The sequence below is a fragment of the Grus americana genome, chromosome 1, assembly GCF_028858705.1.
Source record: "Grus americana isolate bGruAme1 chromosome 1, bGruAme1.mat, whole genome shotgun sequence".
NCBI lineage: Eukaryota > Metazoa > Chordata > Aves > Gruiformes > Gruidae > Grus > Grus americana.
Genome location: NC_072852.1, coordinates 84169134 through 84312911, shown reverse-complemented (window position 1 = coordinate 84312911; position 143778 = coordinate 84169134). Strand labels below are relative to the sequence as shown.

At 43.3% G+C, this 143778-nt stretch overlaps 5 protein-coding genes across 22 annotated transcripts in view; 3 read left to right on the top strand and 2 right to left on the bottom strand.

The window, feature by feature from the left end:
- TMEM52B (transmembrane protein 52B) overlaps positions 1-3090 on the top strand; it is a 5525-nt gene extending 2435 nt beyond the window's left edge. Inside the window, exons 4-5 of the mRNA XM_054842130.1 lie at positions 682-848; positions 1298-3090. Of these exons, the coding sequence (XP_054698105.1) occupies positions 682-848; positions 1298-1548 (418 nt within the window). The 3' untranslated portion in view covers positions 1549-3090. The remainder of the gene's footprint in view (positions 1-681; positions 849-1297) is intronic.
- A 6116-nt stretch (positions 3091-9206) lies between these two features.
- GABARAPL1 (GABA type A receptor associated protein like 1) lies at positions 9207-18676 on the top strand. The gene is made up of 5 exons (XM_054812913.1): positions 9207-9592; positions 13326-13404; positions 14403-14521; positions 15938-15999; positions 16744-18676. Exons 1-5 carry the CDS (start codon positions 9503-9505, stop codon positions 16754-16756), a joined length of 363 nt encoding a protein of 120 aa, XP_054668888.1. The 5' UTR covers positions 9207-9502; the 3' UTR covers positions 16757-18676.
- A 32759-nt stretch (positions 18677-51435) lies between these two features.
- Positions 51436-73188, bottom strand: LOC129201491 (tyrosine-protein kinase STYK1-like). Of its 15 annotated transcripts, none has more exons than XM_054812875.1 (15): positions 72986-73188; positions 70496-70565; positions 69538-69602; positions 66749-67286; positions 65555-65609; positions 64707-64827; positions 58911-59015; positions 57870-58013; positions 56654-56902; positions 56207-56388; positions 54613-54696; positions 54156-54364; positions 53869-53909; positions 53493-53589; positions 51436-52784 (listed from the first exon to the last, which is right to left on the bottom strand). In XM_054812875.1, the coding sequence occupies exons 7-15, from the start codon at positions 58975-58977 to the stop codon at positions 52580-52582; spliced, it is 1278 nt and encodes a 425-aa protein (XP_054668850.1). In that variant the 5' UTR covers positions 58978-59015; positions 64707-64827; positions 65555-65609; positions 66749-67286; positions 69538-69602; positions 70496-70565; positions 72986-73188; the 3' UTR covers positions 51436-52579. The 15 variants fall into 15 exon arrangements, with proteins under 15 accessions (XP_054668850.1, XP_054668851.1, XP_054668855.1 ...); XM_054812876.1 differs by lacking the exon at positions 72986-73188 and adding an exon at positions 72688-72774 and having other exon boundaries at positions 66749-67059; XM_054812880.1 differs by lacking the exon at positions 72986-73188 and adding an exon at positions 67871-69326 and having other exon boundaries at positions 70496-70724.
- On the top strand, positions 73126-81190 carry LOC129201499 (synaptonemal complex central element protein 3-like). 4 transcript variants are annotated; one of them, XM_054812910.1, is made up of 4 exons: positions 73141-73224; positions 73707-73773; positions 74388-74496; positions 75601-81190. In XM_054812910.1, the coding sequence occupies exons 3-4, from the start codon at positions 74388-74390 to the stop codon at positions 75768-75770; spliced, it is 279 nt and encodes a 92-aa protein (XP_054668885.1). In that variant the 5' UTR covers positions 73141-73224; positions 73707-73773; the 3' UTR covers positions 75771-81190. The 4 variants fall into 4 exon arrangements, with proteins under 4 accessions (XP_054668883.1, XP_054668885.1, XP_054668882.1 ...); XM_054812907.1 differs by having other exon boundaries at positions 73707-73805; XM_054812909.1 differs by having other exon boundaries at positions 73168-73224; positions 73574-73805.
- Positions 81191-83744: 2554 nt separating this feature from the next.
- Positions 83745-108480, bottom strand: YBX3 (Y-box binding protein 3). The gene is made up of 9 exons (XM_054812891.1): positions 108095-108480; positions 104404-104467; positions 102666-102699; positions 97686-97775; positions 96890-97012; positions 90111-90205; positions 85469-85640; positions 84711-84811; positions 83745-84273 (listed from the first exon to the last, which is right to left on the bottom strand). Exons 1-8 carry the CDS (start codon positions 108369-108371, stop codon positions 84746-84748), a joined length of 921 nt encoding a protein of 306 aa, XP_054668866.1. The 5' UTR covers positions 108372-108480; the 3' UTR covers positions 83745-84273; positions 84711-84745.
- Between the last annotated feature and the right edge of the window lie 35298 nt (positions 108481-143778).

Sequence of the window (143778 nt, the reverse complement as noted above, 5' to 3'; positions counted from 1 at the left end):
TTTAAAAGATTCATTTTTTAAGTAACTTCAGTCTGATTCCTTAGTAATTCTCAAGAGGATAGTAAAAAGGGTAGTAATTGTTGGACATCTACAAGGCTGCATTAATAAGAGTATAGCCAGTAGATTGAGAGATAAGATTTTTCCTCTCTGCTTGTCACTCATGAGGACACATCTGAAACATGTAGTCCAGTCTTAATCCCTCAGTACAAGAGAGATGTTGACAAACTGGAGCAACTCTACTGGAGAGCCAATAAAATGGTCAGGGGTTCAGAGGACATGATGTGTGAGGAGGGGCTGAAAGGACCACGTTTGTTCAACCTGGAGGAGGTTAAGGGGGAAACCTAACTGCAGCTTTCCACTACCTAAAGCGGATCTAGAGACAAAATAGAGCCAGAGTTTGCTCAAGAGGTGCCCAGCAGAAGACCCGAGGCGACTGGCCAAACTGCATCCAAGAGAATTCTGATTAGACAGAAGGAAAAAATGCTTCCCCCAAGGGTGGTGCAGCACTGGAACGGGTGCCCGGGGGGATGCAGGATCTCCATCCCTGGAGACTGTCCAAACTGCTGGACAAGGCTCCAAATGACCATGTCTAGCTTGGAGCTTAGCCCTAGTTCAAACAGGGAGAGACCTTAAAGCAAACAAAGTTTTTCCATCCTAACTCTGTGTCCTCTCCCTTTCCAGGCTGGTGGTGGTGATCGGTGGGCTGCTGCTCCTGTGTGGCCTGGTTTCCATCTGCGTGAGGTGCTGTTTTCATTGTCATCAGACAGGGGAGGAATCGGGTCCTCAGCCCTACGAGGTCACCGTCATTGCTTTTGATCATGACAGCACTCTCCAGAGCACCATTACCTGTGAGTTGGCTTCGACAGAGGCTGGGGACCTCAGCACAGCCCACTGTGAGGGGCTGCACCGTAAAAAGCCCAGATTGTGGCACCCCAAAGCTAGCAGAGGGAAGTTCATGGCAGCATGTGGGAAAGCAGCATCTGCACGTAGTACAAATTAAGGTGCTCACCAAGCTTCATGTAGCAAACACAGCCAAATGGTGAATCAGCCATGAGACATGTTTGGGTGGAATTTGGGCAGCTACAGCCCTCGGTGGCATTTAAAGAAGCAGCAGTTGTGGAATGTTGCTGATGGGGTTTCACACACACCCCTTTTAGGGAAGGATGAAGGGGCAGGAAAAGGAAAATATTCAGACAGTGGGGAGAAAGTGTGTTGTGTGCTGCAGATATACTTCTCCTCCTCTAGTCGCATGGTACTTTCAGAATGAGGCAAACGGCTTTTTTCTCCTCCCTTTCAGCTCTCCATTCTGTGTTTGGGCCTGCTGCCAGGAGGATATTAGCGGTGGCACGCTCCCACAACGCTGTGCAGGGAACACCACCCCTCTCAGCATCAGACACTCCTCCAGTCTACGAAGAAGCTCTGCACATGAGCAGATTCACGGTTGCCAAGACGGGGCAGAAAGTGCCAGACCTGAATCCAGTGCCGGAGGAAAAACTGCAGGCATCTGCTGAGGGCAAGGATGCACAGACAGCCCTCCCAGGACACTAGTGCCTGTTTTTACTGAATGGCAAATAATATAGTTATGTGCAGAGACTAATTCTTCTGAGCAGGGTTAGGAATCAGATTAACCTCCTTAGTCTAGTGAGAAAAGGAAAGAAAAAAAAAAAAAAAAGAGACCAAAATAGTTTCAGATCCAGCATATTTTGATGGCTCCTTTTGACACCTCCTTGAAATATTCAACAATTGGCCTTCCCCATGTCCATTTATTACACACACACATCAGTAGTATCACCCTTTGCACAAACAAGCAGGCAGCAGGATCAAGGTGCCGAGCCACTTTGCAGGCTAGTGACCTGCAGGGAGATTGCAGATGCTGTCTCATTCTGTTTGCAGAGAGGTTTTCACAACACGGAAAAGAAAGACGTGTCAGAAGGTATTAATATCTAATAATAACACCAAAGTTCTGGAAAGTGACAACCATTTATAGTAAATTTAAAATAAAATTTAAAAAAAGAGCAGTGTAGGAATACAATCTGCATGTAAACAAAAGAGAGCATACATTTGGTACTATGTGCAGTATAGTGCTCTGAATGCCCTACAGGATATATAGAATGAATGCAGACTGGTTCTGAATATGATATATAGCAATTCTTAAATAGTAGTCACAAGCCCTTATATCTGAATTTAAAAAATGTATGTGTGATAACAGATCAAACAAGGGGAGGAACAGGAACACTACCCCTGAAGTTCAATCACATTTTAGTTGTATTCATATTTTATCATTTATTAATTATTCCTAATGTTGCTGTCAAAAGCAGATCAAATTATCTAAGACCATTTAAAATATTTAAGCCATTTCTCATATAGAAATAATTTATAAGTCTTTCCTGATCGATGCAAATATGTTGAATCATCCAGAAATATTAATCAAACTGGATGAACACAGCTATGGACAATCTGCAAAATGTTTTCTTAGACTAGATACTCATGAGAAGGTGACTGTATTGCCTCTACCCCAGATTCAGCAACTGAAAACATTAAAGCAGAAGGATTTCCAATATCAGATGATAAGCAGTCATGTATTAACTGCATGTATATGTTAATGTTGATATAATGCACGGGGCACGGATATCCCATCTTTCTTAAGTGCCTGCATGGCCCTTCCTACTGGAGTACCCAAATTCTCACTGTGCTTAATATGCTGATCGTCACAATGCCTCTGTGAAAATACAGAAAATATGGTTATTATTTTGTGGATAAGGACAACAAGGACCAGGTCCCCAAATATGTTAACGAATGTAACTGCTGTTGAGATTACAGCCATGGAAAAATTTAGAGAAGGTTGATAAGACAGCTTCAGGGATAGCATAAAGCAGAACTGAAAGACCAAAACACCTTTGATGGTGTCCCAGACCTTGTCCAGTCACAGGAATTATGTATCCAAGGGAATTTAAAGAGGGTCTTGATTTCCTAGGTCACAAAGTTCTTCCTGAATTGCCTACTCATTACCTAACTGTACCATGAATGAGTGATAAACTGGAATGGAATAAATAAGTAAGTGACATGTAAGGTTATGTCTCTTCTGCTATACAGCACGCTTGAAATAATAACAACAACTGTTTGTGGAACATCTACTAGAGACCTATTTCCTCAGCCGCTCTCTGAAGTCCAGTTCAAGCCTGACATCCCCACCAAGCTGCAGAATATTTCCTGGAAGGCTTTTGTTTACTCCACAGTAAAACGCTGAAGCAAGCAGAGACATTTGGATCTGCAGAACATGCGGCAAGCGCTAGCAAGCCCAGAAACTTCCTAGAAGCCTTCACAATAGTTTCCAGGGGGAACATACCGTTCCTCCGCCACCTCCACCCCTTTCCTCCTGCCTACGAGCACCCGAGCTGTGCGGGCATTTAACAGGAGATGGCAGCCCTGCTCCACAGGGCAGCAATCCTGCCTAGCAAAACAGGAAGGCGCAGTTTCTAATAATTTGCAATAATAATTACACCGTGCAATAAAAAAGGAAGTTTTAAATTTTTTTTAGTTTTCCCCTCCTCTGCATCAAATCACCTCTGCTATCTCCTTTCTCAGTTTCAAGGGGACAAGTTACCTGTCGCTCGTACCCAGAGCTAGGTATTACATGCTGATTTCAGCGTGTTGCCCTTGACCAGAGCCAGTATTGTGTAACTCTCCTGTCCCTTCCCATCTGCTCACATCCTTCTTTGCTTGTCTCTTAGCTGTTAAGTGCTAGAGCAGATACCCTCAAGTTTGTGGGTTTTTTTACTGGCAAGACATCCAAAATACTTCAAGTGATAATAATGAGAGACAGCCTTACTTGCTGTGGGATTAAGATGACTCATCTGACTTAAGGTGAGCACTCAGAGGCCATAGGACATGATAAAACACCAGATTAAAACAAACAAACAAAAACCAGAAGCAAACCTACAGACACTATTGAACCATAAAAGGTTGTGTCAGTGACTGGAAACACCTCACTCTCGCCCTCAGGTCTGTTATGATTCAGACGTTCTCTCCTCTCAAACAAGCAAAAAATGAGGACAGAGTCAATAAAGACCCCATGTACTTCAGGAAAAAGCAGGACCACACCCCATAAAAATATAGCAAGTTTACTTATTCAGAGAGATATAAACTGCTATTTGGTACTGCAATTTGCTGTTATTCACCTGTTTTTTTTACTCCATTAGCAGCGGTTCCATCTCACTGTCGAGTTTGACATTGAATATACTTTGTGTGCTGTATTATATCAGCAAATAAGGCCAATATAAGGCCAATCAGCCAATAATTTGAAATCCTTTATGCTTTCAGATTGAAAATTAAATATTCAATATTATTTAACATGAAGAACTAATACTTTCATAAAACATTTAAACAAATATTCAAGTAGCAACAGTTTTCCCCACACTTAAGAGCAATAGGGACATGAATTGGTCACAAATAGAGAATAACATACATTGGAAAACAAATAAAAGGTTCTGTTAATCATTAAATAATTTTAGGGTTAGTTCAGCTGCTGTGTACAGCCACTAGTGTCAAGTTGGCTGCACTGGAGTACCCATGTTCTGCAGAGCACTCCAATATCCAGCACAACAAGGGAAAGAATACCATCAAAAGCAATTCTCTTTAGTTATGAATAATTAAGTATCTGCAGCCAAAGATCCCCATGCACTTTACAGACTTTAACCATGTTGTCACGCTACCTATGCATCAGACAAGCCTTAGTATTCCTTCTGTAGATAGAATAAATGATGCACAAAGTACTGAAGATAAAACTATATCATAACCAAGTCACTGACCCTTGGCTCAGCTTCAGCTCACTTGTTTACTCAACCCTTGACCAAACACTGGGAGAAGCGTAGGACCCAAGCAAGCATAGGACAAGTGATACCGAAAGGAAAAGAGCAACCAGTCTCCGCTGGCTACCATTAGCCTGCACATGGAGTAATTTGGGCTGGAACCACCTGAGTACAAGAGTACACTGACAGCAGGTGCCGCAAATGAGTTGTCCATGCCACCCTTAGGTTCCCCCAGAACATGTGGTACTTGAGACAGACTGGCTTTCAGAAACACCCCACTAACCCCACTGTTGTGTTGCTCCTTTGTTTTCACAGGACTGTAACAATGATTCCTGACTCCAACAGGCCACTCCAAAACCTGGCTTGGAACAAAGGGATCTCAGACTTGTGTTATTCAGATCTGGGGTTTTGTCTGTACTGCTGCTTTTCACCGTGCAACAAGGTATTTTACTTAATCTCTTCATAACATCATTTGTATGCATTTAAGCAACTTGAGCTGAGGCTGGGCCATGTGATCACTTTGGGAGGAATGAGCAACTTCTTTTTGTATAAAATAAGCTGTAGAAAATCGAGCAGTGAGATGGCAGTTCAGCATAGACAATACAGAACCATTTCCTAGAGGAAAGGAAAACATCTTCACAATTAGCCATTGTTTGCTGGGAATGATTAACCCTGTGCCCTTACCCAGGGCCGATTTGCCTGTTCTGCCTCTGAGGCTGCTATAGATCCAGTGTCAAGTGAAACTGGTGACCAGTAACAAGTGGTGCAGGAGAGACACCAAGCAAGGACTTAAGAACTATCCATGTGTCATGAATGGAGATCAAGCAGAGCAGAATCACAAGTGACTTCAGGTCTGCCCTCTGTGGTTGAATCACCATTCAGACCACAAAATAGAAATTTTCTGACAAGAGAGGCTTTGATATGCTGAAACTACACTAAAGATTAAAAAAAAAAAAAAGAAAAAATGTCAGCCTATAGAGGTACAAATGGCATAAGTACTCAAGGGCAAATACTAATGAAAGAAATATCCAAGGGAATCCAGAGTTATAGGTGGCTGAACAGTAGCTCCATGGGCTTCCCAAGAGACATCCACCCAGATGACATCTCCAAGACAGGGCAAATAATGGGTATTTTTATCCTTAATTCACAAAAATTTTAGCCAGTTAGCTATCTAAGCTAGCTTCACTTCCCAGTAGTGCACTGCAGAGCTTCTAGCAGTGCCTCTGGAGCACTGTGTGGTACAGCACAGGCTGCAAACCCTGCCTCCAGATTCTGTGTAAATATTTTTATCACCTGCTTCTATGGCTACAGCATTGGCAACACTTGGGTAATCCCTGTTAGAGTGAACCTCTGCCTACATGAGCTGCAGACACCGCAATACACAACATGCTCAGAGCTGTTCTGACACTCTAGGTTAAGAAAGAGTATATTGTTTTGACACTCTGTGGAGGACCAGTCTGTGCTGGCAGTCCAGGGTTGGAAAACTAGCCAACCCCCTTCCAATTCCTCCTAGCACACGAACCCAGAACGTGGAGTTTGTCACATGCCCATGGGTTGACATTTTAATAGGAACTCTAAGTCAGATGATTAGCTGTTTGTCACTGCTTCTGCATGTATCATCTTCCTGCCTGCTGTTGTGCCAGTGACGTTATTGTTGTTACTGAGCCGGAGGAGAGGGCTGGGAATTTGGTGCCTGATGGGGTGGAAGCGGGGCAGTGGGAGGAGCGAAGCTTGTGGCTGCACTTCCAAAGCTACATCATCAGGGCAGGAAGAGTTCAGTAAGGAGATTTGTGATCCTCACGTGGGATTTGTTGGGGGAGAAGTCGTCACCTCGCAATGCACTCGCAGGCCAAGTCTTTGCATCAGACCAGGGAAGAACCCTGAAAATCCTCTCTGATTTGTAAATAGAAATTCAAACTAGATGCTAGCTCAGCTGCCTTGTGTATAGTTCTGGAAATGGAAACAGCGATTTACAGGACAACAGGAGTTTGAGATCAGTCTGTTAAAATTGCCAGAATGTGTTAGTGGCCTGGGTTAAACAGGATAGAAAATTTCCTCTCTTTTGTCCTTGAGGAAGAGGCATCTACATCACTACAGAGCTTTAGCAACCGCTATGCTGCAGGCAGTTAGGAAGCAAGGAGGCCAAACACAGGTATTATAGAAAGGTGCAATGCCATGAAACCAGAATTTTCCCCAGGTCTAAATCCTGGATTCCTTCAGTCTAGGCTAGTCGCTATGGCACTGCACAGAAATAATGTTTTCCTTCTGACTCACCCTTCTGAGATCCTCTGACACTCCCTGCAACCATGGGGAAACATTCACATGCCCTAGGACAGACAGAAATAAGTTGATGATGCTTCCTGTACGAACTTTATGCACGTGAACTAGTGAAGGCTGGGACACACTGGTCTATGTCATTCCCACTGTGGGCTGCTCTATCCTTAAGAGATTTGGGCAAGCAACTGCTGGAGCTGACCATTGAGTGGTGCAGGAGGTCACACTACACCATACTGAGCAGTAAAACCTTAGATGCTAAAGCACCTGCCAGAGTTCTTGGGGGCACACTTCAGCCATCCAAAAGTAGATGTCATGATTCAGGTGAGAAGAATCCAACCCCAGCATGCCTATTTATCGCCATTGACTACAAAGGCAGTTTAAAGTGACAGGCTCAGCTGTACATGCATACATTATAAGTGTAGGTGAGATTTCTATTCCATGCCTATTTACATTCCTGTGCCAGGCAAGAATATCTGGGAGGTGCCACCATCTGAGCATATCTGCAACTAAGTAAATGCATTTCCTCTGTATCTCTCCTACTTACATGCAAGATGAGAGATCACAGTGCACCAGGGCTTGGAGAGGGAGTACTACCAAAAGACCTCTGAGTTCAAGAGGGAGCATGCTATCAAATGCAAAGGTGGGTGGTGGCCAGCATATGAAACAGGTGTCTCTGAGGCACAGAGCACAAGCTAACACCCTGGATCTGCTGTGGGGATTTGTAATTGCCCCTTCCTACCCCTGGTGTCAGCGTGAGTCCCACCCTGCAGGCAACTCAGTTGTGTGTAACAATACATAGGGATAAAGCCACCAGTACTATGAGTTTCTGAGGGCAGCCTAAATTATTTATATGAGTACTTCTAGAAAAAGACCAGGGCTTTATGTTCCCCTGATTCTGTTGTTATCATTAAGGAGCATCCAGCTTGGTCTTCAATTTCTTCAGGATCCAAGCTGACTCTTTACTATAGTCTGGATTTTTTCCATTCTAACCACACTGTAGAAGCAGAGTGCCAGCAAAATAACAACGATGTCTTTTTCTACCCTTGTTCATTCTGAGTCAACAAACTGGCACAGGGTTGAATGAGATATAGGAAACCTGGATCCTCTCACCTCTGCTACTGGTGTGGCCTTGGGAGAGTCCTTATGCATCCAAGGCAGTCTGCTGTCCCACTCAGTCCCTACTAGTTCAACTAAAACTACTACACAAATAAAAGATTATCCTTGGAAACGTCCTGCTTCTCTGGATGAGGCATGCAAAGGAAGAATTACCTGACACACTCCCATTCATTGTCCCCAGGGTAGCAGCAATTGATTTTTATGCTGATTTGAGCATGCTGATCCATTCATTAATACTGTTTTGCAGGTCAGTAAATAATTGTGAGCCCAACTACTCCTAGAAAAATCGAAAGATATTCCAAGTATGTGTCAGCTGAGTAACCAGGCTAAAATTGGCCAGCTATTTTGGCTTGTTTGCAGACAGTTCCCTTTAACTGTCTGCTGTTTGTTATGTGCATCTGGTCTGGCACATTACGTGACACACTTTGTGCCCCTTGTTGTTTAACTGAGATTGAATAAACGGGAAATAATCCAGATCCAACAGCGACAGGGACACAAAAAGCATTTTTTTTTTGGTCTTACTTTAAGAATAGATCGGCCTCATTACCCTCGTTTTAGACAAGTGAAGGCAGTGACATTCAAGCTTCACATACGGATCACTAAACCTTGGACCCCCGCAGAACCCCACGGGCAGCCCGGAGAACCGCCCCACGCCTCTGCGCCGGTCGGGGAAGAGGGAGGAGCGACGCGGCCATGCCCGCAGTCCCGAGTGGATTATGTGCCTGCTAATACTGTATTTATAACCCGAGTCACGCTGGGAGGGCGTTGCTGGATAGTGTGTTTGTTTTGCTGCCTTTAAAAAAAAAAAATTGTTCACTATTTTTAATTTATTACTATTTATATTTATTGCCGCGCAATAAACGTACGAACAAAAACACGCCACCTTGCGCGGCGGCGGGGGAGGGGGGGCGACGAGGGCGGCCACGCCGCGCCACGCTGCACCTCCCCCCCGCCCGTCACGCGTGTGCTGGAAGGTGGCACATCCCTTCTTACCCCCCTCCGCGGTACACGAAGGGTCTGCGGTCCCCCCCACCACGGGCGGTGTGGACCCGAGCCCCGCCCTCAGCCAGCGAGAGCCCCCGCCCCGGCGGCACCGTGAAGAGGGGGGAGGGGGTGTATGCCTCCCCGTGACGTCACAGCTTCCAATTTGCCGTCAGCGGGCTGGTGTGCTGCCGCGGTAGGGCTCGGGGTTGCGCTTCGCTGCGCTGCGCTTGCGGGGGTGTCCGGGGGCTCGCTAAGTAACCGGCCGTAGCGGGGGGAGCCGCAGCAGCCCTCGGGAGGGAAGGTGACAGCCCGGCAGCATGAAGTTCCAGTACAAGGAAGACCACCCGTTCGAATACAGGAAAAAAGAAGGGGAGAAAATCAGGAAGAAATATCCCGACAGAGTCCCCGTGAGTGTGGGGTGTGAGGGCAGCAGCGGCGGCGATAGCTACGGGCCCCGGCTTGCCTGGTAGACCTCCGCGCTCTGCCACCTTTGTTTTCTTTGTCGGCTGTCGTCTGCCGCTTGCTTTATTTTTGGTTTTTAAGATAAAAGAAAGGAGATTAGTAAAGGTGACTGTGATCTTGATGATCTTGATTCAAATTCTAGGCTGCTTTTCTCTTTAGCGCAAAGCTATGGCTGTTTATTATGTAGGAAGGTGCTGTGTTCGTGGGTGGGTGCGGGGTGTAATACACCCTTTTTTTCTGGGATCCGCAGTAACTCGACAGGCAGAATGCTGCTAATCTTTTTTTCTGGCAGCCTGCGTGCGTGGGGTTGGGGGTGGGGAAGGAGCTTACCATTAGCTCTGTAAAAATGGAGGAGAACAATGACTGTGTTAACCGGGTACTCTTCATAGAAAACAATGTCTGTATCCATGTCATCTGATACTGTACCTTCATTTTTATTTTAATTTTTTTTTTTTGGTCTGTCTTTTCGATATAGTCTTGCTCTGTTCTTTTTCTCTGCATGAGAGAAACATGATACTTCTCAGTCTTTCTGCCTTCTGTGTCATCATCCTGTGGTAAAAACATCACTTGGAAAACAAGGTCATCGTCTAGCTAAACTTTGCTTCCTCATCATTAGGTCCCTTTGGAGTGCCTGTGGAAAACTCCTAGCTTTATAATTACTAATAATAATTGGAAAAAAGAAATTACAAATCAAATTAATTGTGGGTTTTTTTTTTTTTGTTCCTTTTTAATAAACGTTTTGCAAATGTTCTTTCTTTCCATCCCCACTGGAGAGGTCTGTCCTAGATTTACTGCCCAGGGGTACTGCATACAAAATAACTTAGACTCCCCAATAAATGTAAGGATAAGGGGGTACAGTTAGACTACCTGTTTTCCCTGCAGGCTAACACCATTTTTTATCTTGGGAGTGCCCCTCAGCTGGAGTTGCAAAAGTTTTTGGAAGTCAGGATCTGGATGCGTTTGTCCTAGCTGTGTTTGGGACCCCTGGCATAGCATAGCGGGTTGAGCGTGCAGTGAGCAGTAAAGTGTGTGCGGTTCTGTGGTTTGTGATGAGGACCGCAGAGGGCTCTGTAGGTCAGGAGTGAGACTAGCTGTAAACTGAGGATTAACATGGCAGATTGAACAGCAGATCATGATAGATGTGTCTGGAAGAGCCGTGTGGAGAGCCCAGGACCAGACCCGATCTGACAAGAGGTAAAAGAGGTCAAGATAGGGGGGCATCACCAGATCTTTATGGAGAAAGCCAGGACCAGAATAACAAGGTGTGCTGTAGTTAAGGATAAATGAAAATGATACATGGCAAGGCCCAGATCTGAGTCCTCGGGGGTAGCCTGTTGTCAGAGCTGCATACAGGGCAATGAATGCAGCAGGCAACTATTCTTCACATCACTTCTGTCTCTGCCCTTCCTGACAGCAGGATCCTTGAAGATGACGTCCGTTTGGCTGCCTACACTGCAGTGCCCTGATACATCTCAGCATTTTGCTAGGATTATACAGTTGGCATGGACCCACATTACCACAGTCACTACCCAACAACAACAGACATACAGATAATCTGTATCTGCCCTTTGGATTTTCTTTGTATGTTGGTTTGTGTGCGTGAAGGGTTTAGTGCTTCAGAAGAGATACCTGTGTTATCAGACAAACTGACTACCGTTGATAGATTAGCAGGGCATCTCCATTCCTTCCCTGACTCTTTGCAAGAGGGACATCTCTCTTAAGGTCAGTGATATGATTTAAGTCTTTCCTAGGGGCTTAGAAGCCCCATCACTCTCGCCTCTTCCTCTTTTCCTTTATTATCTAATCACCAAGCTACAAGCCACCCTTTTGAGTCACGGTGGTCACATCAGTGCTGCTAGCTAGCAGTTCTGCTTGTCAGTAGGGCAAGAACTAAAGGTTTTTCTCCACTGCAATTTATTGTGTTAGGTATTGCCTTGTTGGATGTGCGGGTAAAAATGTGCAAAGTGCTGTTGCTGTTCAGCGTGCACCTGTTCAGTGAGATTGTGGAACTGTCCTTCCTTCATAGCATTTACCAACTGCATATTGTACAGAAATGCATGTCTTACCACAAACTGCCTGAAAGAACTTGAGTGCCTTGTACTAATTGAAGTGCTTGGAGTTCCTTAAGTAGCAGAGACAACCATGTTTCTATCTTAAAAACAAACTTAGATTTTTCAGGGGGGGTGGCTGTGTTGGCAGCATCCAAATGGAGCACAGGGAAGAGATGTCCAAGCTAGCATCTCTACGATGTGACATGCTTTGCAAATGTTCGTTGGGATCTAGAAGGAGTCGAGTTAGCATGGCCCTTTGTCCAGGCTAAGTACCCCAAGCTCATCATCACAACATTTTTCTCTGGCATAGTGTCTCACTGATGTGACAGCACCATTTTGCTTCCGACGAAGGCTTAGTCCAAAGCAGTTCAGCTTTTTCTGTTACACAACAGATGCAGTTGCTGATCTGGGTTGTCAAAAGCTACAGGAGCACGGAGCCCTTGGAAGTTACTCCCACAGTGTCTCAGATGGAGTATTTACGATTATGGGGTCTAACGGAATTAAAAAGTTGAGGAGGTTCAGGAAATTCAGCTTCTTGTTTGGATGGTCAGAATGGCTTCTGTAGAACAGCAAGCCACATAGATTGAATCTTGTAATATATCTCTTACCAATTAAAAAAAACATTTCACCAAAAAAAACCCCACCAAAAACCGGCCTGCAATTTTTTTCTGCACAAACCCAGTAGTTCCAAAGGTTTCCAAGGCTTTTTGTGAAAAGAGATCAGGTCACTTTGGATTACTTCCTGCTTCTGAGGTAAACATTTTGCCTAGCTCTGCTAGCAAAAATTTTCCTGTAGCAGAAGATCTCTTGGTCTGTTTGACCTTAAAGCTCCTGAGCTTCATATTTTTCTATGTCGTAATGACATTAAAATATAATGAGGATTAGCATTTTGTGTCAAAGGTCTCTATGGGTCTAGTTGCCCAGATGGTAGCCTGTTTTTTTTAATTACTAGATATTTATATGAATAAGGAAATGTCCATAACTATATGAAGTAGGGAAAATAACCTTAAAGGATAAAAGGATATGAATTTCAGAGTAGAAGATAACTACTGAAGAACTGAAGATTAAAAAAAAAAAAAAATCCCCAATGAGCAGTAGTTTCTCTTTAACTCTTTGCTTCATTCTAGCACTTAGTATTGGTGAATGTAGAAATTAGGATGCGAGACTACTGGGAGTAGGGCTCATTTTGTACCAGGCAGTTTGGAACTGTAACCTGGAAACAGTTCAATTTACTTGTGATACTTCTAGTCTTCATGTATTAGCCTCCTGACAGCTCCTTTATACAAAATTAACCTGCATTGGGACCATCAAGGTGACCTGATTTTATTTTTTCTTGGCCATTATGGTTTATTTTTATGTCTGTTCCAGTCTCCATTTTTACTCACTGTGCTTACTGCTGCAGCCCTGGGCTCTCAGCGCAGCTATTGCCAGTAACTTTAAGTCTTCTTCTCACCTATCTTTCTTTAATATTGTGTATTTGTTATAGATTAAATAAATTTCTAAAGGCCTGGTAGCACCATCTCTCTCAAAGGGTAATATCCTTTTCCACTAATGATTTTTGGTCCATTTCATTTTATGATACTCATGGGTTGTTTCTTGCTTTCTCTCACCCTCTCTCTCTCGCCAGGTAATTGTGGAAAAAGCACCAAAAGCCAGAGTACCCGACCTAGACAAAAGGAAGTATCTTGTGCCTTCTGACCTCACAGGTAACAATGTCTACCTCCTTTCTTCCTGATTTTCGGTGAGAAGATCTCAGAAGTGCTTTTTACTTTATGATCGGCACCAAGAAAATATCCAGGCAGGCTCAACATGTTATCATTACCCCAGTTTACCTGGCTGTCCTTGTTATAGTTACGTACCTTGCAGCCGGGATGACAACATGGAGAATTCTCTGAGATCTTCTGAGGTATCCCACTGACTTAGCTAACACGCATGTGTCACAGCTGACTTCTAGCCATGATGAATATGACTGAATTGTGTATCATAGGAGTAGCATAATCATCAGTCAATGATGACCTAGCTGCAGAGTTGCCAGAGGCTGTATCCTTGTTGCTGGAAGAGACAAGTTCTTGAAATAGTCCCATTGTTTTCCACCTCTGTGGTTAGAGTCATGGCTACTAAGTTCCTTTTCTGAATGGTCATGGCCATTTTGTGGGTGATTACATTTGTTTTCATTTGAGAACATGAATGAGTTAAAGGAACAGCATTTCTTTTTCTTGCAGTATGTAATGGATTGCAGAATACTTTCTTGTGCAACATAGCACAAGCAAATAGTAAGGAATGTGTTTTCAGGAATTTGTTTTCAGGAAAGGTGTGACCATTTGCACCAAGGCTAAATTCTCTAAGGTGTCTTTGATCTATAGGATGTAAAGGTTAAGCTAGTTAGAGGTCTTCCCACCAATCCCCTCAGTAGAGCATTTCATACCATAGTAGGTGGAGTGTGGATTTAGAGGGTCCATGGCCTGAAGTATGTACCTGAGAAACTACCGTCTCCAAGTAGATTGGCTGCTAATGTGGTTACAGTCGTGAAGTTACTGCTTTCTTTCCTGCATTGTTCATTTTCCCCTACTTTTTACATACAGCCTGTGACTTCCACCAGCAAAAGAAAACAACCATGGTTAGGGTGAAAAAAAACAACAAAGAAACAAACCCAAACCAAAATGTTCTTTCTGCATCTAAGGCATTCTCCTCTGTTCCTCTTCAGTTGGCCAATTCTACTTCTTAATCCGAAAGCGGATCCACCTGAGGCCAGAAGATGCCCTCTTCTTCTTTGTCAATAATACCATCCCTCCCACCAGTGCTACCATGGGCCAGCTGTACGAGGTAAGCCTGGCCCATCTCTTTCTCCTTTTGTTGGAGTGTCTGGAAAAATGCATATCCTTATGGAAGGACAACTGAGCACTACTCAGCTGGCAGTGGGTGCGGCTTGGTCACAGATGCCCGAACATGGACCCCCTTGGCCTGGGCTGTATCCCGTCATCTGTTTAGGGAAGTTCCATCCTGCAGTTACAAAGAGGAGCCGGGGATCCTCATCATTTTAACTGATTGTTTGATAGTTGAAAGGGTTGTCCTACCAGGTGGTGAATAGTTGCCCCAGCAGAGATATGTTGGTCCTACTATTTTAACAAAGTATTGAAATAAACCACTTTATTATTTGTAATTCAGAGAAAAGATTGTGTCTGGGGCGGGGGGGGGAGCGGAACATACGCTTTCCTGTTTATACAAAAGAGATTTCCTTTTAGCCAGTAAAAGAACACAGTATCACTGGGCAACCATCTATAAATATGTTGTCAAGGAACACGTATTCTTTGTTCAGAATTACTTTTTCATCGTGTGTACTGTATATGTGAGGACCTTGTAGGACACTGTGAACATTGGTGCCTAGCATTTCTACTGAGCAGTGTTATTTGATTGACCTTAAAGGAATATTCTGTGCCCATCAGAGGAATGTTCCTCAATTATATAGCCATTATATCATGGCTGGTTTGCAGTCTGGATTGATTTCTCCTTGATTTCTCCTTCTGCTGTGTTAGTGTGTTAATAGGAGAGCTCCAGTATGGTGCTGCAAGCCTTGTTTGACCTGTCACTTTTTGACAATAACTGGACAATTTGTATGTGGACTGATGAAAATAATATAAGATTAACACACATGGGGAGTTTTCCAGATCTGGACATGTAGGAGGAAGATATGTCTAACTGTCCAGAGCTCAGGACTCTGTTCCTGGCACTCTGCAGACTTTTTGTGTCAGTGTAATCACTTAACATCCCAGCTTTACTGCCCATACGTAAAACAGGACTAGAAATACAGCCACTTGTCAAAGTGTTCTGCAAACCGACAAATATAACCACATTTACCTAGAGGTGATTTTTGACTTATTAAAGTCTTCTAAGTCTCTCCTCTCGATCTTAAGGCCATACCAGTGCTGAGATTCTGCTGCACAGCCTGCAACAGTGAGAGCTCTTTCTGTTGCAATGTTTGCAGCACGCTCTGGCTGTGGCTCTTCAAGTAATTTCACTGTGTCCAGGAACGTGACATGGCTGAATTTAGAAGCGGAGCTGTGGCCAGAGAGAGGGAGTTGCTACACACTGTCTTTGGTATGAGGAAGTGAAGCCTTCGATGTAAAGGGAGAGAAACAGCACAAGAGAGGTTATACCCTCTTGTTATAGTGATCTCTTGGTTGGGTTTTTCACATGTAGTGAGTTACAGGTTTGTTACTTTCTCTCTTCTTCCCCTTGCAGGATAACCACGAGGAGGACTATTTTCTCTATGTGGCCTACAGCGATGAGAGCGTCTATGGCAAGTGAGCACCAGCCCCTCAGGCATGCAGGCGAGATGGACTGATGGAATGGATTGGGGGGGGGAGATGTTGGAGAGGAGGAAGGAGGATGCCTGAGAAGAGGGGAAGAGAACTGGAAGTGAACCACATGCACAATGCCATCACCTTCCATGCATTAATTATAACCATTATTTTTTAAATTGAGGGGAGGGTAGGGGGACAGTGTATGAAAGGATGAACTGAAACGCTAACGAGGGGTTCTGCACTGAGGGATGGGGAGACTTCGCTGTTCATAGTTCTTCTCTTGCCACAGCTGGAAGTAGTTAGCCAGTACTGGAGGCTGCTAGACAAACCAGTGTGGTGGAGCTCCAGGAGAGTAACTGGGCGGGATGGCCATTTTTGTGTAACCCTTTCATTGGATGAAGAAGGCTTGTTATGTATTGTACACTGACCTTGTCACGCCTTGCCCGTAGTACGGGTTGCACTCTTGTGAGTATTCAGTGAGCTATGAAATATTTCACTCTGCCTGCACAAGGCTATCCTGTGCTGACAGTCCTCACTCCAACTGCTACCTGTGAAGTGTTCCAAGAGTATTGTGTTTCCTGTAACTTCTGTCAGTATTAGAAGGGCTAACTGAGGGCTGTGAACTCTTCAGCTGTGAGACGTGAAGATTGGGGAAAAGAAGGAAGGAATTTTTTTTTTTCCTTTGTTGTTTTAATTGCAAGTGCTGGACAGAAAAATTAGAGAAGACCCTTTTGTTCTTTTCAGTGAAGTCAACTGATAAACTAGCACAAAGTGCTAGAAAGGACCTCGAGAGAATGACAAGCCCGCTCCAGCTCTGAGACAGGATTGAGTATACCAAACACGTCCACCGTGGCTGCTCACCAAACTTGTTCTTAGGGAACTTCACTGAGGCAGATCTTGGAGGCTGCTGAGATTGTCTGTTCAGTTCCTAGCTAGCCTACAAGTGAGAGAGCTTTTCTTGCTACCTAACTTTAGTCTCCCTTGCTGTGCATTAAGGCAACTAACTACTAATGGTCTTGTTATTGGTGAACACAGAAAATCATCTGTCAGTGTTGTCCTTGTACCAGTCTTCTGCGGATTTGAAGATGGCAGAAGTCCTGTGGGCTTAGCCTTCCCTTTCATGTCTCATCCCTGTACAGCCCTTGCACCACATGCACAAGCAGAAGAAATCAGTCGCTCCCACGTGTGTTTTGCTGGCTTTTTGTGATTGGACAACAATGCCACTCTTCACCACAAGAGAGGTGCTTTTAGACTTGAAGGGGAATAGATTCTCTGTAGATTTTTTTTTTTTAATTATTCTATTTTAAGTCAACATTGTTCTTAGGTGCCAGATAGATGCTGTCCTGTGCAAGCCTTATGCTGTCATGCCAAAGCAGTTTCTTCCCAGTGACACAAATAGCAGATTTTCCCATAACTGCCATAACTCTGATGAAGGGATGGGGTTTGGGGAGTGAGCTGACTTTCAGGAAAATTCTGGGGTTTTATCTAAAAATCAGAGAACTGGACCTGAATTACTGTAAACATTCCTACATTTAAGAGAGGGACCAAGAGGGAGGAAAAGACAAGAAGGACAAAGAAGACAGGCAGATTACAAAATCAGTTGAAGGTATTTGCTCTATTTTACATGAAGTTAGATCCCAATTCTCTGCGTTCCTCAGGAATGAGAAATCAAGATGAGTGATCCTCTGATTGTGGAAGACAGAAAATCAAGTTTCAGCCTTCTCTGACTGTTGTTCCACAGAAGTACAGGAGGCAGAAGAGCAGGCTGGGAGTGTGAAGTGGGAGTCAGTGGCACAGCTGCATGAAGGTCAGGGAAGGCAGGTGTAGTGGGGCAGGAGGGTCACTGCGCATGTGGTATGGGAAGTAGCAGAAGAATGGGAGAGAAGGGAGGGACCACAAAGGATGTAGAGTCGTCGTAACAAGCAGACAGAAAATAGAGGAACAAAGGATGAAATGGGTGGGTTAGTATCCCCAGTTTTTCATCCTGAACTTCAGGTTTGCTGTTCCATCATGTGTTCATCTGGAATAAATGTGTTTGGATGAGCTGTACCTACTGCCAACTTAGATAACTTCAGTTTCTGCCGCAGTCCTCTCTTTTTGGCCCACTCTCTTCCAATTACCAGGCTCTTTTCACATCCTTTGGGTGCAAATCTGCATCAGTCTCTTGTTTTAGGAAGCTCTGAATGTTCTGAAGCAGAGAACAGACCCAGGAGGCTTTCTAGGTTAAAAGACGAGATGCAGGCAGATGGTGTGCATCTTTCTGCCGCTGTCCCACTTGCTCACACGTGTGCTGCCAAGCACATGGTTGTGTGTTGTCTCAAATGAGCCCATGCTTAGGCATGCTCAGGGAAGAAAGAGTTGGCATCTGGAGTGCTTGGTTTTGTGTTCAGACCTCCCCTCCCGCTGCTGGGTTTATAAATAAGTGACGTGTGGGACTAATCTCAGCCGTTTGTTACATGTAGAGTTTACAGTTTAATTTAGTTATTTCACAGGTCTTTTAACTGGATTGTGGCATTTACTTCTGTTTTTGCGCTAGTCCGGTATTGTACGAGGTAACGATGGTGATTCTTTTTTGTGTTGGTTAGCTGCAGGTTCTTGTAAAATAAAGTTCATACTACTTGAGCTAAATCAACCAATCAATAAAGATGCATATGAAAATCACAGGCTTGATCCAAAACGGGTGACTGTAGCATTTCTCCCCACATGTGTGTTTGTAAATAAAGGGGCAGCTTTGTCAGAACTTCTTGCTGCTACTTTTTCCCAGAACCCCAGATTCCCTCTGTCCTGTCTACCAGAACAAGTCAGGTCTCTTTTTTTATGTTGTCACACACACTCAGCCATGTCTTGCTGTGCCACCAATGTGAACTTTAATTCAACCTGGATGACATGAGAAGGTCTTAAGAAGTGTAATGGATGCACTGAGGCATTCTCTGCCATTTCAAGTCCCTGAACAGTCCTGGCCAGCTGACGGGGCCCTGAGGGCACCACCAGCCCTGACTGTCCCTGCCAGGCTCCTAGGGCCACACATCACCCTGCCCAGGACCCCATCTCAGCTCCTGCAGAGCCATCAGCCCCTGCACCAATGATGCTGCAGAAGGGCCAGTCTCCAGCTCTCCACAGCCCTGCCCTGCCCAGCCATGGGCCCTGCCTTCGCTCATCCCTGTCTCCACAGCCCTGCCATAACTGGGCCTGGGCCTGACCCTGGCCTGTGGATGGGATTCCCGTCTTGACCTGCCTCATCACCATGATGAGCCTCATGGTCAGGGCTCTTGCCTGGGCCCAGCCACCATCTCTGGGCATGCCCCGCTCCCCACATCAGGCACTGCAGGAAGGGTCCTATGGTGCCCTGCCCACTGTGTCTTTCAGGGAGCTGTGAGTCCTCACTGTCTCATGACAGCTCAGACTGAGGTGGGACTCCCAGCCATGGGCAGAGGGTTTGGGGGAGGCCCTGGGGAGCCCCCTCCGTGCCTCAGGGCCCTCTAAAGATAGGAAAAGCAGAGATAAGGAAATCTAGGACTCAGTGGAAAAGTAAGCCTGCAGTGGCGGCACATCTACACTGCCTTTCCTTGCAGATATTTGTGCACTGAGAAGGAAGGAGCTGGCGAGACCAACGGGTGCCATTTGCTCAGCGCCATAACTCGGTGTCAGGCACCGGCGGCGCATGAGGGGGAAAGGGATGCCTGCTGTCATCTGGGGAAGCAGTGAGAGATGTGCCGCTTCTTCCGCTTCCTCCCTTCTCCTCATCACCTGTGGGTTTGTGCGGGTGCTGCTGGCTGGAGTGGCAGAAACGAGCCATGCCGATGCTGCAGAGGAGCGGTGGTCAGCTCTCACCCTGCAGCACACTGAGTGAGAGACTTGCTTGGAGTGCTAAAGTCAAGAATTACGACACTGAAACTCACAGGAATAAAACTTGCTAGGCCTAATGGATCATCTCTTCCCCACTGCATACAGGGTGGATCCACAGCATGAGCTTTTGTTGCTAGTGCTGAGGGAGAGACAGTAATTCATCCTGCACTGTGTAAACTTGGAGCCTGCCTGTAGCAGCAGTTTCTGTGCTCATATGCACCACCATGACTAAAACAAGCCCCCCCTGTATGGCAGAAGGGTGCTGTGACTCCAGACAGATGGGCAGAGATCAGCTGAAAGCTTACACTATCAACTGAAATAATTTGAATTTCAACTTCAACCATAGTGCAGGTTTTGCTGTCTAGGTTGTGGTATTGTCTGCTGGCTCAAGTAGAAAACCGCTATGGAGTTGTATCTGAATAAGCAGGCCTCTCCCACTCCCCTTCTCACTCCTTTCCTAGGAAAATAGAGCACCAGTGATGTTTGTATGCCTTGTACCTGCTGCTTTGCATGTGTGTGTCAGTGCCATTGCTGAGAGAAACAGCAGGCGGGCACATTTGCTGAATGTGATTTGCCTGGTCCATATGTGAAATGTTAGCCTGTGCTTGAAGGCTGTCACCTTTATTCTGTGGATTACAGAAGTGGGACTGGAGCGAGGCCTGTGGGAAAACTAAGGGCTCAGCTGGTTAAAAGAGGTTAAGTAATTAATACTCTGCCTTGGTCACTATCACTGCACCTGGGATCCTCTCTCCAGTCATCCTGATGCTTCGGAAGAAAACATTCTCCTGGAGCAGAGAGTACCTAAGGAAAAAGATGTCCTGGGGCATTAGAGTCTCACAACATCACTGTGAAGGGTATCTGGGCTAACATAACAGGTCCCAAATTATGCTAAAAACTTCCATAAAACCCTCATGTCCGAGATGAAAGAAACACTGATTAAAACAGAAATAAGAGTACCGGAGGGAGAAACTCCAGCTCATTCCTGTCACTCAGTCTCAGATAAGTGCTCCCCCAGGATGAGCCACAGAGCGTAACTAGAGAGCTCATCGCTGGCAGGGCACTCACAGGACTGACCCAGACAGAGCACGGTTGACCACAAACAGCAGCTGCCCCAGCTTGTGCTGCCAGTCCTTAGGAGAATGTCCTTAGTCTTTAGCTGTACCCCACACCACAGTGAATTTGCATGCATTCCCATGATACACTGTCAAAAATCATGCACTTCCTATACTGAGCCTTGCATCGCAGCAAATACGCAAAACATACCAGTCTGATAGTGGTCCCCTGAAGCAGATGTAAGCAGAAGGGTTGTAATGGCGAGAGTGATATACACTGCACACTTATAGTTCAATTCCCGACACAGATAGCAGGTATGGAAACCAGTGCAGAAAGGAAAGAAAAAGGAAGATGTGTGCACACACCGCTGTACAGTCCTGAAGTACAGCCACTCTGGCAAGTATAGTGTATATAGGCATTCAAGCAAGAAATACAGCCTGTGCATACTGGCTTTCACCAATCTCTTAGGATGATGGACAAGCATACATTGTGTGCTAACGTATTCAGCGCAGCTGGAGCCAACAGCCATGTGGCAAAGATGGCCACCAAGAAGTGGAAATCAATAGGGAAACTGGATGGGAAAAATGCACAGGGTAATATATAGTCATGGGTGTCAGGTGGTTACAGAAAAGTTAGCAAGGGTAAAAGTAGGAGTGACAAAGGAACCTGAAGTGCTCAGAAAACAGTCTACAGCAACTAAACTGCCTCTTTTCTGTAGAGTACAAAGGATGCCAAGAAACCATCAGATCACAGGAAACCTTGGAAGAAAGGAGCCCATTACCTACAGCCATATTTCAGAAGTGAAGAAACAGCAGTCCCTCTTCCTCTACCCTTTTGAAGGTGAAAATTAGAGCCTGGAGAAGCAATACCCTTCTGACTAGGACTGAATTGGGAGAACAGGAGGAAGGCAAAACTGGAGTATTGGTAGTTTGTGGAGTGCAGATGAAGGTAGTAGCCTGGTGGAGCAAAGTGTGGGAGGACAGCAAGAACAGACTAGTGAAAGGGCTGCAGGATATGAGGAAACCTGGCAGAATTGCACAGGAAGCCCAGCACTGCAATAACACAGTGGCTCCAAGGTAGGAGTGAAAAGATAAAGACAGCTTAAACCACTGCCAAAGGTACTGCAGAAAAAGCTCCTCCTAGATCAGGTGGGTGGTGGCTCGAACAGGTACCTGTGCATTCAGACTGCGGTCACTGCCAGTAGAACTGCAGCTGCACATTCACAAAGGGCTGAGTATGTGGTGAAGCTGTGGTTATTTACCTACCTTTCTCTCTAGTCATTTTGTGCTTAGTCATTACAGTAGCCACCCAAACTCCCTGTGACCATTGTGCTGCCTCGGTGTTATCAATTAATCTCTCTGATAGTGTGTGGACAGGGTACGGGACAGACTAAATGATTTTGCCTGACATCACAGGAAATCTGTGGCAGGGTGAGGGAGTGAACCATTATCACAGGGATGGTCCTTCTTTTTCTTAAGAGGTATTCTGACCCCACAAGCAAAATAAAAATATAGTTAAGGGAGTGGTATCACCATGCAGATAGGAAGGGCAGTAGAGTCAAATAATTAGGAGAGAACAACTAGGAGGCAATGGGCAAAACAAGTCTTTTAGCATGACAGCCAAGAAAGGCAGGAGTCAAGCTGCAATGCACTATGTAAGTATGTATATAAAAATGTTGGAGAAGATGCTAATACAGATCAGAATACGAAATAAGTATTTTTCCATTTTACTGTGGTTGTTCAGATGTAACATTGGAATATTTCAAGTCTCCCCCACAGTTCATTTGTTCCAAGGGGCATACAACAGAAAATGAGCAGTGGCAGGTCTGATCATATTTCATTAGTTTGCATTTTATTACTTCACACTTATATAACAAGTTCTATATGACAATCTCAGTCCTTTGAAAAATTCTGATCTATTCAGCCTCTCAGTGGTCCAGTGGGGTAGCTCTTATTGTCTCCAGCCTGCTGCTGGGGAAACTGAGGCACAGAGATGTGAACTGGCTTGCCTGAAGGCCACACAATGAATTAGAAGCAGAGTTAGAAAAAAAGCCTTGTCCCTCTCTAGCACCTCTAATAACAGGATTATACTTATTACACAGTAAAATTTAAAATGTAGATTCTGTATATTCATATTATCTTTCATTAATGAAAGAAACCCTTCATCATCTTTGGGAACACAGCATTGTAACATTTTGATGTACTGCCATTTGCAAACTGGAAAAGCTCTGATTCTTTGCCAGCTTCAGCAACAAGAAGGTAGCTGCTACTCTTGACATACTGCCAAGAAAACACTGCTGAATTGTCTTTGAGCAACAGCTCTCTTCAAAGCTCATTGATACACTTATCAGTGCCTTCTTTCTCTGGAACAAAAAAAAAAAAAAAAAAAGAAAAGAAAAAAAAAAAGAAAAAAACAAATCACAGTGCAAGCCTGGAAGAAAAAAATGTGCATTTTCTTCTTGTCATTTGCATTTTGTTGGATTTTCTGGCAACTCACAAGTATTTAGTATCTGGTCTTCTATTTTGTTATGAACGTGTTTCATAAAATTTGCAAAAGGATTCAAATGATTTGGAAACCTAAATGTCATTTTGAAAGAATTTAGACATGTAGCTCTAGATCTTCAGGGCTGAAGACCCACTCACTCTTGAAAATGAAATAAATGCAACACTGTAGCCACAGACGTTCAGTAATATTTTGTTTTGTAGTATTATTAAAGACATAGTCTCACCACAAAGCAGAAAGAAATCTTGATGTTTTTGAAACTATATAGCTATATGCAGCTGTGGTTGTCAAAATAAAAAGCAGATGTAAGAGACTTTTGGAAATATCCTTTTGGAGTAGCATTTCCTGGTTAAAAAAAAAAAGATAATTTTAATGTATGTTCATTTACTGTGGATGTTATGGAGATGAGTGTTAGAGTGTTTCATCATTAGAAAAAAATGTCATACACTATCTTGGCCTCAGAAGATGAGAAAGCACTTATCCAGGGGTAGAGATCGAAAGCACTAGAGCTACCTAATAAAACGGAGAAGCAACATTAAGTTAACATCACTGCAGTGACTGAGATATTTTTGCTTCCTATAAAAAGTTTCAGCTTATTTTGTCTCAGGGATGTCCTTTAAGAAAACTGCATTTCCCCAACTCAGCCACAGGGGAAAATACCTTTTGTTAAAACTCTGACTATTCCAGAAGGCGGAATCAAGTGCATATTTGGACCAACTTCTGAGCTCCAGAAAAATCGCAAAGCTGCTAAGGCAGATTCATATTTTAGCATATTCTTATAGTTTATATTAGCATATTCTTTTACTGTAATATTCTCATATTTTTCCAGAAAGCAGAAAACATATCCAAGTAGTACATCCCAGGTAGCATGAGCTGCAATTTGCTGTAGCACACTGAGACTTCTCTTAACTCAGGCATTGCAGGTCAGTTGCTCCCACAGCATGGACATTGTCTCCCTTTTCAGAAGTTGCTGTTAGGTTGTCCAGAATACAACAATCTCTGTGAAGGTACCTCCCTGCAAAGGATTCTTGGTCAGAGCCTGCCTCCCAGATTTATTTAATAAGAGAGATGGTATTAGCGAGTGGCTGGCAATTTCTATTACAAAACCTGTGTACGCACGCACACACACACACACACACACACTGCAGAACACATACACCCCAATCAAAAACTCCGGTACAACTGTGAGTAGCACAATGGACTCAGGGGAACAACACTGTACTGGGCATAACTGGCAGGGTTTCTGTAACAGGGGTCTGCAGGGCTGCCCTGTGTGGGAGGCGGCAGTGAGCTGCCTCATGCCAATCACAGTTCATAGAATCATAGAATGCTTTGGGTTGGAAGGTACCTCAAAGATCATCTAGTTCCAACCTCCCTGCTACAGGCAGGGACACCCTCCACTAGACCAGGTTGCCCAAAGCCCCATCCAACCTGGCCTTGAACCCTTCCAGGGAGGGGGAATCCACAACTTCTCTGGGCAACCTGTGCCAGTGCCTCACCACCCTCACAGTGAAGAGCTCTTTCCTAACGTCTAATCTAAATCTACCCTCCTTCAGTTTAAAACCATTACCCCTCATCCTATCACTCCATGCCCTTGTAAACAGTCCCTCTCCAGGTTTCCTGTAGGCCCCTTTAGGTACTGGAAGGCTGCTCTGAGGTCTCCCTGGAGCCTTCTCTTCTCCAGGCTGAACAATCCCAACTCTCTCAGCCTGTCTTCATAGGAGAGGTGCTGCAGCCCTCTCATCATCTTCGTGTCCACTTGGACATTGAGTTGTTGACCACAACTCTTTGAGTGAGACTGTCCAGCCAATTCCTTATCCACCAAGTGGTCCATCCATTAAATCCATGTCTCTCCAATTTAGAGACAAGGATGTTGTGCGGGACAGTGTCAAATGCTTTGCACAAGTCCAGGTAGATGATGTCACTCACTCTTCCCTCATCCACCAATGCTGTAATGCCACCATAGAATGCCACCATAATTGTCACACACAATTTGCCCTTAGTGAAGCCATGTTGGCTGTCACCAGTCACCTCCTTATTTTCCATGTGCCTGAGCATAGTTTCCAGGAGGATCTGCTCCATGATTAAAGATGGGGGTTATGTTTCCCCTTTTCCAGTCAAGGCGAACCTCACTGGACTGCCATGACTTCTCAAATATGATGCATAGTGGCTTAGCAACTTCATCCACCAGTTCCCTCAGGACCCGTGGATGCACCTCATCAGGTCCCATGGACTTGTGCACCTTCAGGTTCCTTAGATATTCTCAAACCTGATCTTCTCCTACAGTGGGTGGTTCGGCATTCTCGCAGTCCCTGCCTTTGCTTTCTGCAACTTGGGTAGTGTGGCTAGAGCCCTTGCCGGTGAAGGCTGAGGCAAAAAATTCATTGAGTATCTCAGCCTTCTCCATATCCAGGGTAACGAGGTCTCCTGTTTCATTCCGGAGAGGGCCCACATTTTCCCTCGTCTTCCTTTTATCACTGACATACCTATAGAAGCTTTTCCTGTTGCCCTTGGTGTCCCTGGCCAGATTTAATTCTATCAGGGCTTTAGCTTTCCTAACCTGATCCCTAACTGCTCGGACAATTTCTCTGTATTCCTCCCAGACTACCTGCCCTTGCTTCCACCCTCTGTAGGCTTCCTTTTTGTGTTTGAGTTTGTCCAGGAGCAAATTGTTCATCCATGCAGGCCTCTGGGTGTTTTTGCCTGACTTCCTCATTGTTGGGATGCATCGCTTCTGATCTTGGAGGAAGAGATCCTTGCATCTGTTCCTCGAATCCTTGAATTGAGGGGACAGAGTGTACCCTCAGCAAATTTGCTAACGATACAAAACTGGGAGGCGTGGCTGACACACTGGAAGGCTGCGCTGCCATTCAGTGAGATCTTGACAGACTAGAGAATTGGGCAAAGAGGAACCATATGAAATTCAATAAGGGCAAGTGTAGGGTCCTGCACCTAGGGAAGAACAATCTCAGACAACAGTATAGGTTAGGGGTTGACCTGCTGGGAAGCAGCTTTGCAGAGAAGGACCTGGGAGTCTGGTGGACAACAAGCTCTCCATGAGTCAGCAGCGTGCCGTTGTGGCCAAGAAGACCAATGGTATCCTGGGGTGCATTAAGAAGAGCGTGGACAGCAGGTCAAGGGAGGTGCTCCTCCTCTACTCTGCCCTGGTGAGGCCACATCTGGAGTATTGTGTCCAGTTCTGGGCTCCCCAGTTCAAGAAAGACAGGGAACTACTGGAGAGAGTCCAGCAGAGGGCTACAAAGATGATCAGGCGACTGGAGCATCTCTAGTATGAGGGAAGGCTGAGAGAGCTGGGTCTGTTTAGCCTGGAGAAGAGAAGATTGAGAGGGGATCTTATCAACACTTATAAATATATTAAGAGTGGACGTCTAGATGAGGAGACTGGACTCTTTTCAGTGGTGCCAGTGACAGGATAAGGGGCAACGGGCACAAACTGGAACACAGGAAGTTCCATCTCAATATGAGGAAAAACTTCCTTACTCTGAGGGTGACTGAGCATTGGACCAGGCTGCCCAGAGAGGCTGTGGAGTCTCCTTCTCTGAAGATATTCAAAACCCACCTGGATGCAATCCTGTGCAACATGCTCTAGGTGATCCTGCTCTAGCAGCGAGGTTGGGCTAGATGATCTCTAGAGGTCCCTTCCAATCCCTACCAATCTGTCAATCTGTGAATCCTAACCAGCTTTCTTGGCCCTCTCTTCCCTCCTATCTGTCTATAGCAGGCCTCATCTGCTTGGTCTCCCTAGTGAAGTGGCCTGTAGCAGACCCCCACTATGATGTCCCCTGTGCCTGCCCTTCCTTTAACCCTGACCTATAAGCTCTCAGTTGGCTCCTCATCCATCCTCAGGTGGAGCTCCATGCACTCCAGCTGGTCATTGACATAGAGGGCAACACCCCCTCCTCGTCTCCCCTGTCTGTCCTTCCTAAAGAGGCCGTATCCTTCCATTCCAACACTCCAGACAATTGTAATAGTAAACATTTTCTACTAAGAACTCATATTTCAGTCAAAGAACTCAAATACGCACTGTTTATGTAGGATATTTATTTGCCTGATGGGGTGTAGGAGTTGTGAATCTCCTAAGTGTAGAACAGAGATTATGAAGTCAGCCGATAGGACAGATTCAGTAATGTTAGTGCAGGACCCAAGACCACGACATTAAGTAGGATTCACTGCTATGAGGTTTAGAGGCAGTAACAAAACTTGACTCTCCTGGGATTACAGTGTAAAGGAGAATATCCTTCCAGCTAGGTAACAATGACAGTAACTAATAAACTCCTCTGGAGCAAGAAGTAACAGTGAGTCTCTAAAGGACAGGAAAGAGCATCAAAGGAGACATAAAGGATTTACACTGGAAGAAAAATACTAGATGCTTGATCCTGCTTTCACTGGTACAACTGAAGAGCTTCAGTTTGTTTTCTATGCGAGCAGACTCTGCATCCAAATGCAGAGACAAGATTCTGCTCTAGGCTACATTCATGGCAATGAAACTGGTCACGTTGCACAGAGGCAACTGACAAGAACATCTTTCCTTGTCTGTAAGCACCAGCTTAAAATCTCTCTCCTTCTCCAGCATAAGAACAAATAATTTGATAAAAATCAGCTTTCCTTTATTTTAATGACTGTTCTAAGTTGTTTTTTTTTTTGTCCCCAGGAGACTATCACTTTTTTAACATATTCAAATACATATGCATCAAAATACATGAGAATCTCTTCTGCCAAACCTGTGCATTATTAGTAAATATTATTCAATTTACTTTTTGTTCAAGGAGATACTAATAGATTTCATAATAATCTCATTTCACTATGATTTGCAAACAAACCACAACAGCAGAAGTAATTAGCAAGTCTGACTCACCTGTGTACATTATTTGAAGACAACTGACAAGACTCCAGTCAAGGAGTAATAAAAAAAGTTCAAAGGGAATAATTTTAGCCTTCTGCTAAACAAGATGAAGAAAAATGAAAAGAAATAAATTAAAAATACCAAAATACAAGTCTGCAGAAATATTATGTTTAATTGGAAGTTTATTTCAAGTTAATTACTTACTGTTAGTTAATTACTGTTGCCAAGTATATTTTAAAGGTTCAAAGTGCTAAGAACTGCTAGGTCTGGCAGAACGGTGCTCATTCACATCTGCTCCTGTAGGAGGTTGATAAGTCAGGCTTATTTTACGCACATGATATTTTCTTCTTTCCAAAATAGCTGGATAAAATAACACCTACTCTCAGAAGTTCTCAGCTGAAAATCAAGTTGAAAGTTCTACCCCAAAACAGAACCATTAGCAGTGGAATAAATGGATATTTTGCCAATCTGATACCCAGAATGCTTTGTTTCCAAGCAGAAAATCTGTTCCTCTCCAAGGTTCAGTGAAAAAAAATTCCTTCCTTTCTTGGTGGGAGTGGAATTGTTCCCAAGAAAGCTTTGTGGTGGTTGCCTGCAGGTCTCCATTAAGAATGCTTCAGCCTATGGATGGTGCCACCCTCCTTCACTTGCCATTTCAGTCTTCATCATATATTTCAGACTGGAAAATGCTGTTGAGAGGTGATTAATATTGGATTTTAGACTGGGCGGATCCCACCTGGGGACAGTTGGCTTGAAAGAAGCTAAAGCAAGGTTGCTGCTGCTTTGCTTTTCTTCTGTCAGTGGACCCAGATGAAAAATGATGCAAGATTTAGACAGGAATCTGGGAACTAGATGGAAAATACATGTTCTGGTTGAACTGATGTTTCATGACAGGTCTTACTGGCCAGCAAAGGAGCAGATATGAGACACTTGGCTGAGTCTGACATATGTCACCATGCCAGGATGTTCACAGCCCTCAAAACCTCGTCCATTGAAAACCATTGAAAAATATATCCGATTATTAACAGATGGCTGTTAACAGCTCCTGAGAGCACCCTCCCCTACATTTCCAAGAACCACCTCTTCAATGGAACATGTCTGCACAGCATTATTTATTACAGGTGGTCCAATGAAGTCAGATCACAGTGAAAAATTCTCTTCTGCCTTTCTGATTAATATTATCAAACAAAATAGACTACACATACAAATTCCTAAAAAAAGAACTGGATTATCCAAACTTTTTCTTTTCTCTTCAGGGTTTTTTTTCCTGACACTATGTACAACAGCAGGACTGCATCAAATTATATCAAATACCATAAGAAAAATTCAGCCCCTTTTAGGCATTTAACATATTGCAGGCAGCATAAAACAGAAAGCTAACAAGGTTTCCACCAAGTCAGTCATTAGGAGAGATTGTCAGATGGCATAATGCTTGAATGGATATTGTAAAAAAAATCAGGGTTTAGATGTCAGTCTGCCAAAATTACAAATAACAAGCAAGTGGGTGATAGACCAATTTCCCATCTCCTAGATGTCTGTGGCAGCAAGATTCTTTTCACAATAGCACCCGTGTAACTGCTTTAGAAAACAGATGAACTAAATTTGTCAAAATCCTCTTTTGTGGCCCACCCTCCCTGGGGTTAAGAGTACCTTTTCTCAATACAGCACCGTCTTTCTCACATCACTATCTTCTTAAAATGCATTTTGATCTCTGTGCTTTTTGACGCACTGGGGACTGAGAGTCATAGACCGTTTCTCAGCACAGTCATGCTTTTTCCCTGACCCATCCCTCTGACAACCAGTGGAGCAGCTCAGCAATGCACAGTGCCTTTAGGAAAAGGCTGTGCTAAAATATTTATTTTTGTCTTAGCATGTGTAAACACTGGTTTTCATTCCAGAGCCCAAATAATTTCCCACCCCTCCAGTGCTATCAGTATAGTTTGTGGATCTAATAGTTGATTATGGAAAAGTCAGAAGTGATACAATTTGCAAAAGTAACCCAAGCCCATTCCTTTCATTCCTCAGACTCTACAGGGAGAACAGGGCACAGATTTCATGTGCTGAGGAAAGACTCGTATATTCATGAGGTGCTATCATACATATAAAACAGGAGAGTGCTCCTCAGAGGCTGGAAAAACACCCAGATGAGAAGAATTTATGTGCCAAGAATCCTGCCTGATTTTCTTTACATTCTGCTAGGAAGAAATACAGAAAACAGTGATATTAAGCAAAAGGTATTTGAAGGACCTCTGTTGTATTTCTCGCATGCTGTGTTAGGTTTTGTAACTCAAAGTGAATAGCTATTAAAGAAAATAATGAGCATAAAGGAATAACATTTGCAATTTGTTTATTAATTGCTTCTGAACTGATTGGACTTTTAAAATAAACTCCTTTTGTATGCATACAATAAGCATGGTCACACTCTGGAGAGTGACTTGCAGCGTGCAGGGTAGGGCTGAAGCTGCTCTTTATTGTAAGGCATAAAAAATCCTGGAAGATTGCTGTGATGGCTGCTGAAAATTTTTAAATCCTCCCAAGGCAATCGAAATGAGTATTTTGCAAAGCAGAGGGGCTATAACTACTGTAGGATTTGTCCTCAGGTATGTCATATCCCTCAGTATTAGTCTTAGTAGCATGATTTTCTGTACTTTGTTGATGAGGGGTTTGCCTTAGAAAGCCATTTGTTCACAAATATGAGCTAGTGCTTATACACAGCCAAAGGAATAAAGGTCTTCTGCTCCAAAAGCAGCCTATGCCATCCTGTTTTATTTGAAATCTGAAACTGGAACACATCTTTTATTGTTAACTTTTCTGATCTACTATAAAAGGCACATAAAGAAATGGGCCCTCATTTGCTTCTCTGGCTACCCTTAGTTGTCTTGGAGTTTATAGGGATTCAGCATGGAAGCGGCAGGTGGGTGAGCCATACCAGGCTCTGCTCTGTCACAGAAGTCTGTATACAACAGACAAAAAGCAAGGCAGATACACTTAATATTCTCCTAAGAGAAAGCCCAAGAGCTGTAGTTGCTGCTGTAGTTTGCACTGTCAGACATGAATACATCCCAGTATTGCTTCACGGCCCTAGAAACAGGAGCTAATAGACAGAGGGTAAGGCTTAGCACAAGGAAGAACTCATGGCCCCTGTACTGGGAGCTCGGGAAAGCGGAGGGGATACAAGGGACAGAGATAAGGACAAGGGGCATATGAGTAACACCGTCTTAACTACTCAAAATGCTGTTATAAAAGCCTTTGTCTGCCCAAGCCTTGACACAGAATACTTCCTTCCTTCTGGAAGCGAACATGCCCAAAGGCATCCACCTCTCAAAGCAGGCTTTGTAAAAGCACAAAATAACAAACAAGATAAACTTGACAACAAAAGAATCTCAGATTTCACTTACTGGGGAGGGCTGACATCACCTCTGAGTGCTCTACCCTGTCAGGCTGGTCCTTCCCTGGTCCAGTTCTGCATTTTTTTTCAGTGATTCCCTGCATTAAGTAAGCAATAAGCACCCTCAGTCCCCAGAACACATAAGACTATGCTTGAGGTCTGCACCAAGAGCAGATCACCTTGCTCTGGTCTGGTTTCAGGGCTCTCCCTTGTTGTGTGACCACCTGCCTGTGTGACTGCCCCATCCAACCTTCTGGAAGCTGAGCATGTCCAGCTGGCTGCAGGGAAGTGTCACCTTCCCTTTCCTCAGTGGAGTCCCCTTGACTGAGTGTGCTGTAGCAGGGATGGGGTGACAGAGCAGTCTTTCTTCTTCTCCCATCTCTGCCATCTGGCTATATGTCTTACTTTCCTTTCTTGAAATCCCTTCAGCATACCAGCAGCAGAGACTGCACATCATACAGCATCGGTGTATGTAGGTCTGGGACTGAGAAAGACATTTGAGAGATTTCTAGACTCCCTGTCACTTAAAGGTAATACAAAGTCTGTCCAAGGAGTGCTCCAGGAATCCTAAAACAAGGATTTCTTCTTCAAACAAATACCCCTTTGATATACAGAAAACTCGTTATGGTTCCTGTCATGTGTTCACTTAACCCTCTAGCAGTGCCTAAGCTCCCAGCTCTACATGATGTGTTGCACCTTCCGATAGCCTGTGTGTCCTCACCTTCATGTAAAGTCAGTGAACACCAGGATCGGTGGTGTTGCATGCCCTTCTCACCACCTCAGGTTGCTGCTTTGGATGGTGGGATAGCTACTTGATAACAGTGCCCCGCACATCACCATCTATGATGTGATGATCCCCACATTTCCCCTATGGCACTCTCTGCAGAGATTTCACCACTTCTCTCTGCTCACACCTCATAGACTGTACTCTGAACAAGAATGTGTTGCGATCCCTGAAACTTTCCTAGTTCTTGTAGACACTGACTTTTTACAGGGAAAAGGAAATGTTAGCAGCTTTCTGAAGTCCTGTGGAGAAACAAACTGCATCTCAGGGCTCATTTTTGGTGACTAGATCCCAAGGAATGGACCATGAGTAGTGAATCCAGACCAGAGACCAGATCCTCTAATTTAACTAATGATTCTCAACTAAAAGCAATAAAAAAATCTATATAAAACCTGCCTTAGGACTTTTCAGAAAAGTCTCACTTCAAGCCAACCAGTAAGTCCTGCAATATTCTCATTTTGTAGCAGAGGAAAAACTCTAAACAGAGAGAAAAACTCGTTCCCCTTACGCATCTACTAAATGCTAACTTGGACCCAGGTCCCTGGCAGAACCACACAGAGCACCATACTTCAAAACCTGAAACCAGGTCTACTGCTGCTTTTACTAACACCATCACCTGCAGCCTCTCAAGGCCTCCTAGATAGTAAAATTTTCAGGAAAGAGATTCTAGGAGAAATATGACCTCATTGAAATCAATGGGAAAACTCCCTTATAAAAGAACCACATGTTTATAAAGCCACCTTTATAGAAATCTTACAAAAGTGTAGAAAAATAATGCAAACTATACTTATGAAATAATTTATATGGTAATGATACCAATGCTACACTGTACCAGTATAATGGCCTTATAATCTTTGAAAGTGCCTAGAAATGTCTGAATCCTGGAGAAAATTAGTTGAATATATACCTAAATGGATTTTGTCAGAATTTCTTGGAAAATTATTTGCTTTCTTATTAGACTGTGGATGGCAGCTGACTGCAGGAAAATACCTTAGAATAAATTATGCAGTCCTACAGTAACCCTGAATTAAGATTTCTGGAAGATGAAGTAGTGTTAAAATAAAGTGGAACAGAGTTTAGGAGAGAAAACTCGGGGTTTTGGTTACAGGGAGGCACCTCGGCTGCAATGGTGGCTCAGCTCCAGCGGGAAGACAGTTGAGTAGAGGCTTTTGGCCGGGAACTGTCCCATCCCCCTTGGGTCGGAGACATCCTTCCCTTCCCGCTGGGTTCAATAACATCAATTGAATGAGCATCACCACCACAGGGTGTCCAGGGAGAAGACAGCTATCCAGCACTGACCTTTCCTTTGCACAGCCTTTGAAGGACTCATCTGCAAGAACTCAAAACAACCCCACCTGTTTTCTTGCAAATCTCACACAGGATTTGTCAAACTGACCGAAACCTCCCACAGTTTGGGCTGCCAGGTGGTGCCTACCTGCATTAGTCTCACTGGAGTGAAAAAACATCTTTGAAATTGTTATTGCAGCAAAATGAGTAACCTGAAACACAACTGCAGTTTTACAAAACTGTCTTTTTTAACTCATTAATTTCTGAGTACAGTTAACAAAGTTATTATTTCCTTACTGCTGTAATGTAAATATAGCAATTGTGTCATCTTCACAAGGGGAAATCTGATGTTGCTGTATTAATTTTGAATACCAGAGGGCACCCTTCAGATCTTCAGATTAGTAGAGAAAAGACTCATATGTACGGGTTATATGTTGTAAATTTTCACAGGATTTTCCTTGGCCTGCTACCATGCTGGAGCTATGCAGGGTTTTTGTGCTTGTGGAATAAGCTTTCCCAAACTGGTACTCACTATTCCACTATGTAGCCAGTGAACATAGCAGGAGAAAGTTGATCACACAAATTTCTGCAATCAAAGCACTAAATGTTTTGTTTTCCTGCTTTTTAAGTAAGTCTTTTTTTTTTTTTTCTCACAGCAATAATGTATTTTCATGCAAAAAGAATTTACTCAGGGGGGCCAAAGCAAAATCAGGGTCCAGGAATGTCACAACCTAAAAGGTTACCCAGTCTGTGGGTGCGTAGAGATTGCAAACATGAGTTCACAGGACTCTGTAATACACAAGGACATGGAGGCTTTATCTTCTAAATTTCTCTACTTTATTGCAGATTACCACAAATCACCACCAGCAAGTACACCTATGATTAGAATCATAGAATCATAGAATCATAGAAACATAGAATCATAGAATGGTTTGGGTTGGAAGGGACCTCAAAGATCATCTAGTTCCAACCCCCCTGCCATGGGCAGGGACACCCTCCACTAGACCAGGTTGCCCAAAGCCCCATCCAACCTGGCCTTGAACCCTTCCAGGGAGGGGGCATCCACAACTTCTCTGGGCAACCTGTGCCAGTGCCTCACCACCCTCACAGTGAAGAGCTGTTTCCTAATGTCTAATCTAAATCTAACCTCCTTCAGTTTAAAACCATCACCCCTTGTCCTATCACTCCATGCCCTTGTAAACAGTCCCTCTCCAGGTTTCCTGTAGGCCCCTTTAGGTACTGGAAGGCTGCTCTATGGTGTCCCTGGAGCTGAACAACCCCAACTCTCTCAGCCTGTCCTCATAGGAGAGGTGCTGCAGCCCTCTCATCATCTTTGTGGCCCTCCTCTGGATTCACTCCAAGAGATCCATGTCCTTCTTGTGCTGGGAACCCCAGAGCTGGACACAGTACTCCAAGTGGGGTCTCACGAGAGTGGAGTAGAGGGGGAGAATCACCTCCCTCGACCTGCTGGTCATGCTTCTTTTGATGCAGACCAGGATACAGTTGGCTTTCTGGGCTGCAAGCCAATATTACTGGCTCATGTTGAGCTTCTTGCCCACCAACACCCTTAAGTCCTTCTCCTCAGGGCTGCTCTCAATCCCTTCTCCGCCCAACTTGCAGTTGTGCTTGGGATTGTCCCGACCCATGTGCAGGACCTTGCACTTGGTCTTGTTGAACTTCATGCGATTTGCACAGTACCTCAGCTGAAGCCTGCAAAAGTCCCTCTGGATGACATCCCTTCCCTCCAGTATGTCAACTGCAACACACAGCTTGGTGTTGTCAGCAAATTTACCGAAGGTGCACTCGATCCCACTGTCCATGTCACCAACAAAGATGTTAAACAGCGCTAGTCCCAGTACTGACCCCTGAGGAACCCCACTCGTCACTGATCTCCACTTGGACATTGAGCCGTTGACCACAATTCTTTGAGTGTGACCATCCAGCCAGTTGGATCCATCCACTGAGTGGTGCATCCATCGAATCCATGTCTCTCCAATTTAGAGACAAGGATGTTGTGCGGGACAGTGTCAAATGCTTTGCACAAGTCCAGGTAGATGATGTCACTCACTCTTCCCTCATCCACCAATGCTGTAATGCCACCATAGAATGCCACCATAATTGTCACACACAATTTGCCCTTAGTGAAGCCATGTTGGCTGTCACCAGTCACCTCCTTATTTTCCATGTGCCTGAGCATAGTTTCCAGGAGGATCTGCTCCATGATTAAAGATGGGGGTTATGTTTCCCCTTTTCCAGTCAAGGCGAACCTCACTGGACTGCCATGACTTCTCAAATATGATGCATAGTGGCTTAGCAACTTCATCCACCAGTTCCCTCAGGACCCGTGGATGCACCTCATCAGGTCCCATGGACTTGTGCACCTTCAGGTTCCTTAGATATTCTCAAACCTGATCTTCTCCTACAGTGGGTGGTTCGGCATTCTCGCAGTCCCTGCCTTTGCTTTCTGCAACTTGGGTAGTGTGGCTAGAGCCCTTGCCGGTGAAGGCTGAGGCAAAAAATTCATTGAGTACCTCAGCCTTCTCCATATCCAGGGTAACGAGGTCTCCTGTTTCATTCCGGAGAGGGCCCACATTTTCCCTCGTCTTCCTTTTATCACTGACATACCTATAGAAGCTTTTCCTGTTGCCCTTGGTGTCCCTGGCCAGATTTAATTCTATCAGGGCTTTAGCTTTCCTAACCTGATCCCTAACTGCTCGGACAATTTCTCTGTATTCCTCCCAGACTACCTGCCCTTGCTTCCACCCTCTGTAGGCTTCCTTTTTGTGTTTGAGTTTGTCCAGGAGCAAATTGTTCATCCATGCAGGCCTCTGGGTGTTTTTGCCTGACTTCCTCGTTGGGATGCATCGCTTCTGATCTTGGAGGAAGAGGTCCTTAAATAGTAACCAGCTTTCTTGGGCCCCTCTTCCCTCCAGGGCTTTGTCCCATGGTACTCTACGAAGCAGATCCCTGAAGAGGCCAAAGCCTGCTCTCTTGAAGTCCAGGGTAGGGAGCTTGCTGTGTGCCCTCTTCACTGCCCTAAGGATCACAACTCCACCATTTCATGGTCACTGCAGCCAAGGCTGCCCTTGAGCTTCACATCCCCCACCCACCAGCCCCTCCCTCTTGGTGAAAACAAGGTCCAGCATGGCACGTCTCCTTGTTGGGTCCTCTATCACTTGGAGGAAGAAGTTATCATCAAGGAATTCCAGGAACTTCCTGGATTGCTTGTGTCCTGCTGTGTTGTTCCTCCAACAGAGGGGAGATATGAGGGTGACTGAAGTCCCCTATGACTTCAGAGTCAGGACCAGAGCTTACGAATGTGAGGCTACTCCTATAGAGGACCCCATGGAGGGCCTCATCCGCTCTGTATTCCTGGTCGATTGGCCTGTAGCAGATCCCCACTATGATGTCCCCTGTGCCTGCCCTTCCTTTAACCCTGACCCGGAAGCTCTTGGTCGGCTCCTCATCCATCCCCAGGTGGAGCTCCATGCACTTGAGCTGGTTATTGACCTAGAGGATGACAGCCCTCCTCATCTCCCCTGACTGTCCTTCCTAAAGAGCCTGTATCCTTCCATTCCAATACTCCAAACATAGAAGCCATCCCACCACGTCTCTGTGATGCCAATAAGATCATAGACCTGCAGGCGTGCACATATCTTTATCTCCTCTTGTTTGTTCCTCATGTTATGTATGTTTCCATAAAGGCATTTCAGTTGGGCCCCCGATGAAGCTGACTTATTGGCTGGAGTGGCTGGAATTCCTTTGAGGTATTTCACCAGTGTTTCCCCATTGGTTTCTATTAACTCAGGAGCCTCTGGCTCAACTCTGCTACACTTCAAGCGTGCTGCAGTGTGTCCAGCACATCTCTGAGCAACAGGCTGAGGGCCCTCACTGGCACCTTGTCCCTCTGACCTTGATGTGTCAACCCACTGCTTGTTGCAGGCAAGCCTGATATTATTCCCCTCTTCCTAGTTTAAAGCTCTGTCAATGAGCCCAGCAAGCTCCTGGGCAAAGACCCTTTTTCCCCTTTGAGAAAGGTGAATCCCATCTGATGCCAGCATGCCTGGTGCTGTGTAGGCCATCTCATTGTCGAAAAATCCAAAATTGTGGAGGTGACACCAGCCACGGAGCCATGTATTAATAGACTGGGTCCATCTGTTCCTCCCAGTGTTGCTGCCTGCAACTGGAAGGAGGGAGGAAAAAATAACCTGTGCGCCAGATTCCCTCAGTAACTGTCCCAAGACCCTGAAGTCTCTTTCGATCACTTTTGCACTACATTTTGCAGCTTCATCACCACCCACATGGAAGAGCAGTAATGGGTAATAGTTCGAGGGCCTTCTGGTGTAGCTCAACGGTCATCCATGTCCTCCTTTGACTTGCCTTCCACAGCCAGAGCCTCATACCTGTTGTACAGAGGCACCTGGGAGGGTGAGGTGAGCAAGGAGGAGGTTTGCCTGCCACCCCAAGTGTGGACTTGCTTCCATTCACTCCTTCCTTTTAAGCTACTGCCTTCATCCTGGCAGGGGGAGGATACAGGGTGCCCTTGATCTTGGGTTCTGTCTGGTGTCTGTTTCTGTCTCAGGGAGGCAAAGCATGGGTCCACCAGTCTCTCTCAGCCTGATGCTCCTTAACCTTTCTACTTCCTCTCATAGCTCTGCCACCATGCTGAGCAGATCATACACCTGGTCATACCTCACACAACTGTTCTCACTACTGCCATCTGCCACCAGTGACAGGCTCTGGCAATCCCTGCAGCCTCAGACCTGGGTGCCTGTACGTTTTCCTGGGAGCTCTGTCTGGGTTGCCACGTCCATTCTGGTGGATGCGGAGGACAGAGATTTCTGCTGGGTGGATACCATAACTCGTGTCCTTCTGAGGGGGTGATGACCACCAATGGAACTCACCTCTTGAGCTGGTAGGGGGACTAGGCTCCCCTGCGCGCCCTCCTGTGCAAACTGCCACACAACCTGCCGTACCACACCCTGGCTGACACGCCATGCCCTGTTCACAGTGCCTCCCCAGGCTGCTTTTACAGGCATGGGGGTGGGCGCCATGGCTCTGGCCCTGCCCAGGCCTCCTCAGTGGCTCCCATGAGAGCCTCCAGCTCCTGGCAGGTCTCTCCGCTCCCCTGGCCTTTCCCTGCCTCAGGAAAACTCTCTGTGTGCCAAGATCTGCCACTTTGCTCTGTGTCAGGCTGGCACTGGAGCAGCTCCCCTTGGCACATACAGGACAACCAGGTGATCAGGCCCAGTCAGCACGGGTTTATGAAAGGCAGGTCTTGCTTGACCTGATCTCCTTCTATGACAAGGTGACCCGCTTAGTGTATGGGGAAAGGCTGCGGATGTTATCTACCTGGACTTTAGCAAAGCCTTTGACACAGTTTCCCACAGCATTCTCCTGGAGAAACTAGCTGCTCATGGCTTTGACGGGGGTACTCTTCGCTGGGTAAAAAACTGGCTGGAAGCCCAGGCCCAAAGAGTTGTGATGAATGGAGTTAAATCCAGTTGGCGGCCGATCACAAGTGGTGTTCCCCAGGGCTCAGTACTGGAGCCAGTTGACTTTAATATCTTTATCAATGATTTGGATAAGGGGATCGAGTGCACCCTCAGTCGTTTGGCAGATGACACCAAGTTGTGCAGGAGCATTGATCTGCTGGAGGGTAGGAAGGCTCTACAGAGGGATCTGGACAGGCTGGATCCATGGGCTGAGGCCATCTGTATGAGGTTCAACAAGGTCAAGTGCCGGGTCCTGCACATGGGTCACAACAACCCCAGGCAATGCTACAAACTTGGGGAAGAGTGGCTGGAGAGCTGCCCAGCAGAAAAGGACCTGGGGGTGTTGGTCGACAGCTGGCTGAATATGAGCCAGCAGTGTGCCCAGGTGACCAAGAAGGCCAGCAGCATCCTGGCTTGTATCAGAAATAGTGTGGCCAGCAGGACTAGGGAAGCGATCGTCCCCCTGTACTCAGCACTGGTGAGGCCGCACCTTGAGTACTGTGTTCAGTTTTGGACACCTCGCTACAAGAAAGACATTGAGGTGCTGGAGCATGTCCAGAGAAGAGCAACAAAGCTGGTGAAGGGTCTAGAGCACAAGTCTTATGAGGAGCGGCTGAGGGAACTGGGGTGGTTTAGCCTGGAGAAAAGGAGGCTGAGGGGAGACCTTATCACTCTCTACACCTACCTGAAAGGAGGTTGTAGCCAGGTGGGTGTTGGTCTCTTCTCCCAAGTAACAAGTGATGGGACAAGAGGAAACGGCCTCAAGTTGTGCCAGGGGAGATTTAGATTGGATATTAGGAACAATTTCTTCACTGTCAATCATTGGAACAGGCTGCCCAGGGAAGTGGTGGAGTCACCATCCCTGGAAGTATTTAAAAGATGTGTACGTATGGCGCTTAGGGACGTGGTTTAGGGGTGGACTAGGCAGTGTTTGGTTAATGATTGGACTCGATAAACTCAAGGGTCTTCTTCAACCTAGATGATTCTATGATTCTATGACTCTCTTATTCTAACTATATACATAGTATTTCAGGTTACTAGAAACATCACTAATAAAGCAAACTTATCAATAATACAACAACAAATATCCTTATGGTAGATTACTTATATGCACATAAAGTTATGTTCATATTATTAGCGGTACCAAGCACATCAGACCGATCCCAGAAGTGGGACTAAGCCAAACCAACCCCACAAGTGGGCCCAGAATTGGTAGCAATAAAATAACAGGCAGAGGGTCACTTCAAAGATGATCAACGTCATGGAGCTGGGAGTCAACCAGGCATCCCTGGCAAGGGACAATAACTTGTCTAGGAGATCTCACAGAAAAGTTCATGCAGGGAGTTCAACGTGCTTAGGAAAAGGAAAAGTATGTGTAGCATGGGAAGTTTGCAGAGACAGAGGCTCCATTTTGTTTAAAATAAGTCATTTTTATATCACAGAGATGTAAATGGGCATAGGACACCACCACCTGGAGCAGCCAACAGAGGCAGCCAATTTCTGTTTCTCACTTGGGGCAGCCAATAGATGATGATGTTTTCTCTTCTCTCAGACCAATTTTTGTTTTTCCAGACTGTTTCCCTGTTCTTGCAGCTAGAACAGCCAATGGCAGTTACTGATTCTTACTTTCTCAGGATGTTTTCCCCTTTTGTCAGACTATTTTTCACCTTTCCAGACGATAAGTTGCTGTTACAGTCCCTTCTTGTTGTGCTTGTTGATGGTGTCTCAGGCTGTTTTGGGTTTCTAGGTACCCAGCCACACTTAGATGCCAGCTGCACTTCTCAAGAATGCTTCTGGTTCCCAGGCCTCGTTCCCAGGCTGACAGGCATTTTCTCTGTCGGTATTTCAGCAGACATCTTCTGTTTAGTAATTTCCCTCTCTTTATGGCTGTTCACGTCAAGGGAAAATCTTGCATTTCTGAGAGAAGTCTGAGACTTGCAGTGTAATTTGATGTGACCAGCTCTAAACCTTGAAACTTATTCTGAAACTTCCCTAAGAAATTTTTGCAGGATTGTCTCTGTTATAATAGAACTTTAAAACGAGTTTCCCAGGTTGCTATCTTACGTGCAGTATGTGCTTCAGGCTGGGCAGAAAACCACAGAGGCAGTATGCTAGCATCACACAAGAACCTCCCTCATCAGTTAGCAACTTAAATAAACACTGAAGTGTAACACACTGAATAAACATTGTCCTGACCATGATCGTTCTCAGAGTTGTGATGCCTACTGCCTTCAAGCCTCAGCTTATTTTGAGATATTGTTACCAATTCCAAAATCTTGCAGAGAAGCTTCTGTATAACTACTTGAGTTTTTAACATCTGCATATTGCATGTTGCATCAAGCACCATGATCTGCAAGTAATTTGCAAGAGTTTTCAAGGCTGCATGCACATGTATGTGATGGAAAAACAGCTGGTAATCACAAATTTTCAAAATGTGTTCACAACACAGCTGCTAGCAAAAGCCATGTAAATATTGACTTTGATGTGAAGTTCTGTGTCTGTCTTCCCATGATTTTCTGTTTCTCATGTTAGGATTTTCCTTTCTCTCATTTTGGATTTGGTGATGAACTGAGGTAACCACGGGCACTCTCTGCCTACCATTAACATGAGCATTAGGATTTTGAGTACAAATGTTCACAGAAATACACAAATGAGAATATTACACATTCTTGTCTGTTTGTAAAACATACCTTTGATAGCATGCCACAAAACTCCAAGTCTTAAGTGAAGCAAAGCAGCCCTCTCACTATTTCATCCCTTACATTTTCCTAGACCTATTCTCTGAAGAAGAAAAAAGAAGATATACATGAAGGTCAGACATGGGCAACTGGTGCTGCAAGAAGATTCCAGCTCTGGTCAGCATACTCGGGGACATGCACCACAATTACTTTGCAGGCAGGATACAATGGCAGGACTGTCTGCCACATGTCTTGCTGCTGTCAGGTACAAGACAAACACTGAGCAATGCCATTTCAAACCAAACCAAAATAGTGGATGCCTACAGGCCACAAACAGACCATCTCAGCATGTGTGCTCACAGTATCAGCCTGAACAACAAGCCTGAACATGAAGCAATTGCCAGGCATCATGACCCTCTCGTTTTCACAAATGGAGCTTCATTTCAGGTCCCAGCTTCTGCCAAAGTGATGCTACCATGGCTGAAAAGATAAATTTGGTGCTGGTTTCATCATCCATAACCACAGTCTAGAACTGCTTCCAGTCTGCCCGAAGTCCAGCAATCCTCTCTGACACCATCACCAGGAACCCCAGTTGCAGGGCAGGATCCCAGTGCAGGCAAGTGCTTTGGCCGATGTGAGGCAACTTGGCAGCTTTACCTCAGGAGAGAAAGCAGGCTCTGTTACAGACAACAAGACAAGCTACATTGGAATTACAGTGTGGCGCCTGGCAAAAATAAACTATCAGCTAGGGGATTATTATTCTAATTTAATTTCTTCTGACTTAGTCCACAGAATCCCACAGAGCAGAGCTCTTTCAAACACTTCTGTCCTTACCTTTCCCATGTAAAGCAGCTCAGTGAGTGATCACATGGCTGTACTGTAGCCACATAACTCTGGATGTACCCTGAGTTAGAAGAAACAAACATACAGCTCCTCTCACTGAAGACGTAATTATCTTATTTGCATTCAGCAGCTCCTGCAAACAAAAGGTGGTTTAATTAAGATGAATCACACTATCAATCACCTCTTCCTAGTCTGAATACTCCTGGAGGAGTTAGTCGTATCATAGGAAATGTTGCCCTGAAGACAAAATATCCTTACACGGATTAACAATTAAGAACCAAGAAAGAGTATTTTCCATATAATTTCCTAGTTTAAGATTAGCATGAAGAACAATCCCAGCATAGGTACTGCTCTACAATCTCCTACCTGTGCTCTTCACTTCCTCTTTAAGAGGGTTTTTGCTCTTAAACCCTGGATGTTGACATCCTTACTTTTACCAAAAACTGCTCCAAGAAGAAAAACTTCAAATTTAGAGTTATTACTTGTGCACCAATTTAAATTCTAATCTAAACAGGATTATAAATATTTCATAACATGCCTTGTTGGTAGTGTTGCAGCTTGAGCCTAGCACTGTTAAACGCTGCTTTCTCACACCATGGGTCTGCTATAAGTTTCCCAAAGTCAGAAGTAGTTACTGTAAGTGAAGCAGAGGGTGGAGAAGGGAAGGAGAGATTGAAGTGAGTTGGTTTGGTTGTAAGAGGTTTTTGTATTGACCAGGTTAATCCATACATGACAAAAAGACAAGTTTCCTTTTTTTCTTTTTTTTAATTTTGCACTTCAAGATGGAAATTAGCACTCAAGGTTGAACAGCTCACACAGTCTTGACTGCTCAGAAACGAGTTCAGGATGAACTTTAGATCTGCATTTACAGCAGGAACAGTAAAAAAAGCGGTGCTGGGTAAGAAACATTTATCAAACCCAAGAGGGAAGTAAGAAGGAAGATGCATGAGTTGTGAGACTCTTGGGACAGCCAGAATCTGGAAATTTTTGCTTCAGTTTTAAAGGAGACTATATGAGATGCAGGATCTACATATATGTGTCATCCTTACTAAGATCCAACACTTCAAGACCTTGTTGTCTTCTCTAATATTGTACAGTATTTCACATGCCAATTGTGGGTTTATACCTTCCATGTCAGATTCACTCCAGAAGTACAGAAGCATGCAGAAGAAAACAATGTGGTTGTGCTTTCTACACTGTACTTCTGCAACTGCTACTGACTGGCTCGTCGCCTGTAGCTCAACCACAGGGCAGGGAGCTTACAACTTACAAACCAACCACCACCAAACTCAATTTTAAAGGAGCTACAAAACCAGCCACACAGCACAGCAATATTTCAGTAATGATTTTCTGAACAAATTATTCATAACTGAGGTGTATCCCATCACTTACAGCAACAAAGGCTAGGTCAGATGCCATTCCAACGTCAGACCATCAAGAATGGACAGTAATTTGCAATAGGATATCATACAAGATTATCAACACTTGTAACAGGAGCAGCAAACCCATGGTGGATAAGACATGACAGGTATTCAGGAAGCATTCTCCAACTCCAGTACCATTTGATCCAAAAAAAAAATAGGTATTTGTTGTCAGTCCCAAATCATTTAATGTCATTTTGGCAGTGTTTTCCAAGAGTTCTTTCTTTACCTGCTATCTATCTGTACTGAATCAAGCTCCAAACTATGCTGCCATTACAGATCTGAAAAGTCACCCATCGCCACCCACATCTTTCATGTTGTATGCGTATCATAAAGAAAAGACTGTGATCTCCTCTCCTGGTTTCACCTGGCTAAAGGCACCTGCGTTGGTTAAAGTCAGCTCTTTCTCCACAGCCATCAGCTGTACCTAGCAGCTTTTACAACCTTTGAACAGAAAAGCTGCTGCCACACATAATGCTTGCATGCACACATTTCGGCTCCACACAGTATTTTAAATATATTAGTTAAAACTAGCCTACAAACCTTTTAAAGCTTTTCTGCACAAATCTGCCTATATGTGTTTAGTCTATTTTAACCTCCTCTCCAGAGGATAAGGCCTTCAAGCCTTCTGCCTTCATTTCTTTTTTGGCACAAATTCCAAAAATATGTAATTATTTTAACATGCATAAGTCCAATCATGGACTATACTAAGCATGTTTCCTGGACATCTTTGCTTTCCTGGTATGTTTTGTACATGAGCCATATTCAAAAGTCCTTGGATTGCTGACAAGCTATATGAAATCCAGCTATTCTGCTGCATATTGAATAACTCTATTATACTCCACAGGATTGCTCATGACATGCAAAATAAGAAAGAGTTACTGTATTTTTGTGTGTGATATTAAATCAAGAATGGTTTTGATACAGTACTCAAGCCACTGTTGCTTGTGATGGCAGCTCAGGCTAGCTTGCTGCATACGCATATGAGATTCTTGGGAATGAGTTCTGCAGGAGAGAATTGCAAGAAAAGAGGTATGAAAATAAGCTTCCAAGGGCAAAATTGTGTGTGTGTGTGTGTGAGGAACAAACCCATAAAGAGAAATACAGCATCCTGCACAGAAATAATTTCCACTGGAGATGGAATTTGAGATAAAATTATTATAATCCTAAAAAATTTACAAGAAAACCAAGACAGCATTCATTAACATTTGGGAAAAAATTACCAGAGAGCAAGCTCTAAGCCACAAAAGACTCAAACATTTTCATGAACATCAGCAAACTAGCAATTTAAAGTTTTGCATATGAGTTATCAGTTTTACACACTGAGTAGAAACCTACTGATGGCCCAAAGGGCTGGTTAGAAAATGGCTCCACCAAATTAGTATGAAGAGAAACAGAAACATCTCAATTCTCCCAGCAGTTCAAAAGTGTCAGGCTTCGTCTGAAAGCTCAAAGCATACTACAAGACAGCACAGATACTACTGTTACCTGAAATGTATGAATCAACTACATATGGAGTTGTTTTAACTGTATTCAGATTTACAGTTGTATCTAAGCAAAATCAGATGTACAGCCAAGTCCTCCTCTTGCATCACAGCATTAATTCTTAATTTTAAGGCCGTCTACCAGAGGGCAGATGTGGCAGGACCAGTCAGTCCTGCCTCACAACCAACTGCAGCAACTACAGGAAATGAAGGCAAACACTGCAGCCTGTGGGACAGGTCTGGGGTTTGTCACATTGCTGCCTGGTTTCTTAGGTCAGAAACCATGCTGGCATCCTTTATGAACCTGTGTGAAGTAAAGGCACCTGTAACCCTGTAAGAAGGATTTTTTTGACATCCATTTGGTCTGACATCTGAGAAACTTCCCTTGCCTCAGTAAGACCGAATGCTGCAGTGAAGCATGACTGATCCTTGTTATTAGGATGCCACCTCAGAGCAGCTCTGACAGTCAAGGGCTGCTCCAGCAAAGACAAGCAAAGAGCAAAATATGCAGGGTGATGGCGGCAGGGGAAAGTAAACCAGATCTAAAGTACTGGTGAAGAACTGGAAATAATAAACTTGCAAGGTGAATGAGCTTGTAACTTCTGAGCTGTAGCTGTAACATGCTTTGTGTGAAGCTATGATGATGTGGGAACAGAAGAGCAACACCTCTAATGTAAACCACAAAGCTGCAGAAGTAAAATGCCCCTTGCAGAAGTGGATGACAGCGGGGGCTGTTTAAAAACAAGGCAAGAGGAAAACCCCAGGCCACTTCCTCCCTTTCTCAGGGGTAGAAAGACCTATTAAAGCACTCTATAAATATGAGACTAACTGATGTGAAAAAATTACCACTTTTATGTGTCTTGGAGAGTTTTGGGGGGGGAATGTTGGTGATTATCACTATTTCTTGGTAGTGCAGTACCTGCTATAAATAAAACCACAAGCTGTAGGGGGTAGCATAAATGAATGTACTCTCACATCCTCATAACTAAACCACAACCCTCACCAAAAAGCAATTCTGTGGCCACAGAAGACCAGGTAAGAGCACTGCAGTATCTCTCTTCTGTGTGTTTGAATGGGAATCCCTTGCTACATGCCCACCGTAGCAGGAAAAAGATTTATGGAGGCCTAGATAGTTCAAAAAGACTCTTAAAAAGCTAATGGCTCATCTGTGGTTTCCAGAAATTCCAAGCGTGGTGAAGCCAACCGCACCATGAATGTTAAGTACCCATGCATCCCATCTGTTGTCACTTTTTGGACCATAACGTTGGCTTTTTTCTCTCTGCCTGAACTGGACAAAACTTACTCATCCTTAGGAGAGCTGTTGCTGCTAATTAAGTCTCTCACTGAAAATATGACCAAATGGCTGAAGAAGGCTGGTAGCAGAGATAAACCTTTATCTGTAATGAAAGACATGCTACATCTTCATTTGAGAAGGACAGTGAAATAATCCGTTCTTTTCCAGTCTCCAATCCTGTATAAGTAGGTGCATCCAATGCTAGTCAAATTAAGACTCAGATGCATACAGTTTACATGCTGTGGTGCTAAACTACTCCTTCCTTGTCCTGTCAGAAGCAAACTCTCTCTCCAGTGAGCAGCAGAGCAAGGCGAGACAGCCGTTGCTGAGCCTGACACGTGCTACCTCTCAGCAGACCTAATCTGCTCAGGCACAGGGTCTCACTGTCATGGTGTCACTGCTCCAGGCTTCAGTACTCAGTCAGAGGGTCTGCGTTGCCTCCCACTTCAGAGTCTACAGGTGTGGTACTTCTGTAGAGCAGGTGCCAAGAGGTGGGAGATGGTCTGCAGGATAAAGCAGTGGTATATTGGATGGTAAATGCAGATAAATTCTAATTCATGTAATACAGAGTTCAGCTACTTCTTACTGTCCTGTGAAAACACCAAATAGAATGTGTTTACCCACTTTTTTTCCCCCCAAAAAATGATTTCACACAATTTTTAATTTATATTACCGTTGAGCCCTGGCTTCAAATATACAGGAGACAGCAATGCAACAGCTGTGCTGGTTATCTGCATTTGTTCCAGATGGAGGAATTCTTCTGTAGGGTATTACCATAAGGAAAGTAAAAAGCTTGTTTCAAAGAAACAGTAAACTCATGCTTTCAGTGATGGCAAATTGTCAGATAGAAGCATTGCAAATCCAGGAGCTAAAGTCCAGGTGCAAAGTCCATTCTGCCACTTCTGCAGGAGTTGTGGCTCCTCTGTTTCACACTAAGCCAGTGGGGGAATTATGCAGATGGCCCTGCCACCTTGAGAAAGTTGCAACACAGTAATAAAAAAATCAACATTTTTCATGCAAACAAGATATTCCAATTAAACAAATAAAACAATGCCTTTCATTGAAAATCCATGTTTCTCCACAAAACAAGTGAGGAAAACTTTCGCCGTCACATCAGTGGAATCACTAAGGAGGAATTCATGCATGAGTCCATGCTGACCCTAAAAATTTAGACCCGTGCATGAACAGAGACTGCTATGTGGAAAAGATTTCTACATAGACTACTTAAATTAGCATGAAGTGTAGCTAGACAAGGATAACTCCACATGTATAATTCCTTTTATGCCACTATAAAACTTAATCTGATTTAGATTCAGTCACTACCAAACCTGCCTGGGGAAAAGGCAGTCAAACCAGAATAAGAATGCTTACATTGAGAATCAAGCCACTTTACTGAAAGGAAATTTAATTTAGACCTTATCATATAGTAGGAAAATGTCTTTCTGTGGGCAAATTTATAAGCAGGGTCTTGGCACAGATTTGCTTTCCGGGGAAACTAAAGCAGATCTTTTGTTAGAGGCTGTGAGGTGCTTAGCATCCTGAATTCCCATGGATTCCCTTGATCAGAGCTTTGATAACAGAAACAAAATATGAGGATTCGTGTAAACCAGAGCATTGCTTTCCGCGATGTAACAAGATAGGGAGCTTTCAGAACAGTGATGCATTTGTCACATTTATCTCTCCATTTAACAAAGCTCCCTATGAACCACTATGCATTATTCATCAGGTCTACAGCAGCACTACGGATGCCCTTCACGGTTCCAAGATTGTATTACGTATCTGAAACACACCCACTTTTCACTGGCAAAACCTTTGGGGATATCCCATTCCTGGGTGGGAGGTTTGAACCAAGCAAATGGTTTTTTAATGAATAGTTTATTCACAAAAAAAAAATACCATCTGACTGGTAATTGTGAATTTGACTTAAATCTACCAGGTAGCTTTGAACCTGTTTTCAAATGAGCGAGAGAGAAGAGGATGTTGTTATTTTAGCATTTTGAAAAGATGATGTTTCAATTCTTCAAGCCAGATTTACAGCAACAGTGGTTATGGACATTACTGTGGCAATTAGCCAACACCATAAGAAAAGCCAGAAAACTAACTGAGCACTCCTTAATGGAGTTCGCAATGTTCTGGTAGATAGTGGTGATAGACATGCTGTATGAACTAACATTACTTTTATTTCTGGATGGAAACGTAGTTTCTTATAAATGCTAAGTGATATAGCAAAAACAACCATGCCATTCATGCTATTTTGCATTTAAAAGAGAAAACTTCTTGACAGTGTCCTTGGAAGAAGACTGATAAATTTTGATGGAAAACTGAATATAAGCTCCTTTCTACAGCTATGTATGTTTAATATCTAAAGTGATGGTTGAAGACTTCCTTCAGGGTGAACTCCCCTTTAGAAGAGCCATCATTTAGCTTTTTTCACACCTTTTTTTCAGTCTTGCTTCCTACACGGCTAACACACCTAATTTGGGCCTTGTAGGATGCTGCAGGCCTGCAATTTGTTCTGAAATTATCAGGGATTCAACTACATAAAAGACTGAAACCTAGTGAATATAACTGGCTGCAATTAGCCTTTCACGGGTCTCTGTGCCCTTCGACTTCAAACACATACAAGGGTCGTGCTAATTGGAGCGATATCAAGTGAATCCACTTTTCACACAGAACAGTAAAACTATTCCTTTAATGTGCATTTATGGGGTTTTTTACAAGAACTTTTATTGCTCAAAGTGCCAAAATAATCAGAGGGGAAAAAAATAAGACACTGTCAACTTAGAAACCACAAACAGTAGAAGTCAGTTAAGAAAATTTGTTTCACAGACTGGTTCTGCTTCTTTTGAAAGGCAGAGAAAAGTTCACGACTTCAAGTGCCTCTGATTGTTTTGAAAGTTTGCACATTCATTAAAACCAATGACCACATATTTTCAGATAAGCTTTGTGCACGTTGTTTTATAAAATATAAATATTGAAGAAGCAAAAAGATCACTTGTTTGATTAAAGACACATGACCCTGTTCCAGGCAGACACTGAAGACATACAGGTGCATTTCCACTGGGACTTCAAGCCCTCAGCTGTCCTAGGGCAACTCTTAGGATCGGCACTACTAACTTTTCTGCAGTAGCACTGGAACAGCCATTACCTGAGTAGTCAAATCATGTGCACTCACATAAACCACAAGTGCAACGACCCTGATCATTGAAATCGTTAGTGGAAACAAGTCTGGAACTCAAAATGTATCCACCCATCAATGCATGGCATAGAAATGGCTTACAAGAAAACTACATACATAAAATTTCTCATACTGTTATTTTAAGCTGAAGCTTGAGTTCATATTCAGGAGCTCACTGGGCACAAATTCATATCCTCCATATGATTACCAGTTATCTATGTTGTTTATATGCAAGACCTTGAAGTAGCTCTGCTATCATCACGGTATTCACAAAATGCTACACATTGGCACACTTGTTATAGGGTAGCTAAGAAGGTAATGTCCAATATCCAGATTCTCACTGCAGAAGTCATATAGCACAGGTGTCACCACAGAGATAAGTACAGTCTACAATATATTCGCACCATAATCACACAACATCACTACACGTTTATTCTCATATGTTGGTTTTACTGTAGATCAACCTTTCTTACTGGGAGTACTCTTAACATTTCCACCCTGTTTTCACAGTAGCTGTTATAACCATAGACAGATTTCCCAAAAAACCATAGACAGATTTCCCAAAAAACCCCCGAAGCAATTAACCCAAAAAACCTTGAAGCAATTAAGCCAGCAATTAGCAACTCCAAAGAGAAGCACATGAACAAATGACCTGCTCTGCTCAAAGGAATGATTGGTTAAGGACCATCCCTGAGAACTTCAGATCTGTAAGGACTTTTTCCTGAGACGAGGATGGGATAATAAACCTTTTGTCTTGGAGTACTCACTTGGCCCTACAGCTACCACAGGGAAAATATACTCTATATGAAGATGCATTACATTAGTGTAACAACTTCTGCACCCACAGATATGCAGGGGGTTTGTGTTTTGTTTTGGTTTTTTTAAATAGAGTACCCATTCTCCCATGGGAAGCTAAGATTATAAAGCACTGGAGAAATCCCAGACATTTATTGAACACTTAAAAGGCAAGAACATGACTGTCTTGAATGGGTCCTTACTGAACGGACAGGTGACTATCCATTTGTGTTACCTACTCCGTACATTTTTTTCTTATAGGGCAGTGCCCCATAGCATACTCCCCAGGACATCTCTTTTGAATATCCAACTGATAGAGTTTCCTGGGACAGAAATGATGGGGAGAGATTTCCAGAAACCTTCTTGTGGTGGGTTGACCCTGGCTGGACACCAGGTGCCCACCAAAGCCGCTCTGTCACTCCCCTCCTCAGCTGGGCAGGGGAGAGAAAATGTAATGAAAGGCTCCTGGGTCAAGATAAGGACAGGGAGAGATCATTCACCATCACAGGCAAAACAGACTTGACTTGGGGAAATTAATTTAATTTATTGCCAATCACAATCAGAGAAGGATAATGAGAAATAAACCATTAATTTTAAAATACTTTCCCCGCACCCCTCCCTTCTTCCTGGGCTCAACCTTTCTCTACCTCCTCCCCAGCGGTGCAGGAGGACGGGGAATGGGGGTTGTGGTCAGTTCATCACACATTGTCTCTGCCGCTCCTTCCTCCTCAGGGGGAGGACTCCTCACATTCTGCGCCTGCTCCAGCGTGGGTCCTTTCCACGGGGTGCAGTCCTTCAGGAACAGACTGCTCCAGCGTGGGTCCCCCGTGGGGTCACAAGTCCTGCCAGCAAACCTGCTCCAGCATGGGCTCCTCTCTCCATGGGGCCACAGGTCCTGCCAGCAGCCTGCTCCAGTGCGGGCTTCCCATGGGGTCACAGCCTCCTTCGGGCATTCACCTGCTCCAGTGTGGGGTCCTCCACGGGCTGCAGGTGGATATCTGCTCCACCATCATCCTCCATGGGCTGCAGGGGGACAGCCTGCCTCACCATGGTCTTCTCCAGGGGCTGCAGGGGAATCTCTGCTCTGGCGCCTGGAGCACCTCCTCCCCCTCCTTCTTCATTGACCTGGGTGTCTGCAGAGTTGTTGCTCTCACATCTTCTCACTCCTCTCTTCCTGCTGCTGTTGTGCAGTACTTTTTACCATTTCTTAAATATATTATCACAGAGGTACCACCAACGTTGCTGACAGGCTCAGCCTTGGCCAGCGGCGGGTCCGTCTTGGAGCCGGCTGGCATTGGCTCCATCAGACATGGGGGAAGCTTCTAGCAGCTTCTCATAGAAGCCACCCCTGCAGCTCCCCCGCTACCAAAACCTTGCCACACAAAGCCGATATACTCCTTTAACTCAAGTTTCTCATGATATTTTCTACAGCTTCCTAACCTCACTTTGCTTCCAAATGACCACTGGCAGAATGATATCAACAGGTTGATTTAAAAATAATAATAATAGTCTGTTGTTTCTGGCATGGAGGAGAGATCCGATATATATACAAGGTGTTTGAAACACAAAGGGATCCCTCCCAACATACACACCTCATTCTGAGCTTGCAAAGCATCTAGAAAGGACAAACTCAGAGACTTCTCCTTTCCTAACACGTGGAAGGGTCCTTCAGAGTATAGTGTATTCTCTCACTAGACTGTGCACATCAACACCAGCAACATTAGCATAGAGTTCAGGCACCACTAGCTCAGGCACCTGCAGTACTGCATGGTCATTGCTGGTCTTTACAGCTGTTCGTAGGGACCGGATCAGGCCTGCTGGGGAAGGCCGGTTAGTTGCGTTCCACTGCCAGCAGGACTTCATGATGCCATACCTGTAAGATGGAGAAGTAGGGAAGCATTGAGAATGAGAAGCACCAACACAAAGTTTTGCTACAGTCAAGTCATCTCATATTTAAAATGTCTAGAGACCTCCTTTTTCTGGTTCATATACAGTTCTTTCAATGACCCTTTGAAATTTGCAACCACATAATAATGTGTGGGGACAAAGGCATGCAGTCATTTGCCAGGATGTCAACTGTGAATATGGGAAAAGGGAAAAAGATTGTTTGGTCTTCCCTTTTGAAAGAGCAACCGGGATTCCTTAAGGATGAAAAAGCCACTGAATATTAAAAGAAATTATGTCTTCACAAGAGGAAATATAATGCCTTTGATCTTCCCCGTGGATGCTTTGTTCATTTCAGGGAGAATCCCACAACTTAGAGGAGAAAGATTACTGCAGAATAGTCCTGCACCTTGCAGGGAAGCAGTGGAGCAACAAAATGCAAGGGCAGACAAGAGCAAACAGAAACGAGAGCAAATTTCAAAAGCAGGAAAGTAAGGCTTTGGCAATCCAGGTTTCATGCAGCAGAATCCAGTAAGGAGATATGGCAGCCATGTGAGAACAAGTCTCCTCAGCTAACAGGTTACTGGTTTCTATAGTCTAGACTCAGAGATCTCCTTTAAGATCTAGTTTTGTACGTGTCACTTCCACTTAGCTCTGCAGATCTCAAGTTCAATTGTCCATAAAGCAGGTGGCTTACATGGCTTGCTGGCAGCTTGAGGGCTGCTTCATAATGTTCTGTCTCTGCAGGTGTGATAGGATTTCAGAAGGTGGCACCTCCGGATATGGTGGAGCACCTGGAAGGGCAAAAGGAATGACAATAGAAAAACTATAAGGTAATAGTTGCAGATAGCAGCTTCTGTGTAAGAATGTCTTCCTTCCCTATCAAAGTCCATTTTTTTCCCACCACAATTCAGACTGACAGAAAGTCTAAAAGGAATTGTCAAGACTTTGCAAGTTGGAAAAAACAGGATGCTTATTTAAATGGCCCAACTTTACATTCTAAAATTTGAGATTTTGGGTCTTGTTAATTTGCTGCTTCCTTATATTTTTTTATTATCGTTAAATCTTCTTACCTAATGTAATCATTTCATACAGTAGAATTCCAAAAGACCATCTGAAAAAAAAAACAACAAAGCAACGTTAAGTTTCCGTTCTAGCTAGCTAGCTAGCTTAAATACATACAAATGACTAGGCATGACCTGCAGCAATGAGAAGAGAAGGTATGAGCTATAAAGTGGAGCATTATGCTGAGACTAGGCATGCCTTATTGTGGACTTCAGGACATGAAATGATACATAAAGGAGTGGAAGAGACAGGCCTGACAGACAGATGAAATTCTAGTTCAAAAATTAAATCATACATGTCTGCCTTGATGCTGGGGGGTTTCTTCAGGAGCCGCTCTGGTGCCTGCCACTTGGCTGGCACAGTCTGTGTGACTGAGTTGGCACCGTATGTGTGAGTTTCATAGGCCAGGCCCAAACCACAGAGCTTAGCAGTGAAGTTGTGATGAAGGAGGACATTCCTGGCAGCTATGTCACCATGGAACAACTTTTTCTGTTCAAGGTAAGCCTGGAAAGTTGGAAAAGAAAGAGATCATGATAATTTTAAAAGGAATTTTAATTGACAGAAATTTTCACTTAGTTTGTGCCTGTCTTCCACTCTATAGAGGTGTATGCTCACCAAAACAATGCAAGCATATTTGGCTCAGTTTTAACAAAGCATATCCTCAGCGCATAAGCCAAGACTTACGTCACCATGCAGACTTGTGTTGCAATCAAGCAAGAAGAAAAAAATGCAGTGAAGGTGAGCAGACTTACCAGAGCTGCTGCAACCTGCTGTCCAACTTCATACACCTGCCTCTCAGTGAGGTCATAGGGGATACCATCCATTGTCATTACATCCTAGGGACAAAAGAGCAGACCGTGGATCAAACAAATGCCATAGCTGTAGGGTACTGGTGAATGCTTCCTTCTAATCTAATAAAATGACTATTATCTAATCTTATGCTTCCCCAGTTAATTTCACAATTGGTCATAAATTGACTGAAATATAAGGGTACATGGATGGCTGATGTTGATGGGTGGATGGTGTGCTGGGTAAGACAAGTACACTAGAGACAACTGGTGGACACATTTAAGGGTGGAGAACAGATGAATAGGTTAGACAGAAATGGGCAGATTGACAGTGGAGAATGACAATCAATACATGTGAATGAAAAATATATTATAAATTAGAATGATGAACAGAAAAGCACATTTATAATGTACAAATGGTTATGTGGTATGAGACTAACAGTCCATCTTTCTTACTACCCTGCCTGTTACAGTGACCCTAGGTGATGTCCAGATGAGAGAAAGAGAATAAGGTAAGCACACAATGGTGTTCTGTGTAGTTTTCCAGCCCCCAACTATTTTCAACCTAAGGACTTCCTGCGATAGTTATGGTTTCAACACGTATAGCAACCTTTGAAAGGTTATCTTCCATGAATGCATTCACTCTTGTCTCGAACCCATTAAACTTTCAATATCCACAGCAGCCAGTGGCAAGGAATTCCATTAGTCAACTCCCCACTTCATGAAGAGCCACCTCCATTTGTTTGTTTTGAACATGGCACTTACTTCCTACCTTTATTTGCTACCACCTTGTCCTCCTGCTGAATAAGACAGTGAGCAATCTCTCTGTATTTAGTGCTCCAGATGTAAGAGAATGATGGATTTATATAGTGACATAGCAGACTTTTGTTTCTATGCCTTTCTTAATAACGCCTAATATTTGGTTTCTTTTTTTTTGCTTGAGTTAATATTTTCAGGAGACTGTACATTTTCATACAATCAGTCCCATGATTTCACTCCTCATCAGCAATGGGCAGATATAAGGCCATCATTACATATGTGAGGCTAGGATTGCTTTTCTAGGTGGGCATAATTTCATTTTTAACTACGCTGAATTTCATCTGTTCTTTTATTGGCCAGTCTCTCGATCTTGGAAGATCCTTCTGCAATTCCTCAAGGTCAGCCCTTGCCTTTGCTGGCTAGTATCATTGGCAACCTTCATCACCTCACTGTCATCCCATTTTCTAGGTTATTGATACGTGCAACAAACAGCACCAGGTCCTAGCATATATACCAGCAGAATTGCATGGGTCACCTCCCTCTGTGCAAGGACCAAATTGTGGTACAAAATTATGTTAACTTCTCCAAACTATATCATATAAATCAAGATATCCACTAATTCTATTCCAGTTTAGACTTGTGTAGAAATTCTTTGGGGAATGGTAATAGTTTAGACTGATATAGATGGATGCATGGAGAGATTAAAAAAATCATCTATGACTTATGGACTATGACTTATGGATAGATATGTACCTAAGGAATTTAAGAAGATATTCTATCATCACTTCTTTTGACTCACCTTCCGACATGTCCATAGAAATGTCAACAGGTCACCAAGAGACACATCTTCCATGATCATATAAAGTGGGAGCTGGTCTACACAGCATCCAACCAGTTCAACCAGGTTCTTATGATGGCCAAGATTTTGATGGAATTCAATCCTTCCCAGGAAATCCTTTACTTCCTGGGGACTAGCCAGGTCTGAAAGAAAAACAAACAAACAAACAAACAAACCAGCCAACCAAATGGAGACAGCAAAGAACAGGGTGAGTAGCTTTCAAAATCAACATGAACGGCAATCTTCTTTAGTCCCGCAAAGACATTCCTACCAAAACATCACTCTGACTAGCTAACATGATACTGAACACAGCTTGTTCTTGCCCAGTAATGACTGCAAAGTTCTGCCCAGCATCACGTCTTTGATACAGAGATGTGTACCAAAGTGGATCCAGGCCACGTGCCTCACCTTGTAAGGCTTTCAATACTACAGTCTTAGTCTTCCCAGGATTCCCAATTTCCAGTTGTGCTCTGTAGATGCTCCCACAGCAGCCATGTTTTATCAGCTGCAAGGTGCCTGGTGAGAGTTTCTCTCGTGGTATCTCCAGTTCTTTCAGAGTCAAGGATGCAGAATTTAGCAGGCTCTCCACAGAGGTCTCACTCAGCTGGATATAGCGGTTCTCTGTTGAGCTAGATTCCTGCTGATTCTTGTCATTCACTGACAACAAATACACATGATGCACAAAAAACAGATAGATGAACTCTTGCAGTAGATGGCAATGCCTGTCCTTCCTTCCTCTTTGATTTTTTTCTCCATATTGTTTTGGAAATCAGGACAAAGTAAGGAACTGTTATTGTATCTTACCTATCCTGGCCTTTGAAGAGGTAAAGGAATTTATCTCCTACTTTATTTGATGAAACGGCAGAATGAGTCTGGAGATCTCTAGTATATTTAATGATGTAAACTTTCTAGATAAGACGCATTTGTACTTGATTCCCATGTGCTAAAGCAACAACCATTTTCTTTTATCACCAGTTGTTATGAAAGTGACATGCACAGGGTGTTCTCACAAAGGCCTTATCTTTGTTCTCAATTGTTTCCCTTTATATAGGCTGAAGAGGCTTTTTCCTCTACAGACCCCAAATCAGTTCAGAACTGGATTTTCATTTCTACACAGCAACATGTGCTTGCGGTACCAACAAACCTTTCCCCACCCCCTCACCAGTCCCTGTTCTATTTCCCGTTGTCCCCACAGGAAATGGGAGACAGAAGCTTGAAATTAAATTTCTTAAATGACAGTATAGAAAATGGATTAACTAGGTGTGATCTACATCAAAACAGCTGTCACTCATAATTACCCCAATGAAACTCTCCTTGCAGTAGCGTATAGAAGGCTGTTATACACTTTGCAGCTCTCAAGTGATGTCACCACAGTATGTTAATCAGCCTAACTGGTATGTTGCTTTAGGTTTTCTCAGATCCATTTATACGACAGATTCCACTACTACTACTGCCAGTGGGGTAAATCAGGGTTCCCAGTTTTTCTGTGTTCACTGGATTGCTGAATACCACTCAAGCTCTCCATAAACACTATTGCCTAACAGCTCAAGCAATGGGGAAATGGGATTGACTTCTGGCCACTGAAATCAACACTCTTTCCTATGGCTGAAACACATTTTGTTACCTTGGTGTCCAGACGATGATGATTGCTCCTGCTTTGCTCGCAACCCTCGACAGTGGAGCCAAAGAATCACAGTTAGCACGATGACAAAAAAACCCACAAGGAGAACCGGGACAACAATCACTTCAGTCTGATATTCACGCACAACTATCAGCAAAAAAAGAAAATGGGAAGCCAAGGAATAAGCAGCACTGCCTGATGCACATTACTTGTGTATAACAAAGTAGTAATAACCCATTTCAGTAATTTCCAACCCCAAAAGCATGTGTATCTATCCTCTGCTCCTTGGAATAGAAACTGAATACTCTTAGTGATGCCATCGTATTTTTCCAAGGTGCTGAGTATCCAAACTGCATGAACTTACTGGGACTTCTGCACTTAAGGTCACCTATTTAGGTGCCTTAAAATAGAGGCTAGGAATTGTAGCCATATGTAAGTATCCTCCACCGGTAAAACAGAGCCAGCGCTGGCAGGATAGGGAGATGGGAAGGGCTGGATATTGCTGTGCCATTGCAAATACAGATGCAATTACAGGTTCAGATCCTTCCATTAAAATTATAGGGAGCATTTTAAAGAAAACAGGGAGTGGTCACCTGGTTTGGATTTGACTGGAAGACATTGCAATTAACAAAGATGTTGCAGGTAATTAACTCTCTTAGGCCCCCAGATTTGCAGGTGGTGCTATTTTTGCATAGGGCAAGACCACATTTCAGTTCCCATAGATGGCAGAAAGTCATTAAATCAAAATCTCAGAAGACTGATCCTTAGGGAAGCAGCAGGGAATCTTTAATGGCTATATTATGTCTCATTCAAAGCAGATATACTCTAAAATGGCTAAAATTATGTGATATGAATCCCACCACAAAGGCTGCATCCCCTTAAAAGTTTCCACCCTGAGATACAATGCAGGGAAAGCTCAGTCAAATCCTTCTCTGCAGGATGGGATGCAGGTGGAGGAGGGGAAAGGGCTTGGCCCACTTTTTAGCAAAGCTGGCCTTCCTGCTCAGCATGTGAAAGCTTATTAAAGGAACCTGTGAATCTTACCACATAGCTTGTCATTGCTGTTGCATTCCAGTAGCATGCGTGTGAATCTTTTTACATGTCCTGCCATGTTCAATTACAAGCAAGTGGGTCTCTGACCTCTGCCTTCTGCACAGACAAAGAATATTAATGAAATTTATCAGGAGGAAGGATGATTTATGAAGCAACAAGTGAGCTGAATATGGAACTTTCTACTCCTATGATCAGCGGTTGTGTGAAGAAGCAACACTGGGACTTCAAGGCTTAGAGAATGATACAGGATATCCACTATCAAATCCTATGAATGGTAGACTGCATGACCAGAGAGAATTTAAGATTAGGCTTTCCACAGTGCTTCACAAGCAATCGAGTACCCTTAGGCCTAAAGGCTGGCATATGCATAAAAATTCATAGTCATGAACTTAATTATATTTAAAGCAAATACACTCCTAGCTAACACACTTCTTAGATGCCAAAATGGCCCAGCATTTTATCTTCTGGTCCATAACAAAAGAACAGATCAGCAGCATGCACACAAAATGTCTGTCATTCTTGACTACAGCCCCCGCCACAACTTGTACTATTGCTCCACAAGACAAGGAGAAAAAGGTCTTGTCATTAGGGCTCTTTGGTACCGACTCCTTAACACTGCCAGGTCTCTAAGTAATCTGAAGGACAACATCTGGAACTCCCCTGCATTCGTAGTTGAAAATACAGAGCCTGTGCAAGCGTGCACCTTTCCAGCTGTCACTAATCCCTTAGCATCTGCAATCGTACACCCACAAAACCTGATTGTGTGTCATGTGTACAACCCCACTCAGACAGGCTTAGATTCACCAGTGTATGTCAGTGTCTTTGAGTTGCACCAGGGCTGCAGATCAGCTGCAGGCCTCCCAAAATGCATCCCTGACGTAGAATTTCAGCTGTTCTGCATTACAAGGGGACTACCCCTGTAGAAAATTGTATTTCAGGTCAAATAGGTGTATGTGGTTTTGTTTCTTCTCTGGAGAACAACATACGTGTTTTAGAAGATACCCCACTGCTATACTAAGTAGACGATCTTTACTGATATTACCATATGACTTCCGTCCTCAGTAAAGATCGTCTACTTAGTGTAGCAGGGGCACACTAAGGAATAGGCTCTGTCGTACTGCATTGATTTACATCAGCACAGGACCTGGGCTACTATTTCTAAATTGCAAAAACCAATGTGGTGAAGAGTGATGACTGACACTGAAAGGCAAGGCATGTACATTTAGCCACTGTTTTTATAAATATTGCCAAAAATTTTAAGACTTAACAGCTTCACAAACAGTATAATCTAGAACATTTTATAGGCACTGGGACTTTTATCCTGGAGGTACTTTATTTTCAGCTATAAGTTCAAGGCAATTAACCTCAATGGCATATTTTAATAATAATATATGGCATTCTGACTGATATTAATATGGTTTTATGGAAGTTGGTGATGGATGAAATATTAAACAGTTTGTTCTCATGCTTAAAATTAATGGGTGAAATTATGCTTTATCAGTTGCACAACAGAGGCAGCAGAAAAAGGAAAATGGAAACTATCTGCACTTTAAGATATCACAAAAAGTGTGTTTCATTTTTTATTTCCTTTGATTCTTAACATGCTAGCAAATTCATGTGGTTTCAGGGTGTGGCTACAACATGAATCCAGTCAAAGGAGCAATAATACAGCAACACCAAGCTTTTCAGGTACACTCTTTAAGCAAGCATGCTTTCAGTCAGCCTACCTTGGCTGTAACACATCATACAAACACTTACACACAAATACACAGGTATTACTGTAAAAGGAACAGTCCTAGCTTCAGATACATTTCAGATACACACAGATACGAAAGACACATATGAACAGCCATGATGGCATCACAGGAAAATAGACTTTAGGACCATTTGCCAGCAATCATGTGGTATAATCTGAGTCATAAACAGTCCAAGCTCCATCTTAACACTAGCTAATGGCCTTACTTTGTACAGATGCTCAGCAGAAATGCACACTTACATTTAAACAATGTGCATGCACAGGTACGTATAACCACGTGCATACCAACTTGTACTTACACAGAAACACATTCATACAGTTGCAAAGATCCATGGAAAAAAGCTTTGATGCAGCAACCATGTCTACACTGGTCCCCTCACTGTAAAAAAGATTCCTACCTATTCCTTTATGCACCTCCCATCAGTGATGCCAGTGGGTGGCACCTACATTTTCTAATCATAGTCAGGGCAGAATTATGGGATCCAGAAATAACAACATTGGCAGCCACTGGCGCTTTATTTGCACTGGCACTCCTATTTGTTGCTGTTGCTTACGGAGCCACACAGGTGTTACCACTGGAAAAGTCTGATTAGACAAGTCCATTTACACCCTTTGCGTCTATCCTCTTGCAAAACTCAGGAAGCAGGAAAAGAGGTTGCATTTAATAAGATAATTCTGAAGTGCCTTTCAGTGCTACTTTCCAGGCCAAGACCAAATGAATTCTCATACTTAGCTCTTTCTGCAGCTTACTTGTCTAACAGCAACATTATTGCAGTTCCTAAATTTCCATCCTCACAACAAGAGTGGTAACTCAGAAATCCACAGATCTCACATTAGACATTTAACAAATGTTTTTTGCAGTCTACCAGTAGGGGACACATGGAGGTGATGTGGAATTAACATTTTCAATGTACAGGTGCATACTCACCACACAACAGAAAACATATTGGCAGTGCTCAAATATTTATTTTATTACATGAAGCCAGTTTTCCAGTATCAAGCCAGGATAAGGGGGACAAAAATACCTGAAGAGGTTCAAAACCTCACTGGAATTCTGATTTTTCTCGTCTGGGTGTTAAGTTGTACCAAGACCAGTGCTGTCTAGATTATGAATACCGTATTATTTATCCTGTGTTACTTCAATTTAGAATTTGCATTGAACAATTTGTCAATCACAAGTAAATGTCATCTTAGTAATTCCACTGGTTTTTTTATTACTCTTCTACACACACTGAAATCCACTCATTAGAATTGTTGAATCTTTATTTCTCTTCATTGTTTACTTTCAAAACCATATTTGCTTCAACAGTCTGCTCTGCTTGCCTGGGCCTATCTAATCTTTCAGATTATTCTGATTTCCTCCTCCAGTTGAAACTCGTTGTTTACACAAAACCTGGAACTTTCCTATTTCTCTTGGACATGCATTTTTTCCATCAGGTCTTCTATTGTGCAGCACATCAATGTGACTTAACACCTTATTTAAGAAAACTAGTTGGCAGTGCAATACAAAAATCAAGCACGATAGGTAATGAGCACAGTACTAGACCACTTTTCCTTCAGAATGCCAAGGCTCAAGGTAGGGGTGGTATGTTCCCACTCAGTTTCAGACTCCAAAGCCTTCCTGAAAGACACCTTCCCTTTAATAACAGTGACCAGAAAGCAAATGAGCTTTTCTAGAACAAAGCATCTCAACGCAAGGGACTGAATGAGAGCAACAAGGGGCTGTGAAGGTCTTCGTAAATGAGTTTTGAAAAGGTACTTGTTCCCCTGACTACAGCTCAGAAGGAGGGAACAGGGTTTGCACTAAACAGATTTGGAGAGATGTGGGTGCTTTTGCTGTGGCAGAGGGAAATGAGTACGAATCGCGGCAGATTCAGTGGCTGAGAGGGCAATACTCCATGTATTATTAACAATGTTCAGATACTACACAGTTTCAAGCAGACTGCAACAATGATGGCAGTCGAGCCTTTCTTTGACTAGTATCTGAATCCAAAGCCCCATGTCCAGGCTAAATATACAACGAAGACCCTGGAATCTAGAAATAGCAGCAGCAGCTACCCTCAGACAATGAGAGATACAAGGCAAAACCCTAGCAGAAGCTAACCTGCAGTCAACAGCATTTGCAAACTGCTGCTAGCAGACTGGTGGACTGTGCATGGCACAGCAGTTTCACAGCCTGGAGACAGTTAATTAGCCCCTATATCTGCCCTACACTGACATAGCTCCTCTGTGCATGTTTGCCAACAGAATGAACACTGGGGAAAAAGGTGGTGTTTCTGTTTTCAGCCATGTTTGTTTGCCAAGCTGATCTGCTGCCCTGGCGATTTAGACAAAGCACAGAGGGCAACACGGGCACAGGAGTAAGTAGCTAAAAGGTGGCAGTTGTGGAGGCCCCAATACTGAATATGACTATGGTTTTGTGAATGAAGCTGAGCTGAATTAAGTGCTCACCAATGGCAAAAAAAAGGAGTACCTCTTCTCTCTGCCCTCTTCCCACTCCTTGTTCTTCTCCCAGCTTGTGCAATTGATCACTTGATAAACTTAGTCAAACCACTAAGCCAGCAAAAACTAACTTTTCTTTTGCCATTTTAGTGAGTGGTATTAGTTCACAAAGCAATTCAACAACCCAGGCTCAAGGAAGCGGCAGGAGCACACATCCAGGAGCAGGAACATGGAAAACAGATCTCCCACTACCCAGGGTGGTGAACGGCTAATTTGTGTAAAGCTGGATTGTGAAACCATTCCCTGTGTCAGCAGAGCATAAGCCTTACTATGATTTTTCCAGTCCTCTGTCATTCATTCCCATGTGTATGCTGTCCCCTGAGTGCTAGCACAAACATTCACACCGTAATGTGGTAAACTGGGTTGGGAACGTGATCTGCCCTAAAATAAACAATCCTCTCTCACATTTTATGGACTTAATTTCTCATCAGGCTCAACTTATGCTATTTAAAGTGCCAGGACATAAAAATCAAGATGCCTGAGTGACAGACATTGTGGTGAAGACTGAAAAGAAAGAGAAATACAAAGTCTTATGTGTCCGTGGAATATATGGGAACAGACAGCTTGAGAACTGCATGCAGAGAACCTGACTGCTACTTGCTCCTGCTATGTTCAGGAAAATAAGATGTTGTACATATTCATGGTAAATACACAGTTTTGCCAGTGAATATGTCTGACTTGGGAACTAACATCAGTTCCCATCATCAATGCAAATGTGTAAATCCCTGAGTACTGATTAGCTATTCTGTCTAAAGAAATCACTGATTAAATTAATTAAATATGATAAAAATAAAGGTTAAGATTCATTTGGACTTCATTAGACCTTTTAAACTGTGCTATGAGCTGATGTGGAAGTTAATGCAGTTATTTCTCCAGACTTCCTGGCCTGCATTAACTGCACACCATTTTATTATAAAAATATTCTTACAGGTGTTTTTCACGCACTAATTGTGAGGACCAACTGTAATATGACTACAGGCACGTAAAGAACAGCTGAGTAATTACTCACTTCAGTCCAGCATACTGCCTGATAAAAGACAAAATAAATCCTTTAACCATGATGTCTTCTATTTAATTTCTTCCAGTGGCAGAACTATACCTTTAAGCTTTTCCAGTCATCATTTCCATACTACTTTTATTATTTTCCTCCTCTTTTATATGACCTTTGAACATGGCCACCAGTCAAGGCTTAGGCCACAACTATGCACAAGGGCACTGCCCCAGCTGTACAGCTGAAAGGGAGGGGAGCTACCAGGGAAATGCAGAAACCAAAATGGCAGTGAAACCACAATGTGTGGGCTCAGGACAGCGGAGCAGTTGTGGGCAATGAATGTGAGAGAAGAGGGAGAAGAAAAACACCATGGACAAGCAAACAGCAAAACTGAGATTTCTTCCCCTGTACTGTCCACCATTTTACTAAAAGCAGCATCCAAAACAAAAAAAACAAGTCCCACAGGTTTCAAGCCTAACAACTTGATGCCATAAGAACATATTTCTGCAAAAAGCTATGTATTTGTTAGATTACATACCCTGCCTCTTCTGCGTTCAGAAAACCTCAGATCGTGACAATTTTGCAAGGTTTGCCTGGCCCATCAAGTCATCTCATCTCTCACCATAAGGCACCTCTGGGCTATCGAGCAGCATCTCCAGCTGTGTAGAATGGGAAATTCTGGCCAGTCAATCCAGGTTATAACATACCAGAGCCACCTCATTTCTGTCCTGAACAAGGATTACTGATTATATCCTGCAGTTTGCTGTACTGGCTGTAATAATGTGTCAGCTATAAAGATTTGGTACTCTAACTCACTCTTCCAACAGCTGGAAGCCATAACATCCTATAAGAAAACAAAGTGTTTCAAAAAATCACATACAGTGACTCAAGATTTTATCCTGGACCACAATTAGAAGCAGTACCTGAACATCAAACCTAGGCTAGCTGCTACCAAAGCATATTAAAGGAGTGAAAGAAAATTAGGCTGACCACTTCTGAAGAGCTAGACCATAGAGAAAACAGCAAATAATGAGGTCCATGCTGCTATTTGAGCAGGTGAATTACTTAGGGCAAACTTGGCTCCTTTTCAAGGGAGCAGAAAAAACAGGCAAAGTCAGCAGTCGCTAGAAGGACTCTGCACTGCTGTGCTTTTATGCTAACAAGGTTAGTCCAAACTGGCACCATATCAGTGGAGATATGCAAGTTCTCATGGTGCTAAGTTTTGCTTAAACTGAGATCATCTCACAAAAATTAATTTATTTGTGCAGTGTGAGGAAGTCAGAATACAGAAGTGTGAAACAGTACAGAAACTGAATGGTGATTAACACAAAAATTTTTTTCTAATGCAGACATGGTCTACTATAGTTTCTGAAAAATAACACATACCTTGATCACACTCCCCCTGAATTAAGGTCACAGAAAGTTACTCCTCACAGGTAATCTGCAAAAGAAAAGTTAAAATAATAATAATTTAAAAAAAGATGAATACATTAACCTGCCCTTAGTGAGCAGGCTGTTTGGAATCTGAAAAGTCTAGAGGCCAGACTCTCAAAAGCACACTCTTACCTATGACTTCCTTTTGTGTAGTCAAAATCACACACTACTTTTGAAAACACCTGCCATTCTGTCTCCTTCTTACTGACTGACTTCTGATTTTGGTGGTAACTATCAGTACTAAGCCTGTATAAAACTCTAGCACAAACTCAATACAGATACTCTGAAAAACTGTGACAGCAAAAGCTGTGACAATACCTAAGAAGAATGAAGGAGTTTTTCAAAGCAAAAAGAGCTACATGCATACATGTGGCTCTTGTAAAAAACACCGTATGATAAAAATACTGCATGATATCACATTGCTGCATAACAGCTGAAGAAACGGAATGTGAATCTGCTTTCATAAATGCGCAGCAACAAGGAAACTGAGCTGAAGCTGTGTATAAAACTACAGCTTCACAATTTCCCAACTTTTGGATGTTTCTTGGTGCATTTAACATAGATTTTGTTTATAATTTAATCAGTAGCTCATGCACACACACACAGAGACATGCAAACAGGTGAACACATAGAAAAATCTAGATACCTGCACCACTTTGGATTAGAGTTAGCTTCCTTACAATCAACAGTGCTGGAAGTCAAATGCTAATTAGCTCTGATTCCAGCCCTAGGCATGTATTACTTAACCAAACACCGAACATATTTATACAAACACGCACACATATGCATAGCATCACCCTGCATTGTTTCAGTGAACTGAGACTAATTTTATACGAAACTTAATTCCTTTGTTATTTTCTTCCTATTTAAAATGTGCCTAGAAGTTATTTTGTTTAAATAAACCTGCTGTAGAGGACATATCTCTTTATCTCAAACTCCAGTATTGTTATGCTCAAAGAAATTTATAACTATAAGTAACTTCAATACAAACAGTAAATACATGCACAGATGTATATACATACAAACACAGACATACAGACTTTAAGGTACAGCTATATCCTAGTTCAGGTCACATTCATGTTAATCAAAATCCTTTTAAAAAAATATTCATTAGCTAATCTTCCAGCAGTGTTTTCACTCACTTACCTGAATTACACCACTTCTCTTGCCCTGCGGTAGTCTTTTCCTGAAACTTGCCTGCTGCCAGTTCCTAGTTTCTCTGAGGCCTCTCCTGATAATGCTGATGGTTGCCTTGTGTGGCTGTAATTCTTATGACTAAGTTCCTCCTCACTAATTTTCCTACCCCAGACCTGACCAGCGTCAATTCCTTATTCCTCAAGGTCTTCTCAGCTGTCTCCTCAGGGAGATTGTGTGAGTATATGTCCAACACAGGAACTGACAGGTAGCCACACACTTGTAAAACGGGTCTGCCTGGCTTCTACGCACCAGCTGCTCACCTGCAGATGACAGAGGCAAAGCAAAGAGTCCACGGGCGGGGACTTGGAGCATAATTTGAAAGGCAGGCAAACACAGATCAAGAGGGATAGGCTAACGTAACAAACAGAAATCATACACTTCAGATTACAGGTTCACGTTTAGAAAAAAATGGGTTCTTGGAACAGAAAATCTGTACAAAACCCCTCAGACTCCAGATGCTGAAAAAGCTTTCTATCAGGAACACAATCTGCAAATGAAGAAAGAGAGAAAAGCTTAATAATACCAAAACATGCTATAACAGGCAGCGGCAATGCAGGCTTTTTTTCACATTCTGCCCTGCTCGTTTGTATCCCTCCTGCTTGGGCTGTCCATGCATTCTGCCAGCATTTTCCAGCCCTACCATCAGCTCTTCCCTGCCCTTTCCTCCCACCAGTCCAGCCCGGAGCTCCCACACAGCCCTGGCAATGACCCTCACTTACAAACTCCCTTCAAAATCCATTCTGAGGTCCCCAATCAGTCCAGATAATCTTAAACTTGCTCTGTCACTTTTTCCTGCTATGATGCCCTTGGGGTCACCCTTGTGCTCTGCTGCTGCTCTCAGTCCTCAGCAGCTGCGTGGCATAATCTTCATTGCAACCTCAGTTCCTCAGCATTTTAGTTCTGGGGACTTTCTTCCCACTCAACTCATGTATGTGAGTCTCAGTAGCTGGCCTGCAGGCTCCCTCCATTAGCTCAAAGATTGCCCTCTTCTATCACTGAAAAATCTTGTGTTAAAGAGTTTCAGATTCCTGACTCCTCATTATATGAGTCTGTACAAGATTATTTTCTTACCTAATTCATACAAGTGAGAGGAGAGTTTTATCACAAGAGGAAACAATATGAGACCTATCATTGAGAGACAAAGTTCATTTCACAATCAACACCACCACGCAGGTGGCTTTGGGAAAATGCAGAAGATATGATCTCTGCCAACTGTTTGAGCAAAACTTACCTACTCCTGTTAACACTTTGGTGCTGCATACAGTATTTTGTTGTGGGAAAATTTTAGTTGCAATAGAGGCAATAGCTTTAGATACTGAAACACAACAGTTAATTTACCCGTAAGAGAGACTGCGTATCAGCACATCTGTACACCAGTACATCTTAAACTTCTCTCTGGGATTATTCTTCCATCTGGCATTTACTGTCCATGTGTGCAAAATGGTGAAAACCAGGCGTGGTTTTCTTCATTGCTTGATCTCTCTACAGAGACTGGCAGAAGTGGGCAAAATAGTATTAGTGAAATAGCTCTGTGATGTTGTCCTGGTTTTGGGACCATAACAGATGTGGACTTTCATCCCCTGAGAAACCAGGAGAGGCATGTGGACTAAAAATTTTCTTGAGCTAGAAAGATGACTACAGCTGCAGAGGGCAGGCTCAGGCTCTGGTTTCAGCTTTCCTCTTATTCTTGTACTAACTTGCACTGACTCTCTGAAATATTTTCTCCATGAAAGAGCAGGGGATCTGTCCTATACCTCATTCCCCATTAAAAAGTGGGTAAAATGCAAAGGACAATTCCTCATTTAAATGCGTTCTTTACTGAAATGTGTTACTTTCCACAGGCACTTTCCCCAAGTGCACTTGGGGAACCTATTCAGATTCCTGTTTAAAAATATAATGGATAATCTTCCTCCTTTTGCTCCTCCTTTCACAGTTTCTACAGCCCCCAACTGTAGGAAAAACAGTGGGATAGGTAAAGGGTTAATATTCAAGGTATGCATATGCAAAAGCAGCAATCTCTGCTGCTTTTAGTTTCCCCAGTCAATCTCTCTGCTGTGCTCCCAGTCGGACTGGTTGGAGAAGATATTTTAATGGTTCAGAGTTCAGGCCTCAGTCTATATAATCTTCCTCACAGATTCACAAGTCCCTCCCCCTGTTTAGTTAAGGGACAGCAGTCATTTATTGTCACGTTTTGTCCTGTGAAAAACAAACTTCTGCTGTAAGTCATACATAGTTTGCATATCCACAAAGAACACACTGCCTGTTTAAATGCCTCTGTCCTCTCTGTTTTTTCCTTAAGCAAGTACGATTAGGCACACTGAAAGGCAGTAGACTGGCAGTCTTATTAACAAAAAAGTCCTCTTTATCTCCAAGACAGCTGTAGAACACCTAGCAACCATCCAAACCACACAGCCGCTAAGCAGCAATTCAGCCACAAACCTGTCTTTGTCCTATGTGCTGATACTGTTAACAAGGGTGCTAATTTTGCAGTTCAACTTCCAGAAAGTAAGTGTACTTCAAGCAACTGCTGCTGGACCACAAAAAGCAAGTTTCAGATGAAAGGATCCCTTTCTTAAATGTCACTGTGATATTCAGTTTTTCCACAGTAATTTAGAGGTGGTAAGGTCTCTGACTTACATTCACATCCTAACGTAAGATTTAAAACTGTGGCTTATACTGATAGACTGTGACTGATCTTTTGGTCAGCGTAAACCCAGAGAGGTTGAAAGGCTCAATACCTGTTCTTCTGTTTCTGCAAGCCAGTCATTCATCCCCAAATGGGGTGAAAATCAGAACAGATGATCTAGAAGTGAAAGAAAAATTCCCATCATTATCCCAAGTCTCTGTTCTGCCTCATGAGCTTTGCCTCTCAAGATGGCAGGTCTTCTGACTTGAGAACAATTTGTTTGCCTATTTAATATTTAGATTTTTCTTGAAAATGATTATTCTAGTGTGATTTTAAGTTCATTCCTTCAGTTTTTGTTTTTTAAAAGTTCCAAAGAAAGAAAGGCTAGGAGGGGGTAGCATTAAATGAAAAGAAATTAAAAAAAAGAGCTTCTTATAAAAATGAAATTACTGAAGGATTATGTATCAATCTTCTTCAGCCAGTTGAAGGTTCAGTAATTTGCTAGCACCTCCTCTATTCAGGGTTAGGCACATCTAATAATAGTCTTTTCCCCCCACTTTCCTGCCAAATTAGACCATATCATTCCCAAGTCTTTTCCTAAATCTAAATGAAAATGTCACTTGCACAGTTTCATGCAGTCAGTCACTGGCCTGGTCAGCCCTTCCTTCTCAAACCAGATGCTCTGGAAAGATCCTGAAGGTTGATTAGATGCTGTAAGTAAGCTAAAGTACAGCTTTTCCATTTGGTTTCTTTGGCAGATTTTTCAGGCCCAGGAGCTGGGGATTCATTCAACACAACTGAAAAACTAAGTTAAGGACATAGAGAACATAGGTTCTCTGTATAATTAATACAAGGTCCTAAGAACTTCTGTAAAGCAATTCAAGTACTAAAATCCTCTTTCCCTACACTGACATCACATGTATAAAGCGTAACCTAGCTCCTGATTTACACGTCTTGGTCAAATGTCAGAAGATAGATGCCATACATTTGGGCTAAATTCCATTGCTTTCCTCTTCTTCAAAGAAATAACTTCCCTGAGCAGGAGCTGGTCTCCCAAAATCAGTACGTACCTGCAGCATGACTTGGTAGCTTGGCCACAGCCTCTCCCAGAACACCAGGGTAGATAGATGAACTGTTAGACTGCAAGTTAGGTGCAACACATATCACAGGCATGCAGTTCTGCTCTGCCCAGTTCCCACATGCTTCTGTCCTGAGCAACCAACATCCTGAGCACAATATGTCTGCATATTCCTCTGCTACTTTTACCTTTTCTCTTTCAGTTTCTTATGCTCTTTTTGTTAAATATATAATTTTTGCTTTTAAGTTCCTGCTCTTTACCACCACATTTTTACATTGTTCACATTTTTCCAGTGAGAACGCACCAGTTCCTCTTGGCAAAACCTAGAAGCTATAGTGACCTAAAAACCCAGTCTCAGTATGGAATAAATTGAGAGGCTTCACACAAAAAGAAGCAGAGAAGCCAGCAATCCCCTGGAAAGGATATCCATAGAAACCTTAGGAGAACTAGAAAGTATGTATCACCAAGAGCTGTAACACTGTTACATAAAAATGTATTTAAGAACTATTCCATTTAATAATATAATTTTTACATCTGTAATTTACCTTCTAATACATTGCTATGTCCTAATTATAGTAGAGAAGAATCACAAATAAGCCAAGAGACATTGAACCAAAACATGTTCCTGCCTGCCAGTGTCACTGGAAATGGGTTCTAGCACATTGCAGTAGCAAGGTGGCTGCTAAGCTATTGGAGTTACATGGATAAACAGTACATGGTACTTGCTGCCCAGATTTTCAGAGTAATGAAGCAGTTTTGATAGAGTAATGAAGCAGTATTAAAAAGCAACACCACTAGACCAAAAATAAGCCTTCTATCCGCATACACAAGCACATACAGCAGGAAGCAGCATCTGGGAGACAGCTTAAAGGCACATAATTTAGGAGCTGGGGTTACCCAAGAAATGACTCTGCCACCTCAAACCAAGGGTCCATTAGCCTAGTGCTATGCCTCAGACAGCTGGCAGGGAGACTGCCTAGGGAAATGACAAACTATAACAACATAAAATGATACTTCCACTAATGCTTTCCCCAGCCTCCAGCAGCCTGTGGTTCATGGATTTATTTAGCCAAATACAAGTTTTTCTTTCATACGCCTTGAAGGATTTTGCTCAACTGCTTTTGAACCCCTGCAAAACTTTAGCAACACAATGCTCTGTGATAAATTCCACAGCATTCATATAACTTGGGTGAAGAAATACTTCATTGTGTTTGTTTTGAAGACAGACTGCCATCTTCAAACCAGCTACTCAGCTGGCAGTGAAATAAGTGATGATAACAAGCAATGAGTAAGTTTCATGCATGATGAGAATACTAATATACTCAATCATTTAAAAACAGGACTGATTTTGTGTTTGTGTGGATGAAAAAGGAGAACAAGAGACAGCCCAAACCATTTAAGGTTTGGATATTGATCTGGAATGGAACACAATTTGGGGAGTGAGCAATTCAGAGAAGGTACTTGATTCTCACCCTGTTATATACCAGGTAATTTCCAGTATCAGCAAACTCTTGACAAACTTTGAGTCTTGTTGCTCAGTCATCAGAATATTTCTAACTCTTCTTTGCCTATTCCTGCAAACACCTTCTCTGATATTTTTTTTCATGAAGACAAAGATCATAAAATCATAGAATGGTTTGGGTTGGAAAGGACCTCAAAGATCATCTAGTTCCAACCCCCCTGCTGCAGGCAGGGACACCCTCCACTAGACCAGGTTGCCCAAAGCCCCATCCAACCTGGCCTTGAACACTTCCAGGGAGGGGACATCCACAGCCTCTCTGGGCAACCTGCTCCAGTGCCTCACCACCCTCACAGTGGAGAATTTCTTCCTTATATCTAATCTAAACCTAGTCTCTTCTAGTTTAAAACTGTTGCCTTGTCCTGTCATGACCGGCCCTGGTCTGAAGTCTCTCTCCATCATGCAGGCAGGGAGATGAACCCCCAGAGAAAAGAAGCAGAAGCACCACCCAAATTTCAGACTTTGGGCTCAAGACGTAACTTTTGGGCTACTTTCAGGCCAATTCCCGAAACAACAGGCCATCCAGTGCCGACAGCTGGCCGTAACCAGGGGCAGGCAGTGAAGGAAGGTGAGGGGAGGCCCGGCACCGGGCTAACCTAAAGGGGTCAGCACAGCCCGGGGGAACTGGGGGACAGCCAGAGGGGGCCGTAAGCAGGGGAAGTTACCTCCTGTTCTCCAGCCTCCGGGGAAGGGCAACTACGGCACCGCGGCAGGGGGACGAGGCGCTGCCCAGGAGGCCCGGCCTGCCCTGGAGGCCAGGGGGATGGGCCAGGCCGGCTGAAGGGCCCGCCGTGCTGCGGCCCAGGACCTGCCGCGGGTGCGCGGGATGGAGAAGGGTAGCGGGACACGGAGCCGGGCCACAGTCCGGGGCCAGAGCCACGGAGCGCGTCCCTGCCGCGGCGCGGAGGGCAAACCCGTGCTTTTCCCCGTCCCTTCCCGTCCCTCGGCCGCCTAACTCCTCACCCAAGAGCTTGTTTTCGTGAAACACGGAATTAATCGAGTTCGTGAGCTCGGGGGCAGAGCGGGCAGGAGAGTACAGAAGGCCGGTTTTTTGTATGCCGTGCCCGCCCGCGCTCCTCTCCCCGCCCCCGCTGGCGACGGCCGTGGGCCCCTGAGGCGGGCGGCGGGAGCGCGGCGCAGCGGGTGGCAGGAAGCGCTGGCGGGGGCCGTCGGACATCCCGGCTCGGCCGCAGGGCGGGCTGGTAGGAGGGAACGGGAGAAGGGCCTTCCCCTCGGGAGGGAGGGAGCGGACTGTGGGGTGAGGGCTGGTTACAGGGGGGCAGCGGCCACCCTCTGAGGGCGGCTCCTCAAACGGCTGTCGGGCTCGGCCCAGCGGTCCCCCGGCGCCGTGGGCCTAGAGCAGTGCTGGTGGGAAGTTAAAGCGTGCCCGTCGGGGTACAACAAGGGGTTTGGGGTTTTTTAACGTCTCTGGGGTAAAGGGTTTGCCGGCACGCAGTTGATTTGAACACCCAGCGTCTTGATAAGGCTTGGCATTGCTTTAAAATGGTGTAAAGCTGTTAGAAACCCTTGCATTCCTTCCACATTTATCAGCAGTAAAAAACAGAAAATGGATACCCACTAACTGACTGTAAGAATCATATATAAACCAAAAAGCTGACAAAAACTATGCCTGCTGCGTGATGTGTACAGTCACTACAGTGAAGCTCTTCCCTCTCCTTCATAGTTTTGTCCCATCCACCAGCAGCTTTCAGAAAAGGAAATTAAAGGCAAGGCTGCGTATCACATTTTTGGTGAATATCAAGGTTCTGAAACTTCTAATTGCGTAAGTTGGGCCTCTAAATCTATATTTTTGCCCCAAGCATTTTTACTTCCTGAAATTTTACTACCTATAACTCAAGCGGAGGTTAGTAAATCATAGGCACTTTGCTGTTTATGTGGTGACAGAACTTAGTGCATGTACTTACCTGGCTGTAGCATGTGAGTATGAAATACTGAATACAAATGGGGATTTTACACCTAACTTTGAAAATTAGGAATTGCCCTACATCGAAGTATTTGGGAGAGAAGCTTGAAGACGACTGTAATAGGATAATAGATAAAATTTTCTAAAACTAGAAGTGATCGTTGTTATTACTGATACCAAATTCTTTATTTGGCATAAACACAGCACATTTGAGTGTGATTATTTCTACTTAAATTAATTTCAAAATGGTTTGAAAATAATACGTAGCATAAAAGTGGTAAGTGACTTTGAGGTCCAGTTCTTAATGAATTCACATGTAAATTGAATATTTTTATATATATTGGGGTTTTTTAAATTTATTACAATGTTACTTTCTCTCCACTGTGAAAATCAACTGACTTCAAAGTAAAATGAAGTATGAAATTCCTGTTTTCCCTGTAGATGGCTGAATCAGAACCTCAGGAAGGACACTATGATAACATGGTAAAGATGGTGGAGGACTTGAATAGGGATTTAGAAAAACTTCTGGAGGAAATGGAAAAACTAACAGGTACAGATCTTTATTAAGAGTGATATGGATTTGTCTACTAGAGTGAAGACATTGAACATTTATTATTTGTATTTATTGCTGTAAACTTCCATGTGATAGAATAAGTGGAAACAATCACCATCAACTAATGCCCTAATGTTCTTAATTGGGAGAAAGTGTGCAAATAATCTAGAAGTTTCAGGCGGCCCAGAATTGAAAATTAATAGGTGATGGGTGCTCAGTTCACACTGGTGATTGAAAACAGAAATAATACTAAGATATTTAATTCACAATTATTAAAACATAGTATGTAAATTGAGATTTAATTATGAAAAATGGTGGGATACATAGTACCTCTCAAGGTCAGTGCATGACGTGCTTAATTCCTCTAGCTAGAATAAAGACTCCTCTGCAAATTTAATCTTAGTCCTGTATGCATGGAGAGGATTATATATTCTTCTGCGTGTTCTGCAACAATTATGTCAGAAACTGTGTGCAACTAATAAGAATAGATGGAAACTGTTAATTAAACTATTTGTAATTAAACACAATTTATGAGTGCCATTGAGAAAACTACAGTCAATTTATGGTAAAGCAAAAGGGAAAGTATGAAATAAGCACTAAAATGATTTGCTCTGCTTTATCAGATACTTTTTATTTCAAAATCAATTTAATTATTTAGATTGTTCTTAAAACCTTTCATCTCTATGCTGCTGCCTCATTGGTCTTACTCTTCCTCATCTAACACAAGCCTCGTGACTGTAACTGGGCTGGAGAGAGGATTCTTTGCTTCGTTTGTTTTAAAACAGTGTGTTGAAACTTTCGTTTTGATTATGTATTTTGTTGTAATTTTTAGGTAAAAGTGTCTGTCTCCCTTTTGTAGTTTACATCAGTATACTTCCATTCTGAAGTATTGAGACATCTAAGAAGAGAAGTAATACTGAACAGTCTTTTATTTAACCTTGAGTATTACTGTGGGCAGTTTCCACTTTATTTTACAGCAGGCCTTCTCTGACATAAGATCTGAGCTGATAATAATTCATGTCTTTTATTCGTTTATTGAATCTGCCATTGCTTATATTTAGCCAAAATTCCTGGCTTAGCCGTTATCTGTTGGGTTTGTAGTGCAGGCAACCTGGATGGCATATGACATGGTAGTCATGCGTACCAACCCAGACCTGGCCAACTCCATGAGGCGTTTGGAAGATGCCTTCCTGAGTTGCAAAGAAGAGATGGAGAAGAAATGGCATGAGGTGCTAAATGAACCTAAAAGTGAAGAGCAAAAAAAGGAATAAATTTAATTCAGTCATGGTGGGAGAACTACATCCCTTCGAAAATCACTCCAGCCTTTTTGTTTTCCAGCCATAGAGGTTTCACAGACACTGTGGAAAATGGATTGGCTTTCATTTTACTAAGAACTACCTATATGTATACATCTATGGAAGTATTTTAATGAGATCACACATATATATATTTATATTGTTGAAGGTAAAAGGTAACAATGTGTCTATTTTTATTATGCTCATCAGTAATCCTTGTAGTGTGTGTGCATACACAACTTACATGCTTTCTGTGTCTTTCTTCCTGGAAAATCATACTCGCTTCATCGTCAATATACATGGAATTCTTTGACACCTGAACAAATAGGGGGGAGCAGAAGGGAGTACAGTGGATCATTGCAGTGGTATTGCACTAGTCCATGCCTTTCAAGGAAAACTGAAGAAGTACTTTTTTTCCAAATTAAAAACAGGTGAAATTCTAGATTTACAGATAGGTTGGGTCAGTTTGATGCGGGATTCCCAACTAGGTATTCGCTCACAGAATTTTATTATTCAGATTGCTTATCTGCAGTTGTTTAATATTGTTTCCTTGGATTTTTGACCATTTCTTTGGACTGGTTTTCCCAGAAAGATTGTTCTTCTCAATCCCTCTGAAGGTAGCATCTCGTTTAAGAAAAAATTGTTTACCATTATAGACTGCACTGTGTTTGTGGTGTAGTCTGTGCGATTGCTGCAGAAACCAAATTAACCATGTTATAAAACATGCTTTTCTCCATATGTTCCTACTGTACAATATTTAAAAAGAAAGAGAAGAAAAAAAAATTACTTTTATTTTGCAGTCAAGAAATGGATTAAGACCACCACCCTGTGGCTTGCAGTTAATGCATAAACGAATATTTTATCTGAGATAGAAGTCAGTGCAAGTTTTGAGAAGGAATTTCCCTTTCATTAAAATCAGCCTCTTTCAACTAGAAAGTAAGCACCATGTAGCAAGTGAGAGCATCTCCATCTCTTTTGAAGAGGCATTTAATGATTTAAATCAAATCTCAGTGATCTGTCAAAAGCTTACTAAGTTTTAGACTAAGTATTCTCTTGAGATTAGTTGATCTCTGTTCAGACAGAATGTTTATCCTGCTGACGTGAAACATATGTAAGTAATTTCAACTTTTTTTTTTTTTTCATTGCTACCAAGTGTTTCTAGAGGTACAAATGACTAAGAACATAAACTTTGAATTCTACTCTTGATTTTCTGGCAGGTAGGTCTTCATTCCAGCCACGCTAGGGCAAAATGGCAGAACAGTATAAGGAAAATTGCACTTTTATTAAGTGCAAATTAATCCTTTCTGGAGGATTTTAAATGCCATGTTGTCACTTTGGTACCTTTAACTACATTGTCTTCGTTCCTTAAGTCTATGTTAAAAATTAAATTCTTTGAAGAAGCACTGTCTTCAACAGCTTACGTAGGAACATACTGAATTTTGTGAGACTTTTTGGCCATAAATTGCTAAGTATAGATTAACTACAGATTTTCTAGAAAGCTCAGTTTTCATTTAGAAATTTAAACCAGGTGGCCAGTGTTAAAAAAAAAAATTTTTTTTTAAGCCAGGAAATTTTTTTTAATCCAGGAGTCCCACTGAGAATAGAGAACACTTGAAAAAAAAATTTTTTTAATTAATTGTGACATTCAGTGAAGTTATGTCTTATGTGAAGTTAAATCCTATTTCCTGTAATTGGAAGGCTATGGTGAGTGAGTCTGTCAGAATACTGTTTCTGCAGAGCGAAGGGCCACGATCAGAGAGCATAGCTGTACGGAGAGGAGGCATCTGGTAACTTTTTCCTCAGTCCTCAAGTCACATCACTTTACAACTTTTCCTTTCCAAATTTTGGAAAAGGGGTATTTTTTTCTGTATAACTGCTGAGGCAGAAAGCATTACAGCACCATCAACAAGAATCATTAAAAGCACCTTAATTCTCTTCTCACCAAGAAGCAGACAAATGACAGGCTATGAACCACGGCGCACCAATTTAGCCTCAAGGACAGGTGCTTACACTGAGTTAGCAGGTCACCCTGCTGTGAAGGAACGAGTTGGTCGAAGAGGTGTTGGAGGTACCTGTGAACATTTGCCATTTCTGCCACCCTTTTTCTTGCTCCTGAAAGTTCTCACGCAGGTGACCGTGAACACCTAATGGTGATGAACAGTAGGGACAGAAGTTGGAAAGAGAGAACCAAAGGTTGCGGCTCAGAGCACATCACATTCTCTGCCTGGAGCACGTACTCTGGCTGAGTAGACTGAGTCTGCCTCTTTCTCCCCAAGATTTTCTTCCCAGCTGTGCAGTGATAAACGGACGAGAGTTAGGGATATGGACCAGCATAGGAACAGCACATATTCCTTGAAATGCTATACAGCAAGATGATTATACTGTCCCTTTACTACTAAAATAACTTGTGTTTATTTTAAGTTAGCTTTCTTTTATTTTTTACGTTGAGAATCAGCTTGTGGGGATTGTGAGTTTTGCTTCATGCATCTCACCATCTACCACATTTCATCCCAGCTAGATGCTTTAGGCTTGCAGCACAGACCAGACAGCCCACATTGAAACACCTTGATTTCCTGTCACAGGGGTGTGTCCGTAATTTTCAGTAAAAAGGATGTGGAGCAACAGCCCCATCTAGTGCTCACGTAACTTAAAACTGTAATAGTAACCCGCATCGCTGGGTTGACATCTCTTAATCACCCATCGCCGAAGATTTCTGTAATGAAAAGTGTCAGCAGCAGTTTAGCTGTATGTTCATTCGCAGTGAACTCCACTTTTGTGACCTGAGGCTGTACAGCAGTTACTCACAGGTGTTTCCTGTACTGTATTTAAGACAAAGCATGTTTTTTTTCTCTTGCTATAAAAGCAAGAAAAGTTGGCACTGGTGCACTGCCCATCTGTACACCTAAATACAGCAGTAAGGAATTTTGTTTTCTTCTTTATTAATTCTTTAACCTCTTTTAAGTAACACTATATAAGCAAGTCACAAATCAGTTGAAGTGTTTGTTGGTTTTTTATGCAGACGCTTGAACAGGTACTGGAATCTGTATTCACACTGGTTCATTTCACATAAATAGATAGACCAAGTCTTATTTCCACAGTTGGATATCAGCTTTAATCAAGAAGTCTATGAAGCTTAGGAAGGAGGTTATGGCCTCGATCCTGACCTATTAAAGGTAGTAGATGCTCTGGTGCTTAACACTGCAATGCTTTTACTGTTCTTCTCACAACAAAATTTACTGAAGTATTTAAACTGTCAGCAAGGCAAGAGTTGGATGCCCAAGAGCGAACTATCCAAGAGCCATCAAACTGAGCCATACATTGCCTGGCCTAAACAGCCTGTCATAGCTCAAAGCACATTCCTCTCCTTAGTGTAAACATCTCTTTTCTATAAAACAAAGGTGTGCAAGGTGTCCTGCAGCCCCTTTTTGTCTAGCAACTCAGGTGCTACTGCACTCAGAGCTGCCTGGATTCTTAACAGGGTTTAGAGTTTCTATTAACACTTTCTTACCAGGAAAGAGATGAGACTCAGCTAAGAGGCCCCTGTGCAGCTTCCAGGGAAATTCTGATGGTTGAAACTGTGAGCCCAGATGGGGCTGTGGACATTTCACATGTCCACTTAAGCATCTCGATCCTTGTCAGAACATGGCCTAGAGCTTTGTTTAGAATATTAATTTAATTTAGTACTTGTGCTTTCCAGTTCTTATTACAGCCCCACTCCAGGTTACCTCAGAAAGGCTCAAGAAGAGACTCCATACTCACTAGCTGTTTTACTTGTTCACATAAGTAGTTTCAAAATTTCAGTTCAGATCTTTGCAGCAATTTTTCCTGAAATGGGTATGGAGAAATTATTGCATCTATAACAACCCTATTTACACATACTGGTATTAAAATAATGTTCATTTTGCTCGCATTCTTAGCAGAGAAGCAAAGAGCTTATTGAAAATGAAGGGAGTGAACAACATTCTTTCTGAGTCATTTCCTCCAGGGCAAGTACTGTATCACCTAGGTGCTATCAGCATGAAAGCGGCAGTACCTTTTCTGTGTACATTCCGTTAATAACAATCTCTTTTTTGTCGCGCTGCCTCCTCCGTGCTCTTGCACCACTGTTAAACACATCTACATTTTTTCAAAGAAAGCACATTAGGATATTTTCTCAATTTTGTTTCTGTTAAAACTATTGTCTACCTTACTTGCCTGGTTTTCTCTCAGTGCTCTGAGTTTGGATCACTGAAAAACAAACATAGGCACTAAGATTACAAAGTTTTGAGGTGAAATGTATTTTAAAGGAAGAAGAGCATGATTTGGAGACCATTAAAAACTGTTAACAGTTGTTACAGACAAAAATGTGAGTACTGGGTAATGTAAGTGAAAATAATTCGCTAGACCAGCACACTGAAGAGCAACCACAGAATGCAGACATTCTTAAGCCTCTGGAAACAACACAAGACTATTACACTGACACTGTACTAAGCATATTTTGGCTTTTGCCACCTAACTGATGTTACCCAATATGTTAAAACAGCACAAGTTTGACTTTGACTTGAGGTGCAGCTAAAGTTGAGTTCTAGGCTGACACTAATACAAGCCACTTATCTGACCTAAGACTCTGTGGATTTGCACGCATTTAACCCACACTCCCAGTTTTGTCAGATCTCTTTCTGTACTACAGACCCATACTTTATTGCCAATCATCCTTAGAATTGCACTGTAAAAGCAGGTCTAGACTAGCTCTAAGGACCTATGCGGTCTACAAAAGTCATAATTTACAAGCCAAAACTCGACTGATAGCCAAGTATTGAAGAATGATGCATTTTGACAACAATCAGGAAATACGATGAAGCTCTGAACTCACAACTTTCTGTAGGATTTTCACATTAAAACCTTAAGATCTTAGTACCACCACCAGCTAAGATGAATAATTACTTCTAAGTCATCAGGATCCATTTTCTGCACAGTGCATTGTTGTCTAGCTCCAAGATTCAAAATCAAGTCACAGCTACGTTGCTCCACTATTGTCAGAAGCACAAAATGAAGAGTTCAAGCTGCCAGTTGTTTGACACGGCCTCTGAAACTGTCTTATCTCCTTTGTGCCTGATCGATGGTCCCACTGTTGCTTAGCTCATGCAGCTTTTGTCCCTCCAACTTTGAACATCTCAGAGCAGATTCCTTCTAAAGAATCGCAGCGACACTGAAGGCTAGCTGGTTATCCAAAAAGCCAAACCAGCAGGAAGGATAAAATCTAAGACCGTGGCTTTGAACTTAGGATCTACAGACTTTCTAAAAAGCCACCACAAATAACTCTCATGGAAGTGGGTGGGAAGGGGTGCACGTAGATATAATATTGTTCAATGCAGAAATTTACAGGATACATATTTCTCTGAATCAGTGAATATCTTGTCATTGCAAGACTATTAGGTTTAAATGAAAGTGCACAGACAAATGCCTACAGAGCTTTCTTCTTCCCTTCTTTATCCTCCTCAAAAGATCACAGGCCACAAAGAACATTTTTGCAGCTAAGTAACAGTAGACAGCAGCCTTAACAAGCAAAAAGCCTGGTTACAGTCAGTCAGGCAGAGTATTATGAAAACACTGTAAAATGATTACACTATAAAAGTGTAATTCACTCCAAGTGTAAGCCATTATAAGTGCCCATGAAAGGGAAGAATGCTGGAATGAGAGAACGAACATAACACAGGGACAGTAACTCCCAAGTAGGTATAAAAGCATTTCAAAATACAAATTCAAAATCCTTGTAACTAAAAGTCTTTTAAAAAAGACCAAAACAAACTAAACAGCTGAAGTTCTGCTTGAGGCAAATAACCCATATCCTTACTTACCGGTACACAAGCACCACAGTTGCCAAGAGAACTGACCCTCATTACCGAGCACCAGTTTTATTTCTTCAGCCAAAGCTCAACTATCAAGAGAACAAGTGGCTTAGTAAGGGAACAATTTATGCCCTGAGATATCTAAATGTAATTTTAGTAAGTGCTTTAGACTTGCTAGAGTTAAGCTTATGTTTTCGTAAGCAGGAATTCAGGGATGAAGAGGGTTGTCGGACACAAGCTTCTGTTTTATGCAAAGATTCTTATCACAAAGGTAGGACTAAAGTAACAAAAAACTAGATGCTAGGACACTATTTACATGTCTCCCTCAATTTCTCCTTTCATAAAATAAAGACAAATAGGTGCTTTTGTTAAACTGATTCAAATCCGACCTTTTTTGCAGGGATTAAAAAAAAAATTCTATTTGGCCTGTCGAATCTCACTTTAAGAAAAAACACTTTCTTTTGAACAACTGAAGGCAGTTCAAATAGTTTTTATAACAAATTCTGCAGTAGTGTTTCAATATTTATGAATCTTAATCTATTTATATTACAATGAAACTGCCAACCTTGCCTCAGCTGCCTGAAATAGATTTAGTTCTGAACAAAACTGAAGTCTACTAAGGATTAGCCTGGTTAAGAATTTTTAGAAGGTGCATTACTTGTTTTCCTCACCTTAATAAATTTTGTTCTGTGTCAAAACAGCCATATTCTTCATCTTCCACGGAAAGACATTAGAATACCACTGTGTCCATCTCAACATCTTTCCCAGTCTACAGCTTACCAGATTTGGTGCAGAAACTCAGTCTCACAGCAATCCTTGTACCAGTGTACTTTCAGAACTGCCGGGTAAGTGATCCAGTGCTGCAGGGGCAGGTTACACTACATGTAACAACTTGCAACGTCAGAAGCATTCTCCTCCGTGAGCCAAATTTGCAGCTTTCATTTCATATTTCATTAATAGTTCCTAATTCATTGTAAAGCATACAGGAATTCCCCAATGTGGTCAGCTGCAGGCAGTTCAACTCATACATCACTATACCTTCTCCTGCCACCATAAGGCAAAGGCAACAGGGTGCAAGGGCCATTCCTCACCTTCCCAGAAGCTAGAAGCAAACTGCTTCAGAGCACAACTACACCCTACACTCCCCCTACTTTGCCCTTCCTGAGGAGTAACATGAGATAGCATGTCTCCACAGAATCTCATAATTTTTAATAATAGTGTGCAAGAATGGGGAAACGAGAGGAGACAAGAACAATAAGTACCTGCCAAAAACCTCTGTACTCTTTTAGTCCTACATGTGTACAGTTACAGTGTTGTTCCAGACTGAGGGGTTCTACATGAGGTGTTATTCAGCTGAGAACAGAAAGAGGCATTTTAAGGAAGCAAATTCACTATTCCAAGGTTTGGATAATAGCAACTGCAAGACAGGAACGTGAGAAGCATCGGACTAGAGAATGAAGGACACAAGATAGCTGCAGAAACGCACCCATGTTCAACAGCTGGAAGTAGACTGATAACACTTGGAAAACAGCCAAGTTTTAGGGAAGAATGTTAGAAAAACACACACATTAGCAAGACAGCTAAGTACTTTGCTCATTAACACAAGATGGCACAGATTTTACTGGTTTCAAATAAAGAAAAGCAGAGAGGCTAATAAAACATACTGCCATTATTCAAGCTTCTGTTGCAAATAAAGTGGCAGTCGCTAAGTCAGCTTTGTCTTTTGAGCAGAGGAATCTGAAAACTAGGATACTACTGTTTACAGAACAGCCTAGCAAAACAGAGGGGGAAAATAATATCCCAGTAACCCACTCCAAATCCCCCAAACTCCTGCCACAAGATGGTAACAGAAAACCCCAACCATTAATGCTATTTGAGCAGAAAGAACAGTGTAGGTTATAGCTCTGTTGTACAATTTCTTTGCAAAGGATGTTTTGGATTGAAATAGATCCACCTCACTGAGCCATGTCCTCACACATGTATCATCCAACATGGTTTTAGACAAGGTAGATCAACACATATTAAAGAAGCAGCTCTCATTTTCATGTATAAATGCTGAAGCAGCAAGATTAAACTAGTAATTTATTTTCAAGGTAAACATGAACACACACACTAAAGCAGATTTTTTGGTAGTTGAAATCACTTTTATTTGTGAGGAACGTCACCCATGCTGCACAGTTTCAAATAGATCTTACCAAGGAAAGCGGAAGTTTCTCCTCCCCGTGTCCTGCAGTGACCAGGACTGGCACAGAAAAAAAACTCACACTTGGGAGGTTTAGCACCAGCATCCAATAAGAAAAAGCATTTTATTTCAATTTCAGTTCATTAGTTGGGTTTTTTCCCTTTTCAGTTTGATACCAAAAGAAAAATTGAAAAATTCAATACTAGCGAAACAGTGAAATTCTAAAAAACCCCAAAAACAAAAAACCCCACAGTTGCTGTTGAAACTGGGGAGGTTGCTCTTTCTGAATCTCGCTCTCTTTTTCTCTCTTCATACATTTATCTTGCAGGCGTTCCCTGGATCTCAGCTGCTGGTAATTTTTTTTTCTTTTAAGTTCTGATGTTTCAAATCTTTGCTTTCATCATCACTGTTGACAATTTATTGCTTGAGTGTTTCTTTGGTGTTACTTTTGAGTTGTATTTTAGGACACCTGTTGAAGAGCCAAATTTTAAAAAGATACAGTTTAAGTTTCAGTTTCCTGTTGAAGTGGTGGGATGTGAGGTGGAGAAGGAGTTATGATAACAGACAGAATAAGCCAGTCATGCTTATCCTATCTGTAAATTGACAGTACAGTATCTTCTTAAAGCAAAACATTAGCAGTAGCATCTGCTGATGAGTTAGTATACAGACCAGACAGATCTTCCTGAAAAAAATCAGACTGATAAAGCAAAGTTTACTTTGTGACAAATGCAGATGGAGAGGAGAGAAAGAAGAGAAAACAGCACACAGTTCCTCAGCTTGCCTTATACAGCACACTCAGAAGTTTATCACAAATAACAAACCCCCCCACATAAGGGCATGTGGCCAACCTAGAAGTATACACAATACTGCTTCAGTCAGAGAACAAGAACCATTTATATTCCTTACCTGAGGAATAGTAGAGGTGCCTGGGGAGCCGGACATTACTCAGCGCCACTCTGCTCGGTCACTGGAGCAGGATTTTCAGCAGGTGTTTCAGTCACCTTTGTCTAAGACACAATAAACCTTTTATTATAGGCAAAGACTGACCTACAGACTCTTCCTCTGTTTAGTGGTATGGCCAGCACAACCCAGGTTTTAAAATAATCAAGGAAAATGAATCCTCAAAAAATATTAACTATAGGAAATACACCAAAGTTTAAAGTATTGCACAGCAGACTGTCAGGGGACAACCTCAAGTACATATAGAATAAGAAAGTCTTTCCTTATGAAGGTAAAAAAAAAAATCTGTGAATCTGTGTTTGCAAACAGTTTCCTGAAATCACCTGGTTCAGGCAGTTCAGGAAATGGATCTGAAGCTTGCAATTCCATCTCTTACACTACATACATACTGAAGGTCTGAGGAGGCTGGGAAACACAGCCATTTCTCTCCAAAAATATTTGTTACAGTCCAACAACATGTAAGAACTACCCAGAAGCAATCCCTGTCCCACTGCAGGTACCATTTAAGATAAGCTGCTGGTTCTCAAAAGATGTTCACAAGGAACAGGCAATGAAACCAGCAACCTTCAGCCATCAGCACTTTGGACTTGGCCAGACTCCTCCAGCACCCCAACACTTGTTAAAACTCCCACAGGACAGAAGGTCTTGAGCATTCACCCCATCAAAACTCGGTCTCTGCCACATTTTGCCACAAGTGTGCTTACCTCTTTCCCATCCTGAGCTGGAGCATTGGGTGGACGAGGCCGACGCCTGTAGTTGTACGGGCGCCTATACCCACGACGAAGTGGCTGCTGACTCATGGCGTTGGCCTCATGATGGTTCTCTTTGTTTTCAGCCTCTCCAGCCAGTGGGGCAGGGCGTGGACGCGGGGGCCCTCTGAAGAGGGGGAGAAGTATGTGTTCAGTACAAGAGAAGCCCAAGAAGGTTAAACTACCATAATTTTAGCCCAGCAAAAACCTCTCTAACCACATACTATCTTTAACAGTTTTAAATGCTAACAAATCATCCCTTTAGAGTTTGGCTGGCATATAGTTGGAAGAGCAAGACCTGTTTCATTGGGTTAGACAAGCAACCTGGGTATCTCTTCACTGCAGAAGCTCCATCAGCATATTCTGCTGTCTGACCTACAATAAAGGGGTAGTTAGCCTGTTTGAACTGCTGGCTAAGAGAAGAAACAAGCCAGTAGTGACCACATAGGCTGACTCTGCCAAGTTAGCCTTGGCCTAGCTATATACCAGTTCAGCCCTATTCGTAATTAATGGTGTGATCCCTGGGAATTACAATTCCACCCATAAACCATTCTTGTATCTTCACTCTTTGCCTTATGTTGCCCCTCTTGACCGTATAAGAAAGCATAGTATGTATCAGTCATGCAAGTTGGACCTCATTAAGTTATCAAGTCCATGTTCCTGAAGTATGCAAACCATTTCATCCCATTCCCAGTATAAACAAAGGTATAAAACAAAGTATGTTTATGAAAACTGTCAAAACACAGCCAGAAGTGATGACAAAGTCACTGCCTACTATCTAGTTCCCATTACCTGGTTTAGCTAATCCACAGCTATCTCATCCCAAAAGGCAATTTATTTTAGATTCCTTTGGAAGAGCTAAAAGCACTAGTGTCACTGGATTCAGTGCAGGTAAATGCAAGTGATACCTACCTGTTAACTCAAGCAGAAGCATTCTGCACTCATATGATATATCATACCTCTTATGAAAAAAAATGCATCAGAAATGCATAAATTCCCAGTAGCCATGGGCAAATTACCCAGCTTATGATTTACCCACATGACATGCAAAAACCCAGGTGCCTCATTGTACTTGGTGTGGTGCTATTCCTGATTGCCCAGTATTAATGAAGACTTTCAGGAATAAAAAATTTATTCTGCTCGGATCCCTACAAGCAGCAGCATTACCCCAATTCCCACAATCATAGAATGGTTTGAGTTGGAAGGGACCTCGAAGATCATCTAGTTCCAACCCCCCTGCCATGGGCAGGGACACCCTCCACTAGACCAGGTGGCCCAAAGCCCCATCCAACCTGGCCTTGAACCCTTCCAGGGAGGGGGCATCCACAACTTCTCTGGGCAACCTGTGCCAGGGCCTCACCACCCTCACAGTGAAGAGCTGTTTCCTAATGTCTAATCTAAAATCTAACCTCCTTCAGTTTAAAACCATCACCCCTTGTCCTGTCACTCCATGCCCTTGTAAACAGTCCCTCACCATCTTTCCTGTAGGCCCCTTCAGGTACTGGAAGGCTGCTCTAAGGTCCCCCTGGAGCCTTCTCTTCTCCAGGCTGAACAATCCCAACTCTCTCAGCCTGTTTTCATAGGAGAGGTGCTCCAGTCCTCTGATCAGCTTTGTGGCCCTCCTCTGGACTTGCTCCAACAGCTCCATGTCTGTCTTGTACTGGAGACCCCAGAGCTGGACACAGTATTCCAGGTGGGGTCTCACCAGAGCTGAGTAGAGGGGCAGAATCACCTCCCTTGACCTGCTGGTCATAGAGCCCAGGATACGGTTGGCTTTCTGGGCTGCTAGCACACATAGCTGGCTCATGCTGAGGTTCTCATCAACTAACACCCCCAAGTCCTTCTCCTCGGGGCTGCTCTCAATCCATTCTCCACTCAGCCTGTATTGATACCAGCTGTTGCCCCAACCCACATGCAGGACCTTGCACTTGGCCTTGTTGAACTTCATGCAGTTCACATGGGCCCACTTCTCAAGCTTCTCCAGGTCACTCTGCATAGCATCCCTTCCCTCCAGCATGCTGACTGTACTGCTCAGCTTGGTGCTGTCTACAGACTTGCAGAGTGCACACTCAATCCCACTGTCCATGTCACTGATGAAGATATTAAACAGTACTGGTCCCAGTACAAACTCCTGATGGACACTACTCATGACTGATCTCTATCTGGACACTGAGCCATTGACCACTACCCTCTGGATGCAGCCATCCAACCAATTCCTCACCCACAGAACAGTCCACCCATCAAATCTGTATCTCTCCAATTTAGAGAGAAGGATGTTGGGGGGGCTGCGTCACAATGCTTTACGAACACCACCAGTGAAAGTAATCTAGTGTTTTATTTAACTTGTCACTCATTGTCCAAGACAAAACAAGTCACAAGAAGCCAAGAATCCAAATGAGCTTTTCCACTTAAAGGACTTAAATTAAAAAAAAAAAGGCGAGGCAACATTTCAAAAGGTATGACAAGTCAGAGGCTGACTATTTCACACTGATATTTTTAACTGCACCAAATTCCTCAGCTATGGATTGTTCCCTCAGTGTAGAAGCTGGAAGCTGGAGTGGTCATCTCAGAACTGAGGCTGGAAAAATGAAGAAAACAATCCTACACTGGCCACTTTAAGGTATGAGTAACACAGATGACTCAGCAGCTTACTCCACATACCCCTCTGGAAAGCATCAGTGTTCACGTGAACTCCAGGAAATCTTTACTAAGAACCTAAGAATGGCCTGCTGGATCTTTGGGTGCCCATTTATTCCAGTTCTATGGATCCCTAGGGAAAAATAAGGACAAGAAAACCTACTTCCCAAATAGCCTCCCATCCTCCAATTTTTTTCTACACTGGGAGTTAGCCCTATCTGGCTCGGGGAATCTCAGTGGTGTTCTCTTCTAGCTATTTGAGAGTCATGCAGGCTTCTAACATCACCAGTGTCCCACAGCAAAAAGCTCCAACAGTCTGCTGTATGCATAACAATCCAAGTCAACAACCTAAATATGAGTCAGCAGTGCACTGTGGCAACAAAGGCAAAATGGATTCTGGGCTACGTCCATAGAGGCGCTACTAGCGGAGAGACAGAGCTGTGAACGTATCGCTACTCAGCACTTACTAGGCTATACCCCAAGTATTGTGTCCAGTTCTGGTCCCCACAATTCAAAAAGGAGATGGACAGACTGGATACTGCCAAAGGAGGGCTGTGATGATCAAAGGGCTGGAGAAAATTACCTACAAGGAAAGGCTGAGGAAGGTTAGCCTTTTCTCCCTGGAGAAGAGAAGGCTTGGGAGGAACTCATCACACTATTCCAGTACTTAAGGAGCAACTACAAAGAGGACAGACACTCTCTCTCCACATGGAGCCACTGAGATGGCATGGGGCAACAGGTACAAGTTGCACCAGGAGAGGTTTCAGAAAGGTTTACAGTGAGAATAATCATTTACTGGAACAGCCTCTCCAGGAGTGTGGTAGAGTCCCTATCGCTGAAGGTTTTCAAGAAATGGACAGGGTGCTAGATAATCTCTCATCTAGGCTCCCTTTCCCACAGAAGGTTTGGCCAGATGATTTTTTGAGGTCCCTTCCAACCTGGGCTGTTCTATGGTTCTATGAACCTCCCTTTGTTTTTCAGCACATCTCCCATTTCCCTCATTTGAAGGCTGCTCTTAGCGTATTCTTTTAATCAGAAGAAAAAGCAAAACCAATTTCATCCATCCTTTCCATGCCACTCATTCTGAGGACCTCTATAACCTATCTTCATTTGTCTCTTCTCCCAGCGTCAGAGTCCTCAGTCACTTCCACTCTTCACACACTTGCCCCCCCTTCCATCATTTTGATGAGTTTTATCTTATTATTCTAGAAGCTCTCCAGTCTCTTCAGCAACTCCTTTCTCCAAAAGTAACTCTAGTAATCCTATCTTATTACCTTCTCCTTTAGGAGCCCTCAAGGAACCTAAAATTTAAGTCTTGACTGACAGCAATACCCTCCATTAGCACAGGATACTACAAAGTACCTCTTATAATCATATGGCCTGTAAGACAGACAACAGCTTCAGTTTTTACTGAGCAGTAGGCTTTCCTCTGTACCTACAAGTTGCATAAAGCCAAGCCTGTGTGACACACAGGACCGAGCTAGATGTGCAGAAGCTACTAGTGCAGTGCTGAACCGCAAACTACTGTCTACAGTCCACAAGAAAAGTTATAAAGCACACCCTGCCCCTGTAGATGGTGGGCCTAGCTGTCCCATATCAAGTGGGATTTGGATTCATTACTTGTCCTGGAAAGCGTAAGAGTTCAGCTAGGAAGACATGGACTCTGCAACTCATTTCAGTAAGTTGCTCAATTATGAGAAGTAACAGGATACAAATAATTCTTCACTCTTTCTTGACCTATTCCTAGCTATGAGCAACATATAAGCACATCAAAAAAATTCTACAGTTGCTTCCTTACTCCTGTGGCTCATCTTTCTCCTACTAATTAAAATGGTTCTCACTATCCCTACTATTTGCATACACATTAATGCCAGGGCATATGGCTTCCTGCTCTTAATGAAGCCTGTATAGATCACAAAAGCATCCAAATGTAACGATGAGCAAAGGAAATACTACAAACCTGCGATAGCGGGGACGATAGGTAGGATTCCTATGGACTTGTTGATGAAGTTGTCCTCCTTCTGTGACCCCATCCTTGATTTCTCCCTCACCACCCTACAATCAAAAGAAAACAGAACACAAGTTCGAAGTAAAGCGTAATCTTATGTCACAGGCAGTACAGTAAAGCCCAATGATCAGAACATAAGTTCAAAACCAGTGAATCAGTACAGAAACACCAGCATATCAGGTAAAAAAAGCAGCAGATACTCAAAAGACTAATTTGGGCAGAGATTAGATTAGGACAAAACAAGAGCAAATAACACTGCCCTTGTTCCTCACAGTAACAGACTAAGAAGCTACCCGAGGATGCCTCCTCCCTGTCTGCCAAGAAAGGCAGAGAACTTGACAGTTCTCCCCAATGCATAAAAAAGTGCAATGTCATGTCTCAAAATACATTCTAAGGGGTAAATCTGTTATGGAGAGGCAGCTATTGATCAGAACACTTCTGAATTTGGAAAGCTAACTGAAAGACATCATGCTGAAAATTACCAGAGATCACTTCTGACTTCATTGTACACAAAGCTCCATTCCACAAAGAACTCCCACAAAAACATCAAGAAATTTAAAGACAGAAAAATGCCATCATGTTAAGATACTCTTCCACACACTCAACATTTTTCATCTTTCAGAGATGCAGTGTTTATCTTTCCCCTTTAGTTGTTAACTGATACAGCTGTATTTCAGGGTGGGTTTTTTCCCTCTAGTTTATGTTGGGTTTTTTTTAGATGCCAGCCATCAGTTAACATCTGCTTTATACAACGTTAGATTATTAGCTAATACCCATTACAGTATTATTCCCTTTAAAAGGAGGCATTTAACAAGAAATAGACTTCTGTTTCCAAATCTTCTGGATATGATCCAGGAAGAAACAAAAGCTATTTCTGCCCGACAGCTTCCAGTAGCCTACACTAAGTTTGACAGGTCTCCTTCCAATTCCACACAGCTATTTTCACCACCACATTTTGCTATTTTAACTGACAATCTCAGGTAAATGCATGGGCAGCAAACTTTTCCTTAGTTATGATAACATTATGATTAACATTTAGAAAGGCTAGAGCATTGTAGGTTGCAACAAGAAATCTTGGAATTAAACAAGCCTCAGTGACCAACCTGGACAATCTTCTGTCACTACAGTAAAATACTCTCCAAATGCATTAGTGATTTCACGCATTCTTTATAGCTTTCTAAGTTTCCAAAACAGCAGAGAGATATGGCCTAAAGGCAACTGAAATATTTCACACACTGTACCTAGAAATAGCTATACCAGCTATTCTTAACAATATGACAGGGTCAACTGCTGAGGTGAGTAGAGAGAAATCAGAACTCAATTAAAAAAACCACAAATAACATTATCCCTTATGTTGTCTCATGTATAAAACTGATCAGGATAACTAAATATCGAAAGGAAGTCCCACTAAGTAGATAGTAGTAATAGGTAGCATTCTGACAGCAGTTGAAAAGTACTTGAGAGACTCTAAATCCAAAAGGAAAGTCACTTTTGAGTTTAAGTTAGCATTATACTACTTTATCTACTTTACAATACCAATCTGTCCTCTTTGGAAGGGACCTCAAAGATCATCTAGTTCCAACCCCCCTGCCATGGGCGGGGACACCCTCCACTAGACCAGGTGGCCCAAAGCCTAATCCAACCTGGCCTTGAACACATCCAAGTATCGAGATGGTTTGTACTACATAACTTTACAGATTAATAGTCCTGTGAGGGGTGGGCAGAAGCATCTCAAACAGTAAGGTGAGAAACAGCACCACCAGTATTGCATGTGGCAATACTGATTCAGAGGTCTTGGATTTGCTTTTGTGAAGCAAGGATCTAATGCTGCTCCTGTTGCCAGTCCTCATGTGCAGAAGGGAGTGGGGAAAGCACAGAAACAGAAGAGCACCAAGATGTGAAGGAAAGACAGGATGCAAGACTAAAACAATCCTGAACATGTTCTAGCGTAATTGCTGTTTCTCTTCCCCAGGATCTCCAAGCAAGCACATGTGGAATCGGCTCTCAGCTCTAGTGCTGCAAAGCCAGAAACATAGCACCACAGAGGCCTAGTAGGTCTTGTCCTAAGGACAGCGTGCCAGAAGCTAACAAAGCGTCAGCCAACCTAATTGTAGGGAGAGGCACACAATATTTTTCATCAGCCAAAGCTCTCCTAATAGCACTTGACAAATCAGCACCACATTGACAGATCTTTAATAGGCAGTACTGAATTTCTACATGTTTTTAATGGCACAGTCCAAGTCCACTCCTCCCTACAAAGGGCTGCATTGGAATCTCAGATAAAAGACTTCATCTCCTGAAGTGACGGAAAGAATGACTAAACCTGATGAAGCATTACTCGAAAACAATGCAAACATTTTCCTATTCATCTTTAACTGAATGTTGCTATGTCAGTATTTTAAATGGATTTGGCTTAAACAATCAGTTTAAGACAGTAGCAAAGCAAATGAATTGCTTAGCCCAGAAGTCATGAAAGTTTCCTGCACCTTCTATAGTATCACAAAAATTCAATTAACACATTACATTAGTACCACTGTCAATTGATATAAATCAATTATGCTGCCAAAAGTCACTGAAACCAATGAAATTTAACCAGAAAAACTGCGTTTTGAGGTCGTCTTTTACTATACTGACAGTAAGTATATTAGATTCATTTATAAGAAAATTTTGTGTGTACTCTTAAAAGCACCACACTGTGTGTGGCACACGCACAATCCTGTTCTCTCAGCCTCCTCCACAGGAACCTTCCAACTCAGCGTAGTACCTTCTAACACAACATTAGGTCATTCTAAAGGACAAATTAATGAAGCTGGCCTGCTGCACTCTACATTTTCTTCTGAAGACGACCAAAATAGGCAGGCAGGCTGTGATTCCCCATGAAGATCTCACAGATTTTTCTAACCCTAAGGAGGTACAAAATTTTACTGCTGTTCCTCAAAGAAAGGTTTTGTAAGCATAACTAACTGCAATAACCTTTTCACCCATCTGCTTCCCCTAACCTCTTCTTACATCTCTTCAAATCAGTCTCTAGCTTTTGTATAATACTATTCATCTTTTCAGGTCTCCTCTCTAAAAGAGATAGTGTCAGCCTATACAACAGCTCTCAAACTACTTTGCTTATTTTCCAACTCACTGGTATAGAGATTTCTTCTATTAGTAATGCACACAACATGTAGATGAGGACATCAGCGGTTCTCAAAGTTATTCCACAATTCATTGTCTGTTCTAACATTCTGACTACATCTCTACACCATGCCTATGTTGTCACAGTTTAGTGAAGAGCACAGCCTCTTTTCTGTAGTAGATACAATTAAAAGTTTCTGATATTAACAACTACTACTTTCCATAGAATTATCCAGGCAATCCAGACGCTGTTCTGCTGGAGCTGGTTAAATACCTCAGATTCCTCAAGGTTCTCTTCACTCTTGAGAAATTCACACAATGTGTTCAAAAACAGACCCAGTAAGTTACATGCAGAGCACAGGCGCATTTGAGCTAGCATGGCAAAGGACAGCATCTTTAGTTTGCTTAAAACCATGCCAGTAAGCAAGGATAAATCAATTCTTGCTGCACTGCAAGGTTGGACTGGAGCTGCTAACAGGTATCAATTAAGAGTTCTGGAAAGCTAGAAGGACATCACATCAAAAGTCACCTCAACAAATTAAACATTCCCCCCCCCAGTAAATACAGAATTGATAATGTGAGCAGCTGAGCTCTGAGAAAACCTTTCATCTCTGCAGCCTAGTAGATCTTTAAGCATAGCAGGCCTGGGTACACTGAAACTTTTTCCTTCAGGTGTACAGCAACAGTTACCTGCAGCTGAGTAAATATCCTTTCAGAAAAACATAGCTCAAGAGTGCCATACCATCAGCAACTCAAACTGTCTCAGAAATATCCTGCAGGACAGTTAGCCAAAAACACTTCCTCAGGTAGAGAGGCACAACCTTTAATGTACCAGTTAATGGGACCATACAGAATAGTGTATACATACTGTTACAGCTCACAGACATTGCTGTCTTTCTTCCCCCATGGGCAATGGAAGGGGAAAGAGGAGGCCTTGTTAAAGGACAAGGATATTAGAGGCATCATACAGTTTCAGTGTGAAGTGTGTTAACTGAAAATTCTCCAAAAGGAAATACTGATAGCTTCAGATGAAGATTCACTCTACTCTCAATTGATCTATCAAAGCAAGCACACAGGGGATGACAAGAATATCTGGACAAGTTTGAGTGGTTTCACTGACCTACACTAGGACAACTGCAGGGACAGTCTCTGCACAGCCCTTTGCAGTCCCCTGCAAAGACTTCAAGGAAATGGAGCTTTGACTTGTTCAGGTAACTATGAAGTGAGAGGGTAAGAAGGCCCAGCAGAAGTGGCTGCACCTCTGCCTAGCCCAGAACACAAGAAGGGTCCACTGCAACAGGCAGAAAGTTGAGCAGGTATAGCAGAATATCAGCTTTGGCAGCACAAGGAACTCCTGACTGAGCTCGAACGTGAAAAGGAAGTATCACTTAAACAAGTCTTATGCATACAAGTCTATGCAACTACACAGGATACATTTGAGAGTGCTGAAGGAGTTGGCCAATGTCACTGTCTGGCCAGTATTCTCTTTGAAAGGTCACAGCAGACATGGAGTTTACCTTATTACCTGTCAGAGTAGCATGCTAAGGGAATGGTGCTATAAGGCCTCCATTATCCTTGAACAAACCAGAATTTACTCTTAATTTTAACAGATGATACCAAATCCAGAGGAGCTGTCAATGCATTGATGGGAAGGCCTGACAGTCAGAGAAAACTCAATAAGCTAGAGAGAAGGACCAACAAGCCTCATGAACAATGGGAAACAATGAACACCCAAGTTAATGTCCTTTTTAAATTATGATTTGCAAGTTTTGGAAGAATTACAGCCTTCAGACTCAATGATACCAGAGAAAAAGCCGTATGTTTTAGGTTATAAAGAGAGAGATGATTTCCTTGGATAAGTAATTGGCTTGACTGTTCACTCAAACAGTTGCAATCAACAGCTCAATGTCCACGTGGAGACCGCTGACAAGTGGCATTCCTCAGAGGTCAGTACTGGAACTGGCACTGTTTAACATCTTTGTCAGTGACATGGACAACAGGATTGAGTGCACCCTCAGCAAGTTTGCTGATGACACCAAGCTGAGCAGTACAGTCAGCATGCTGGAGGGAAGGGATGCTATGCAGAGTGACCTGGAGAAGCTTGAGAAGTGGGCCCATGTGAACTGCATGAAGTTCAACAAGGCCAAGTGCAAGGTCCTGCATGTGGGTTGGGGCAACAGCTGGTATCAATACAGGCTGAGTGGAGAATGGATTGAGAGCAGCCCCGAGGAGAAGGACTTGGGGGTGTTAGTTGATGAGAACCTCAGCATGAGCCAGCTATGTGTGCTAGCAGCCCAGAAAGCCAACCGTATCCTGGGCTCTATGACCAGCAGGTCAAGGGAGGTGATTCTGCCCCTCTACTCAGCTCTGGTGAGACCCCACCTGGAATACTGTGTCCAGCTCTGGGGTCTCCAGTACAAGACAGACATGGAGCTGTTGGAGCAAGTCCAGAGGAGGGCCACAAAGCTGATCAGAGGACTGGAGCACCTCTCCTATGAAAACAGGCTGAGAGAGTTGGGATTGTTCAGCCTGGAGAAGAGAAGGCTCCAGGGGGACCTTAGAGCAGCCTTCCAGTACCTAAAGGGGGCCTACAGGAAAGATGGTGAGGGACTGTTTACAAGGGCATGGAGTGACAGGACAAGGGGTGATGGTTTTAAACTGAAGGAGGTTAGATTTTAGATTAGACATTAGGAAACAGCTCTTCACTGTGAGGGTGGTGAGGCCCTGGCACAGGTTGCCCAGAGAAGTTGTGGATGCCCCCTCCCTGGAAGGGTTCAAGGCCAGGTTGGATGGGGCTTTGGGCCACCTGGTCTAGTGGAGGGTGTCCCTGCCCATGGCAGGGGGGTTGGAACTAGATGATCTTCGAGGTCCCTTCCAACTCAAACTAAGCTGCAAACTGTATCACCACAGAGACATCAGTTACCAGCACCAACTTCTAGCCATCTCCAATAGACTCAAAGAGCACCTTTCACATATTTAAGGCTCAGTGATGCCCAGCAGGATTAGAGATCTCATGACAGCTAGTATAAACAGCTAGGCTTTAAGGAAGGATTTGACAACACTTGTTCTGTTTGCCCCTGTGCTGTCAAGTCTGTAGAACAAGAAGAGAGTTATGTTGCTTAGTCAGAGACTTCCACCAGGGCTCTCCTACTGGATCATTCACATATTTCTGCAAGTGATGATCACAGATTCAACTATTAAAGATAATCAAGCCTGGAGCATGTTCCAGTCTGTTGGATTGTTCCGGGCACCAATTTAGCACAAGCACAATGCAGATAGGAGTAGTAACTGCTGTAGTACATAACTACAGTCACATACCTCATACTTACTCACATTCACTCTTCAAACAGATACCTTAACACCCAAAGAGATGCTTTTAACACATTCTGTAAAGACATGCCAAGGAAAGGTCTACAGAACACCCAATAATATATCAGTAACATCAATGACGTGCTTGAGGAACTCAGAATATTACTGAAGAACACTCAACTTAGTTAAGCATTGACAGTTTACTATATGCCAGTGCTGAACCTGTAGTTCCCTCTCATGAGAGGATCAGAAGACTGCTGAGGAGGCAGGATTACCACCACTAAAGAAAGTAAACTTACACTTCGAGGTGGTCCACGGCGCCGGCCAAAATATCCACGTCGATAGCGGCGCCGGTCTGCAGCATAGCGGCTGCCTTCTACAGGGACTCCATCTGGACCAGTGACATTAGCTGCTTCTGCACCCTAAAAGGCCAAAAGAAAGCCAGTGTGGTGTGAGAGAAGAACAAGTTAGGGAGAAGATGAAACAGGAAAGAGGCTTTTTTTGCATCAGTTCCAAGCTACAGAGATTGATTCCTTCCTTCCACATAGTGCAAAAGCAGGCTTGTTATTCATAACATCATGAGTTAAGAGCCTATCATCCAGACTGAGTTAAGAGGAAAAAGCAAATACCACCTGATTAAAAATATGGGGGGGGCGATATGACACATACACAAAAAACCCCACACAAAGAAGCTCAGAAAACTCAAAAAATGTTTAAGAAAGTAGGAGCACAAAGAACTTGAAGGTTCTTGCAGTTATTAAGCTACCAGGCTCCAAGAAAAATTCTTCAAGGCAATATATGTCTCAGTTAATGATTATTGGGCAGGCTGCAAGCTTCAAAGGCTCTATCAAGTAAAAATTACAGAATCTAGAAGTACTAGGATGTAGTTAAAGCAGAGTTTTGATACTTATCTAGGAATACTTCTTAATGAAGCCTTTAAAAACAGATCTTCCACAGAAAAGCTGTACAAATGCCACCCACTCCAGCAATTAACACATTAGACAAACACAAGAGATACACAGCTAATGTTTTGTGTTACTCCCCACTAGACTTCACTCTGTTGGACCATACCGCTAAATCCCCATAATCTCTCACCTTCTCTCCCTCGACCACATCAAATTCTACAGTCTCTCCATCACCAACACTGCGCAGATATTTCCGTGGGTTGTTTTTCTTTATTGCTGTCTTTAAAAAGATACAGAAAAATGTATTATTTTACTTTATTTTCCTACACATTCATAGCCCTGTAGATGAGGGAAGGACAGTATTCTTCTGCTACAATCCCAACTCTACACACCAGATAGTTGCCACACCAAGATATTTCAAATATGGCCCTCCAATGCTCAGTCAAGGTGTAGTCCTTCCTCAATACTTATGCATTTACAAATCGGCTGTTGCCCCAGGATCCCCTCTGTCAAATCTACTAAATATCCAAATGATTAAATATTTCTGTATGAACAGAGTTCAGAGTGTTTGATCTGCAAGCTGTACCAAGGCAGCTCCAGCAGCCAGTGTGACCCATGCCTTCAGTCATTAGGAGACCTGTAGACCATCTACAGATAACTTCATGCCGTCTTCTACAGAAATGCTCCTGGTCTTAACTATAACATATCATGACAACTCACTGTAACTACAGAAGAATTGGTGTAATGTAAATAAGCATTTTACCTAAGCACTGTAAGTGAGACCGACAAGAATTAGGTAAGTCCCTAAAGAACACATGAATAGTACCAGAACAGACAGTTGTAGTCTTAGTCATCTCCTAGACAGAAACCCCAAAATACATAGCTTAGGATCAAAACCCAAAAGCAGTTTAAAGCCTCTTCAGACTCACAGGAACACTCAAACCTCCTGGAACAATTTCCAATTGTCAACTACAGATGCCTCTCACTCCATGGAGTATTTCTAGGATTCCACAAGAAGCAGTTAGCAAGACAAGCCTACTACTATTTGTTCATTAGTTAAGGGTTCACAAACTGGAAGAGACCAGGGGAAAAAAAACCCACCAAAACCACACACGTTGTACAAGCCAATCTAGTAGTCGGCTTTTTAATCTAAGAGAACTTCAGTAAAGACAAATTCACTTTAAGTTTCCTGATACGGGCATTTTTTGTTAGCATGAAGGAAGCAGGAGCAGGTCTAGTAGATAGAAGCATACACGGAAGTACAGGGTACAACTCTGGCTTAAGAAATGGGATGCAAGGCAGAAACAGAAGAGATAGTTGTCCTATCTGTCTGCAGTTCAGGTAAAACAGGCAGAATGAAGACCAGTTGAGTTGTTGCCTGTGCATAGCAACTATATTCATTCAGTCAACAATTGCCCAAAAGTATTTCCCACTGAAGGAAAAGTTCTAATCAGTTTAAAGTTGAACTTGACCAGTTTAGGAAGATATTGTTGTTGTTGCTGAGTACAGTCCCCTTTGTGTCTCAGGCAATAGGCCAACACATCCTTTTAGTCCTACATATAGCCACACCTTTCCCTGTACCCTGCAGCATCCCTGAACAGCTTCAGGAAGAATGCAAGATTGTACATATTATTGCTACCAAAGCAAAAACAACCTGAAAGGGTTGTTTGGTGGGTTTTTTTTTATATACAGGAAGAGAATGAGCTGCTCAAGTGAATTCTGTTCGTAATTACTTTACAAAGCAGAGACTCCCACCATCAGCTGAGACAGCTTTGTTTACTTTCTGCTGACCTATTAGTGTAACTGCTCCATTTCTAAAATCAGCTAGAAGTGCTAGCTTTCCCATAAATACTATATACGAAATCATTATCTTCAGTGCAGATTAAGGGTTTAATTCTTTCACCACCACTTGTACTGAGACAACTGACTCAAACTCACGAGATTTGTGTTCTGCATATGACAGAGATGTCAACCAAGCTGTATTTCAAACTTCTTCCCCTTCTTGGTAAGCATAGAGGAAGAAAGGACTACCAGATTTCTTTTCAGAGGGTGTACTTAAGATTAATCAAGCTCTTCAAACATCCTCCAAGAAGGGTAATGGAAGATAAATTCAACAGGATTCCACATGTTCCAGCTTTATGGACAGAGACATCCAAATTCAGATTTGCAGTCAAATAACCTGCCAGTAGGAGACAGAGGCTGCCACACAGTAGGCTGAGGTTTGTTTTATAAAGTCAACCAGGAACAATTTTGAGTAAGACTTAGAATTCAGAACAGAAACTATACAGCTTTACTACTTATTACTTCAGCTGCAGATAAACATTGCTGAAATAAGCCTCTAACAAGCCTAAGCTCTAAGCCTGATGAAAAGACTTTTACTCTGTATATCCAGAGGGGAGAGAGCACTGTTTTCCCTGTCACTGCTCACCAGCATCCTGCAGGCTATAGCTTCTTTAATTCAAAAGACAGTACTCAATTAAAACAGAGCCTCTCCTTTCCCAAGGGGACACTGATGAACAGACAGCTGTGTGAGTCTTCAGACCTAGTTCAGTATTTTGTTTGGAAGAGTTCTTTCCATATTCTCATGATAGCACCACATCATGTGCACATCCAGCATTGTCACAGCAATAGCCAGAATTGGTAAGCCAGTTACTGGTGCACATGCAGCAAGCTGTGCACAACAAACAGTCCCGTGAAGAAAAAGAAAGATCCATGCAGATTAAGTCCTCTTCCTCACTGCTTGTTGACTCAAGATGTGCCTAATTAAATTGGACTTCTCTGGCTACTGAAGCGATTAATGGTGTTAAATTGCAAGAGCCTCTCGATCGCTCCCTACTGCTCACACCACCTCTGACACGGTCCCCTGCACAGGGCCTTCCATGAACCAACCAGACAAGGCTGCAAGCAAGATGAAGCAGGTAAAGAATCACCCTTCCCCAAAACACTGCTTGGGTCCCCCCTCCCGCAAAACAAAGGGTTAATTCAAAGCAAGCCATGCATGCCCTAAAGAGAAAAGCATTTTAATCTGTACTGGGTTTATAAATAGCATCCAATAGCCACACACTGAGCATTAACCCCCATTCCAGTCATGAGATCGGCCTGTTCCCTCCCCGCTGGACGCGTGCCGGGGGGGGGGGGGGCAGGGAGGAAGCTGTATCTATTCAACTAGGTCAGCCTTATTCTGAAGGGATTAGGCATGTAATCCAGCCTCTCCCGGGATAGGCGCAGGGAGGAGGGGCAGAATCAGCACTAACTGCAGAGAGGGAGCTCGCAGCAGGATGTTTGCTTACACCACGGATTGATTTGCCTCCCTCACCAGGCAGGCTCTGTACACTGACCCTGCCAAGCCAAGCACTCGGGCAGGAGCTCTGGCCAGAAAGCCCCTGCCTCCAGTAACCAGCACATTCACATACAGAACAGCTCGAGATAGAAGAGCTGAGGAACATCTGATTGCAACCAACCCAGGCCAGAGCTGGAAGCATCTACTCTGCCACACACAGCCCACCAAGAGGTTAATCGGATACAAGCTTGCACATGATGTGGTACTGAAACGTCAAGCCAGTTTTGCTCAGTGCTCCCTCCAAGAGGATTTCAGCCACAGGAGATGGAAAATAAGTTTCCCATACACACACCAGTTCACATTTAGGTGAATAATCCTCTCCACAGGCAAAGGAGACAAAAACAGTGCAGGAAATACTAGCTTGCTGTGGGCCTTGAGTCTCCACAAGCACCCTTCTCAACACAGATTAGTGTTATTCTGCCTATCTGTTATCAGTACAACCACCAATTTCCAGGGTATTTTCTCACAGGTCTCAAGGAGATCTTGTTTGTCTTCAACGTAGTTTCACAGTGCTGCCTATCCAGAACATGTTTCTTCTACCAGAACTCTTCCCACCCTCCTCTGGACACACTCCCATCAAGCTGCAGATGCAACATCCGTATGCTGCATGCTGTATGTACACAGCACACTGTCCTTAAGGAAGGAGGGCGACCATTAGAAATCAGTACGTGCATTGAGAGCTCTTGCTCCTAGTGCACCAACTGAATTGGCAAAGTGTACTGCACACACTTCCCAACATCATCTTCACTCATTACAGGCACTAGACTTATTCTCTCCCAGCTTCATCTGTTTTCAGATAATCAGTCTACACCCCTGACCCAGAGAAACAGTTATCACAGGCTATTTAGTGATGAAGCCACAGGAACTGAACTAGCCTTTCCATATTGACCAGCATGTTTAACACAGCTACATACGCACAGAACTCATCACAGAGGATGAAGATGTAACTAACTTTCCTGGTTACTTTTGACAGAAATACTGCCACTTATGCCACAAAGAAATCATACTTTTAAGAATGACATGGGCCTGCAAACATTTCATATGGGACAAGCTCCAGGGGCAGTATTTCATTTTGTGGTGAAGTAAAAGTCTCAGAGGATGCAAAACAAGATCTAAGCCAACTAACAAGTCTACATCAGCATGGAGACAGCATCCTCTGTCCTCCCACTAGTTGCCTGCAACCTGAGAGTTTGCAGTATTAAACTTAGAACAGCCTACTGACAGTTCAAGGAAAATTAACCAATGACAGGCTGCTGGACAACTCCTCTCTGCTTGGGCACACTTGGCACACAGTCCTCCTCCTCTTCTTCCCAAGAGCAGCTGCCTCATGCAGCAACAGCTGATGGCAACCGAGGCTGGTCAAGAGCCAGACTAGATCACTTTCTCTCCAATACCAGGGAGGGCAGACAGAACAGACCTGCAAATGGAGAGGGTAGGAAGAAACAGAAGACAGAAGAAACACGAGGAAGTGGAGGGGGGGCAGGGGAAAGGACAGACAAGTAGCAAGGTATGCACAAAACAGAGGAGTCATCTCCCCAGGGGGAGACAAAACAAAAAACCACTGGAAAAACCCAAGAAAACTTTAATGTTCAAATCAGAGCAGACAAAAAGCAAGCATGGAGGGTTATAATACCTACTTCTTCAGTTATAACTCCAAAGAACAGGAACATATACCCCAATATTCCTTCCTGAAAACACACATGTCCATTCAAGGCATTTGCAGTAAATATTCTAAGGAGAAGCCAGGACAAGGTTGGGTGGCTGTTTTAGGAAGCTGCATTAGAAACCTATCAGAGTACACATCTCTAAGCATAACTACTGCTGTCTTACCTGATGAACAAACACATCTTCTTTGGTATCATTTCTGTGAAAAGAAAGTGAGAAGTCATAAGAGTTTAGACTAAGAGACCTAAATAGAAATCCCTGACTTCACAAGTGAAACCCTCCTTACCTCAGCCTGTAGTACATCCCCTGGATTCCATACATTCTGTGTAAGTCTACACTACCAAGACCCTCCTCTGAATTTCCAGGGTCATATGCTTGACAGCAGAAAGGACTCCCCACCCTTCAGAACAGTGAGGGGACAGGGAAGTTGCTCTTTTGGCAAGCATTCAATATTTTGTTTTGGCATGGGGCAGAGTTAATGACTGGACTGCTTGCCTTTCACTATTCTACCCTTCCAAAAAACCTTCCACAGGACTGCAACCTGAGCTGTTATCCCAGCTATCGACAAGGACTATCAACAGGACCAGCCACAGCTGTTAACAGAGCTCTCCTTTCAGTGAAACTCAAAGCAACCATGCACAAGAGGTGTTAGAAGAGTCCATTGGAGAGGGACCCAGACACCAACATGAAGTTGTCTGAATTAGGCTAGACAGTTCAGGCTTCTCAAAACATGAAGACAGGTCCAAGACCTTGATTCTGTGTTCCCGTACAACAGAAAGAGCCTAGACTCTGCCATCTGTTTACTCAATTTCTTCTGTGCTGAGGGAACAGCTGGGTCAAAAAGTTTGTGATGATAATGCATAATCCAAAACTTGTTGCGCTGAAGTAGTAGTAGACTTCAGTTTAGGAAGAAAGCTCTCAAGTTATTACACCATATCCAGCTGAAGGCTCTCACATCAACTGCTATGAAAGACTTTAAGAGTACTTCCCAATTCAAGCTTTTCTTCTAAGCTTGCATAGTGCTAGATTGTAGTTTGCGGAGACTGGGATTAATACTGTACCAGAACTGGCTTCAGATCCTTGAAACGGGGCTTTTCTACCCCTTTCTACCCTTTCCAACTTACCCAAATCCACCTGCTGTGTAACAGTTCAAGGACTTGCAGGACAAAGTAACTTGTCAGGTATGTCTTTTGCAAGACAAACATTCGCCATGCAGGAGCTTTGTTTTTCGTAAGCACAAGACATTTAAGCCCCTCAACCCCACAGATATTCCAGCCTTAAAAGCCAAAGTTTCCTCCAGTAACTTCAAAGTGTGGGTCTTGTGCACCTAAGGCTGCAGTGTGATCAATATGGCTTACAGCTACTTGGCTTCTAAGCATGAACAAACCTCTGAATGGCATAAATAAGAAAAAAAGATAGCAAATTTCTGTGGACCCAGGTCTGGAATATCTTCAGTTAGATAACATCTCGGAATCTCAATATGTATTTAGAGTAGGCATTTTGACCAATCAGTTAACACTTGAATCTTTATCCAGAAGTATTTCCCCTCATCCTCCAACTTTACTTGCACCTTTAAAAAAAGGCAGGCAGTCATGAAAGAACATACAGCTTGTTAAAGGCACAGTACAAGTAAACACAAGAAACAAGTAACAGACTAAATTTGTAGTGAGTGTGACCCTTTCTGTTTTCTCCCCATACACACAACCTTGGATGGAGGGTGTGAGGGGAAATGTCCCCTGAGGTGATACCCGAGTTTGCCAAATGCCTAGCCAAATCCGGCTATCAACCACATGAACTTGTAGTCAAGTCCTTGGGTCTCTGCTGCAATTACTAACACATGGCACATTATCTATACCATGAGTTTTAGTACAGTATAAACATGACTATCATAATTTAAACATACCTGTTGATAAAGCCATATCCATTTCTGACATTGAACCACTTGACTGTGCCAAGAACTTTGGTGGCTGGAAAGAAAGTTAAAAGAAGTTACTCTAAAACATAAGTACAAGAGTATTACAAAAATACTTTCATACCTGCACATGAAGTCACAACCAGACCTATTCTGTTCCCTCAACACTCAAAGTATACCTTCATCTCCACTGCAGTTTATACTAACACAGTAACGGGAAGCAGTGCTTTAACTTGCTGTTCTTCAGCCAAGAGTTTACCAGACAGCATCTAGAATGAAGTCCAGCTCTATTTTCAGAATTGACCATCCATATTTTTTTATTTCTTATCCCAGAAATGAGCAGTGAAGCTGAAAATCCCACTGCCATTCATCAGTTCTCTTTATCTTAGTAGCTAGACACAAAACAATCACTCAGACTTATCCTTTCTTTCTTCCTTGGAAAACAGAACTGGCCAAGGAAGGAGTATCAAGCATCATGCAACTCTCTGAAGTCGAGAGGCAACAGACCCTTATTTTGGACAAGCGCTTTCTTGCTCTGTCAACACAACTCTAACCAAACAGGACACCACAAGATGTTATTCTTTTTTATATTCCTACTTCTAGGGATCTTCTAAGTAAGGTGCTGTTTTGGTGTCATGTGAGACAAGGGCTTGTCTTGATTCTAGTAGTCTTGGAACATAAAGTTGGTCAGTTTGTAGCTGGTAAATCACAGAAGCCATACTGCAGTGTCTTATAGGATCTGGTGAAACCTGTTCCTCCAACATATAAGAAAGTGTGGGAGGAACTCAAGAGTGATGGAGGTAGATCAACCTCTCCTTCCCTCACAGCAACTGGGTTGAGACCACAAACTTGTCCTTTTCAAACCTGTAGGAAAGGGAGAATTTTGGGCTCTAGACTTTAGTAGATCTTACTTATAGCATGACCACAACTATCTATGCAATCTATGTGGTACTTATCTGAAAAGGGTCTAATCACCTATAGATGATTGCTTGTTAAAAGCCTTATATACGATTGGGGGGGGCGAAGGAGCCCAAGAAGCAATTAAAAAGAAAATAGTCTAGAGAATCTCCAGTTCAGAAGTCCAAGCCAGTCTGCTAGAGGCAAGAACATGCTGCAAATTGTTACCTTCACCTGTTCTATACATGCATTCTTCCCTAAACATAGGAAATGACACAGCAAAACAGACCCTTAGTCTCACTCAGTCTTGCCATTCTTATATACCCCTCTGACAGATAGAGAGCAACCTCTTCCTCCTCCCCAAATACAGAGCTAAAGTAGGAATGTTTGCTGATAACTGTTGCTGTTATTGAAAGTAGTAACAGGCCATTTCTCACTGTACTTTTAGAAGTGAAGGTTTTGGTCTTTAATCCAGTTTTTTTTAAGCATAAATATGAACATTTTAGGAGCAGCAAAACTATGTTAAGACTGAGAGCTATTAGAGAAAAGGGCTCTACCTAGTACAGCATCCATTCCCAAGACTTCTTGTTTACAGAAGAACCTCAAGTTTCACTGCCAAGCACTGATTCAGTAACTGTCTTCAGCATCAAGCTTTACAGTTATGCTTTCAGGTTTGTTTCAAGCACAGAAACAGGTGCCAGTGGCACATGCAGGTTTTAGCCTGCTTTAAGAAACAAGGCTAATACCACTGATTCCCCCACCATCATCCTTTCCCTCCCCCACAAAACAGCTATTGAACCTGTTGGCCTATTTCAATCAGATTAGGAAGAGGGTGAAAAACCCTAGGAAGCCTGACAAAAACTCTCAGAGAAGTAAGAAAGCTAGTATAAGGTGCAGTAGTCAAAATTCATTCTACGTGGCCAGGTAGCTGCTGATAAATGGAAGTTCACACACACAGCTTCAGAGCTACTCGCTCCTTTTGCACAAGCAGCCAGAGACCAGGAACAAGCCTCCAATGTATTCCCCAAGACAGCATACTGGGGAAACACTGTTCCCTACCCACACAAGTTTTAGGGTCTCCTCCAAGCATTACTGTGGGGGAAAGAACATCAGACCTAACAGCGTTACACTGAACATCCATGTGGCCATGGTGCAGCCATCGTTAAGCCTGAGTTGTCATAGTGGGGGGATCAGGCAAGGAAGAGGACAAGCCCAGAGGAAACCATAACCAGTTTTACTGATGAGTCCACGAAGGTAGTTGATGTGATGACACCTATCCCACCAGCAAATGAAAGCCCCCATATTTCAAGATGCTGTAGTCTGATGCTATCAGAGGAAACATTCATCAGCCAATCCCACCCATGCGAAAACAGCCTTTTCATTAATTTTAACAAGGAAAGCCAAAGCTTCCTATGACCAAGACAGAAGTTGACTAACCTTTACCCTTATTCCTAGAAGTCAGACATTTGGAAGCCCTGGGCAAGCATCAGGCCTTGCTTCTAAAGGGATCGTTTTAAGAAGAGACTTAAGTGAACATAATTACAAGATTATTAACAGGGACATTTGAGGTGAACTTGAACCTAAGTCCATTTTCAACTAACATTATCAATGATCATTTTCCTTACAACTCCTGCTAAAGAGCTTGCCAAGCAATAAGGCCGGCATGCAAAACCATCACCATGGTGTTTTTCTTTTTCCTGCTAGATCAGTAAAGGCACTTGTGCCTTCACTTTTTTGCCCTCTTTAAGCAACAGGTGAAGAAGATAAAAAAAACATTACCAAGAACAAAACAAGCCACATTAAGGCAAGAAGCAGCCAGTCATACCAACAGGTATGTACGCACCTTGACTGATTACTGACAAATCACATAACAGAATGGGCAAAGTCATACAAAACTTTTGTTTTGCTAGAATCCTTCCTACCTCACCTCCAAAGAAATCCTTTACCTGGCTCCTCTATCTGCTGCAGTAAGACCTCAGCCGTTCCCTTCAGAAGATAAGATGTTGTCTTTCCTTAGTGAAGTTCAGGACTCTGCACTAGCAGACAGCCTCAGCTTTCTTTACCTTACTAACCTCTTAAAGTCACACAGTGACTAACAGTAGATCCCTATTCCACTGCTGACTGAAGCCTCATCCTTTTCAACAGGTTGATTCTGTTTAATCACAATAAAGAAACACTAGCTATGTACTGGGCTTGAGCACAGAGATGGCAAACTTGCATTTCATTTGCCTCTTTATCAATAAAAAGTAGAAAGTTAAAAAAACCACTAATCCTAGAGGCATTATTTTTTACGGATAGAAAAGTTGTGTAAAGACTTTAAGATTAAAAGGGGGGGGGCACGCAGAGTTTACCAGCGACCCCTTCCAAGGGGAGATGTCCCTGCAGGACACGGGGCCGGAGCTAACAGAGCCGGGTCGGCGGCAGGTGCCGGGAAACCCATCAACATGGCTGCGCTTCAATCACTATCCCCGCCCGGTCCCGGAGAAGCGCCCGGGGCCGCGGTTTGCGGCCCCGGGCGCTTCTCCGGGACCGGGCGGGGCAGTGAACGACACCGTCGCCACACACAGGTGCTCCCGCCCAACTCCGAGTTGGCGTCCCGGCGAAAGGAGGAGGAAAAGGAGACACGGCCGCCTCCCCCTGAGCGCAGCCTGACTCACAGCCGAGGAGGGCGGGGGGGAAGCCGGGCTGGGCCCCGGGCGGCGGCCATGTGCTGCTTCCAACCCCCCCCCGCCCTGCTGCCGCCGCAGGTGCCCCGGGAAGTTGGGAGGGGGGACCAGGTACTCACCCAGCACTTTCTTCTCCGTCTCGGCCGCGGCGGTTGTTGCGGCGGTGGCTGTGGCGGCGGCGGCAGCAGCAGCGCCGGGGGCCGCCTCACCAACAGCCGCGCCCGGCGCGGCAGCGCTGACTGGACTCTTAGGCTTAGCGTCCGGAGCGGCGGGCGACGGCGGTGCGGGAGTTCCAGCCGGGGCAGCGGTCGTAGTCGTGGTGGCGGTGGTGGTTGTGGTAGTGGCCGTGGCGGGCGCCGGGCTGGCGGTGCTGGTCGTCTCCGCCGCCTCGCTCATGGTGCCTGGCGAGAGGGAGAGCGGTGGGTGACGGGCGGGTGCGCGGCGCTCGGCGGCGGGTGTTCCTCGGGCCCGCGCTGGGTCTTACTGCCCCCAAAATGGCCCCGCCGAAGTTTTAACACAGTCAGCGGGGGCCGGCGCCGGGACTCGCGCTGCCTCATTAGCATTTAAAGGGGCCACGCCGACATTCGGCGGGCGGCGCGGAGTGGGGAGCGGCTCTTCTGTGGCGGGGCCGCGTGGACCGGGCATGGGAGACGAGTGGGTGGATGAGCTCCGGCCGTTTATGCGTGCGCGTTTGTGCGGGCATATACGTGGCCGCGTGTCTATACAGGAGTGTGTATACGTGCGTGGGGCGTGCGCGTGTCCGCGGGGGCGGTGTGGAGCTGAGCGCCGCGTGTGCAGGCACATCCGTGTCCGTGGGTACACACAGGCGTACCCCTACGCACGGGCGCGAAGCTGCGGATACGTATAGATAATATACGCACGCACGGACGCTGCGGCGCGTGAGAGCGTGAAAAGGCCGAGCCGTTGGTCGGTAACCGCGTGTGTAAGGGTGGCTCCGCGCTGCACACGCAGCGCTTTGTACGCCCACACCTGCGCGGGTGACTGCGCGCCCGGGGCGTGTAGACGAGTGGTGGTAGGGGGGGTGCGCGTTTGGGGCGCGGATGCACGTGCGTGTTGTGGGAGATGACAGCGTGCTGGTGAGTGGGGGGCGTGGAGGCACAGCCGCGTTGGTGAGCGTGGATGTGTATGCATTGGCGCTGTCGTTCCTATTTCTTTCCTTGTCACCTTTTCCACGTTGGCACTTACTCTCCCGTGGCGTCCTCCAGTTTGCACGCACACCCCTTCCCCCCCGCCGTGACGTCGAGTTTTCACCCCTGCTGTCCCGCTGCTGCCTCATTTCCTTTCCACTGCCCTTACATCTCCCCCGCCTTCCTTCCTACTTCTTTTTTAAACTCTCCTTCCCCCGGTTTTTGTACAGTCTCCCTGAGCGTCCTTTCGGGGATGTTCCTACTCTCTTTTTTGGTTTGCACACTACCACCCCGTCTGTATTCCACGCTCCCACCACATCACTTTTCTTAGTTGCCTCTGTCTTGTTTCCATCCTTCCCTACGAGACAGATGCCTGAACTGAAGCGTCCTGCGTGCACCTGTCCTTCTCAAAGTTTTGCTTTGCTTCTCCGCATACACTCAAAGTGCATCAGATCCTGATTTTTTGTCGCTTTGTACCCCCTCCTGATCTCCGCTTCTCCACAATTCCTTGATGGTTCTCACAAGAAAAATGAAGGTCTTCGGAGGCCATCCCTTGCTTAACATCCCTCAGGCAGCAATGCCAACATCAGCTCCAAAGCAGTCTGAGATGAAGTGTTCGCTGGGAAGGCAACACCTGAGGGCATGGTTTAAACCGGGCGAAGTCTCACCTACCCAAGCTCCTGAAGGACCTTGAACCTGGGTTTGACGGATGTCAGAGCCAAAAGAAAAAGATGCTACAGTGCTGTGATGCAGACTCTCCCACGACTGCAAACATGCTAAGGCTGAGCTACTCTAGAGACTGATAATGAACTAGTGAGCTGTTTTGAAATTCAAAATGTTTCAGAGGTATTTCTGCCCACACAGGCATCGCTGCTCCCAGTTCAATTACTTACACCATTTTCTAAATCCTGGATGGAAATTATTAGATGTCCTCATTGCATCCTACTGTACACATAAGAAACAAATAAAAAATAATTTTCGTTACACAGTTTTTAATCCTCCATTCTATGTTAATTTCATTATTTTAAGATTATGTCACTTTGTGTCCTTTTACATTTTCAGGATACGTGAAAATTTTAAGAGGATGCTTATTTGAATGAATTTTGAGAGGAAGGCTTATGCTAAGTCAAATGCATTATCAAAATTCAGACACTGACATGCACTTGAGACATCAAATTTATTTTCAATGAAGTTAATTAATTTTTCTTCCTCAAGTTAATTTCAGAGTTTTATTGAAAAGCCCATTCAACAAAAAACTACAGTATACAAGCTGTGGAAAAGTACTGTGCTTTATTCCATTCCTTTGTAGAAAATTGGCAATGTTTTCCTCTGTTTTTTCCATTATTTTAATAATGAGAAAAGGTAATAATTATAGAGTAGTCTCATTTTTCCTTTACTTGCTGACAATTGGTGATACATTTCCTCTGCTTCAGTATTCAACCTCTTTTCAAAAAATTATGTTGGAAGAAATTAATCCAGCAACTTGGTAATAAAAAATTATAACTATTGCATGTGGAGACTAATTTCTGCATCTCCACATTTTCTGAATACTTCCTATCAACTAGTTGTAAATAACTATTTTATAAAATTTAGAACAGTACAGAATCACAGATTGGTTGATATTGGCAAGGACCTCTGGAGGTCACCTGGCCCAACCCCCCCGCTCAAGCAGGGCCACCTAGAGCCCAGGACCACATCTAGCTTGCTTTTGAGTATCTCCAAGGATGGAAGGTCCACAACCTCTCTCTCTTTACTGGGACTGTAACAAAGTGTGTCCTGATGTTCAGGTGGAACCTCCTGTGTTTCAGTTTGTGCCCGTTGCCTCTGATCCTGTCACTGGGCACCACTGTAAAGACCCTGGCTCCATCCTCTTGCACCCTCCCTTCAGGTATTTATACACATTTATAAGATCCCCCTGAGCCTTCTCTTCTCAACAGTCCCAGCTCTCTCAGCCTTTTCTCCTAGGAGAGATGCTCCAGTCCCTTCATCATCTTCGTGACCTTTCGTTGCACCCTCTCCCGTATTGTTCATGTCTCTTTTGTACTGGGGAGCCCAGCACTGGACACAGTACTCCAGGTGTGGCCTCACCAGTGTGGAGGAGTTACCTGCTGACAGCACTCCTCCTAATGCAGCCCAAGATACCGCTAGCCTTCTTTGCAGCAAGGGCACACCGTTAGCTCGTGTTCAACTTGGTGTCCACCAGGACCCTCAGGTCCTTTTCTGCAAAGCTGCTTTCCAGGTGGGTGGGCCCCCAGCATGTACTATTGTTTAAGCTTGTTCCTCCCCAGCTGCAGGACTTCGCACTTCTTCTTATTGAACTTCAGGAGGTTCCAGTCATCCCATTTCTCCAGCCTGTTGAGGTCCCCCTGGATGGCAGCATGACCCTCTGGCATATCAGCCACTCATCCCAGTTTTGTATCATCAGGAAATTTGCTGAGGGTATGCTCTGCCCCATCATCCAGATTGTTAATGAAGATGTTGGACAGGATCAGACCCAATATTGACCTTTGAGGTAGAGCACTAGTTACTGCCCTCCAACTAGACTTTGTGCTGCTGATCACCACCCTCTGGGTTCAGCTGTTCAGCCAGTTTTCAGTCTGCCTCACTGTCTGCTCATCTAGCCTGTACATCAACAGCTCCTCTGTGATGATCTTATGGGAGAAAGTGTTGAAAGCCTTACTGAGGTCCAGGTAGACAATATTCACTGTTTTGCCCTTGTCTACCAAGCTTGTCATTTCATCATAGAAATTTATCAGGTCGGTCAAGTACGACTTCCCCTTGGTGAATCCATGCTGGTTACTCCCAGTCACCTTCTTGTCTTTCATGTGCCTGGAAATGGTTACCAGGATTAGTTGCTCCATCAGTTTCCCACAGATCAAGGTGAGGCTGACTGGCCTGTGGTTCCCTGGGCCCTCCTTCCTGCCATTATTGGAGATAGGAATGACATTTGCTTTCCTCCAAATTCTCAAACACTTCTCCCAGTTGCCATGATCAATGAAAGACTATTGAGAGTTGCCATGCAATGACATCTGCCAGCTCCCTCAGCCTCATCAGGGCCCATGGACTTATGCATGTCCAGTTTGCCTAAGTATTCCCTGACCTGATCCTCTTCCACCAAGGGCACTTCTTCCTTGCTCCAGCCTTTCCCTCTGGTCTCTGGGACTTGAGATTCCTGAAGGCTGCTCTTGCTAGTAAAGACCAAGAAAAAGGTGGTTTCAGTACCTCAGCCTGTTCCATGTCCCGTGTCACCAGGTCCCCTATCTCGTTCAGCAGTGGGCCCACATTTTCCCTAATCTTCCTTTTGTCATCCATATACTTGTAGAAGCCCTCCTTGTTGCCTTTGACACCCCTCAATTCCAGTTGGGCTTTGGCTTTCCTAACAGCATCCCTGCATGTCTTTGTGTCTTTGTATTCCTCCCAAGTTACACATCCTTGCTTCCATCCTCTGTATGCTTCCTTTTTAAGTTTGAGTTGGCTTTCATTTTTGTGGGCCAGGAGCCCCTAGTTCATCCACACATTTCTGCCTGACTTCCTGCTTGTCAGGATGGACAACTCTTTAGCTTGGAGGAGGTGATTGCTGAATATCAACCAGCTTTCTTGGGCCTACCTTCCCTCCAGAGCCATATGCCGTGGGACTCTTCTGAGCAAATCTTTGAAGAGATCAAAGTCTGGTCTCTCTCCAGGGTTGTGAGCTTGCATTTTGCCCTGCTCCCTCCTCTCAGGATCTCCACCATCTCATGGTCACTGCAGCAAAGGTTGCCTTCAACCTTCATGTCCCCAGTGAGCCCTTCCTTGTCTGTGAATATGCAGACCAGCAGAGCTTCTGTCCTCTTTGGCTTCTTTATATCACTTAGGTTAGGAAGTTGTCATTGATGGTCTCCAGGACTAAAGTCCTCCCTGAGGACACAGCTTGGGAACATGAGGCTGCTCCTGTGTGTCTGTACAAGGCCTCGTCTGCTTGTTCTTCCTGGTCAGGTAGCCTATAGCAGACACCCATTACAATGTCGCCCATACTTTCTGCCCTTTAATCCTTGTGTTGCTTGCATCTTTGTGTTGGCTCATCATCCATCCCCAGGCAGAGCTCCAGGCACTCCAGCTATTTTGACGTAGTGGGCAACTCCTTGTCTTCCCAGCCTCTCCTTCCTAAAGAGCCTGTGTCCCTCCATTGCAACACTGCAGTCATGTGAGCCATCCCGATACACCTCCGTGATCCCTGTGAGACTGTAGCCCTGCGACTGCACACACATCTCTAACTCATTATGTTTCTTCCCCATGCTGCATGTATTGGTGCACAGGCACTTCAGAGAGACACCCCGGCATTCTCATTTTCACAAAAAGGGTCTAGGATTTTATTCCATAATGTTGCCTTGTCAGCACTTCCTTGCTTGCATGCAAATGCTTGAGTTTGGCTTAAGCATTGATTTGTTGATTTTGTGTTCCCTTTTGCTCATGTCTCCCCAGCTCCTTTGCTCATCAGCCCTGTGCATTACTCCCTCGCAGGGCTGCTGGTGACTCGCCCTCCTGCATCATTCCTAGTTTAAAGCCCGTCTTACCAGGTCAGCCATCCTGCTGGCAAGGATGCCTTTGTCCTGCTTAGTGAGGTGGATCCCATCTCTTCCAAGCAGATGTTGATCCTCAAACAATGGTTCATAGAAACCAAAACTCTGTTGCTGACACTAGCTTGTCAACCAGTTGTTGACACATAGTCATCTCTTCCTCCTCCTCCTACCATTTTCCCTCATTGGCAGGGTTGAGGAGAACACCACCCGGACTCCCATGCCCCAACTATCACCCCCAGAGTGAACGGTTTGCAGAAGACGCTTTTTTTTTTTTAAGTGTCTTAGTTGTTTCTAAAATTTTTTTCATGCCTCTCTTTCTTAACAGCAGGTCCATAGCACATCAGTATCATCCTTCTGACATTGCAGGTGGTGGAAACACCAATCTAACACACCGTTTAAGTTGCTCATAACTTGGCCAAACTGTGATAGCTTGGACTGAAATTTGTACTTCTTCTTTGAAAAGTTCAGCAAAAGATACTTAATCCTGGCAATGAGATGAGAGAAAAATGCTTTGCTTTCCATCATTTGCATTTGTTTTAGGATTTGCCTTTATAAGTTACAGTGACTCTATGCTTTTGAATGGAAAGTTGAAATTTAGCTGTAATAGAGGTATCTGTTTTACCATTCCTATTTTGGGGGGGAGAACAAAAAGCATCCCTCAAAACTATTACCTATCAAGTTTCACCAGGTAATGAACTTCTGAAAAAATACCATTAGGACATGATCAGTAGAGCAATGATCTGAAGGTGCTGCCTGGAGGTGCGCTGAGCATGCTCCAGCTCTTGCCTGCTGTTTGAATCATGTTTGTCATTAATGCACAAGCACCATGGGACAGTCCAGCTGGGGACAGCCGAGCAGGTCACCCTTGCAATTGCAGTTCTTCTGGGTCACTGTGGCACCAGTCACTGGTGTTTGGAGAGAGAAGACTATCCTGTTGATGCTCTTCGATGTGCCTCGTGCTGCCCAAGGGGTAACAAAAGCAAGAAGCAGAGGACGGCTGGGGAACACAGGCTTCGCCGAATGCAAGACCAGGGACTGAAACATCGGGGGTGAAGATGCTTGTCAGAAGGAGATGAAATACTGGGGACAGAAGATAAGAGAGAGAGCAGAAAGGCCTGGTGATGGGTGTTTCATACCCCCCTGATGCGTACGTCATGTGCTTTGCCTGCTGCTGCTCCGGCTCCCCAAGTGGAAGGTGTCTGAGGTGAAGCCCTGGAGATCTAAACCTCTTGCTCGGGTTAAGCAGAGTGGCTGTGTGGGACAGAAGCGCTATTCCCCAGCCTGGGGTTTCTTGCTGTTTTACCTTTGGAAGGGAACTGAAACCCATTCAACAAAAGACAGTGAAGCTGCAAAGTTAAGCAAGGAAAAGTTAAGAAATACTAAGAATGAGATTACTTGTAAGCTTGAAGTTCAGCCCCCTTAAGTGTAGGGATAATTATATATTTCTTAATTAGATGATCACATATTCCTCTTCCCACAGGATTCTGCCTTTTTTTCAGCAAATGAGCTGATTTTCAATAGTCCCTTTCATCCTCCTTACTTGATGTGCAGCTCGAGCTATTATTTAATGCATATTATATAACCCTCAGACTAGATGCAGAATTATTCATTCCCTTCTTTCTTTGGGATCCTGTGGCGCTTTTACCATTATGGATCACAAGCATCGATGAATGTATTTTATCCAGCATCATCTGCAAACAGCTGGGATTATCATCTCCATTCTGGGAATGGGTAACAGAGGCAAAAAGGCTACTGTTTTCAAGTATCTGCTGATTCTGGGTAGCTGCCTTGAACATACATGTGCTTCTTTTCCAGGGAACTTGCTGTTTTTACAGGTTGGATAGGACATGAGACGCCTGCATGAGGCTGGGACATGTGGCATGGGAGCATGGGAGCTATTTTATGGGGCTATTTTACATCCCTGGCTTCAGGGGAGGTTGTTCCTCCATATCCCGTGTGAGAGGAGATGTCTTGCGGCAGCACCAGGTCAGCAGCCTGGCCTCCTTGGAGGGGTTGGGTTTGAACCCCATCTTATCTCCCACCAGGGAGCATGGGTTGTCGGTTTATCGTGTCCTGTGAATTTCTCTCCTTCAGTGACTAATCTCTCCCCTGCTCTGTGTGGGCAGCTCAGGCACCCTGCTCCATCTTCTGAATCCTGCAGGGATGTCTTTTACAATCCTAGCCTCTGGAGTCCTGTGATAGCCTGAAAGTATGTGCTTTTGTTTCTTTGTGCAGAACCTGCTTACCCCATCCATGCTGGCTGCAGAAAAGATCTTGAAAATGTACTGTTTAAGGCTTAAATGCTGAAAGACAGATCAGAAGAGCTAAAAATCATCATTCTTGTAAAAATTTCATGATTTTAATCCAACCCCAGTCAATTTGGAGTGCTGGGAATTGGCAAGAGTATGCCTTAAGAGTTCTAGATCAGATAGGTAGAGTCTATTTGATGATTTATGAATAACATTTTCTACTTATAAAGTAGCTCTTTGGGGGCCTCAGGCTCTACTGAGAAATCTGAGAGGAAAGCAGGATTTCTGAAGATTTTACATGGTAGATGATGTGCAAAGTGGCTGCATTCACCTGTCCATAACAGAACACACTGACCCAATAGGCTAGATTGAGCTAACAGGTTTTGTAATTAGGAAATGCGGTGTTCACTGAAACGGAAACATTTGGCAGACACAAATCAACTTCTGTAATTGTATTTCTTGAAAAAAAATTGAGATAACGCCTTTCAGTAAAGTGGAAAGGTTCTGTTTCAACAATTGCAGAAACTAACATTTCAATTTAGCGTTCCCAAATAATTTCATGTACTGAAATTGTTTTATGTAATACAAAAATAATGTTGAAATGTTGTGGGTTTTTTTCTTTACAGTAAACAGTATTTTTCTGGGGATATATTTTATAAAATACATCTAGAAATACTCCTTTTTCCTCCAATTTTGGAAAGGAGAGATATTTAAAGTGGCAGAATTTCCTTTAAAATGGAAACCCCTGGTTTCTCAGGTCTAGCTGGACAAGTAAGAGACTTGTTGGACCTCAGCCCTGAATATAAACCATAAATTCTTCAAATTATAAGTGGCTCTTTCACGTGCTTTTATACACACCCTGACATAATTGGGACCTTATCTTCACTGCAGCCCGTGCCTGTGTTGACATTGTCATAAATTTGATAATACAATGATCTACCACAGGCAGGTCATTTAAACTCTCTACTTACCTTCCTTATTGAAAAAATAAAGTTATATATAGTTGTATATTATTTACAAAAGCAAGTTTAAAAAGTCAGAAAATCATAAACTAAAAAATGTGGCACTTGATCCACTGAGTCAGTGGAAAAATGGGCTTGGCATTAAGCCCTAAGTGTATGGATGGATCTAAAATGTAGAGGATCGATTGATCTTAATTGCCTTTACATCGCATTTTATATTGTCAACAGCTACTTCTCAAGTAACATCTTTCATATTGGACTGAAGGCAGTTTAACAAAATCTATCAAGTGGTTTGTTTGTTTGGGTTTTTTTGAAGGCTTTTATTAAGAAAAAACAGACTTTAATGGAAACTATTGATAGTCTTGTAAATCCTTTAATCTAGAAGGAATCAAAACACTTTATAGATTAAATATTTGCAGGGTACAGCAGTCAAATGCAAAATGCTGCTCCACCAACCTGTGTCCAGAATACTTTACAGTAATGTCATAAGAGGGAAGTAAAGAGTATCTTTCCCATTAAAGCTGTGGAAGATGATCTTGGAAAATATAACATTACTGTGGTAGGAAAGTAACAAAGGCTCCAGAAGTCACTGTGCCTTGATCTTCGTGTTGTCCTGCAAGCATCTCCCAGCCCACTCTGAGAAACATGATGTTGAACCTGGGGAAAAAATCTTCCTGTGGACAATTTATGAGAGAATGCTGTGAATTGAGATCGCATTCATTAATAATTTTGGGCAAAATAAAATTAACAAAATACTTCAAAATTGTCAAAGAATCCAAGTGAATATGTTAAACGAATATGTATGTAGTCTACATACAGTACACCTGCTTCAGCATGGCAAATGAAGAACGATCCCTCCCAAAATAACCCGTAGCTTGTCACTAACCTGGGAAGTGTTGGATTGAATTCACTTTTAGGACGGCTGTGTTCTATGACACAGAGGATGTGATTCAAACTTGGCTGAAGCACTCAAAAATTATTGTTTATAAGCAATTTTGGATCATTCCAGATGGAAGGACTTAAAAGAACTGACGATGATTTCAATCAGGATTTGTGTGTTGTAAAGTACAGAAAAAGTTATAAGCAAAATAATTTTGATTATCTGTCTCTGTGAGATGTGAAGAACCTGATTCCAGGCCAGAGTTGAAAGACATGAACTTAAGAAATAGCTGCTGCTGCTGAAGAATGAGAATTTCTTTTCTAAGAGATGAAGGACGTGACCAGCAGTCAGTGAATGAAAAATTTCTGTTGATGGATTGGTATCTACAAAATTTTGACCTGATCCCGAGTGTGTCAAAATCTGGATAGTTAACTAGGCTTAAATATATTACTGCGCTACCGTGCAAATATGACTTTTAACAAAGAAACTGAGGAAAGAGCTTAGCATGTGCTTGCTAGAGCCGTCCTCCGTCTTGCTCAGTGGCTGGGGAGCTTCAGCCGACTCACTGCCCTGGCTCAGCGTCCTGCCGCATGTTTTCCTGCAGAAGCGGGGCCAGCCCTCGCCGTTCCTGTTCTCCGGATGCTCCCTCGAACTGTTGCTCCAGCCAAGGCTTCTTGCGGTGTCTTAGGGGTTAAGGTGACATAAGGTGAATGCACAATAGGCAGTGTTATTCTAACAGAGTATAAAGTATATCTGGAAGGACCTTATCAAGATAAGGAATTAGCTCACTAGAGCACTGAATTGTGTAGTGACAGTCACACCGGCTTGCTTCCGGATCTTTGTTTATTTACCATTTTAAAAAGACTGGAGGACAGCCAGCTTTTGGCTCTGTGAGAAGGCAAAGGAACAAGATGTCTACATTTGCAAAGGACTTTGCAAGTTGTAATTTGTGTTACCGTCGCAAACAAGTATAGAACATGGTACCTAAATTTCAAGTCAGAAAACCATTCCTCAGCCACATACACACCACCACAAACCACACATGCACAAATTCGACTGTACATCTAACAGAGACCACACACACGGAGACTTATACCCAGCACATCCTTTCTTCAGTCACAGGCAAACGTGCATTTGCCTGCACCACAAAACAAAACCTCATATTGGCAGAACCCCTCACCACCCGCCCTGCTTGGTCAAGGAAGTGTACTGAGAGTAGCCCCCAGAGATCTACGGGGAGCCTTGGTGGTACGAACGTGGGGAGCTGCAGATCAAAGCCCAGGCCGAGGCTCGGCGTAAGCAGCTCAGCTCAGTACAGCAGCGAGAAGGTTCGAGGTGAGAAAGTAATGGAGAGGTGCAGAACATAGGGGACACAAGAATAATCTTCTTGTGTCCTCCAGCATCTCTCTTGGAAATGGTCTTTCACTTGCACTTCGTGATTATTTCTGAAGTCATGGGTATTGACTGTCTTTGCAATCTTTTCTACAGTGATAGTCTTCCTATCACTATGGGAAGTATAATGGCAGCAAGGATCGGAGGGACATGGATGGAAAAGTGTAAAAGAAATGTAAACTGACCTCTGACATCAAGTAAATAACACACTCAGAGGAGTGTGTCCACACAGAACCATCCTCCATCCATGTATTTTGTAGAAAGTGCATTATATGCCAGTGCTATACCAAGATGAAGAATGCTGTGACATCCGCCTACAGCATCCGATTCTCCTTTTGCCTCTCGTGGTGACTGAAGACCACAGAGTTAATAAATTCCTTCTCTGCTTGCGAGTATGCCATCAGCTTTTTTTCTTTCTTGTCCTCGGGGATTTTTGTGGAGGAAGCATGTGGCAAAGCTGACTTGGACACTGTGATTCAATTCTTAAGTCTTGAGCCTGCTCTTCTGAAACAAGCTTTCTCCTTTTTCTCTGAGCCTGCTCCCACTAGCTGTAATGTAGCATATGACTGCACATGCCTACAGGGAAAATGGGATGGGAGAGACATTGAACATAGACAATTCAAGGTTTTACAGCAAGACATTAAAGATTTTTTAAAAGTTAAGAGTGGCAAGTGAAGAAAGGAATTGTCTGAGCCACTGCAAAAGGTTTATAATTAGGAAAGAAAGCACTGGAATAAAGAAAAATTATCCTGGTACCTGCAGGCAGGTGGCAACTCTGTTCCTGGCAGAAGGAGACATGCTGATAGCTAAGTGGTTTAATAATTTGTCATAAAAGCAAGTGTCAGACCCCGTGGGGGTGGCAAAAATCCCATGTAATTTAAAGCTAAGTTGCATTAAGGCAAACCAGAGCTCCAAAGAATAGATTGTAGAGAGGAATCCTGCTCTGCAAAGTAAGAAGTGTCTAAGGTGGGATCTAATACAGTGCCTTTTCACTAGGCTTTTATAGGACCCTGTGAAATGCGTATGCTCCAGGAATGCCTCTTAAGTTGCAACATGAGCTGAATGCTGTTGGACTCAAAACAGCTCCCAGTGGACTGACAGCCCAAAGATAGCAAGAGTGCTTTTCTGGGAGGTTGTGTTGCACCAACATGGAAGAGGCTGGATTTGGAGCCTGCTCTCCTGTTCTGTTCTGACACCAGGAGTGCCAGTGCGTTCAGGTGGGCTTACCTAATGGTTGCATGTAAGAGGGGAGAAGAAGAAATCCATCAAGGGCTAACCATAATAAAATCCATCCAGTCTTGCTTCCCTTTATCAACAGCAAAAATCAAAGCACTGACCTTTTCTGAATGATTTCTACTTGACTCAATGCCTATCTGACCATTTACAAGACGCTATTTAAAGAGTTACAACATTACCTGCAGCGGCAGAGCAGGGCCAATTTCCTGAAGCGATGAAACCAGCCGATACCTGAATGATGTTACTGCCTGACAGCACATATAAAGAGCAGCACACTGCAGGATGCTGTTGTCCAAGGAGACGGTTGCTTTCCTTCACTTGAGAGAGCTTTGAGGTGTTTCTTGGAGCCGTTTTGCTAGTCCTGGCTGCAGGTTAGGCCACAAAACTGTAATGCTCCAAAATTGACCCTAAAGATGCATTTTGGCCCCTTTTGTAAAGCCCTGTTTGAAATTAAACATTAGGAGGTTTGTGGGATTTATTTTTTTTTCAAACAAAAGCTTTGCTTCAAAATAAAAAATCAAAATTATTTGTTTCCAAAATGCTGAAATGCAATACTTGGCTCTTTTGGATTGTCTTCTCCTTTCTTTAGGCAGGACTTCTCCCCAAATACAACCTGAAGTTGCTATCACACAAGTGCTGCGTGTCTCAGTTAATTCATTCCAAAAACCCTCTCTGTGGTTCCCTTGCTGGTACGCTGCTGTTCCACGCAATATGAAGTGCCGTGTGTCACACGAGGGACCCTGCTAACAGAAGCAATTTAGCTCTCCTGCCCTAGACTCCGATGGTTTGCGATTATAAATTTTGGGGGTGAATGCCAGCCATCCTCATGAACACGAGGGACATTGCCCTTCACTCCAGCCCACCACTGCAAGAAAATGCGAGGTGGCGATGGACTTTACCTTCCTCTGAAAACATGATGTATTCAGCATTGTCTGAGGTAATAAAAAGCGAGCCAGTTCCTATTAAATCAAATCCCAATCCCCTGCTCTACACAGCTAGTCTTTTTCCTTACTACTTCCCCGGAATTTCTGAACTCTCGCAGGAATCCTGTGAGAAGAGTCATCACATACAGAAAGTCTGCTACTCTGCATGCACCTCCTCTTCCCTTTTGAGCCAAAAAGCTTTTTTTTTTTTTTCTTTTTTTTTACCGCTAGTAATTCAATATGATCTATCCGTGCTGAAAAGCTAACAGGGAATCATATTTAAAATGGAGAGGAAGACAAGCTTTCCAAGGCCAGCAGAAATAATGGTTTTATCAAAACTTGTCGCTCTAAATAAATAAAGTAAACCGGCGAGATGTTTATTCAAGGCCCACGGACGAGCCGTTCGGTCAGAGCCAGCAGATGGCAGTAAAAGATGGGGAATAACGAGGATTAACCCTGCAACGGGGAAACAGCGGGCGGGTTCGCGTTTCACTGCAGAGATTTCCCTAACCTGGTGCCACGCTCTGCAGTTAGAAAGGCATGGTTTCTTGGAGAGCCTTTTTTTTTCTTATGCCTCATGCCTTTCTCCTTAGGTTCTTTGGACATGTATACATATCCGTACAGGAGTTTTCTGTTTTCATGATTTAATCCCACAAACAAGTTTCCCTGAAGAAGTCTTGCAAGCACAATGCCCAATTCATAGTTAGGATCACACACAAGCTGCTAAAAGTCAGCTCCCCCTCACTGAAGACCCAGTAGCTGGTGGGTGTGATCCAGCAGCCAAACCACAACAGCTCATGGAGAAAGGGAAGACTACAGCCAGCTGACATGCAGATGGCCGGTTGAAGTAACCCAGAGCCCATTTGTCCACAGGAATGAATGTCTGGTCAGCGTTTGGATTAGCAAATTAAATATGGCAAAGAAAAACCATCCCGGGATCTTGAGCGGGTGCAGTGGTCAAAGCCCAGGCTGTGCACTTTAATACAAAGCAAAACCTTGTACAGAAGAATACTGTGTAGCCCTGCATTGTGTGAGCTGAATGAAGCGCTCGGCATTGCGGTCTGCCTTAGTTGTGATGCCACCCTGCAACAACTGAGCGCTTCCCACCTGGGCATTAAGGGACACAACTCTCGTCTGTCACACTGAGAGGCATGAAACATGGGAGCACAAGTCCGCAGAGAGTCCTGGGGCCCCGGCTTTGCATGCATCGTCATCACCTTATATCCTTAAGAAATGTATTAAGCTCCATCCCAAAACTAGTTTGTTCTCCTCCTCTTCCCCCCCCCGTAAATGCCCTCTGTTTATCACCTGTAGTATCCCATAGGCTGCACTCTGCTCCAGCTGTGACATATACCATGATTCTATAAATGGCAATGAACACCATTATTATTATATAATATGTAAAACATGTAATTAATATAATTAGTGCAATTAAAATAAATTAAAAAGTCTAAATATAAATAATAAAATGTCCAGTTCACATTGGAAGCAGGTTGACATCTTTCACAGAAAATGGCTTCTGAAAAGTGAAAAATTAATTCAAAGTTTTTCAAAATCCAAAACTTTTTCAGCAGGTGAAACTTTTGAAAGAAACTTTTTCAATGAAAATAGAAGCATTAATTCCACTGAAAAGTTTTCTCAGGGGAAAGCCACTTAATCACAAGCTATATGTAACACCTAGAGGAAATAGCATCCTTAGCTGAGTCACCAGCAACCACAAAGACTCCTGGATTTTATATTCTGGGCCTGTCCCTGCTGAGAATGAGAGATCCCACATGTCACGGCCCTAGGAGGGTTTAAATTAAACCTACCTCACACACATTGTGTGAGGCTGGACTTAATTTAATGGCATCTGCCTGACACCCTAGAGGGATATGTGTTCTCTGAAGACACTTCAATAAGACCCTTTGGTAAGTCCCAATTTGTCTGAATTTCTCCTTGAAATGTACTATTGTTCCCTTTCCTCTGCTTTTCACAACTGTCTTCATTTTAGAATCATAGAAAAATTTATGTGGGAAGAAGGCCATCTAGTCCCGCTCCCTGCTTAGAGCAGGGCTAACTTCAAAGTCTGATAAAGTCGCTCAGATTTTCTTGTAGAGCTGAGAAATCTAATAAAATCCTGTAACTAGGACAACCTAAAAGCTCATTGAATGGCAAGGAAATTCTTTGTCATGGCATCTCTTTAAGCCAGAGCCGAAGGCGTTCACTGACACACCGTTATTAATAGAGAGTTACGTGGCCCCTGTTACAGACTCCGTAAAGAACTAGTATGAACTGCACGTGCGATTCCCGTTCCTGTTTTGTATAAAGTACGACTATCACTTTGCATCGTGATTATATAAAACAGAAGTTGCTCTGTATAAAGCAGTAGTGCACTGAGATATCCAGACAGGTATTTACTGCCAGGAGTGACTTGTCTACTGCTTAATGCCATGCCAGATGTTAGCAGGTTCTGTTCGCTGTCTGGTGAGGAGGTGGCTTTACCTTGTCAGGTGCTTTCTGAAGTTAAGTTTGGGGATCAGCGGTCCTCTGGAGAAGTGTTAAAAGTGGATACCACATTAAGGTATGAATCAGGGGAAACCCTTGTGGGCTACAAGGTTTGCGCCTGAATAGGATCTGTCCAGGGATAACTTAGCAGTGCTGCGAAAGCAATACCCGGGACAAGGATTTTGATTGAATGGTAAATCCTAGCCTTGAAGTTCTGTAAGTGGCTGGACAGCTGCAGGAAATGGATATTGAAACCTTCTTGTTTCAATCTACGTTTACATGTAAGCTGCATAAACATACTTCTTCAATTTCTGTACACACAGAGCCATTCAAATCTTCCGAGCTCTGCGGGCAAAAGTCAGTTTTGTGGTCCCACAATAAGGTGCAAGAGGCACTGTTCCTGGCTTGGGAAGTGGAACAAGGAGGGGAAGGGGCAGAACTGGGATGGAAAGGTGGGGGACAGAGCCCGGCAGGGCTGTACTTTCTCATCCTGCTGTTCCCTGGGGAGGAGGACATCTGCTTCCCACTGGCACAATCCTCCGGGAAGCAGGTCCCAAGCCCTCCCTCAAGTACAGCAGCAGCAAGTCTGGTCTTCCCGTGCTGCAGCAGGGGCAGGGCTATTGCCGCTCCTGTGCACACAGTAAACGTGTTGTCAGCATCCGAATATGGTAAATGCTTCATTTCCTTATTTTTACTTTAGTGCTTGTCTGCTGTAAAAGATGATTTCAGAGTGGCTGGTGAACAGCAAGGCATTGCATTCCTATGGGTGAGGGAAATCTCTGCACAAGGGTACGGTACCATCTTCCAAACATCCAGCCTTTCCAATATAAGATTCACAGGTAGCAAGGCTGTTCTCCAGGGAGCTCCAGCAGGCAGGGTGGGAGCTGGTGAAATAGGATGTTTGGAACCTTTGATGACTGGCTTTAGTCAGATGCTCCTGGGCTCTCCTTCCAACAGTGTAACTCTCAAGGACCTCTGGGAAGGTTGTTGCTCCCCTGAGGATGCAATTCTCCATATGAATTTATCACAGTATTTTCATCAAGATTTAGGTTTTAACTTAGAAAAAGTGTTATCTAGAAAAAGTGGATTCTAAATATTGTCTTTGAAAAAAAGACACAGAGATCACATGAAGGACCATATTGTTGATCTCTGAAAAAGCAGCATGGATGGCTTCAGTTGCTTGAATGGAGGCATGCACTTTCCTCTGGGATGACCTACTATTCCTGAGACAACTCCAAGGGCTGGGCAGACAGGATCTGTAGGAGACCTTCTCCCTTCTGGGAAGGCAACTGGAGGCTAGAAGGAAGACCTAGGTCATATAAGATGGCTCTAGATGTTCATGTTTAGGCATCCCGCCAGTAAAATCTCTGTGCTGAATGGCTCTTCCATTCCATCAGGAGAAGGTGTTCAGGCATCAGTTTGCTTCTTTCAGAGATGAACAATTTGGCAATAATTCAGGCCCAGTGCTGGGCCCTATCACTGCTTCTAGTCTCTGGCTTCAACCAGGCAATACTTGCAGCCAGCCACCTGACCATTGTCACCGTCCCTCTGGCCACCACGGGACAGTCAAGTTCAAATGGCCATCTAGAAGACTGAGGGGTGGGCTGTGAGCCTGGGTGTTTATTGCTCCATACTTGGGGGTATCTGTAGGAACCCCACTAACTGCTCCAGGCTGTCTGGCCCTTTGCTGCAGCCATGACCCAGGCCCTTGTACCAGAGCTGAAGCCAGTAAGCTCTCAGTGACCCAGGCAGGTAGGAGCTAGAGGGAAAATGAAATGGCTGGAAACAGGGAAGGGGAAGGGGAGAGTAGGAGAAGGACTTCCCTCCATTTGAGGGCCATGCAATGATCTGTTTGGTAACTACCACACCCTGCTATGTCCTAGAGCTATTTTTATCTGATGACACTTCTGTGCTGACTCATCCCAGTACTCAGCTTCTGGCACACGCCTATGAACCACCAGGCAAAATATCCACCCATGTTCATGCTCTATCTCCAAACCCACTGTTCTCCTGCCTATAATGCAGCAGTGCTTTAAAGGATGAAAGGAGCATAACAAGATTTCTTTTTACCAAGACCCAATGCCATGCATGTACCCTCTCACCACAGCACAGTGATATTATCCGCCAGCTCCTTAAATATTTAGGACATGCTCAAATATTCTTACAATTACTGTCAATGTAAGTAATAGTTATCATCTGGAAAAGGGTGACTTCTGTAGCACAGCCAGCGTGGTCCTAAACCATAGCTCAGCAACAACAGGTCACAGCAGTAACTTCAGGATCGTGTACTGAAAGTCTTAGCATTAGGAACAATTGGGCTGAGAGAAAAATACCTCACAGAGCCTGAAAGTGATTTGGCAAAAATATCTCACATTCAGTAAAATCATACTCAAACTGTTTCCCCTCTACCAGATCTGTCAGTGCAGAATTCCTCCCTCCTGGGCCTCATTCACTCACATTTAAAAAGGCTGCCAGCAGTGGTGGGCTGCCTACCACAGTTTATACACTGTAAATAGCCCAGCTTGATGTTCCTGAGCGTCAGAACTGATCAGAGGTGGTTCAATGGAAATATATTGCCTTGCTAGTTATATTTGGTGTCTTTAGATGACAGCATCCTTTCTATCACCAAAGAAACCGCTACAGAATTGCTTCCATTGATAAATCCTTCTGACTCTGATTTCTCTCTATCATTCTTACCTGCTAGTACCTGCTATACAGCTTGTTTTGTGTGCGCTCCAGAAATATTCTCTATACCTCCAGGTATAGACAGGAAATAGTTGACTAGTTCACTCCCTCGTCATCTTCTGTGTGATAGACCATCTTTTTCGGTGGTCCCTGAACACCCCAGCCGAGAGGGATCCTCTACACCCCCCACTTCCTATCTGTGCCATTCACTGAATACCATTTTGTACACTCTCTAGCAGCTACAGTCTCTCTGTGCTGAGCCATACTTCTACTAACTTTCTGGTTTGGTGCTACTTATATGCTAGGATGTTGGATGACGCATGTTTTTTCTCCTCTCAGGTACAGGAAGAAACAAGCACAAGCAGTTACATCCTTCTGCAACAGGCAGGTGACTGTAAGAGGTGAAATGAATTTGTGAGTCTGGAATGTGTTAAGTGGCACACCCAAAAGAAAAGGAATGACTTCTATCACTTGTCATCCTGCCGATCCTCTTTCCAAGTTACCAAACCTTCCACATGCTAGATTAAACCTTCTCAACAACTCCAGCCCTACAAACTAGTCCACACAGGCCTCAGGACTTGGATGAGTCCTGGGAGTCTCAGGAAAATTTTCTCTTACATCTATCCTTCAGCCTCAGTTCATAAATTCTTTGCCTGAGAATACTTCAGAGACAATCCAATGAGATTAGTACTTGATTCCTGTAGGACTTGAAAGCAACCTAATAAAACTAATTATGGGCTCAGTAAAACCCTACTCCCAGGTGTATCATCAGTTTTTCTCATGACTCATATTTGTTGTGTTTAGAGGTCATCACTGACTACACCACTGTGCCAGCTGAAGAATCAAGTGTAATTGGTAAGTCCTCTTCACTTCCATTTTTTTCCCTAATTTATCACTTCTCAGCTGCTTTCTTTTGTCTTCACTGACTCCCACTTTGTAGAACCCATGAGAATTGTAGAAACTCGAGTCAGGATCAGTCAAACATCCTGCTTACCATCCTTTTCACTTCACATGCTGCAGTCTTGACATGCAAAAGTGCCACTGACTTAATCACGATCAGACCTACCTTGTGAAATAGTGCTTCTCAGACAGAAGATTGCCACATACCAATTCTACCTGGTGGTCCAAATGAGAGTAATGAATTGAAATGAGAAGGATTGATTTTATGAGAAAGTCATATTAAAAGTCATCTCCTTGGGAATGATTCTCCATGCTATTTTCAGTTGTAACATTTTTTTCCCTGGGAATGAAGAGACTCAGTGGATGCAGCCATATCTCTTCTCACTGAGAAGACATCCAGACATTCCACTGTCAAGGCCAGCTAGAAATAGTCTACTCAAACTCCAAATAATCAGACATGTTTTCTGCATGACGTGCTATCTTTCCTGAGATAACAACAGCATAAAAGAATGGATGCATAACCGACTGGTAAGCATCTATTTTCCTTCATTTACCCTTATTCTGAAAGCTCTGAAATGATCATATTTTGAGAAGCAGAAACATGAATTACTAATTTTAATGTTACTGTTACCATCCCATAGCCAGACAGGAACTGAAACCCAATAGTTGAAAACTTTCTAGATTTCTTTTTTTAAAAAGAATCATTACTGCCCCATACTAGTTAGCCTTGAGTGTTCTTACAGCTCAAATATATCTTTATTTACTTTAACTATGCTTCTCAGATCATGTCAGCAACGAGGAAAAGAGTTCGCTGTACCTAAAAGCACTGCTTTTCAGTTTATGCTTTCAAACATTCAGCTGGACAAAAGACAAGGAAAATAGGTAAGGACAGTCTCTGAAAAACACCTTCACTTCTGTTCTTGCACTGAAACTGGTGCCTTCAGTTTCTTTGCAACTACAGTAAAGAGCCTAATTACACAGAGATTTCAGCCAGTGGAGGGCAGCAGCAGCTGTGCCTTAACACAATGAGTTACTCGAAAATTGACTTAAAAATCTTTAGAATTTGCAGTTCAGCCTCTGGACACTGAGAAATAGATTAGCACAGTGAATGATTATCTTAAAATCTGTTAATGTTTCTAATTTATTGACAAGGATGGTAGTAACAGATTTCAAGTAAAGAGAAAGATCAACCTAGCAAAAATACTAATAAAGACAGGAACCCGCGTCCCAAATAATTTTTGGCATCCAACAAAAAGTGAGATTTGCAATTACAATAACAAATATCAATAATGCCATCAGCCTTGGGAGAACAGATCCAAGGTCACGTCAGTGACAAAACCATACACATTCTGAGCAGCAAAATGCAGTTAACTTTCAGGAAGAACTGCATAGAACAGGTACAAGGAAATTAATGCCATCAACTAAAATGATTAAATATTTCAAAAGCAGCATGGACATTATTAAAAAGCAATCAGAAAAAAGCTCACGGAAAATATTTCAAAAAGACTGTCCTAATTTTTTCCTTCCTAAAGTCTGGAAGGCCAAGCAACCCAGTAAAGTAGAAATTTTAGAGTAATAAGCAATCCTGTAAAAAGTTGAAAACCTGTCCAAGCAAACAAAGTAGAAGAGAACACATACTTTGGCAAATAGGTTAAAACCCCACAATTAAAATCTGGAGGGAGAAAAATACAGGAAAACCATCCCCATGATGGCATAGAAATTACCTGACAATTAAAGCGTAAGAGTCAGGAATCCTACCTGAGTGTCTGTAGGGCCAATTGATGATGCCTTTTTAAAGGAAACATTGAAAAAAAGACAAAAGTGTGGCAAAAAAAAAAAAAAAAAGGCAGAGAAACTTTCAGCCTGTATTGTGGAGAAGGTTAAGAAGGTTCCTATATCAGAAATTTTCTTAATGAGGGATGCAACAGAAGACCTGTCTCAAACCAAAGTATTAGTTGATGACATTTTAATACAATGTGATGAGAAGAGCAAATATGGCTTTTAACAAGGGCAATCGTGGCTCATCAGTGTGCTGGAACTCTGTATATAGGGAAGGGTGATCTGATTTACAAAATATTTTTTGATGTTTTTAAATGTTTACAAGGAAATCCCTTGGAATATCCCAAAGAAAATAAAAATTAAATAAAAAAGGTAATTTTCTGTATTATTGTCTAGTTAAGAAATAAAGATGCAAAATACATTGTTCACTTTCCAAAGGATGAAAGTGACCATTGATGTCCTAAATGGAACTTTGCTATAGCCTGTTGTGTTATACCTACTTGTGAATCATCTTGAAAAATGGGTACAGGGAAGGGCTGTGGTTAGTAATTCTAGCATATATGAATTCACCAAGTGGCAAGGCCGAAAACAAACAACAGCAGGAACTTTTTCGGTGGTGTTAAATTAAATTGTCAAACACGTGGTTACAGGATGTTGTACAACTCCAAAACTTAAATTTACATAAGAGAAATTAGATAAATTCCTGACATTCCTTGGAGGATTAGTAGACACTAATATGCCAATCTTGATATGGAAAGTCACTAATTAACAGATTGCTGAGAGCTGGGAGGTAGGGCCCAAGGCAGTATCAGTGCATAATTGCCCTGTCCTTATTTTTTTCTCTCCATATCTGCTTTTGGCCACTAAGTGAGAGAGCATGGCAACAGGGTAGGTAGATGTACTATATGCCCTTGTACACAGCCTGCTGTATAACAAAAAGTACATTATTACCACTGATAGATATGGACCAGCTGAGTGACAATGCAGCCCTCAGTGAGGAATATCACCAGCTCAGACATGAAAAGAGCCCCATCCAAAAGAGACTTTTTCTAAGATTTATTTAAATCCTATCCAAGTTGATGACAGTGAATCTGTGAAAGAGTTTGCCCCTCATTTTAGAGAGGGACAGTGAGACTCGGAGCATGTGGAAGCTCAAGTTTTAGCAATGCTTACATCACAGATTCAGGGGGCATTTCTCATGATTTCCACATCACAAAGCAAAGGCAACAGATCTGCCACAGAACCTATAACAGCCTCAACTCGCAGCCACCAGACCACCATACAGTGTAGCAGCATCTTGGCATCTTACAGGATTTTACTATCTTCTTCCATACTCTATTGGCTTACCTGTCCCTCTTGTTACTATTCCTAAAGAGGATTAAATTCTCTTATGGCTTGAAACACCTACTTTTGCAGCCTACGGCCCCAAAAGCTCTCTCTTGTGCATAATCTCTTTTGGTCCTTTTTGCTATCTAGAACCACAATTCAGGTCCTCCTCATGTAGCTTTCAGCCTGGGATGGTGGCTTGGAATTGTTAGCAAAGAAAAGTAAGCCATACTAGAAAACCAGGTTAGATGGGGCACTGAAGAAGACAGGTCAGGCAATGCTTTTCAGGGTCCCAACACATTTAATCCGTGTCTGGGAGCTGAAGCTATCACTGTTTTGGTGGTATACAAGAAGCCAATTGTGCTGCATCAACCAGAGCTGTAGCTTTCCATCCCCATTTGTCCTTGACTTGCCAAGCCAGCCAGGAGAAGAATTATGAGATGATAGACTAAAAAATTAAGCAGTTTTCTGACAGTTTTCCACAGAGCTTTCGAAAGTGATTTTTGTTTTGGTTTTGCTAGTTTATTTTGTTTAAAATTTGAGCCTTTGTATGGTTCATTTTGTTGCTCTTCAAGAATCAGCAGAAATATTTCCATCCCACAACACGTTGTTATCACACCTAGCAAGGATGTGGACAGAGCTTCTTTTTCTGCTTGCAGGGAGTTTAACCTCTAAGCCCAACTGAGCAGCCAGGGCTCTCTATCTCTTGGTCCTCTTACTAAAGAATAAAAGTAAGGCACTACAGCATGGCAGGGCAAGCATTGATGCCGATTTATTGCAATCCAGATTCTAACAATATTAAAACACGAAGAAGATTCAAAACAAATGTTACAAAAGGAGTCCTATCCTACGAAACAAATTCTGTACTTTAGAATCAACTGTTCCTGTGATGAAGCTGAAATCGCCAACTGATGATCAGGATTCTTCACTCTGTGCATCTCTTTCTATAGGAGAAGAGAAGAAAAGAGTTAGATATCAAATCATGAGGTACTAGGGTACCTCCCAAGTAATACTAAGGGACTGATCCCTCTGTTGGGAGACACTATGGCTACCTGCTAGTCCCCTTTTGCCATAACAAAGGTTCATTCAAAAAAATGTGCATATAAAATGCATAGTTATCTTAGTTTGGATGCCTACAAAAAGCTTTTACTTACAAGGCTGATCTTGTCCTCTGGCATTTTCCTCACCATAGGTGGATCCCTCTAGACATCAGAAGGGTCACACTGCTGGACATTGCCCGCCCCCCCTGTCCGGCCCCCCAGTGAAGATAGCAATACAGCCCCATGCCTTCATCTGCCAAGCAGGACACAGTGATGCAGTTGGCACAGGTCAGGGTAGTTGCAAGAGAACACCGAAAGGGAAGCATAAAAATAGGATGCTCTGGAATTAGGTAACATCTGTATAAGAAGAGCAGGATTTTTGCTGTAGAGAAGCAGAAAAAGAAAAAAAGGAACAGAAAGGAAAACTCACGTGGACCCCCAATCACAGATTCTTCATTCAAACTGATGCTGTGCTCAACTGCTGGCATAAGAAAAAGGTATTAAAAAAAGAAGACAAGCAATAAACCCAAACTAGTAAAGCCTTTTATATCAGTAAAGCCTTTACCAGTAAAGCCTTTTATATTTTATCTTTATAACAAAGTACTCCACAATTAATTTGGTCTTTTCCCTTCCCAATTTGATATGAGGTAGCCAAAAGAAGGTTATCCAGAAGCCAGGCAGCATTGGTAACTGGCACACAGCACGGACCACCTGGCACTGGCATGCAAGGCCTGATGTCTCTCCAGCTATGCTGTGTTTGCAAGAAGAAGGAAGATGCAGCTACAACATCCCATAATGGTAAAATCAGGAATCCCAGGATTGGTGTGCATTGGCCGCATTCCTTGCAATGTCCATGTCTTCTCTGGATATAACCCACATCTTAACTGTTGATGCTTTATAGACAGTTTTCCTTGTCCTGAATTTAGATGAGAATCCTAACGCAGCCAGGAGGCCTCCATACGTGATATTAAGGCTACTGCTTATTATTTATATTACCAGAATATCTGAGCACACTCATTACAAACCATGGGACTATTTATTAGGTACTACTGTTTAGTATCACAGCAAAAATACCTATCCTTGCCACGTTTTCCTCAGACAAGAGTTACAGGCCTCATGCATACCTTTATCAAGTTATTGAGCAAAACCTACTGCTTGATGCTCCCTCAGTGTTAAGAAACTTCTGTGGATTTAAAATAAGTCCCCACAATCACAAGCCCCCTCTCCAGCATTTTCGTGCTTGTAGTTCTTTAGAATATACCTGAAAAAATAATTTTCTTCACCCAGTGTAATAAAGACACACAATTCACCATTTATAAGCTAAACAAAAATAAAGAGGAAACTTCTTACACGTTCTCTTCTGCACATATTGCTCAGTGGAGATGATGCTGGGCTCACCTAAAGAAAAAGAAAAATCAGTGCTCTATGGAAATGTACATTTCACATCCTTTTCAGCAAAACTCTTTGTAAATTGCCACCATGGGGTAGTGTAGGGCTGGCTGCACTAAGCAGAAGAAGCAGAAGTAGCAAACTAGCTGAATTTCCTGCAGCCCCTCAGCAATATCAGTAACTGGTAACAGGACTTTTTCATGCAAAGCTGGCCGTTTATCACATACGTAAACTAGACTGCTATTTTTGCTGCCTTAAAATAAGTGCCCACAGATACTTTTTCCCTTTACTTATGTTTTATATACATAACTTGTATCTGATGCAGGCTTGAAGAATTTACGAGAAGAATAAAAATTAGTAAAATACTGGCAATACAACAGACAGAAATGAAAAATGTGCCAAAAGAGAAGGGTATTTGGATACTGCTAAACAGGGTTTTGGAGTTCTGTTTGCATTTATTTCATTTCCATAGTATATTTACAGCTGGAGAAAGGAAATGTATAAAAACTTAGTTATTTCTCCTATTTCCAGCATAATATAGCATACTAAAAATAACTATCTAATCTCTGAGACCTCCAAGAAATTTTCTGACTAAACTAGGAGAACAGACGTTAATTTTTTAGTATTTTTAGAATGATGAAAAAGGCCGGAAACAATAAAAACCCTCAGTTCTTCTGCCTCTCATTATATTGCACAACGGAATAGGCTAAAAAGCCAATATCCAGGCAATGACCATAAAATTTTCCTTTTTCTCTCTACAGGCCATCACACACTGTAGGAATCTCGAGGTCTCTGTGTGAGAGGGTAACTGTGAGGCTGTTGGTTGAAGACATTCACAGGCAGAAGGGTAGAAGAAACGGAGCTCCGTGGACATACCAGTCATGTAGTCTTCCTCTGTGGTAGAGTCATATTCAACGACTAGAAAATAATATTAATTATTAAAAATAGTATTAGCATCTTTTAAAAGGCAATGCTTTAGAAGAAACCTCAGCTTGTGAGAAATGCAGTGAGGTTCAAGTTTCATTCTGTGGAAGAAGCACTCCAACCAGATGTAGAAGAGAAAGAGGAAGACAACGGGATCCTGATCCACCCGCCTCTTCTCCCCATCACCCCTACCCCTCTTGAAATCCATACTACCAAGGACAGAACATTAAATATTTTACTTGCTACCAAGCAGACTGAAAATTAATATTGCTGGTAGGAGCTAAAGCCCTCAGATTTCTCAACACTTTTGGCCAACTGCCCAAGTTTTGTGTGATGAGACAGGGAAGCTGCTCTCCAGCTGGTCTCCTCTGGGCATACCTCCCACCAGAAGGCACTCGCTTCCCTCAGCACACAAAAGAAGCTGTGAGCATGGTGACCAACTGTGAATGATCTGGATTTCCTCTGGATCTGGGGATCCAGGACATGAAAGAAGTTTTGGGTTTGTGCTACACAAGTACCAATGCAAGAGCAAGGGTAGGAGAGCCATAGTCAAGAGCCAGATTAGCAAGATTTGTGCAGACTGCATGAAAACACAGATAAACATGAATTCTATGAAGCAGAAGAGAAACCACTGAAGCATCAAGGCAATGGAAAAGCTGAATTCAGAGCTATTTTTGTTGGTGTGGCAATTTGCCAAGTTTAATAATACATCTGACCTATTTCACACAGAATATTTTGTCTTCCTGGAGTGCTTTCTTAATCAGATGTTGAAAAGAGAGAAGATAACTAGTGGCAGAGGACGCCGCCGTAAGGGAGGTGTGGAGGGAGGACACAGCTGGCATGGCAGAGGGCGTGTAGGTCAAGACTGGAGGGATACTGGCAGTATTATTGAAAGAAGAAGATTTAATAGGAATAAGGCCTTCAAAATTAAGCACAGAGGACTCTGGTTGTAAAAAAAGAAAGGAATCTGAAGAGCATTAACGAGCAATTTGGGTTGAAGCTGTCTTTCCCACAGTTTTTGGGTATGAAAATGTGGTCCCAAAGCAAAATCTGCACACCTTTAACAGTCTGGGTCTTTGTCTGTGGCCCCTGTGACGTCCCATAGAAAGGGAGCTACAGCCTTTCATGCAGGAATCACAAGGATATATATCACAGTTAACAAGAGTCAGGTACTTTAAAAGGAGCAAGACTAACTTACTGTATTCACTCCTCCTGCCTCTGCTTTCACTGGTGGTCACTTCACCTGCAGCAAGGAATACAAGAGAGGACATTTAGGCCAGCCATGCTCTACTAGATGCTCTCCACCACCTACAAACCCTTAGGCACATGTGGCCAGCTGCTGTGGCCAAGGAACAACGTCAAAACATCTGGGCTACTGGGAAAGTATGACATCTAAGAGATGCTCCACTGCATCGCTGCCATTTCCGCAGCAATGCCAGTTTGTGCAAGCTGTTACCTCTGCAATAAGCTTTGGCTGTTTCTTGTTCTGAACCAGAAAATGTTCAGCTTTCAGTTGTGATGACTGAATTATCTGAGACACTATGTTGTGAGCCCAGGCCAGAGAACTGATCCAAATGGCGGGGCAAAAAAAAAGGAAAAGGAAAGCTGGGGTTGCAGCTGATGCTCCAATAAAGAGCTTTAAATAATGAGTCACATACCATGGCTAACAGATATCCCCTTTATGAAAACGGAAGCCTCTTGTGCAGCACACCAAAATACAAAATATAACACGAAAGAAATATTTAAGTTGCAGGACATTCACTGAGCTTATATCCATTTGGGTCAAAAGCGAATTCAGCTAGACAAAAAGAAAATATTACAAATACATATTACTAGGAATAACTGATGATTACTGTTATTCTTTTACGTAGGATACCTTTTTCTTAAAAATGCTTTAAAACCATCTGCTAAGGGGGAATTTCAGTATAACACACCATCTCAGCCTAACCTGCAATCACACCAAAGGCCAGAAGGGAACAACTGCTGCAGGGTGGAACTAAAGCGTGTCAGCACAGCAACACAAAGTATTAAAAAAACCCCCTAAAACTGACCCGGGATATACTGAAAAGTACAAATAAAGCTCGGGGCGGGGGGGGGAGCGCCCTGGGCTGGGTTAACAGGGAAGCTTCAGGGTAGGAGTGCAAAGCCCTGTCAGAGCTATGTGGAAACAAAATTAAAATAGAAATTATATCTTATTTTAGGATCACTGTACTCAATGATGCATATATTCTTCACTCCTTAATACCACACTTTAAAACTGAACTAATAAAGTCAGTTAAAGCTTTAAAGTCATTTTGCTTAGACCATTAGCAAACAGAAAAATAGGCTTACACTTCTTGAAAAAACCTCAGTCAACTATTTTTTTGACTTCTAACAATTTATCAGGTAGAGATAAGATACCAAGGTTAAGAAGGGTTTTGAACAAAAGAAGGATGACACTAATTCACTTGTTGCCTGTCCAGCCGAGTCTTGGTTGCGAAAGGAGATATTTTGGAAAGCTAATTAAAGCAGACAAATTAGTTACATTCCTTCTAGTCCTGTGCACTTACCAGTGTTAGTCAAAGAGCAAAGTATGAAAGAAAGAGACCCAGACTTCACAAAAAGGCTTCTTCCCTGTTGTTCTAAAGATTATTTTAAAATGCTAGCAAATATTTTTTTTATTCTTCCTTATACTTTATTTTTTCCTGACATTTCTCTAATGTAGTCATTGACGATGAACATAATAGATAGAGACACAGACACAGGAAGCTTTTTCTTTTCCTGTGTAGATTTAGAGAAAGTCTTTGACAAAAATTTCTTACTTCCAAAAAAAATGAGCAGTGTCCAAGTGGATAGCTGAACCATAACAATGTCCTCTCTAAAAGAATAAATTTCCTGACAGTATGGAAGATGCAGAGCACAGTTAGATTAAACCAAAGGAACAAGTAATATAATTACCTATAGCAAACCACCACAGTGTAATGGAAAATTTTCTTAGAAAAAAGAAGCAGAAGCAGCATTACCAGAGAAATCCATATTGCTTTAAAAGAATATGTTACAGGTTAGGAATTGAACTACTGTATTTTTTAGAGAAGAATTATGACAGCTCAGAGATGGACTCACTCCTTTTTTCCTGTACTCGTTTCTTCTACAGAAGAGCTGAAATGTTGGATAAACAAAACTAGCTTTCATTAAAAACCTCTAATATGTGTTAGAAGACTGGAAAAAAAAAAGTCTTTTATTCAAAACCTCACTTTTTTGATAATGGAAATCCATTATTCCTAAGTGCAAGATTTTAATGTCCTTTTTCCAAAGAGGAAAAGGAAAAGTTCCATCATTTCATATCTGTGCATTTCCTTTAATGTCACTAACACTGGGATATTTCAGAGGCATTAGCACACTGCCATGGGATCCCATGTTTCTAGGAAATTAAATAATGTTGTAATTTAGGTGGAAACTCACCAAATGTCTTTGTTATTCCTTCCTCAGTAAAAGATTGAGTGAAACCTGGTGAAACAAAGAAGAAGACTCAAAACCAGTGGGAAACATTTTAGAAAAAACAATTACTAAATTTATCTTGATTACATCTATCAGACGTTTCACACTATTTATGTGTGGAGAGTACTAAATGAGATGAAATGAACAAAGGGAAATTTTGCCTATGAACATATTTCTGAGTTTGTTTCTAGTGACAGCATTCCTCTCTGAAGTGGTGTGATTTACATTACTCGAGTCTCTTGATCTAGATTAAGTGACAGCATACATTGTATGAATCAATCCTGCAAAGACCACAGCAGGATCAAACCATACATAATCAAATCTCTTACATATCCAATTTCTAGAATATTGTGTTGCTTCTCTTGGGCATTTTTAAAGACTTTTAACTACACTGGATACTAATCTGACCTAAATTAAAACCTAAACCAAGACTCAGAATGCGTCTAGGTTGTTACTACCTAAGAAGAAATCCAGACAGCTGCCCACCACACTTTTGAGATATAGTTGAAACCTGGGGCCAATTTTAATGTCAGATAAAAGGTAGTAAAGACCAAGCAAGATCTAGAAAGGAAAAGAAATCAAGAAACTTCTTGGATGGGTCCAGGAATAAATAACAGGGGTTGCTGCAGAATTGAGATTTCTGTGCATCTGTGCCCATCCTTGCCAGCCAGTTTCTGGTAGAAGTTATTAATGAATGCTCACATAGTAGTGCGAAAACATTAGTCAACTTTTAAAAGAAAAATGGTTATTGGCTTCAGATAGTCTGTTTGGGGCTCAGACTGAGATAATTAAAACATGAGACCACTTTTCACTTGCTACAATTAATATACAGACTGTAACGTACTTGGAATATCTCTGTAGGAAAAGTTCCATATATTAAAAAAGCAAAACTGTATTTTATGAATTTATGTGTGACTACATAGCATTATTGTCGTTTTCCTCAGCAAGCTGGTTCCTTCTCCACAGTCACAGTTTTATCTGCTGACTTCAGTAATTAATGTTTGTTTCAATTCCTATTGGCTTTACAGAGCAGATAGCCATTGGTTTGAGACCTGGCGTAGAATCTGGGAGAAGTGGTCCAGTGACTGTTTTGTTACTGAATTCCTGTCCGATTTTTGGCAGGATATAAAGCCTGTGCAAAATGCCTGTCGATAAATATATTAAAAATTGTATGGCCACGACGGAAGGCATGTGAGTAGCCTGGATTAAAAGTGAGCAGGGCTCAGAGAGGGAGCTGCATCCCATTTGTTTTGAAGAACATTTTTAGAATCATAGAACCATTTAAGTTGGAAAAGACCTTAAAGATCATAAAGTCCAACTATAAACCTAACACTGCCAAGTCCACCACTAAACCATCTCCCTAAGCACCACATCTACAGGTCTTTTAAATACCTCCAGGGATGGTGACTCCACCACTTCCCTGGGCAGCCTGTCCCAATGATTGACAACCCTTTCAGTGAAGAAATTGTTCCTAATATCCAATCTAAACCTCTCCTGGCACAACTTGAGGCCATTTCCTCTTGTCCCATCACTTGTTACTTGGTAGAAGAGACCAACACCCACCTGGCTACAACCTCCTTTCAGGTAGGTGTAGAGAGTGATAAGGTCTCCCCTCAGCCTCCTTTTCTCCAGGCTAAACAACCCCAGTTCCCCCAGCTGCTCCTCATAAGACTTATGCTCTAGACCCTTCACCAGCTTTGTTGCTCTTCTCTGGACACGCTCCAGCACCTCAATGTCTTTCTTGTAGCGAGGTGCCCAAAACTGAACACAGTACTCGAGGTGCGGCCTCACCAGTGCTGAGTACAGGGGGACGATCGCTTCCCTAGTCCTGCTGGCCACACTATTTCTGATACAAGCCAGGATGCTGCTGGCCTTGGCCACCTGGGCACACTGCTGGCTCATATTCAGCCAGCTGTCGACCAACACCCCCAGGTCCTTTTCCCCCAGGCAGCTTTCCAGCCACTCTTCCCCAAGTTTGTAGCGTTGCATGGGGTTGTTGTGACCCAAGCGCAGGACCCAGCACTTGGCCTTGTTGAACCTCATACAGATGGCCTCAGCCCATCGATCCAGCCTGTCCAGATCCCTCTGTAGAGCCTTCCTACCCTCCAGCAGATCAACACTCCCACCCAACTTGGTGTCGTTCGTTTTCTTCTGTTAAGAATCAGTTCTGAAGTTTCTGTTAATAACACCCATTCAAACTCATTGAAATATATGGCCTAGGGGCTGACATATGCTAGAAAGCATTTTATTTATCAGTTGTCCCCATTTTTAGGGTTGATTTTCATAGTAGGAGGTTTACACTACTTAAAAAGAGTTTTTGAGCAGTGTCATGTGAGCCAGCATGCAATGCCATACATAAACCACATGGCTCCCTAGGGACTCGTGGTTTGGGTGTCCACTCCTCCTGTAGTTTGTTACAGGGAAAAAAAAACTCACCAGTAGCTTCTGTTGTTGTGACCTCCACGTAAGAAGCTGTGATATCTGAGGACAATAATTATGAGAAATAATTGACTATCTCCTGTACACCCAGAGGACATGAAATACTTCCTGAAAATTTTAATCTCGACAGCAAACAGCATGTATTGGAGTAACCCTGCACTCTCCACTGTCTTGAAAGACTTTCAACTGTGGGTCTCTAAGAACTATTTCGGTGTGTGGAGGTTGCAGGCATATACAGTAATGAGACCAGCTGAATTTTCCATCATTGCTTCCAAACAGCATTTTAAGTTTGCACCACACTTGTCTTATTATAGAATCACGGAATGGTTTGGGTTGGAAAGGACCTTTAAAGGTCATCTAGTCCAACCCCCCTGCAACAAGCAGGGACACCTCCGACTAGACCAGGTTGCCCAGAGACCCGTCCAACCTGACGTGGCTCAGAGCTGCTGTCAGCACCTTGTATATGCTCTAGAAAGATCTCCTCTGCAGATTTCATCGTAAGAAAGAAAACAGAATTGAGCTATAGCAACATTTATCTCAACTGAGGGGGAGATGGAGCACAGCAGGCAGCAACCTGCAAGCAAACACGCGAAGACAGGGATGCCAGGGAAGACCCCCTAGCACAAACACGGTCTGAGACTGTGAAACCTCCCCCCAAATGTGGTTGCCTGCAGAAAGCTGCTCCACCCAAACAAAACCCACCATGCTGCACGGACTGTGGGGCCTTGCCTCGCTGCCAGCACACGCGCCGGCGAGCCCGCTGCGCACGCACAGGCCCGCGTCTGCGCAAACGGCGGGCTGCCCCTTAGGGGGGCTGCCCGGGGTCCCACAGAGCCCACCCCGCAGGAACGGCCCTCGCTTACCTGGTGCCGCGGTGGGGAAGGCCAGCAGCTGGGCCAGCCAGGCCAGGAGGAGCAGGGCTTCCCTCGCCATGGTCCGCAGCCTGACCGCTGCGGGAGCCCAGCGGGAGAGCGCGGCCCCGCCGATACTTGAGGAGCAGCCGGAGCGGGGGTGGGGGGGAACGCCGGGGGCTGAGCACGTCGGGCCACACAGAACCGCATTCCCGCATTTTTACAGGCAGTGGAAATTCCGTTCCCTGGCTTGCAAAAGCATAGCCCGGGGGCAACGCTCCGCCGGCCCCCCCCCCCCCCCCCCCCCCCGCCTCCGTCCCATCGATCGTTTCCCCCCCGGGCTGTGCCCTTCTGAAACTGGGGGAGGGGTGGGTTCAAGGGAGCTGCTCTCGCCTTAGTCTCGGCTTTGGTATTTGCAGCTCCTGGGCCAGGCCCGAAGAAGGGCCAGCACCCCTGAAAGCACCGATAGGGTTGTTTGGGGGGTTTTGCATGCTGTAAACAATTTAATAGGTTTCCTTATAACCCCAGCTTGGGAGGACATGTGAAGTGTTCTGGATCGTTCTCTATTTTTAGTAATTAATTTGCATATTGTTATATCCGCCTGAAATAAAACTAGCTTTTTTTGTTATTTTCCAAAGGAAAAGGAAGAAGTCAGCCTTCATCACACTGCAGTTCCAGGCTTCTTTCCCATTTCTTTCAAAGAGCCTGTCTAGATCATCCAGATTTGATCCTTCTGCCTTGATGTTTATGAGCAGCCCCACTGAATTCAAGGGACTTGCTCATAGATATTCTATGATTCTACAGTTCTGTGACTGTCTTCCCAAACTGTGAACATCTCAGGAGTCATCTCCTGTAGCGTGACTAGACCCCCTGTTAGACATCCATGAGTCCACACAGGTGAGCACCTTCAGAGAACTACCTTTAAATTCTCCTTACCGGGAAAGAGTTGTCTCTCTGCCTTGGGAAAAGCAACTGCTGGAAATGGAATGGCTTATCTTCATTAACGGTATAATGTGCTTTTAAACACAGCAGGCCTTGTCTGCATTAGACACTAAGTGGTGATTAAAATGTATTAATTAAAGGCTAGACATTGTTTCGAAGACACCTTTCCCTGGTCTAGACAGGGCAAAGTGATAGTTGTGTGGTCATTAATACCAGACCTGGGCCCTGCAGGGTTGAGGAGCAGTGCAGAGTTGAGCACAAGTACGTATTTCCCAGGACAGTATTTAGGGATATTTTAATGTGGCACTAGAAGTCCTCAGAGCAGATTGACTGTGATGCCAAAGCCTGGTTTCTTTGCTCTCCAGAAAGTGTCTCTTTTCTGTGACAGGCCAAAAGAAGTATTTAATCAACTCTTAGGGAAAACAAACAAACAACAAACAAACCAACCAACCAACCAACCAACCAACCCAAATGCTGGATTAAGCACACAAATTCTAAAGAGTTTTAATGGCAATTCCAAATATGGAGGCACTAGTAAACGGCAGTATCTGCAGAAGAATATGGCTTCAAACTGGAATCTGATGGACCCTGTGCAAACTCTGTTGCAGGATACCACCAAGTCCTCAGCATAGCCTCTGTAAGAGGGGGCTCGGGCTTCAGCCAGCGTGTGCTGTGGAGAATTAAAAGGTGAGCAGTCTAGTGTTTCTGGATGAGACTCTGAGCTGATGTCATGTCCTTGACCCCCAGCTTTTGTCATGTAACTGATGTAGTCCCAGAGAGAAAGCAATGAAAAAAAGTAAGGAGTTTCCTCTAGGGAAAAAGGAGATGAAATTATGAATGGAGAATTAAACTCAGTGGAAATGCATGTTTATTATCAAAGTTCACTCATAGGACATGATTTTGACAGAAAATGAAATATTACTTGGCTCATGTACCAACTACACAATTTATCAGCTCCATGGTACCACCAAGCTCTCAGGTTCTCATTCTTAAAATGTTTTTATTAGTTACCTGTTAGGTTGGGGTTGTACAGGGGCCATAGCAGCAAGACTGGTTACTAACACCACAATCATTCGACCATTACCTTACTATTGCTAATAATCTCATCACCTTGTTTACAGAGACTATACACAACCTATCCCATCACCATAGTTAAAAAAAAGTTAAACACATAAGTTACAATACCAGCTGATTTATCATGTATGGAGTCCTCACCTATTCCACTTCTTTCTGTGGCAGGGTAGGGATGCAATCTGACCTGTGCTCACAGCCTTGCCTTTGCCACAGGTTGATATCCTGGAAAACACCAGTCGCATTTCTGAGTTGAAAGAGGAAAGCATCTCATTTTAGTGTTCACAGCATCCTTGTGTTGTGGTAGACAGGTTGGACTCAGCACTTTCTACCCCCTTCTTAACCACAATGCATTTTATACAGAGGTATAAAGACCTTTATACACCTTTATAAAGGTGTATACAGACTTTTATCTTTCTTGGTGCTGCATGACTATCTCAATGCCACTTACCACCAAAGGAAGCTCATCTGAATGGACCAGAACTGTAACACTGTGATGATACAGCTCAGATTAATTTCTTTGAGTTCAGGGCCAGTCCAGACCTCAGGGATCAGATGTAGTTTTCTGTTCAGTACAGACAGAGGATGACTTAAATTCACCAGAACTGGCAAGAAGCAATGCAGAACAAGGTATAGTTGAGATTTCTGCAATATTTTAATGCTACCAACTCATTCAGAAAGAAAAATATAGGTTTGATGAGTAAGACATCTACAGCTTTGTGATTCTTGTCCATCAGTGAGCATCTTGTACATCACCAGCCTGGTCATGCTAGCAACTAACGACAATATTGCAGTCACTGAATTTGCTATGTCAGGAATGCAGACAAGACATTCGTGGCAGCTTTGAAGAAAAAAGGGTTCTAGGTGAAATGTTTCCCAGAAATATCAATGAACTTAAAAATGCACTAATGTTACATTGTGTTTGTATCAGAGAAGTTGTAAGGAAAGCCAGCAGTATCACCACCTTTTCCAGCATTATTGCTATCTTGAATGAAGCCCCCGTGGCAGGCAGGGAGTCGAGAGGAAGAGTTCTGGATGTTTTTTGAAGAAAGTCCTTCTTAGTGAATCTTATCGTAGCAAAAAAAGATTTCAGAATGAACTACTCAAGTCTCCTGCCTCACAGGAAGGTTGCCTATACGGACTG

What these genes read in the sequence shown, in the direction of transcription:
- GABARAPL1 (XM_054812913.1), top strand. Translation starts at nt 9,503, where the DNA reads ATGAAGTTCCAGTACAAGGAAGACCACCCGTTCGAATACAGGAAAAAA. An exon ending in TGTGCCTTCTGACCTCACAG is followed by an intron (nt 13,405 to 14,402) that starts GTAACAATGTCT and finishes GTTCCTCTTCAG; the next exon opens with TTGGCCAATTCTACTTCTTA. An exon ending in CCATGGGCCAGCTGTACGAG is followed by an intron (nt 14,522 to 15,937) that starts GTAAGCCTGGCC and finishes TTCCCCTTGCAG; the next exon opens with GATAACCACGAGGAGGACTA.
- LOC129201491 (XM_054812875.1), bottom strand. Translation starts at nt 58,977, where the DNA reads ATGGCAGGACATGTAAAAAGATTCACACGCATGCTACTGGAATGCAAC. An exon ending in AGTATTGAAAGCCTTACAAG is followed by an intron (nt 56,389 to 56,653) that starts GTGAGGCACGTG and finishes TTTTTCTTTCAG; the next exon opens with ACCTGGCTAGTCCCCAGGAA. An exon ending in TCAAGCTGCCAGCAAGCCAT is followed by an intron (nt 52,785 to 53,492) that starts GTAAGCCACCTG and finishes TCCATCTTACAG; the next exon opens with GTATGGCATCATGAAGTCCT.
- LOC129201499 (XM_054812908.1), top strand. Translation starts at nt 74,388, where the DNA reads ATGGCTGAATCAGAACCTCAGGAAGGACACTATGATAACATGGTAAAG. An exon ending in GGAAATGGAAAAACTAACAG is followed by an intron (nt 74,497 to 75,600) that starts GTACAGATCTTT and finishes TTGGGTTTGTAG; the next exon opens with TGCAGGCAACCTGGATGGCA.
- YBX3 (XM_054812891.1), bottom strand. Translation starts at nt 108,371, where the DNA reads ATGAGCGAGGCGGCGGAGACGACCAGCACCGCCAGCCCGGCGCCCGCC. An exon ending in AAGATGTGTTTGTTCATCAG is followed by an intron (nt 97,776 to 102,665) that starts GTAAGACAGCAG and finishes ATCTTTTTAAAG; the next exon opens with ACAGCAATAAAGAAAAACAA. An exon ending in TATCGTCCCCGCTATCGCAG is followed by an intron (nt 85,641 to 90,110) that starts GTTTGTAGTATT and finishes CCCCCTCTTCAG; the next exon opens with AGGGCCCCCGCGTCCACGCC.